General features: G+C 44.5%; 1 protein-coding gene across 4 annotated transcripts; it reads right to left on the bottom strand.

The window, feature by feature from the left end:
• Nucleotides 1-26,203: 26,203 nt before the first annotated feature.
• On the bottom strand, nucleotides 26,204-122,788 carry PRKCQ (protein kinase C theta). Of its 4 annotated transcripts, XM_038386867.1 has the most exons (20): nucleotides 122,601-122,788; nucleotides 103,422-103,583; nucleotides 103,179-103,330; nucleotides 99,798-99,923; nucleotides 89,646-89,845; nucleotides 86,785-86,845; nucleotides 83,104-83,266; nucleotides 82,054-82,085; nucleotides 81,875-81,960; nucleotides 80,682-80,811; nucleotides 80,057-80,166; nucleotides 79,446-79,569; nucleotides 74,181-74,341; nucleotides 71,326-71,499; nucleotides 60,826-60,917; nucleotides 54,010-54,072; nucleotides 41,691-41,829; nucleotides 35,675-35,863; nucleotides 31,561-31,689; nucleotides 26,204-29,256 (listed from the first exon to the last, which is right to left on the bottom strand). In XM_038386867.1, the coding sequence occupies exons 4-20, from the start codon at nucleotides 99,913-99,915 to the stop codon at nucleotides 29,101-29,103; spliced, it is 2,127 nt and encodes a 708-aa protein (XP_038242795.1). In that variant the 5' UTR covers nucleotides 99,916-99,923; nucleotides 103,179-103,330; nucleotides 103,422-103,583; nucleotides 122,601-122,788; the 3' UTR covers nucleotides 26,204-29,100. The 4 variants fall into 4 exon arrangements, with proteins under 4 accessions (XP_038242795.1, XP_038242796.1, XP_038242794.1 ...); XM_038386868.2 differs by lacking the exon at nucleotides 71,326-71,499 and having other exon boundaries at nucleotides 122,601-122,771; XM_038386866.2 differs by lacking the exons at nucleotides 103,179-103,330; nucleotides 103,422-103,583 and having other exon boundaries at nucleotides 122,601-122,771.
• Between the last annotated feature and the right edge of the window lie 21,391 nt (nucleotides 122,789-144,179).

The following is a 144,179-nucleotide window of genomic DNA, read 5'->3' as shown; positions in this document are numbered from 1 at the left end:
CAGATATTATGTAAAATCATAAAATACTCTTTCTGGAACGTTTCAACGTAACACTACTTTATTTCTTAGAATCCAGCACTAGCACACAAGAACCTAAAACAGAGAGAGATGAAGCACACGTCACCCCACATTTCTATAAGCTGACTCTGGAGACTGACTGCTGCTAAACCCAGATCGCACGCTTCCCTACAAAGCCCCTTAGCCTGCAAGCAGGACCAGGAAAACCTCTGAAAATTTATAGTGCTAGCTTACAGAGTTTTCAATACAGCACAATTAGAAGAATCATTTTACTCCTTACAGTCTCAGCAGCCATCAAGGCTGTTTAAGTCAGGTTCCTTTAAATAGAAGCAGTGTATTCTGACAGCCAGCTATCCTGGAATTACAATGAAAGGATGAGATTCTGTTGATATTATTATTTATTTGTATTGAAGTAATGCCTTGAGATCCTAATCATAGACCATGACCCCATTGTGCTAGGGGCTGTACAAACACAGAGCAAAAAACCAATTCCTTGCTTCAGTGCCGTGTTGATGGCTCTTTAATCAGCCCCTGCTGGCTCAGGGAGCAAGGCATTGGGACCAGAACTCAAACCTAGATCTGCCACATGGAACCAGAGAAGTCCCACTGGGCCACCTACCGAGACAAACCTTTTTTGGGTCAGCATCTGGCTAATAGTTGCTTACTTAAAAACATAAACGTAGCAGTTATGAGCAAGAGGCTTGGTTTGCCATCAAGGCCTATATAGGCATCTCATAGGCTTCTGCGCTAGGCCTCATAACAAATGGGGTCACTTAGTGCTAGCTGCAGCTTGCTTGATGTGGATACATCTCATCTCTAATCCTTACCGTTAAAAGCCACAATCGCTGCTTTCATATCTCATTCTGACAAACGTGGCGGTTCTCACAGATATATTTCAAGCAGGGTTGCTGCTGCCTCTCCACCCCCTTCCTCTATATGGAGAGAAAGTAATTGGTAGCCCACACAACCAGAAACTGTGGTATCTGGCTATGCTCTCACCTGGCAGGTTAACGAGGACAGGGTTTCTTTACTGCTGGCAATCTGGGACAACAAGCCATTTCTATTCATCTACCAAGGAAGAGAGAAGAACAAGGGACTAAGATCTATTTATCTATCTTATAGCCTCATAGATTTTAAGGCCAGAAGGGACCACCATGATCCATCTAATCTGACCTCCTGCACATTGGAGGCCATAGAACTTTGTTCACCCACTCCTATAATAGGCTGAGTTACTGAAGTCCTCAAATTTTAATTTAAAGAATTCAAATGACAGAGAATTCACCAGTTAGTCTAATTCAAACCAACAAGTGACCCAGGCCCCATGCGGCAGAGGAAGGTTACCCCCCCCCCCCGTACCAGGGTCTCTGTCCATCTGACCCAGGGTGGGGGAATTCCTTCCTGACCCCAAATACAAGTTTTCTGTTCCTTGGATCTGTTCCTTGGATCATCCTAGCAGCCCTTCTCTGTACCTGTTCCAGGTTGAATTCATCTTTCTTATACATGGGAGACCAGAATTGCACCCAATATTCCAGATGAGGTCTCACCAGTACCTTGTATAATGGTACTAACATTTCCCTCTCTCTACTGGAAATATCTTCCCTGATGCATCCTAGGATTGTATTAGCCTTTTTCATGGTCACAACACATTTGTGGCTCATTTTACATTGTGTGATTGACAAATACATCTAGGTGTTTCTTTTCGGTTGCTTCCAACTGATACGTCCCAAGCATATAGCAAAAGTTCTTGTGCATAATCCCTGTCATCTTCAATGTAACTAATAATTTCCCATGTAGAACTGTATCAAATGCTTTACTGGAATCCAATGCAATTAGATCTATTACATTTCCTTTGTCTTGAAAATTGATTATCTTCTCAAAGAAAGAGGTCAGGCTAGTCTGGAATGATCTACATTTATAACCATGTTATATTTTATCCCAATTACCATTTATCTCTATAACTACTGCCTCTTTCAAAATTTGTTCTAAGATCTTGCATACAACTGAAGTCAAATTAACTGGGTCTGTAGTTTCCCAGATTTTTTCACTTTCTTAAATACAGGCACTACATTGGCAATTCTCCAGTCACTGGGTATGACCTCTGAGTTTACGGATTCATTAAAGATCCTTGCTGTTGGGCTTTCAAATTCATCTGCCAGTTCCTTTAATATTCTTGGATGGAGATTACTCGGGTCCCCAGTTTGGTCCCATTAAGCTGTTTGAGTTTGGCTTCCACCTCAGATGTGCTAATTTCTACTTCCATATCCTTGTTCCCATTAACCAGCCTGCCACTGCCCCTAAACTCCTCATTACCCTTATTAAAAACTGAGGAAAAGTATTCGTTTAAGTGTAGGGCAAGGCCTAGATTATCTTTAACCTCCACTTCATCCTCAGTGCTTAGCAGTCCCACTTCTTTCCTTGTTTTCTTTTCATTTATATGTCTAAAGAACCTTTGCGATCTATCTATCGATCGTAGGGTTTCATACTACCACTTGTCGCCATAATACCCAAGTGTCTTCCCTGTAAGATTTGTGATGGAGCATATTCATTCTTGGGGTGCCCCCTTCTGTCCATGCATAATGTCTCAGCCCCAGCGCCTCTTGCAAGCTGTCTGTTTCTCACCAGAATGTCTGTGGCTTGAGCGTCTGGCCAAGCCACATAAAATTCACCCCCTACTTCCAGGGTAATAACATCCCAACTCAAAGGAACCTCTTCCTTCCTCCCCAGAATCAATCTTCTGCACACTCTTTGCTCCACTCATGGGCACTGCAGAGTCCCTCCTCACTCTGTCACAGAGTGCTGCCTTCCAGGGCCTTCTCGCTGGAGGCCTGGCTCCTCCCAAGCCACTGACCCTCAGGGCTTCTTCTCTGGAGCCTTTCTTCTCCTGGGCCTACTTTAGGAGTCTCCTTCTCCCTAGCTGCCTTCTCCCTTCAGGGGCAGTCTAAAGGGACAAGCTTTTTCCTGCAAACCCCTCTTGTTCCTTTCCCCTTGAATCTCATCTCCTTCCACAGCCCAGCTTCCCTAGCCTTGCCCCTCTTTCAGGGTGTAACTTGCCTCTTCAAAGCCCAGTCCGGCCCACCTCTCATGGCCTGTTGCCCCAGGGCATTCCTTTCCACTACAGCCCTGCTTTCCTTCCCAGCCTTTTCCTGTCTTGGATAGGATCCCATCCCAGAATTATTCACCTCCACCCCCATGAACTACCTTCTTGCTATTCCCAGAGAGGGACATCAGAGTTTCTCCCTGCAGCCCCTTTCTGCTACAAACTTCCTCTCTTTATACTGTGTGGCCTGCTCCTGGCCAGCTGAGCTTCAGGATTCATTAAGTCTGGCCCCCGTCCAGGTGCAGCCTGGTATGTTAATTGGCCTCTTGAGCCCATATTTACCCATTCAGGGGCTGTGTGGGTATGCACCCCAGCACAGATGGCTTGGTGTGTTTATCTGATTAAAACCAAGGGTGGACATTTATTTGCAAGTTACTGCTGGGTGCAGCCTTCTGCCATCTGCTCCATCGATATCACAAATGTTGGGCACCCAGGTTTTAACATTCGTCACAAGCCTCCATATGCTAAAGCACAAGGCAGTTTCTAAACCAAGCCATATAAATTCAGTGGCATCAGACAGGGTTTTTTTTTTCCCCCTTACAAGCGCCATGGTATCTTTTGCAGACCATCAGAACAATCAAGCTTTCAGAGAATTGATTTGCATTCTGTCTCGCTGCATTGCCAGGGTCACTCTGGGTATGTCTACACTGCAATTAAACAGCCTGGCTCTGTGCTGGCTGCCTCAGTGAAAGGAGAAGCCTGGCTTTCATTGGGGGAGGATCCAACTCGCCTTTCAGTTATTCAGGTGTAAATCAGGAGTCACTCCATGGAAGCCAATGGAGTTACACCAGCAAGAAACTGGTCAGAGAGGATTAGATCCGTGCACCATCCTTTCTTCTGAAGGCGGTAAGTGCTAGGTTATAGCTTTGCCACAAGCCCGGCGTGTGGGTCCATGTTTGGTGCTGCACTGCACCAGAGAGAGAGCAGGGGAAGAAATGTATCTCAGAGAAGTACAAAAAGGAGTAGAAATTGGCTAGTGGTCCAGGCCAGAATCAAGTGTTTATTATCCCTTCTGCAACGGCTCAGCTGTGGCGTCTAGCTCATTGGAGTCTTACCAACTCCTGCACCCCCTGCTTGGAGGGCTGACCAAATGCATTACCTTGCATGGCTCGGGCCAAAATCTGAGTAGAATTTGCACATGTGTAGGGGTGCAGCCTGCCGCACAGTCTAATCCTATATGCTTAGTTTCCAGTTGGTTAGATTAGTGATGACTAATGAATAAGAATCACTCCTGAGGGCAATTTTGCCTAGCAAACTTGGAGGGAGCAGTGAACCTTTAAGCCTTTGTTATATAGTGCAGTTATATAGGCTCTGATCCATCACCACAGCCAGCCCTGCACAATGTGATGTAGCTATCCGTTTTCTGGGCACTGCCCCTTTAAAGTTTCCAAAGAGTCCACCTGGTGGTCTCCTTTGAAGACAGGATCTGAAGAGCCAAGCTAGTTCAAGATGTCAGCTGCTACTGAGCTGCGTAACCCACACTAGGGGAAGTACGGGTCTTTGTCTCCCCCTGCTCGTCGGACCATTTAGGCAATTTGAGTCTGTTATGGCTTCCAGCTAAAGCATTTAAGCCTTTAGTTCAAGTGATAACAGCTCATATTATTAGCTTGGCAAATTCAAACTCAGATTTGGGCCCAAGCAGCATCAGTTACCATCATACCCATGGCAATCTCTCAGAGGGATTTTACATTTGTTCTTTCTTGTTTTGTCCGGACAAAATAAGTCACTCGAGACCAAAAGTGTATAGTTGCATTTTGAGTGTGAGGAAACTAAAGCACAGAGCAGCAGCTTATATTCCTTCTCCTCCCAGTCTGAATCCTGGTGCCAGTGAGCTACTACAGAATTAAAATGCATTATTAAGTTTAAACATCTTTTCAGAAAGGTAATTTCCCAGTCTCTGCCAGTTCCTACCTTGCTATCTCAGAAACTCCACTGGGATGGGATGTATTATCCTGATAATGGTGTGCTTCATTTTCTCCATTCTGTCAATTTTTTACTCTTTTCATTATTCCTAGTATGGCTAGAAGTGACTCGATATGATGAGTTGATTGTTATGCCTTTTGAATGAAAGTCACTATGCAGTCCCTTTTCTCAACTGCCTTCGCCCCATGACATTATTTTTTGGGGGGAGATGAGATGTTACATCTCAAAGAATTTCACCCTGGTGGAAAATGCCAACGATTTTAAATAAATACATTCTCTGAGATGTTACATTACCCTGCAGAGCTAGTGCACAGCAGAGATAAAATGGCTTTCCAGAACTCATTTTGCTTCCCCGCAAGCCGAATGGAATATCAAAGCCCACATTTAAAAGGAACCATTAGGAAAAAGGTTATACATAATGTTATCAACGGAAAGGTGTTGTAAATGAAATGGAAATGATTGCCGGAGAAATCGTTTCCTTTGCTACCGAGAGGCCAACAACAACAATAAATAATAGAGCTGAAAGCTGAGATTCCTGCTCCAATGTCAGAATATTTTCTGTTTAGATTATTTTAAAATAAAAGAGCAAAGTTGGCTGGTGGGATTGAACCTGGGTCCCCTAGAGCTTAATGCATGAGCCTCTACCACATGAGCTAAAAGCCAACTGGCTGTTAGCTAAAGCTGTAGAGAAAACTCATTAATCTCTCTCTCTCAGTGGTGTCGCTGCCACTGGATGGACAGAGCACCAAGCGAGGAAGTGTGTGGGTTACACACACATTTACACCAGCTGAGAATCTGGCCCCATATGTGAAAAACGAAACACAAACCTATGGAAACGTATAGAAACCTGCAATGATGATTACACTTTATTTGTATTATGGTAGGGCCACAGCTAGGTGCTGTAAGGACACAGAGACAGCCCCGGCACTGAAGAGTGAGTCCTTTTGTAAATATTGGGGCTGCTCAGTGCTGGAGTACACCAAGTCCCCCAGTGCCAGTAGAGTGCCAGGGGCACCAAGACTTGGAGGCAAGAACTGCAGGTGCTCCTGCATCTAGACCTCATCGATGCTCGGCCAGGTAAGCCTCAATAACCACACCGACACACGCCTAAGGGAAAGGGTATTTTGGTAGGGCTTGCGGGAAAGGGGAAGGTTGCAGATACCCTAGTGCAGAGGCTCACGCAGTTACAGTTCAAGGTGACCAATAGCAGTAAATGTTTGGGTCCCTGGGGAGTCCAATTGAGAGTCAGGGCTCTTCAGGGCTGGTGCTTGGTGTGCCCTCTCCATAGAATCATAGAATATCAGGGTTGGAAGGGACCTCAGGAGGTCATCTAGTCCAACCCCCTGCTCAAAGCAGGACCAGTCCCCAACTAAATCATCCCAGCCAGGACTTTGTCAAGCCTGACCTTAAAAACCTCTAAGGAAGGAGATTCCACCACCTCCCTAGGTAACCCATTCCAGTGCTTCACCACCCTCCTAGTGAAAAAGTTTTTCCTAATATCCAACCTAAATCTCCCCGACTGCAACTTGAGACCATTACTCCTCATTCTGTCATCTGCTACCACTGAGAACAGTCTAGATCCATCCTCTTTGGACCCCCTTTCAGGTAGTTGAAAGTAGCTATCAAATCCCCCCTCATTCTTCTCTTCCGCAGACTAAACAATCCCAGTTCCCTCAGCCTCTCCTCATAAGTCATGTGTTCCAGTCCTCTAATAATTTTTGTTGCCCTCCACTGGATGTTTTCCAATTTTTCCACATCCTTCTTGTAGTATGGGGCCCAAAACTGGACACAGTACTCCAGATGAGGCCTCACCAGTGTCGAATAGAGGGGAACGATCACGTCCCTCGATCTGCTGGCAATGCCCCTACTTAAACAGCCCAAAATGCCATTGGCCTTCATGGCAACAAGGGCACGCTGTTGACTCATATCCAGCTTCTCGTCCACTGTAACCCCTAGGTCCTTTTCTGCAGAACTGCTGCCTAGTCATTCGGTCCCTAGTCTGTAGCGGTACAAGGGATTCTTCCGTCCTAAGTGCAGAACTCTGCACTTGTCCTTGTTAAACCTCATCATATTTCTTTTGGTCAAATCCTCTAATTTGTTTAGGTCCCTCTGTATCCTATCCCTACCCTCCAGCATATCTACCCTTCCTCCCAGTTTAGTGTCATCTGCAAACTTGCTGAGGGTGCAATCCACACCATCCTCCAGATCATTTATTAAGATATTGAACAAAACCGGCCTGAGGACCGACTCTTGGGGCACTCCGCTTGATACCAGCTGCCAACTAGACATGGAGCCATTGATCACTACCCGTTGAGCCCGACAATCTAGCCAACTTTCTATCCACCTTATCGTCCATTCATCCAGCCCATACTTCTTTAATTGACTGGCAAGAATACTGTGGGAGACCATGTCAAAAGCTTTGCTAAAGTCAAGGAACAACACATGCACTGCTTTCCCCTCATCCACAGACCCAGTTATCTCATCATAGAAGGCAATTAGATTAGTCAGGCATGACTTGCCCTTGGTGAATCCATGCTGACTGTTTCTGATCACTTTCCTCTCCTCTAAGTGCTTCAGAATTGATTCCTTGAGGACCTGCTTCATGATTTTTCCAGGGACTGAGGTGAGGCTGACTGGCCTGTAGTTCCCAGGATCCTCCTTCTTCCCTTTTTTAAAGATGGGCACTACATTAGCCTTTTTCCAGTCGTCCGGGACCTCCCCCGACCTCCCTCCAGCCCAGTCACTATTAGATTGAGGGTTTCCCAGCCGGGCTCAGTAAGTGTCTCTCATTGGGGCTCCTCTGCACTGGCTCCCTGCTCAGCTGCTTCTGTTCCTCCATACGTCTCACACAGAACTGGTCCCATCTGTAATATCTGACAGCCACAGCATATTTGACACACAGCTCTGCACACCGTATCTAGGGGGTCTTCCTCCATCCAGCTTCCTGCAGCTCCTGGCGAGCTGCTTCCCAACAGAGACTGGATATTTCCTGGTCCAGGACCTTTCCTCGGGCCTGGCCAGGGAAAGGAGAGGACTGTGGGGAAGGGACTGATGGGATTTGGGAGTCATAGGCCCTAGCTTAGCAAATCCATCATACTTTTCATCTGAGGTTGACAGATAACACTATAAATAGGCTTGGAAGAATTAGATTTTTATCCGCAAATACAGATAAATGTTGATTTCACCACAGACATTGTGAAGCAGGAAAGCCGGAAGCTCCCTAGAAGTGGGGGTCCACCATTGCCCGGACCATGGCCTCACCCCCTGCTGTGCCTCCCAGAAGCCCAACCTGTGCTCCGCCCCTGAGACCCTGCTGTCACTTCGCCTCTTCCCCCGGAGGCTCCTCCAACCGCTTGCTCCTCTCTGCCCCCCCCCTCCCGCATCGCTCGCCTTAAGGTAGGTAAAAAGTGATGTGGCCATGGCCACATGTGCCCCCTAATGTGAGACTTTCTGGGGGTGTCCAGAACTATGGTTGTCCCCGTTAATCCTCAGCTTTAGCCAAAGAGATTTGTTGGGTGTTAAACTGAGTGACAGCTCTCAGTCACCCCGCTTGCTAGCCTGGCAGACAAGATCTTTAGGATTTCACCATCCCTTTGTGCCTTGCAGGTAACACTAGATACACCTTGGTCCCCGATCTCCCTGAAAGAGTGTTCATCTGCAGGACCCAGCCCTGGTCACAGAAATGACCAAATTTGCTGCGTACACACCAGCCTGTTGGATCTGCTGAGGTTTCACACATTTATTGGTCCTACAAAACCCAGGAACTCTTGGGCACCATCTACCGATTCCATGACAGAGCTAGGAGCTAGTGTAACCTTGGGTGGCTCAGTGCTTTTGATTTGCCCTTCTCCAGTACCCATAAAAACCCTCAACTCCCATAGAAAAGCAACTGGAGACACAGAATTCAGTCTCTAAGGATTTTCAGCAAGGATTGCACAGTGTCAACCTCCCTATATTCAAGTCCCCAAAGGAATGAAATTAATGAATTTACTTAAGTAACAACTTTATAAAATCTTAGGATAAAGAAACATAATAAATGATAATAATTTAATTTATACAACATAACATGGCTATTTTATAATCCATAGACATTATCTTCACTGTTATACATTAACATAGATAAAGAAAACAAATTAATTCTAAACAGGTCAGTCCCCACAGAAACACAATGAGAAGAAATTCAGAGTTCCCCACAGTTTAGGCTGAGTTCACTTGAGTCTCAGTTAGCGTTTGATCACCCAATCTACAGTCTGCTGAGTGCCTGTGTCTACATTATAGAGTTTAGTCAACTAAAGTTATGTCGACACTCAAAAAGTGCTATAATACAAATCATCAGCGCATGTTCACACTCGCTCCCTCTGTCGGCAGAGCACGTCTATCAGCTGGGGCACTATCATCGACAGTGTGAGTAATGCACTGTGGGTACCCATCCCACAGTCCAGCTTGACACCTTCTGCCACTAGGTCTTGTGGGAAGGCAGAGTGGATCGCAGCACATCTTGGGACCGGGTTCAGCATCCCATGATGCATTGCTTTCCGTCCCAGCATTCCATGGGCTTCCGGCTTTCTTTAGCGGCATTTTTCAGCGGCCCTAATTTGCTGTGCACCCCGGCATCTTTGTGTGAAGGGATGCAACATTTCCCCTCCACTTGCTTTTAAGAATCTTCAGTTGGAATCCATGCAGACTTGTCCTCTGCTGAAATCACTGTGAGCCAGGCAGCTAACTGATTAACTAGCCACTCAGCTAAGTATATAGCTTAAAAAAAATAACCTCTGACAAGAAAATACAAGAACTGAGAACCGCAAAATAGAAACGACTCTTTCCCCATTACTACATTTAAAGAAAAGTTGGTGAATCAGACTAGTTGAGACAACATAACTAGAATAGTTTGGCTAAAATCAAACAACATTCAAAGTATACAATTAAGATAGAAGAAATTTCCCCCTTTCAATAATTAACATTGCTCATGCTTCCCTGTTAAGAGGGTTAACAATATCACTGACCTGCTGCAGAGTTAGGTAAAACAACCTGTTTTCTGCTCCTGGGCTCAGCTTCTCTCAACTCACCCAGGGCACATGGCCCTTTGTAAAGCAGCTGCCCTGACCACTTGCCTTCATGGAGTCTAACCCCAGCAACAGGGAAACTATTGGGGCAGATCCAAAACTACCACACCCCAAATCCAGAAGTTTCTGCATGTATTGTGCAAAATCTGCTTAGCAACAATTACCTGGACACGACTCACTCCTACCCCCCAAGGGGTCTCTTAAAGAGATATCTTCCTATTAGGCATTTGGGTTACACAACTAGCTGACACACAGGTACATCGTTATTATTTGTATTATGGTAGTGCCTAGAGGCACCAACTAAGATCAAGGCTCCATTGCACATACATACAATGAGATTAGGATGACCAGATGTCCCAATTTTATAGGGACAGTCCCGATTTTGGGGGCTTTTTCTTATATAGGCACCTATTACCTTCCACTCCCTGTCCGATTTTTACACTTGCTATCTGGTCACCCTAAATGAGAGGACAGGCCCTGCCCCAAAGAGCTTAGAGTCAAATAGACAAGACAGATCAGGAGGAGGAGCGGGAGCGGGAGCGGGAGCTTCCCTGTATTAGAGATGGGAAACTGAGGTACTGAGAGTAACTGAACTTGCCAAGGTTACACGGTGTGTGTTGTAGCAGAGCCAGGAACTGAACCCAGATCTCCAATGATCAACTAAAATGTTAACCACAAGATCACGCTTCCTCGAAAACAGAGGATTCCCATATGTTTTTTGCTGCACCTCCCTTCTCCATGGAAGCTACATTACTGGGTTCTTTCAACTCCTGTCTGTCTGGTAAAGAAAGTGACTCACTGAGGGGAGCAGGCAGCCCACATCTTGGCTGGTGGCAAGACCTGGCTGGCTCCATCCCCGGAAGAGCCCACGGCAGCTCAGCTCAGAGTGGTCTGTGGCTCCTTGCTTGCAGTCTCCGGATAGTTTAAAATATGTGGGGCTGTGGCTGGCCCAGTGTCTAGGGCAGGGCAGTGTCTAGGGCAGGAGCATGTGCAGGGAGTCACCAGCTGTCAGGTTGGGGAGAAGAGGGAAAGCAGCAAAATGCTGCCAGGGCGAAGGCGGGGTCGGGTGGGGTGGGACTATGTTCCTTTCCCTCCCAACTGCTGGGCATTCCCTGCCTCTCTTCCTGCTGCTATCTTGCTCTGGCCTGAACAACTGGCTGGCCACAGCTCCATGCCCCATCTAGTGCCCTCCAGACCCACACCCCACAGTTTGAAAACCACTGCCCTAAGACATGACTTAACACAACTTTGCATCAGTGCAGGCAAGGTAAACTTCATGGTGGTTAACCCAAACTATTCAAGCTCATATTCCAATCTGGCCCAATGTTCTACTGAAGCCCTGAGAGATTCGATACAGTTCGCCAGCCTTCTGAAGGAATCTGGGATGACTTAAGAGTTTGCCCAGTGTTTCTGTTGTAAGGTTTGATGCAAGAACCGTGTGGAAAACATTTGAGAATGAGTATTGCTTTGAATTGTTTTACTCCTTCAAACCCCAACACTCAAAGTGAAACTCAGGATCTCTGGGTGGATCAAAACCAAAGACAATTCTCAAAGGAAGCATAAAGAAAGAGTTTTGGACAACTCTAGTTAGTGTTATGGTAGTACTGGTGGCTGGTGGATGAGCTGAGGTGGGAATGAAGTGAAACTGAGTCTCTATAACTCTTTTCAGTATGTGCTAGAACAGGCATGGGCAAACTACTGCCTGGGGGCCGCATTCTGGCCCTTCAGAAGTTTTAAGGCAGCCATCAAGCTCCCTCCAGGGAGCAGGGTCCAGGGCTTGCCCCACTCCGGTGCTCCAGCCGTGGTGCAGTGTCGAGGGCTTGCCCCACTCCGTGTGGCTTCCAGAAGCAGCGGCATATCCTCACTCTGGCTCCTACATGTAGGGGCAGCCAGGGGCTCCACATGCTGCCCCTGCCCCAAGTGCTGCTCCCGCAGCTCCCATTGGCCAGGAACCAAAGCCAATGGGAGCTGCAGGGGCGGAGGGGGGACATGCTGCTGCTTCCGGAAGCTGCTTGAGGTAAGCACCACCCGGAGCCTGCACCCTTGACCCCCTACCGCGCCCCAACTCCCTGCCCCAGCCCTGATCCTCCTCCTGCCCTCCAAACCCCTTGGTACCAGCCCAGAGCACCTTCCTGCATCCCCAACCCCTCATTCCCAGCCCCACCCCAGAGCCCTCACCCCCAGCGGGAGCCCTCAACCCCCCCCACCGCCCAACCCCCAATTTTGTGAGCATTCATGGCCTGCCATACAATTTGCATACCCAGATGTGGCCCTCGGACCAAAAAGCTTGCTCACCCCTGTGCTAGAAGGACTGGGAGTTGGATACTGGAAGCTTGCTGGATCTGGATACTGGATACTGGATCTGGCCTGACTATAGACAACTTGGAGACATGTTGGCCCCAGGATATTAGAGAGACAAAGTGGGTGAGGTAATGTCTTTTACTGGACCAACTTCTATTGGTGAGAGAGACAAGCTTTTGAGCTACATAGTGCTTTTCTTCAGGTCTGGGAAACATACAGGGTGTCACAGCTAAATACAAGGCGGACCAGATATAGACAGTTGGTTGATGTATCACTTGTTTAATATCTCTTGCTGCTAGGGACTAGACACAGTGAGATGTCCAAGTTTTAGGTCATGTGGTTTCCAGAAGGTCAGCTCTCAGCAACATCCCCACACCCAGAATGCTACACTCCTGGAAATGGCTGCCCCAGACATGTAAATCAATTCTGTCTGTCCCTGAGCCCATATTCATCATTGGTGGTGATGGATAGTGCAGCATTAAATTTCCTTTAAACAAGTGATTGATAACAAGCATAAATGTGAGAGCTCTCGTTTCTCGTGCTGCTCAGGAAATGAGTCATCAGCACTCTGCTGCACATTTGCCTCACTTTCAAGGAGTTGGTGTTTTAGCAGTGGATGATATTGAAGGAAAATGTATATGTTGATTTGTGAGAGTCCTTTTAATCAACTTCCCCTTGTCATATCAACCTGTTGCATACCTGATAATACTTTGGGGAGAAAATGAAGCTGCCGAAACCATCCTTAGCAGGTCACGGCTGAGGACAAGTGATGTGTCAACCCTTCCCTGCCAAAGCTGGGAACATTTTCAGATGTTATTTATTATGGGAGTGCCTAGAGGACTCAACCAAGATCAAAGCCCCGTTGTATTAGACAAACACAGAGACAGTCCCTGCCTCGAAATACTTCCCAATTGAATACACAAAAAGTGTTACATCCAACACTGGGCAATTCTCTATAGGACCTCGTCTTGACAAATAAAGAGGAACTGATCACAGAACTAAAAATTAATGGTAACTTAAGTGCAACATTTATAATGTGCAAACAGAATGAAGTCCAGACCAGTGATATATATATACACACACTTGGTGCTTTAAAAAGGGCTGATTTCACAAAGCGGAAAACAATTATGAGACAAATCAGCTGGGAGGAAGAATTTAATGAGAAATATGTGAATGATAATTGGGAATTGTTTAAGAACACTTTACTAGATGCCCCAAAAGCCACAATCCCACAATTGAGGAAGAAGGCCCTGTTGGTTAAAAAACTGACCTGGTTTAGATGGGTCATGAAGGAAGCTATATAACAAATTAAAGAAAGGGGAAATTGATAGTAATGAATATAAATCAGAAGCTGGGAACTGTAGGAACTATAGAGAATTGACAAAGGAAGCAAAGTGAAACAAGGAAGAATCTATGGTCAGTATAGTTAAGAACAATAAGAAGGAGTTTTTAAAGTATATTTGGAACAAAAGAAATCCTAGCAATGGTATTACTAGGTGGAAATGGTAGAATTATCAATAATAATGCAGAAAAGGCAGAAGCATTCAACAAGTATTTCTGTTCTGTATTTGGGAAAAAATATGATATAGTAATATAATATGATAATACTCTTTCCATTGTGCTAATGTCTCAAAAGGATGTTAAGCAGCAGCTACTAAAGTTAGATATTTTCAAATTGACAGGTCCAGATAACTTTCATCCAAGAGTTTTAAAAGAGCTGTCTCATGCACTCACTGGACCATTAATGTTGATTTTCAGTAAGTCTTGGAACACTGGAAAAGTTTGAGAAGATCATAAGAAAGCTAAAGTTTTGCCAATATTTAAAAAGGGAAAACAGGATGACCTGGTAATTATAGGCCAGTTAGTCTGATAACAATCTCTGTCAAGATAATGAAGCGGCTGATACCGAACTTGATTAATAAAGAATTAAAGGAGAGTAACATAATTAATGACAATCAGCATGGGGGTATGGAAAATAGATCTTGTCAAACTAACTTGATATCATTTTTTGATTATATCGCACATTTGGTTGATAAAGATAATAGTGTTGCTGTAATATACTTAGACTTCTGTAAGACATTTGACTTGGTACCACATGGCATTTTGATTGAAAAAATTAGAATATAAAATTAACATTGCTCACATTAAATGGAAAAAAGGGGGCTAATTGATAGGTCTCAAAATGTAATTGTAAATGGGGGAATCATCAAATGGGTGTGTTTCTAGTGTGGTCCTGCAGGCATCAGATTTTGGCCCTATGCTATTTAACCTTTTTTATTAATGACCTCGAAGGAGACCTAAAATCCTCACTGGCAGTTTTCATATGACATTATTCACCACATGTGGTAAATAATGGAGAGACCTGTCCTCTTCAGTATTAAATTTTTTTCTAAAAGATACACTCCAGGAATGCTTTTGGGGCAGGTCTCTAGCCTGTCTTATACAGGAGGTTAGACTAGTGGATCACAGTTGTCCCTTCTAGCTTTGGAATCTATGAAGCTGGAGAAAGAAAGATAGAAAATTGAGGCCCAGAGGGGTTAAATGACTTTTCCAAGGTCACACAGAAATTCTGCAGCAGAACGAAACTCACATCTCTTGAGTCCCCATCCTGTGTCTTAACCACAAGACTCTCCTCTCTAAAGACGCTGGTGGTGTCTAGGAACAACAATCAGACCATTGATTTAAAGTGTTGTATAAAGTGTTGCATTAAAATCATAACCTGCATCCCTTTCTTCTTTCTTTCTTTCCTTATCTCTTGTCTTCTGTACCCTAGTGCAGTTTTTCTTCAGTCTCTCTTTCCTACTATATTGTGTCCTTTTTCTGTGATGCCGGCAAACCAGGTGCCAGCTCTTGCCAAGGCTTTAGCCATCAGCCGAGCACTGACAAATTCATTGCTGGAAATCAGTCTGTTTCACCTGTGTGTTAGTATGGTTAAGATGGGTATTGAACTTATAACAATGTCTTTAGTTTTTAGACTTTATGACATGCTTGTAAATTGCAGCATGCATTAATCTCACTTATACTATCTTTATCATGTGCTATAAGGTAATATTTAAGTTCAGGAGGGATTATCTCCTGGTCCTCAAGAAGGCTATCAAAACGAAATGGGCCATTGAGAGACATCACAATACAAAGACTTTATTAACTGCTCTGTCACACCCATGAAGAGGCTACAGTGCAAAAGGGCTCATTCCATCAACTTGAATTCTGGAAGAAAGAAAGAAAGATAGTGAAGAAGAAAATTTTTCATCTCTTTTGCTGTTTGGACTCTCATAGGGCTGAAGTCACAAAACAGCAGCAGAGATCCTCAGGGTCAACCTGGTTTAGCCCTAAAAGACATGCAATGTTCACAGATTGCTACAACTCTGTCACCTTTTGGAACCATAGAAAGTAACTCATTTGTGTATGTATGTTTGCCAGCTTTAACCTGTGAGTAACTCTCTCATTTCTTTTTCCTAGTTAATAAACCCTTAGTTAGTTTACTATAGGATTGGCTACAAGCATTATCTTTGGTGTGAGATCTGAGGTACAAGTTGACCTAGGTAAAGTGACTGATCTCTTGGGACTGGAAGCAACTGGAATCTTTTGTGATCTTTGGTGTATAGCAACCAACTGAGTCCAGCTTGCCCAGGTGGCAAGACAGACGGGCATGCCCAAGGGGACTGTCTGTGACTCCATGGTAAAGCTCAGACTGCTTTAGGAGTTCACATTTGTTACTGGGTTCGGGTTGGTGAAATCTAATTGTAGCACAGTTTGAGGTCTCCACCCTGCTTCTTGGCCCTCTGCCCTGAGGTCGGCACTCACAGTCGTGGGCCACTCCAGACAGTGTGACAGTTTCTATTTATTAAAAAGAAAAGGAGTACTTGTGGCACCTTAGAGACTAACAAATTTATCTGAGCATAAGCTTTCGTGATGCATCGTGATGCATCCGACGAAGTGAGCTGTAGCTCACGAAAGCTTATGCTCAAATAAATTTGTTAGTCTCTAAGGTGCCACAAGTACTCCTTTTCTTTTTGCGAATACAGACTAACACGGCTGCTACTCTGAAACCTTTCTATTTATTGTTTCTTTCTTACTTTGCCTTGATTCCCATCTACATTTTGCTGTCAGCATTTCCCCTCTTTCCTCCTTTCTTCTGAGTAGCCCGATCTCTACCCACCATTCAGTCTTCTCCTCTGTTTCCCCCCAACCCTGAGTCCTCTTGCTCTCTCCCCACCCCCTAGTACTATCTCCCACCCTTTAGTCCTCTCCCCTCTCTTCTCTCCTGTCCTTTCAGGACTGGGACTGGGGAGCAGGATCTGCTCAGAAGGACACAGGCGGGGAGAATATTACAGAGGGTGAGTAGGTGAATATGCAGGCGTGGGTGAGTTGCCCCAGCCTGAGTTCCCTGACCAAATCCCTTTGCTTTACAGCTCTACCTTCCAGTTGTAGCCAGAAAGTTTCCTTGGGTGGCAATTTCTAATTCACCCCATCCCCAAGCCAATCTGAACTTCATGAATACATAGATAGACAATGCCTGATCAATCAACCCATCCATCTATCAAGCATCTGTCACCATAGTGTCTAAGGATCATTCAGGGTTTAAAACCAGTGAGCACCATCCAAGGAGTGGTTCAATGGAGCAGGGGAGGGAGTGAGGGATCCAGTTTTCTGTCCTACTCTAGGTGCCTCCAGGGGCCCTAATTGGAGCGCAATGTTAACGCTCCATCCTGCTTGAAGGTATAATCCTAATTCCTTCTATTCTGCATGGGCCCCATTTTTTCTGCTTGATCCCTTCCCCTAAAAGTGGGCAGCCATCATTAGTGCCTAGAGAGGACAACAGTTTCTCTATAGCCACTTACATTAAATAGAGGCATGCTGCTTTCAGTGGGGAGGGTGCAGCTTTCAGGGGGAAGGTGAACAGTGTTGGAGACCCTCAGAGTTAGGCTGGATGACCTGGTCTTTTCTCTCTACATTATTTGTGGTATTATTGCCTGCCAGGTTACTGCTATGGAGCCACAAATATATTGGTAGGGATGTATTATATTGAACTCCCAGCATCCATTTGTTTTCAGTGATTTTACACACATGCCCATTGATCCTGCAAACCCCATCCTTGTGTGGTAAAGAAAACAGCCCCCTCGCTATCTGATCACAGAGTGAGCTTTCACAGCTACAACTGAAGCCATAACTTCCCTGTAAAGCCAGGAAAGAAAAATCAGCAAATTCCTGAATCAAGCTAAGCTGCTTTGGTCTGGTCTGGTCTGGTCTGACTTCTCCCCCTCTTTAAGTTTCCCCATCAGTCTGAGTGAGGAAGAAATGTCCAGTTTAAAAGGGTCTCTGACCCCACGCCTCACAGCCTCCACCAATCACAGTGCTTAGTTTTCTTCCTACAAGCTCCCTTAGGCCCTGGGAAAGTGATTTGGCCTTTCTCCAGGTGCTTAGGATCAGGGTCCCTGACACACATAATGAGCATGCAGAAAGTCCGATTGGTACCTTAAAGGGACAGTACTTAAATGATTTAAAGGAAGAAGCGTGAAAATTCCTGTCCAGATTCTGTCTCAGGTATTTCTAAGGTGCCTGTGCACCTTGGGACAGAAGTGCCTTGGTATCTGCCTACCCATTTCACACCAGTGCGCACTTTGGCCTGTCCACAGACTGACCCATGGTCTCCATTCTGTGAATATCAGATTCAGAGTAGGATTCAAATCTTGCCCTTGCTGAAGGGAGGGAGGGACAGGTAGTGCAGTCTCTGTGGCCCGGGTCCACAAAGGGACTTGGGTGCTGTAACCGGGAGCATTGCAATGCCTAACTTTTAGCACCTAGATAATCACTGGAATAACACTGTGATCCACTAAGCCTGTGCTAGGTAACCAGGCTCTCTACACAATGCATGGGGAAAGAGAGGTGCCTGACCATGTGACCCACAAAAGACAGCACAATAGGAAGGGAACTGCCTAAGCTAGCCAACTGGAGAAGCCAAGGACAGGGGTTTGTCCTAAGCCCTGCCCCGCTCTCAGAGATAGGTGCCAAAGTCTGGGCTACAGGGATGTGCCTATCTCTGCTTATGATCCATGCACGGGAACCCCTCCTGCAGTCTGGTGGCTTAGGCACCTAGGCCATTTCCATGAAAATGAGTTAGGCACCTGCCCTCATGCCCCACAGAACAACTGGAGGGGGTCACCTTGCAGCCTTTAGCCCAGTGGTTAGAGCACTCACCGGGGAGGTGGGAGAGCTGGGTTTAATTCCTCCCTCTGCCTGAGTGGGGAGAAAGGATTCGGACCTGGGTCTGCCACTTTTCAGGAGGGTGCTCTAACCACTGGGCCATGGGTTATTCTGAGGTGGGCTTCCTCAGTCTGTCCTGCTGAAGTTGTTCTACCATCTTCCTCTGGCAAGATTTTGACTGGGACCCGATCTGGTGGGCGGCCTCTGAGCACACCAACTGGATCAGGCCCTCTGGGTGAAATAGGTGGAGTAACACCCGTCTTCCCATGGTTCATAAATCACTCTGGAGCTTAGGCAGGAGATAGGTGCCCAAATGCCTTGAGGGAGGCAGGAGTGCGCATGCTCGGAGGCAGAAATTTATCCACCAAGGGGACTTTTCCCCCTCTACCTCTGTGCTTATTTGACCCCCATCCACAAAGTAACTGAGGCCCAGATCTCCAAGGTATTCAGGTGCCTAATTCCCTTTGATTTTATTTGAGTTCATTGCCTAAATATCTTTGAGCAATGTTTCTCAAACTATGGGGCAGGCCTCCCAAGGGAGGCGTAGGAATGTGTCAAGGAAGGCGTGAGCGGTGTGCTTTTTGTTTTGCTTTGAAGAGCTCTGACTGACAGCCTCGTGCAGCTGGGGCTCATGCAGATGGGCTGTGCACACCTGACAGCGGGAGCAGTTCCACCAGGGCTCGGGCTCTCCTTACCTTCCTGCCACCCTGAATCTCTCACTGAGAGGCCTCCAAGGCACAGGGTCTCCCTCCCTCTGCAATCCCTCACCTGGAGGCAGCAGCAGGGCTTGAGGGCTCCGGGGCTGACAGCTCGGGCTGTTGGGGTTCCAGCTGTCAGCCTCGGGGTGGCAGCAGCCGCACAGAAGTAAGGGTGTCAATGGGACGCTAAGTCTGCTGTGAAAAGTGACATTAACAAATATCACTTTCCACATTGCTTCTCTTCTGTGCTGCTGCTGGTGTGGTGCTGCCTTCAGAGATGGGAGTCGAGCCAGCAGCTGCTGCTCTCCACTCTGCCTTCAGAGCTGGGCACCCGGCCAGCAGCCGCTGCTCTCCCCTCTGCCTTCAGAGCTGGGCATCCAGCCAACAGCCACTGCTCTCTGCTCTGCCTTCAGAGCTGGGCACCCGGCCAGCAGCTGCTGCTCTCCACTCTGCCTTCAGAGCTGGGCATCCAGCCAACAGCCACTGCTCTCTGCTCTGCCTTCAGAGCCGGGTGCCTGGCCAGCAGCTGCTGCTCTCCACTCTGCCTTCAGAGCTGGGCATCCAGCCAACAGCCACTGCTCTCTGCTCTGCCTTCAGAGCGGGGTGCCTGGCCAGCAGCTGCTGCTCTCCCCTCTGCTATCAGAGGTGGGCACCCAGCCAGCCGCTGCTCTCTGCTCTGCCTTCAGAGCTGGGCGCCCGACCAGCAGCTGTTGCTCTCTGCTCTGCCTTCAGAGCTGGGCACCCAGCCAGCAGCTGCTGCTCTCCCCCTCTGCCTTCAGAGCTGGGCACCCGGCCAGCAGCTGCTGCTCTCTGCTCTGCCTTCAGAGCTGGGCACCCGGCTAGCAGCTGCTGCTCTCCACTCTGCCTTCAGAGCTGAGTGGCAGTATATGTACTTGTGTGTGTAAATGATTACAGACACAAAGAAGGGGGGGGGGGCGATCAAATAAGTTTGAGAACCACTGCCTTAGAAGCTCTGGGTCTGAGTACCTGGCATCAGTGAACTGAACACCAGCTAAAGGTGCTATGAAAGTCACGCAGCCAACAGCAGCTCTGCCTCAGACACATCTGCATGGCAGATCTCTTTAGGATTAGAAATGCTCTCAAGAGCTGCTCTAACCCCACCCCAGGGGCTGCCGCTTTACTTGCTGATGCTGCTGAGTGAGTCTGGCTCAAGAAAGAGGCAAAGGGACATTTTGTGTGTGTGTGTGTCTCTTTGCATTGCAAGCAGCAAGAAACAGCAGGGAGAGAGAGAGTGAGCGCAAAAGAGAGATTTTCTAAAAGCTAATCTACAGGCACAGCGCAAAGCAAAATTTTGGTGCTAGCATTGACACTAGAGTTTAGTTTCATGAAAAGTGGCTTTTGGTCAAAATGGTGTTTTGTCACAAAAATTTCCGTTTTTGTCAAAATAAATCAGAAGGTTTTTTTTGACTTTCAGTTGCTGTTAATAAAAACAAAAACAAACAAACAAACAAATTCACTTTTTATGTTTGATTTTTTGGGGGGCTGAAAAATGCCAGGAAAAACGTAGGAAAAAATGTATTGTTTTCTTTTATTATTATTATATATTGTGCAGAATATAAAATACATTTTCCAATCAGCACCAGTGATCATGTAAAATCCCTGTGGCAACTACCCCAAGAGCTTCTCTGAAATAGTAACGTTAGTTAGGAGAGCATTTAATGTCTTTCTGACTGTCTTCTGATGTGATGTAGAAACTGGAAGCCAAGAGGATCGGCCAGCAACATATGACCAGCATGTTCTCCCCATAACACCAGCAGATATGCTCCATGGCCCATAGCTGGGGACCACTGATCCGGCATGATGTACATCACAGACTAATTTAGACCACTCTGGATGTGCTAGAGGGGAGTGAGGGCACCCGCACATCAAAGCATCTGTGTAGAAGCTGTCCACGGTTTGGTTGTTAATACATCTGCAGTTGAATTTTGGTCCTGATCCTAACACTCTTACTCTCATTGAGCAGTACCGTAACTCAATGAGACAACTGACACCAGGCTAGGCTGTGAACCTCCTTCCTCCCCTTACTCATATTGGTGAGCAATTACTCCCGTGAGTTGCTCCATTGTCAAGAATGGGGCTGCTCATGTGAGTAACTGAGTGGGGGAATCACTCAGCGTGGGTAAGGGTAGTAGAATCTAGCTCCAAATCAACTGTGGGTGCAAATTTGGGTTCCTGCCCCTCTCATGACCTGAGCAGCTGAGACCATTGTGGGTGCAAAAACGTGGCATACATTTACACCTGAAGCCTGGGAGGCCATCACCGTGGATATACACATGCCATTCCTTTCACCTGGAGGCCAAGGGCAGGATTCAGCCCATAATGAAAGACTAACCAAGCTCTTGTAAGACCTGGATGAAACTGTTTGCAATAAAACATGCCCCTCTCCGAAGAAGATTGAACTCCTGGCTTTGGAGGAGGTAGGTTTAGCTGAAAATGGCAGCAAGGGGCTGAGTTTTTGTCAGCTTCCACACAGACGCTTTGCGTTCAGCCCAAGTCGGCACCTATCACACAGCAGATGGCACCACAGGAAAGCCAGTGTCGCTTCCCACGACACTCTCTGTGCACCACAGACACCTCCTGGCAGGGAGAGACCAGCCTTTTAGCCAGTCACTCCGGCAAGATGTGCAGCGTTCATGTTCTCGCAATGTAGAGGGCCCCCGTGCTTCGGGCTTTTAGTTTTCAAAATGATGATGCTTGGGGCAAGGAGCAGACCCTGCTTCTTGTGGTCAGAGTCAAAAGCACAGTGAGCAGTAAGTGAAACAGGGGGTGTGTTTTGGCAGTTATTAAAACGTGTTTCCCTTGCGAATCACCCACCTGCTCTGCAGCTTGGCTGTCTGGGATGACGTCTGGGAGCAGTTCAGGCCACAGGGGTGTTAAAAGCTTGGGGTGCTCAACCATCGAACCGCAGAGGATGATTCAGCAACTCACATTATCTCACTTCCTCAGGCTGCTCCCTTTGGCTACGCTTGCGTGAGGGTGACACATGCACCCTATGTCCTTGTATGGATGATGACCCAGCTGGATGTTAACAGATACTTAATTTAGCCTGCATTAATTACAGACAAATCCTCATCTAGCGCCTAGCCTGTGTAACTGGGCTGGACATTTGAGATCTCTCCAGGGATCCTGTCCCCCCCCACTCGGCTGTGGAATGGGAACAAAACCATTCGATGGGCATTACTTCAGCATCACAGCTGGAGTAACTTCCGCAGGCCTTGGGCACACCGCTAGGTAATGGTTGGTAGCTGGTTGAACTGTCAGAGATGGATGAGCTATCAGAACTTTTCAATTTGTATCTGCTACGCCCGGGCTTGCTTCTGATCTCACTTACGCCAATGTGAAACGGGGTAATGCCACTGGAATCAAGGCAGTTACACTGGTGTAACTGGTTACGCTGGTGGAAGAACCAGGCTCTGTGATTTGTTGACTCTTTCCCTCAGATTAATGACAACTGAGCAGTCACCAGATCAATCAGCAGGATGGGGGAAAAATCTTCGGCCGTTTGCTCATTTCTCAGGACAGGTGCAAGGATATGTTTTTGGCTTCTGGCACCCCTTACCACTGACCTGCTTCCATTAGTACCATTGTCTATTGTGGGCTAACGTAACAAAAGCTTCCAAAACATCAGTGGCCCCTGAAGGAAACTAGCTTCATCTCATATGTTTTGACTTCCTGCATTTTCTTGGTGAGCTTCTCTAGGAGGCCACTGTAATACAATTTACCTAGGTGTGCATGATCCCTGGGTCTTCTCTCCCTTCGTGGTTCAGGAATCAGAGCTGGTGCACATCTCTTAAATGTTTGGACATTTTCTCCTTTGTGAAAAATGTTTGCTGTGTTTTGATCAGCTCTATCAGGGATTCCCGTTTGGCAAACAAAGGACGGGCTCATGACATCAGTGCACAAAAGAGGGGAAAAGCTAGTTGGGCAGCGTCCATCCCATCCCAACTTTGGTTATAACCTCAGCCCCAGTGAACATGGCACTACTCTAGGGGCAAAGTGTCATTTGAATACCCAGCAACCCGGCCAGGGAAATCCATGCTTTGTGTTTGCCTCTCATATCTCAACTCCAATATATTGCTCTTCTTCCATACCTGGTTTCCCACGACGTCAGTCCAACTGAGCATGTAGGGAGAGCAGACGTAAGAATCTGCCACATGAAGCTGAGTGGAGAAGAGTGATCACATTATAGCATGTCTAGCTATGTTTCTTACATAGGTGTCTGGCCCCTATTACTGTAGTATCTGAGCACCTGATAATCTTTCATATATTTATCCTTGCAACATCCCTGTGAAGTAGAGACATGCTCTAACCCCCATTTTACAGATGGGGAACTCAAGCATGGAGGCCCAGATTTGTAAAGGTATTTCAGGACCGAAAGATTCAGAGAGGCACTAGTGGGATTTTGAGAAGTGCCTATGCAGGTGAGGCATCTAACTCCTCTGGGAGTTGGAGCACCCAGGGGAAAAAATAGTGGGTGTTCAACTCCCACCAGCCACAGCTGGGACCCCCACTGATCAGCAGGGGGAGGAGCTCAGGGGAGGGCAGAGAGCTGCGAGTGGGAAGGGGCATCAATGGTGGAGCTGGGTCAAGAAGAGGCAGACTGAGGGAAGGGCCTCAGAGGAGGGGCCGAAGCGGGGCAGAAAGGGGTGGAATCAGCGCTTAAGCACCTATCTGCACTTTTAGGTACCTGAATATCTGTGAAACTCTGGCCTTAGGTACCTAAATCCTTTGCAAATCTGTCCCAGAGAAACGAGTCCAAGGTCATACAGGAAGCATGTGGTGGAGCCTGGACTTGAATCCAAGTCTCCCAAGTTCTAGGGAGGTGCCCAGCCACTAGACCATCTTTCTTCTGCATGTAGCAATTGTTTGTGTTTGACCAGAGCTTCTGCACTAAAAGCTAAGGAAATACAGTACTTCCTCCAGTGTTTCACTGAACCAGCTTGAGAATGTCAGGAGATAGTGTTACAGATGGGGAGATGGAGTTTGCATGTCTAATGAGTGAAGATATTAGAGACACAAGGTGGGTGAGGTAATATCTTTTATTGGACCAGTTTCTGTTGGTGAGAGAGACAAGTGAGTCAGGATGGCTATTTAGAGATGGTTTGTATGGCTAGGGGGAAGGATAAATGGGAACCATTTAGGCAACAGTTCATAACGATACCATTCAGATTAGACTTTTCAAACCCAGCTCTGAATTTCTTGAAAGTCTTGGATCTCAAAGGTTTTGTTCATCCCATTGGAGATAGGGGCTGACCACAAAGTTGAGATCCAAAGCTTCCTATAAGGGAGGGGTGTTAGTAAATAAGGTTTTGATTTGGGTTCATTTCTAATTCATCTGACAATGTTAATAATGAAACTTGTCTTAGTTCCTCAGTGTGGAACACCAGACAGGATTAGGTAATAGTAAGAAACCTCAGAGCCAAAACTCAGAAGAAAATCAAAGCAGGAGACAAGGAGCCAGTTCAGATATTAAACGGGATATGCTTTTAAGAGGCAATCAGTGATGTATCTATTTGACAGTATTTCTACTTTAGGGGGAGCAAGTGAAATGGCAGAAATTGTATGTCTGCAGTACAAATCCACAGTACTATGAAGTTGAATCTGAGCCAAAAGACAGCTCAGTTCAAGTTATTCTGGTATAACCCTGAGCATACTGTTGGTGGTCATTAAGGGATGGCGCTGAAATCTGGGATCTTGGGGACATTACTGTACATGTATGTGTCTGTATTGTTACAGACATACTTGCTGACAGCTATTTTGAAATAAATGTCCAAAATAATTGAAACAGGCATACTTATATAGTGTTATTCTGACAAATAAAATTTGCAGAATTTTAAAATATCCTGTGCAGAATTTTTAATTTTTTGGTGCAGAATTTTTAATTTTTTGGCACAGAATTCCCCCAGGAGTAGAATAGGCTTGTCTGGAATTCAACAAACAGGAAGCAAAGTGATTTTATTTCTATTGATGTAGATCTTTTTTTAAAACCTGCCCATCCATCACTCTAGGTTTAAGTACAGAAAGACCAACACTTTCAAATTAGATGCCTAAAAATGGACTCCTAACTCTGAATGTAAGAACCTAATAGGAAGTTTCCTTCCTATCAGCAGTGCTGAGCACTCACAGCTCCATTGATTTCAATGCAAGCAGCAGGTGCTGAGCACCAGTAAGAATGAGGCCATCCTCTCTTACATGCCCAATTAAGGATTTAGGTGTGGGATTTTCAAAAGCACACAGGATTGACCTAACTCTGCTCCTGCTGGAGTCCATGGGAGTTTAACCATTGACTTCAATGGGAGCTATGTTTAAGTCAACGCTGAGTGCTTTTTAAAACAACACACTGGGTGCCTAAATTTAGCATAAGCATATTTGAAGCATATTTGGAACACGATGGTGGATGTTATACCTACCTGTTATTCTCATGCAACCCCCTTTGTCACTAAGAGGAGAATATGGCTCTTTTCTTTGATCCGGTTTCTTATAATATCAATTTTTTCTCTTAGATACTAAAGGCCTGATGCTCAGCTGGTATAAACTGGCATTGCTCCATCAACTTCAATGGAGCAAAAGTGAGATACACCTGCTGAGGATCTGGGGCCACGATGCACAAGCAAATCCCATTACTGACATCAGCAGGAGGTGCACGCTCCAACGTAAGGGTACAATTTGGTTTTACAGTTGCTGTTGTGCAGAAATAGACGTTAGTCCATAGCACAGTTTTTAATACTCAAATGCGTCCCGACTTTGGTTCCTTACCACCTGGTTGAAATGCCCCCGAAGAACACACAGCAGCACGCCCGTCACAATTTGAATGGCTTTTCTGAGTGTGTCCTTTCTTTGTTTCCCCTTTAATCATATTTACACTCACTCGCCAATAGTACACAACATTTTATTAAACTGTACAAACAGCACTGACATTTTAAAAATTCATGTTAACGATTCTAATTAAACATGATGACTAGCGGCAAAAAGTATGCACAGATTTCGCCTACATTTCATACAGCACAAACAACGACTTCTCAAGAGGCAGGAGACTCACATTCCTGGGATATTCTTTTAACAGCAAGGTGGTTTTCTTTTCTGTCTTAGATTTTCATACTGCTGCCCATCACCGTACTATGGTGACTGCCCATTCCCTCACATGGGACCATGGTCACTGACACTGATGTCCAGAACATGGTTGTACAGGTAGAAAGCCTATGACAGTTTTAATTGAATCGAGTCATTAACATTACATTGCCCTTGGAAATCTCTAAATATTCATACAGATCCTCAGCTGGAATAAACCAACTTAGCTCCACTGCAGTCAACAGAGCAGAGAATCTGGCTCTTTATTTCTGCTTTGACGTGATAACCAGGGTAAATATTTCCATTAGACTATTAGTGAAAAGCAGTAACTTAGAGGCATTAGATCTTTCCATTTATCTCTTGAATGGCAATTGAATAAATAGGATGATGGTTTTGCAAATCTCAGAAGACAGCGTACATTTATTGTAAAGGATTTCCACTAAAATCTCATTACTGTGACAATATTTTTTTTGCCCGAAACAAAACATAATAGGTCAGCAACTTGTTGTCAACAGTTGAGAGAAAATAATTGGCATTATCATGCAATGTATTGTCTCATCTTTAGAGTGTCGTGTGCAGTTTTGCACCTTGATTCAGGTCCCTGCTGAATACCAAAGAGCAGGGGCAGCATCATTTGTAGCAGTATTAAGTTGTTCATTCTTTGAAAGTACTGAATACTATTTTTCAAGTTAATACCTACAGGACAATGACTGGAGGCCCAAATCCCTAAATAATGTTTTGGGGGAGAGTCTCTCCATATTCCTGACCAGGTGTTAGGAAGAAGAGACTCCCCCAAAGAGAATCCAGCCCTGATTTTACATTGAATCTGGCAGATTCTGGGACAGGAGCTTAGAGCAGTGTTTCTCAAATGTGGCCACCATGGGCTTTTCTTGCTACCAGAGGCCCCTGGGATGTGTGTGTGTGTGTGGGGGGGGCAGGTAAAAGCCCCTTCCTCTCCCTGTTGCTCTTGGATGCACCACCTTGGTATCAGTTGCTGGGGCTGCCAGCAGGGGTTGGGCCCTGTCCCCCTCTGGAGACACCTGGGGCACAATGCAGGAGGAGCAGGCAGCTGGTGAGTTCCCCACCTTCCCAAGGGCGGTGAGGCTCAGGCTTTGGGATTCAGTCCTGGGGTGGTGGACTGGCAGGCTCTGGCTGTGGGGCTTTGGGCTGCAATCCCAGGCTTCGGCTGCACAGTGGCAAGCCCTAGGCTCTGGGTGGCAGGACTTCAGGCTCTAGCTCCCCCTGCCTCCCCTAGCCCCTCATCCAGGGCTTAATTTGTCCTCAGGCTTGGCAGGGCTGAGTAAGTCTGCTATGAAAAGCGGTATTTGTACGTTAATATCACTTTTCACAATGGACTTACTAGCTAGCAATAAATAAATTATAATGATATGGATGTGCACATGTGCATATTTAATTGTTTTTCTTAAAGCTGATTAAGTATTTTAGGGAAAAGTGTGAGAGCAGCCACCAGCAAGAGTTGGTGGCCGCACTCTGAGACCATGAAAAATTTTGTCCTGAGAACCTCTGGTTTAGAGAGTCCTGTTTGAATGAACACCCATAGGGTACGTCTACCTTTAGAGCTGGGGGTGATTCCCAGCTCAAGGAGACAGACCCAAACTAGCTCTAATGGAGCTGGCGGGCTAAAAATAGAGTGTAGATGCAGTGCTGTGAGCGACTGTGGAGCGGGGGTGGCCTACCTAAGTATGTACCTGACTGAGATGCTAGGCATGAACTTGGGGCAGCTCGATCCTCCCGCTACTTGCACCGCCACAGCTATGCTCTAATTTTAGCGCACTAGCTCAATCAGAGCTAGCATGGGTATGTCTCCTCGAGCTGCAAATCACACCTCCAGCTTGAAGCACAGACACACCCATACAATGCAGATGTGATGAATAAAGCTCAGAGCTGAGCCTAAGTGCATTGACCTAGAGCTTGATTTTTAGTCTGTGGTTTGAAGATCACGTATACATGTCCCCAGCCTGTGCAAATGTAAATCCCTGCATGCACACCTAGGCAAATCTAACATTTATGTGCATGCAAGTGTTGGAATTTGCACCCGCAAAGCCCGTCTGTCCCAAGGTTTTTTTGGGTAGGCAAATTCTAGCTCTTGTACAGATAAAGACATTTTTAAAGCATGCAGGACGGTATTTGTCTTTACCGAGTACATGTAGGGGTACCCACAATTTTACAGGTGCACAGGTGGGGGCTGAAAAGAGACCTACCTAGAAAGGTAGTCTTCTAGGAGGTCCAATTCTTGAACACACAACCCTTTACTCAATGGAAGTTTTGCCTCAATAAGAACGTCAGGACTGGACACTGGAGTAGCAAATCTGAAATGCACCACTAGGGCCGAAATGTGGTTGTCTTACTCACACGAGGAATCCCACCGGCTATGTGTGTGAGTAAGGTGAACAGGATTTTGTACCTACTCCTTTTCTATTGCCTTCAAATTCAAGAGCATTCAGAAAAGAGAGAGAGACCAAGAGAGACCAGAAAGAGAGTTGGTCATTAGTGAAGTACGTTTGGCATCTGCTACAGGATACAACCAGGTGGAAACCCACAAACACAGTATCAGTTTTCACTGGTGAGTGTTTCTGTTCAGGTCCTTGTCAAAATGAACCATTCTTGATTTTCAGTTGATAGAAGTGTTACTCAAATCAATTCACAGAATTCTTTTAGCGAGGAAGGTGCCGGTCGAGGGCAGATCTCAGGATAACATCCTCTCCATTTTAGGGTTCACAAATGAAAAGTTGCTGAACATATTCTGGTCCATGCTGTTAATCAGCGTTCTGTCTGCACACGACAGTCTAGGTTTTTCATTGAGAAATTCCTTGTCAAAGTTGCTACAGTCACTTGTGGATTTCTTCCAGAAGGAAAAAGAAAAGAACGAAAAAATCAGTTGTTTCATTTCATATCATTTACCATTAATCTAAATCTAATCTAATGGTATATTTAAGGCACCCATATCTTTGGTATCAAAGGGCACGTCTACACAATGTATACACTTCCTACATCGATGAAAGGGTTTTTGCATTGATGTAGTTAATCCACCACTCCAAGAGGTGGAAGATAGCGGAAGAGAAGAATCCTTCCATTGATCTAGCCACGTCTAAACTAATGGTTAAGTCAACCTAACTATGGTGCTCAGGGTGCAAAATTTTTCACAGTGCTGATTAATGTAGTTAGTTCGATCTAATTTTTAAGTGTAGACCAGACCTAAGTATCCATCCTCCTGGTATTGGTTACCTTGGTATCAGTGTGGTATCAAAGTATCCAGAACCTTGGTGTCAATCACCTACCTATCACCGGTTTCAGAGTAGCAGCCGTGTTAGTCTGTATTCTCAAAAAGAAAAGGAGTACTTGTGGCACCTTAGAGACTAACAAATTTATTAGAGCATAAGCTTTCGTGAGCTACAGCTCACTTCATCTAAGTACTGTAAATGGGAGTGCAGATTATATGGGCAACAGTGTGACTCCAGTGAATTCTACCATGTAGGGATATTAGATAATTGGTTTCTCTTTCTGTAAAACAGGGATAATTATGCTTATGTATCAGTCTGTGCAGGCTAATTAACCTATGTTTGGAAATGACTTTGAAGGTAAAATGCTCTACATAAATGCTGTATTGTAAGTACTATATAAATGCTATTGCTATTATTGACAACATCAGTTGTTGTGGGGAGGGATAGCTCAGTGGTTTGAGCATTGGCTGCTAAACCTAGGGTTGTAAATTCAATCATTTAGGGGTCTGGACAAAAATTGGGGATTGGCTTGGGGTTGGACTAGATGACCTCCTGAGGTCCCTTCCAACCCTGATAGTCTATGATTCTATGAATGTTCTCCAGATTTCACAGAGAAGCTGATGGTTTGATTTGGCTTTGTACCTTAATTCTGTGTGCCATAATGAAGCAGAATCCCATGGGGCCAGTGCTTAATTTGTAAAGAAAGATGTGCCAGGGCTCAAATAGTTTTTTTACATTCATAAAGGAAGCAGGAAACCCAGAGGGCATGGGGCTATGAACTACGAAACATAGTGGTGCTGGGACTCAGCCCTGGTAAGTCCAGGCAGAAATTAAGCACTGCATGGGGCACCAGAAGTTAGGTTCAGCATTTTCACATTTGGATGTCTATGGTTAGGTGCTTCAGAGTATACTTAGGCACTTAACCAAAGGCCAACATTGTCTATCCTGTGTGTCCAAAGTCAATCCATGTTGAGGGATCAGGGCCTGATTTGCAGAAGCAAAGAGTTCCCACAACTCCACATGAAGTCAATGAAGCAGGTGGGAAATCAGCACAACTAAAAACAAGGCCCTCGGTGCCTAAATGTGGGTTGAAGTCCCTGACATTAGATCCCGGAGCTTGAAAATTTTGCCCAGTGTATCTGACTAGAGGCAACTACATTTGGAAGTGTTGGTCTGAATCACGCTGGTGCTTTCCAGGCAGGCTGTTCTGATTGGCAGTTGGTGCCAGCTTCAGTGCTGGTAGGGAGAACCAGTGGCATAGTCACAGGTGGGGCTGGGTGGGCCATGGCCACCCCCCCACAGCACCAGCTCTGCTCTGGCCCCAACACCTGTCTGCTCTGTCAGGCCACCCAGCACTGCTGATGGGGAGCGGGGGCTTGCCCCGCGCCACCTGCCCGCCCAGCACTCCAGCCGGGGAGTGGGGTCAGGGCACAGGGGCTTGCTCTGCTCTGCCCGCCTGGTGATCCTGCTGGGGCTGGGCGGGTGAAACAGGGAAAGCCTCAACGCCCTGAGCCCACTCCCAGGCTGGAGCGCCGGTGGGGTGGGCGGAGTGGAGAAAGACCCCCGTGCACCCCCTCCGCTCCCCAACAGGAACACTGGGCCGGCAGAGCGGGAAGGGGCACGAGAGCACCCATTTTTCTAGGGCCTCAGGTTGGCCCAGGGGCTAATCCGCCACTGGGAGGAGGGCGAGGGAGCCCCTGGGCAGAGGGTCCATCCATCGCCCCTTGCAAGGCCAGCTGCATGAGGTGGGGGTAAGCAGGCCCCCCATCCCTCCTAGCCCTCCCATAATTGCCCACCCACCTGCAGTCAGGGCCCACCCAAATAGCCTATGCTGGCCTCGCCACTGGGGAGAACACACAGTTCAGGAACAAAAGAATGTGGTAAGAAAAGCGTTTTGATCTGAAGAACCTAAGAATAGCTCTTACCACTCTGGGTTTGAATGGTGGTTCCATCGCCCGCTCTTCTAGAACCTCCCAGTTTATCTCCTGGAAAAAGGCATGCTGGCGGATGTTCCCCTTTGCTCCGAGCCTCCTCTCCGGTTCTCGCACGAAAAGCTGGAAGTTAGCAGAGAGCGGAGCACCTTACTCTTCTGTGGATAGCACCGTCTGCACTAGCACCCACCTAGCCATGGTAGGTGTCACCTCTTTACTCAGTGACAACGTGAATCTTGCAGGCAAAGCGGTGCTGATTTCTAGCCCCACGTGCCAAGCGGGAAGCTGACTCATCTTGCCCTGGTCCTCATTATTTCACTTTGATACTTGAGGCCAATTTTTCAATGTCAGCTATTAAGCTGTGCCCTCAAAACGTGCAGGTGCACAAGCAAATGGTGAATTGTGTGTACAAAATAGGTGCTTAGATGCATGATTACTGCACCTGTTTGCCTGTGCAAATGCCTGTACAATGACATGCGTATACAATTACGTGTTGTGAGGATGAACATTTTGTTGACAAAGCTGAGGCATGAGTGTTGGAAAAATTAGGCCTTGATGGCTGGAATATTCATATGGCAGGTGTTGCCCACCTTCATTTTTACCAAGCATTCCAGTCATCTGGTCCTGCATTTTGTGGGGTCTTCGAATCAGAAAGGCTGCCAAGAGGTGGCAAAACTACTTAAAAATCACTCCTTGCACTCTGTGTGTTGTCTTCCCTTTTGTCGGCACTTTTACCATGACACCTTGGCCCAGTGGCACCGAAACAATGGGGCTATGCCCTCCCACTTTTTACCAGCCATAAGGACAAGCAACGGGGGAAAGAGGTTGGGCCTCAGGGGAAGGGGCAGCATGGGGGCGTGGGCTCAGGGGGAAGGGGCAGTGTGAGGGGCGGGGCCACGGTTTGGGCGCCCATGGCCCCCCACTGTTAGGAAGCTTCCACTGTCCCTGCCATTGCCACAGGTTCCCTTGTTTATCAAGATCAACTGAAAAGATAGAAGACTTTTCTAGCCCTGGAAGAAGACTGGTTGTATATGACACAGATTTTCAAAAGAGCTGAGCTCTTCTGCAGGCCCCTAAATGAAATGGCATGTAGAGTAGGTCAGAAATGTTTTGACAAAATGCATTTTCACTCGAAAATGCCAGTTTGACAAAAATGAGACTTTCTGTAGGTGGGCAGTGTTGTGGTAGGCGTGTTGGACCCAAGGTATTAGAGAGTCAAGGACATATCAGGTTTGATGAAACTTTCATGGGGAAAGGTAGCTTAGGTCCAGGATGGAATTTCTGGTTGGGGGGGAGGGGGAGAGAGAGAGAGAGAGAAAGACTGTTCCCTCCCAACATCCAAAAAGACCAGTGACTATAAAATCTGTTGAGATGTGGGTAACTAAGTTCAAGACCCATCTCTCCCCTGACTCAGACCAGGAACTTGAACCTGGGTCTCCCCATCATGGCTAACCACCAGGCTACTGGCTCCAGTGGCATGGGTCTCTGTGTGTATGTTTCCATGAAAATCGTTCAAAGGGCTCTGTTCTCATCCCCGAACAGAACAATTTTTTTTAAATCTCAGAAACATTTGTGTGACAGGAAAACCATTTCCTGCCCAGCGGTAGGCGCCACACTTTCCAAAGTACTCAGCGCCCATCAGCTCCCATCGTTCTCAACACAAGAAACTCTTTGGGCAATCTGCACCCCCCCCAGTTGTTGGCGCTGAGGTCTTTTGAAAACCTGGCTTTTTATCTGGGATGGGACCATGTCTTTTATGTGCATGCTCGTTAGCAAGCAAAAACACAGTTGCTGCTCAACAACTAATAAACAACAATAAGGTCTAGGGCCAAAGGTAACCACTGAAGAATCAGATGGAAGGAAATCCCAGCTACAGAATGGAGTCTTGGGTTGTGCACCAGCAAATCATAACCTGGCCACAGCGCTGAAATAGACCAAAGGAGATTGATTGTGCAGCTATAATTCAGCTATACAGAGTCCCCTCCGCTAAATTAAATGCTTATGCTAATGAATCTAAAGACTACCACATGTTTAACTATACAAATTCAGTGCTAATGGGAAGTGGCCAATAACCAGGATAATTGTCTCTTTTTCAGAAAGGGAGTTTAGTGTTTGGCAATAAGGATGATTTTTATTTCTGATACTACATTAAATAAAGCTAACAAAGGCTCAGCCTGCTTGTGCAGAAAGATGGCACCAAGAGACACCTAGTCAGGCCTCCATAATCTCTGTCTCATGTGTTGTGCATTGTTTGAGCCAGCACATTTGTACGTTATTTATTATTCTTATTATGGTGGTTCCTAGAAGCCTGAGTCCTGCTGTCCTAGGTGCTGTATATACTCTGACGGGGCAAGGCCAGATGGCTATAGAAAAGTAGTGGGAGATAGACATATTAGCTCCAGGCTAAACAAATCCCTGGTACCAGGATAAGTGAAATGGCAGCTGCTCCAGGTCAATTAAGATACCTAGGGCCAATTAAGAACTTTCCAGAAGGCAGGGAGAACGCTAGGTTGATTGGGATACCTGAAGCTAATCAGGGGCTGGCTGAAACTAGTTAAAAACCTCCCAGTTAGTCAGGTGGGTGTGCATGTCAGGAGCTGTTGGAGGAAGCTGCGCTGTTGGAGAGGCTGAGTCGTACACACCATATCAGGCACAAGGAATAAGGCCCTGAGGTAAGGGTGAAGTGGAGCTTAAATAAGTGAGGGCTGCTGTGGGGGAAGTAGCCCAGGGAATTGAATTTGTCATGTTTCTAAAAGGTCAGCTACCATAGCTGATAGGGTATTAGGGTCCCTGGGCTGGAGCCTAGAGTAGGTGTAGGGCCCCCCACCTTTGCCCCCTGGTTAATCACTGAGACTGGGAGACAACAGAGACTGTGCAAGGAAGGATAACTTCTCCTCACCTCCCTCGCTGGCTTATGATGAAAATGGCTCAGTAGACTGTGACCCCTGTCTCTAGAAAAAGAAGGGTTATGTGGAGGGTCACAGTGAGCCTCTGAGGCTAGTGAAATCCACCAGCAAACGCGGGACTCATGGAGGCAAGGACAGAGCTTCATCACAATACATAGAACAGAGAATCCTCTTTCTCCATTATTATTATTGATGGAGCATGGTGCACTACCATGTGACTTTACTGACACATAAATAACATGGTCCTTCCCCCGAGTCCAAACCAGAAAGACTAATGTGAGACATGAGAGAACAAGATGGGGGATGGAGACAACGTGGAGATCAATGTAGGCGTTAAGACTCAGGGGGCCTGGGATCAGGCCCATTGTGCTCTGAGATCCTCAGACAAAGCACTGTCCATTATCATGCGTCCAGTTTTGCTCCCCCACTACAGAAGGGATGTGGACAAATTGGAGAGAGCCCAGCGGAGGGCAACGGAAATGATTAGGGTGCTGGGGTACATGACTTACGAGGAGAGGCTGAGGGAACTGGGGTTATTTAGTCTGCAGAAGGGAAGAGTGAGGGGGGATTTGATAGCAGCCTTCAACTACTTGAAGGGGGGTTCCAAAGAGGATGGAGCTTGGCTGTTCTCAGTGGTGGCAGATGACAGAACAAGGAGCAATGGTCTCAAGTTGCAGTGGGGGAGATCTAGGTTGGATATTAGGAAACACTATTTCACTAGGAGGGTGGTGAAGCACTGGAATGGGTTCCCTAGGGAGGTGGTGGAATCTCCATCCTTAGAGGTTTTTAAGGCCTGGGTTGACAAAGCTCTGGCTGGGATGATTTAGTTGGTGTTGGTCCTGCTTTGAGCAGAGGGTTGGACTAGATGATCTCCTGAGGTCTCTTCCAACCCTAATATTCTATGATTCTATGTGATTATTCGCAAAAAGAAAAGGAGTACTTGTGGCACCTTAGAGACTAACAAATTTATTAGAGCATAAGCTTTCGTGAGCTACAGCTCACTTCATCGGATGCATTTGGTGGAAAAAACAGAGGAGAGATTTATATACACACACACAGAGAACATGAATGTGATTATTTCTCACCATAGTACTAACGCCATTTCTTTGCACACCAGTGAGAAGATGCAAAATCAAGGAGAGATGTTAGCATTTGGCAAAAAGGATTTGACCTGTAACAGTGGAAGTGCTGTGTCTTCTTACCTTTACTAGGATGTCTTTTGCATCCTTATTGAGCCAGCGAGGGTAGAATGGATTATCCATGCGGATGGACTGGAAAAGCTCCTCTTCATCTTGGCCATGGAAAGGAGACTGGCCAATCAGCATCTCATACAGAAGGACACCAAAGGACCACCAGTCAACCGCAGTGTTGTATTTCTGTCCCAGCAAAATCTATGGCAGAGGGAGATTGGTAGGGAGTGAGAAAGGCAGACACAAAACACTTGACATTAATAGTCTATCCTCTAGATGCTGTCCATTAGTGGCAGACTTGGACCCCTCGACAGCTGCTTTGTGCTGCTTAGGCAGAGTGAAACAGGCATAATGCTATTTTAAACAGCGATTGGATGATTTTCCTCAGCAACCTGCAGATGGCATAGACTTACCTGTGCACCCTTCCTCACAGTTGCCAGTGCAGGGTGTGTGTGATCAGGGCAGCTCTAAATCACAGCAACCCCAGGCTTCCTGAACCCTCCCTTTGGGCCACCAGCTGGATATAAATCAGGGGCTTCCCTGAGGCTTCTTTAACTGGTCCATGGCCCCTAACGGAATCAGGGACAGAAAGGTGACGTAAAGACCCTTTTGCACCATCCCTCTTCCACAAGCTGCACCCGGAGCAGGGATGCAGCTGAGGATTTGGGCCAAGGATTTGGAGAAAGCAATTAACTGGCATCATCGTCATCATCATCAAGTGGATGGGGAACCAGCCTGTGGGTCAGAAGACGTGGGTTTGCCAACAAGCTACTGTGTGACTGTGGGCAAATCACTTAATCTGTCTGTGCTTCAATTTCCTTAGCTACAGAAAATAGGGATAATAACAATACTTACCCACCTTTGAAATCTATGCCTGAAAAGCTGTATATAGTAAGTATAATTTTACTATGCAGTTCGCTTTCCTGAAACAATAGAAGACTAGTGCAATCTGCTGCAGTAAAAACAGTCACACAGCTAGCAGGTAAATAGTGTGCCAAAGTTACATTCTAAACCCTGCTGGTTTTCTGCTTACAAACACGGAGCTAAACTGTTGAGCTGCAACATGGGAAGTAGTGCCAGACCCAGATTCTTTTGCAAAATTCATCAGAAAAAGAAAAATTAACTTAGACTCGTGAGTTCCATCATTTAAAGAAAAAACCAGTTTGTGAGATGCATTGTGGGACTTATTTAATTCATCAGAGCTGCATTTTAAAGAACTAAACTTGGAACTGATTAGTAGTCTATACCAGTGTTCCTCAAACTGTGGTCTGTGAACCCACAGAGAGCAAGTCATATGATGTTAGCCCCACCTCATTACTAGCTTCTTCTATAGGCATCCATGCTCTTCATTATAAAGAAAAGCCCTGAGGCCTGGGGAAGCAGCTGAAGATAAAAAGAAAGGAGCCAGCCTAGCTGCATGTAATGTAATTGGTGTAATTCCCACAGGGATGTTGCACAATTGTGAACAGGATCTTTATTGGGAGGGGCAGCAGTCTGCTAATCACACATTGTTTGTGGGGGAGAGGTAACCAATAGATTATGGACCTACTTCTCTGTTACATCCAGTTAATAGTGGGGGAAGCAAAATGTATGTGTGTGTTGGTGAGGGACAGAGCTAGTAGGGAACCTGTTATTCTGCTCCAATAGCCTGAGTCTTTGCCCTGGCATTGGACCAGTTTAGAGCAGCCCAGGGGCTGCTCTAAAATGCACCAGTATGTTATTCCCTAGGGACTATATGCCAGCTGACTTTGTGCTCTGCCAGTCCTCTTGCCCATCCTAACACCCCCAGCATTAGGGTCTGCAGGAAAGGAGTAATAGGAAGCAACTCTGCTGGCTCTATGCTGATTGGGGATTCCCCCATGCTAGGAAATATCACTGCAAAGGTGGTAGAATAGGTCAGAGAAACTTGTCTGACCTAGTTGTTAGGATGTGATTAACTAGGTGAAAAGTTTAAACCTCTGGTCTTCAACATGGTCCAATAGCCTCTGACATTTTGAGAAATCAAAATCAAAACCGCCAGAATAAAGTTTAAAAATAAAATAATGAGCTCAAGTGTCCACAGTCATCCAGTTGTTTTTACAGAGTTTTGTTAGGTTTTGTTATTTTATCTTTTACCACTGACAATGCTTTTTCTAATTACGCTAATGTGCAACTGGCCAGAAAGTTGTCTATCCATGCACTATACATACTTCAGCCCCACACCAATGCACAAAGCCTCCGTCAGCAGCACCTTAATGAACAAGGGTTTCATTTCACTCCACGGGTTTATCGCTGTATTGGATAGATTTTTGATTCACAGAAGACAATGCCTCTGACAGCTTGTTTGCAATGATGACTCAGAAACTTTTTGGTTCCCAAATCCCTATTCAAACAGGGTTCAATTTCCCCAGCAGGAGGTGCAAAAATAATTGCGTAATAGTCGAGTGCGATGTCTTGTAAGGTTTGCTGTAAGCAGCTACATGGGATCTTTAATGTGTTCATTAGACCACAGTTGTAATTTTACAAGCTTTCCTCTGGTGTGGTGTAACTCTAAGTTACCTCGGAAAGGAATGGAACAGCACAGAGGGAATTTCACTCAGCTATTAATAGTGCATAAACTAAGCTTCATGTTACTGGCAATCACATGGCCATATTGAAGGCAATGAGTTTACAACGATGTAATGAGAGCAGAATTTGGCCCGGCAAACCTACTGTGATATGATTGGTCCAGTTCTGCTCCCATTTACATCTGGAGTAACTCTCCTGTAGCCAGAATCTGGGTGATTGTATGTGAGCCCAGAAATGACCCTTTTCTCGAGATACGCCAGAGCAATAAGAATATAACCCCATGCCCAATTGTGAGTGAGCAAGGCCAATTTAGAAAGCCCTTCTGTGTGAGCAATTTGGGAGGTGGCAAAGACACAGGTGTGGGCTTGCTGGCATTCATTCTTTGGATTGTAAGGGCTCTATCTTGTAGACTTTATGAAGGTAAATCTCCCATTGAGGCCAATGAGATAGGGCAACATGACAGAATTCCAATGCCAGACCTGGGATAGAGACATGATAAGTCAATGGACATTTTACCAGAGTCAGACTGCTGGGTTAAGCCTCAAATGCAACTGTACCTATATAGCATGGGCTACATTCAGCCTGCAGTGGCCATCCAGGAGCTGCCCCCTGCAAGGAACTCTGGGAGAATCAGCCAGAATTCTTCCTGGGGCCTCTGAGGAAACAACATCACCTTTCAGAGGGTTCCCTCTAGGGCCCTGGTCCAGCCCTCACCTCTCCCCTTTCCATCCTTTTTCAGACACCTACTGCCCACTGTAACTTGCCCATATTAAGGGGCTCAAGAAATGGAGGGGAAGTTCATTGCGGCTCCTCCCCTATGCTCTTCAGCACAGGGGCTGATTACAATCTGATCCCGTATGCTAGAGTTGCTGTAGCTATAAATGGCTAACTGTGGAGATAATTAATACCACAGAAGACAATTATTCTTCTAAGTGCAGGCACAGCCACTGATGGCTGAAGCAGTGTGGTCCGGAGAATAGGGCACTGGTGTGGGAGTCAGGATACCTGGGCTCTTTTCCTGGCTCTGCTACTGATCTGCTGTGTGATCTTGGACATGTCACTTTACCTCTGTGTCCGTTTCCCTTCCCACCCTCCATCTGCCTTGTCTACCTAACCTGTAAGCTCCTTAGGAATATGTAAGTATATCACATAGCACAATGTGGCCCCAGTCTCAGTTAGAAACTCCAGGCCCTACCACAATACAAATAATAACTGGAATAGGGAGCTGTGCTGAAATGGTGGAAAAAGTATGTTACTTGGCTTGAAAGATGATTAATAAACTCCACCAGTTCTTTCAGTTTGTAGGTAAAAGGTTTTTCTATGCACTGGCTGAAGTTCTAAAATAAATGATGGTGCTGAGATAAAACCTCTCCAGCTTGCATTAAGTGAAATGGCAGATAACGGATTATCTCTTGAAGACCATGGCTCTGGTTTAGGATCAGAAAAAGATTTCTTTAAAAGAATGTTGAAGCTGAATAAAAGCCACCGAGGACTTGATTGCGATCTCATGTCCACCGGCATCAAGCCAGCGTTGTTCCAGTGATTTCAACAGGTGGCTCCTGAATTGCACGGTTACCGCTGAGATCAGAATAAGGTCCCCGGAGTGCAGTAAAAGATTGATGAAATACTGCATGGGGGGGAAAACAAGGCCTTTAAAAGCCATCTGGCAAGCACCGATATCCAACACGAAAACGCTAAACTCGGGGAATGGGATCTTGAAAGGCAAAGAAATGGATTTCAGAGCGATGCCAGGCATGATGCATTGAGGACTCTTAAGTTCTCTTCCTTCCTGAAAAACATTTGGCTTGTTGCCAGATTAGTCAGAGTCTCTCCACAGAAGATCTGTGTCTGCTTTCAGCTGGAGTCTGCACCCAGTCAAATCAACCACAAGGCCAGGAACAGGGTGAAGGCAAGAGAAAGAGGCATTGTTGGGGCAGGGCCTCGGGAGAAGAGGTGGAATAAGGGCGTAGCCTCAGGGGAAGGGGTGGAATGAGGGTGGAACCTCAGGGGAAGAGGCGGAGCAGGGGGCAGGGCCAGGGTTTGGGCACCGGTGGCCCTGCTCAATTCTAGAGCATTTCTGGCACTCCTGCACCAGGCTACATCAGTCAGGACACACAAAGACCAGATTCTGGTCTCTATACACAGCTCATTAGCTGATGCATCCTGGTGAAGGAGAAGATGAAGGAGGAGTGCACGAACAGAGGGGACTTTAAGTCACCTTTGTGTCTCCTTTTATCCCAGCCCCTGATACACTTTAGAGCAGCCTTGGGGTAAATAATGTTAAGCTTTCCCTACTCCCATCTAGGAACCAAAGGCAACTGAAAAACAGTGAAAGCACAGTGACCACCCCCCCCGATAACCCCTCACTACCCCTGTCATGCACCATACATAGGATAAGGTGGTTGCTTATACTGGGGTACTTCCCAGGGACTGTTTCTGCCCCCTTGATGGGACTATAAGGGAGAACTGGGCCCACTGACTTCAGTGATTGACCCTGATATAAGTGAGAGTCCCTATATTTATATGAAGAAACAGTTGGGATTCACATATGCTTGTACTGTGCCTTATTTAGGGCCCAGTCATGTTAACACTTAACTACTCGGCAAAGACCCTGATTCAGGAAGCACTAAAGCATGTGTTAGTTCAATGGCTTAAATCCCATTGAAATTAGGGAGTATCCAGTCAACTATTCAGGATTTTCAATTGAGTTTCATGATGAGTCACTTTAATAGCATGGTATTCTGTCGCCTGATAGGATGACCTGCCTTTATAAACAGCTGCTGCCTGAAATGAATTTCATTTATTCACAGATCAAATTTCATTTTGTGATTCAACCACCTATGGTGCAGTCTGCGTTCCACAAACGCTTGCCTGATCAACATTTCAGTTGTAGGAATGTTCACAGACATAGGCGACGACTTCTAGTTTTCTCCGGGGGTGCTCCACCCCGGTTCTGCCCCGAGGCCCTGCCCCTAATCCGCCCCCGCCCCTGAGGCCCTGCCCTTGCTGCGCCTCTTCCTGCCCCAGCTCCACCCATTTCCTGAGGTCCCCACCCACCTGCTGCTCCTGGTCTCTGTCTTCTCCCAAGCCCCTCCTACTCCCAAGCCGTCAATCAGCTGTTTGGTGGCGGCAACGAACAGCTGTGGCTGTGGGTGCTGATCATCCACTATTTTTCTTCCGTGGGTGCTCCAGCCCCAGAACACCCATGGAATCAGCGCCTATGTTTGCAGAGAGCAATAAAGGGTACCAACAAGCCAAACTGAAATCCAGTTTCTAACTGGGGGAACCATTCGCAAGAACCTTATATACTTTTCACGCAGTCCTGCAAGTGATTAATCATTGTCTGTTTCCTCAAAGAAAATGATGCAACTACTGGGCTAAATTATGCTTTCAGTAACAACCGCGCAACTTCATTGACATTGGTGGGCTTCGTGCAGGTAGGACTGAGAACGGATTTGACCTAAGTTCAGGTCATACCTACCTCGGGAGCAATGTAATCAGGGGTTCCACAGAAAGTGCTTGTCTTTGCATCTTCAAACATGTTCTCCTTACACATTCCAAAGTCAGCGATTTTGATATGCCCGTCCTTGTCTAACAGAACGTTATCTAGCTTCAAATCTCTGCAAGAGAAGAACAAAGTAAACATCTTCTATGGAAACGTTATCCAGCGGCATAAGCGCATATATAATATTACATAACATAAGTTCTTGCAATAGGAGAGTGGCAAGATTTGGTGATTTGAGAACACAAGGGGGAGGTCAAGGTCTCCATCCTGACCTCAGCAATCTCTACAGCCAACTCAGTGAGTTCACCCTGTCTACTCTATTCCCATTTCCTCACCTGTCATATGAGCTTATTAATAGTTACTGTTTTTTACAGCTTCTTTCTCATTTGGCAGCCCTGCCACACCAACATTAAATACCAGTATAAGCAGCTCTGCTCCTGGGGGGAGGGAGGGCGGGACATTAGGAATTCATGGAGACTGAGACAAAGGCCAAAATATACTTTCCCACAAGTCCTGTCCCCAAAATCAAATTCCGGTGCTAACCTCAATGGGGTATGTCTACACTGCAGTTAGAGATGCATGTGTGCTGCAGGACATTGAGATATACCAGAGCTAGCTTTGATCTAGCTAGCCCAAAAAACAATCGCAGGGAAGCTGCAGCTGGGCTGGCTTTGCAATGGCTGGGAGCACCCCAGAACCTAAATAGAACATCCATCATCTTTTCCCTCCTGTGGCTGCACTAGCTGGGGCTGAAGTATTTACAGAAGTCCTTCACACTTTACTGCCACGCTCTTCTCTGAGGTTGCGGGCTGCTGTGGGAAGCCGGGAGCTTGGAGAGAAAAATATGTACGGGGGAAACTAAAAAGCAAGCCAGCCAATGAATCATGCACATCAACACAGAACAAAGAGGTGCCCACACAGGAACAACCCCTGAAAGGAGAAATGGAGTGATGGCTTCTTCTTCCAGAGCTGACCTAAACTTCAAAAAGAACAGGAGTATTTGTGGCACCTTAGAAACTAACAAATTTATTAGAGCATAAGCTTTCGTGGGCTACAGCCCACTTCATCGGATGCATTGAATGGAACATATAGTAAGAAGATATATATATATATACATACAGAGAAAGTGGAAGTTGCCATACAAACTGTAAGGGCTAATTAATTAAGATGAGCTATTATCAGCAGGAGAAAAAAACTTTTGTAGTGATAATCAAGATAGCCCATTTAGACAGTTGACAAGAAGGTGTGAGGATACTTAACATGTGGAAATAGATTCAATATGTGTAATCACAGGTTTCAGAGTAGCAGCCGTGTTAGTCTGTATTCGCAAAAAGAAAAGGAGTACTTGTGGCACCTTAGAGACTAACAAATTTATTAGAGCATAAGCTTTCGTGAGCTACAGCTCACTTCGTCGGATGCATTTGATGAAGTGAGCTGTAGCTCACGAAAGCTTATGCTCTAATAAATTTGTTAGTCTCTAAGGTGCCACAAGTACTCCTTTTCTTTTTGCGAATATGTGTAATGACACAGCCACTCCCAGTCTCTATTCAAACCCAAGTTAATGGTATCTAGTTTCCATATTAATTCAAGCTCAGCAGTTTCTCCTTGGAGTCTGTTTTTGAAGCTTTTCTGTTGCAGAACTGCCATCCTTAAAGTTACTGCTGATAAAATAGCAATTAAGTCACAGGGACCAATTTTCAAGGCGGTTTTTTAAAGAGCACATTCTTCTGCACTCACATGCACCAGCAGGCCCTTAAGCATGTGAATGCCCAACTGGGCTACAGTTCCAAAAGTGACGTAGCCATTTTACCTTGAATGGTCCCTTGAAATATGTGTTAACTACTTATGCTGAACAATCTATTCCATCCTGAATATTTAGCTGTGGCACTCTGAGTACATTTCCCAGACCTGAAGAAGAGCTCTGGATAAGCGTGAAAGGTTGTCTCTCTCACCAACAGAAGTTGGTCCAGTAAAAGATGTTACCTCACCCACCTTGTCTCTGTAATATCGTGGGACCAACACAGCTACAACAACACTGCATACAGAAGTGACTTGTAATTTTGGGCACCCCATCTGAGGCACCTTGAAAGGGGTCTGACTTCCAGTGGATGGCTACTTAGAGCCTTCTGAAAATCAGAACATTGTCTCAAATCGAGCACCCCAAAAATAAAGGCAACCAAAATTACTTAGGCTACGTCTACACTAGAGACCGTGCAGCAGCACAGCTGTACCGATGCAGCTGTGCCTCTATAAGATCTCTCGTGTAGCCACTCGATGCTGACGGGAGAGAGCTCTCCTGTCAACATAATTAAACCACCCCCAACAAGTGGTGGTAGCTATATAGTTGGGAGAAGCTCTCCTGCTGACATACCACTTGTGCACACTACCACGTACGCCAGCAAAATGTATGTCGCTCAGAGGTGTGGGTTTTTTTACACTCCTGAGTGACATAAATTTTGCCGACATAAGTGTTAGTGTAGACATGGCCTTAGTTGCTCTTGAAAATGTAGAGCACTCTCTCTGAGTAGTCAAACGTGAGCCGCCTTGGACTCCTTTTAAAGGCTGGGATTTATCGAAGGAAAGACAAGGGAGTTAGGCATTCAAATCCCATTCAGTTGACGCGCCCGTTGAAAATCCCAGACAAAGCACCTCTGTTTAAAAATAGGGACCGTAATATCAAAAGAAGTAAACATTGTCACAAGATAATAGTCTCCTGCTGCTAGATTACTGTCAGGTTGAAAGGTGAGACACTGATCAACAAGAAATAGAGAGGCAGCAATTGCGTTTACTCTCCAAGTGGGAGATATTCATGTTGTCATCATTTCCAACTTCACTGACTTTATTTCTGTTACACCAGGGGTCAGCAACCTATGGCACATGTACCAAACACGGCACACGAGCCAATTTTTAATAGCACGCTGCTGTCTGCTGGACCCAGGCAGTAAAATCCTAAAATCCTAAAAATCCTGCCTGGCCCGGCCCACTCTTTTCTGCCCCCCGTCCACCGCTCTCTCCTTGCAGGGCAGGCGAGCTTCCCCCTCTCCCCGCCTCTTCCCCCAACGTGCTGGGTTCCTGCCCCTCCTTCTCTCCCTCCCTGCGCTGATCAAGGCCCTTGCTTCGGAGGGGGAGAGGGAAAAGCGGAGCCGCAGCACGATCTCTGCTCTGGGGACCTTGGGGAAGGGAGTGGAATCAGGGCATATCCCCTCCAGCCCCTGGCCATGAGCCGCTCAGGGCAGGGGGCTGGGAGCACCCCCATGACCCCAGCCCACAACCCCAGCCCTCTGCCCTGACCCCTGCACCCCCCCACACACCCCAGCCCTCTGCCCTGACCCCTGAAACCTCCTCACACACACCCAGCCCCATGCCCTGACCCCTCCACTCCCCCCACAACCCCAGCCCTGACTCCCCCACCCCCCACACATACCCAGCACCCCCAGCCCCGTGCCCTGACTCCTATACCCTCCTCACACACCCCCAGTCCCCTGGCCTGACCCCTGCACCCCCCCCACAACTCCAGCCCCGACTCCGGCACCCCCCACACATACCCAGCCCTCCCACACCCCATGTCCTGACTCTTGCACCCCCCACGTCTCCACTCCCACCCTGAGCACCAAACAGGAGCTCCTGCGCACCCCCGCTCCCATTCCCACCTGCATCCCTTGCACCAAATGGGAGCTGCCCAGGTAAGCGCTCCACACCCAAACCTCCTGCCCCAATCCTGAGCCCCCTCCCTCATTCTAGCTCCTGGCCAGACCCTGCACCCCAACCTCCAGCCTGCTCCTTCACCCCCAGCCCTGTGCTCAGTGCACTCCCACCCTCATCTCAGTGCAGAGAGAGGAAGAGAATGGCTAGAACCAGGGAGAAGGTAGGTACCTACTCTATGTGGACAGGGCTGGGACTCCAGACCAGCAACGGACTAAGCAGGGCCGGCAGCCGGGACCCTGGCTGGCAGGAGCCAGTGGATGCAACCCTAGACCGGCAGCGGGCTGAGTCACTCAGCCCACTGCTGGTCTGAGGGCCCGGCTGCCGGCCCTGTTCAGCCCACTGCCGGTCTGGGGTTCTGGCTGCTGGCCACGCTCAGCCCATTGCCTGTCTGCGGTCCCGGTTGCTGGCCACGCTCAGCCCACTGCCTGTCTGGGGTTCTGGCTGCTGGCCATGCTCAGCCCATTGCCTGTCTGGGGTCCCGGCTGCCGGCCCCGCTCAGCCCACTGCCTGTCTGGGGTCCCGGCTGCTGGCCACGCTCAGCCCATTGCCTGTCTGCGGTCCCGGCTGCCGGCCCCGCTCAGCCCACTGCCGGTCTGGGGTTCTGGCTGCTGGCCACGCTCAGCCCACTGCCTGTCTGGGGTCCCGGCTGCTGGCCACGCTCAGCCCACTGCCGGTCTGGGGTTCTCGCTGCTGGCCACGCTCAGCCCATTGCCTGTCTGGGGTTCTGGCTGTTGGCCATGCTCAGCCCACTGCCGGTCTGGGGTCCCGGCTGCCTGCCCCTTGCCAGCCGGGGTCCTGGCCGCAGGACCCGCTCAGCCCGCTGCTGGCCTAGGTGAACGGAACCCCAGGCTGGTAGCGGGCCGAGCGGGCTGGCGACATAAGAGCAGCCACGGGGAAAATTTGGTGGCTGCAGAGCACCCACCGGCAGCTCCACGCCCGGCCCCAGCTCACCTCCACTCCTCCTCCTCCTCCCCTGAACGCATCATCCCGCTCTGCTTCTCTGCCCCCTCCCCTGGCTTCCCGCGAATCAGCTGTTCGGCGGGAAGCCGGGGAGGGCAGAGAAGCAGGCAGTGGCTTCCCGCTCAGAGCGAGGGTGGCTAAGGTGAGCTGGGGCGGGAAGCAGTCCCCCTTCCCCCGCTCCCCGGGTTACCTGCTGCGGCGCGGGCGGCCCTCCTCCCCAGCTCACCTCCGCCTCTCTGACCCTGAGCGGGAGGCCACGGCCTACTTCTCAGCCTGCCCCGGCTTCCAGCGCGAACAGCTGATTTGCGGGAAGCCTACGGGAGTGGAGAAGCAGAGCAGGGCAGCGCGTTCAGGGGAGGCGGAGGTGGAGTGGAGGTGAGCTGGGGCCGGAGGTGGGGCGGGGAGCTGCCAGTGGGAGCTCTGCACCCACCAAATTTTCCCCTTGGGTGCTCCAGGGCACCCATGGAGTCGGCTCCTAAGGCACCACTCTTGGCCAGTTAAATTTAGAAGACCTTTTAGAACCGGTTGTCCCTTGCAGAACAACCGGTTCTAAAAGAGCTTCTAAATTTAACAACCGGTTCTAGCGAACTGGTGCGAACCAGCTCCAGCTCACCACTGCTCCTGCCTCATAGAAATTTCATCTAGACCATTTCCCTAGTTAGTTTATAAGAATGTCATGTGGGACTATGTCAAAAGTCTCTAAAATCAAGATAAATCATGTCTACTGCTTCCCTCCCATCCACTCGTCTAGTAACCCTGTCATCAAACTAAATTAGGTTGAAACAATGAGGAGTCCTTGTGGCACTTTAGAGACTAACAAATTTATTTAGTCTCTAAAGTGCCAGAAGGACTCCTCATTGTTTTTGCTGATACAGATTAACACGCCTCCCACTCTAAATTAGGTTGGTATGGCATGATTTGTTCTTCACAAATCCATGTTGCTTGTTACTTATTATCTTATTATCCTCTAGGTGCTTACAAACTGATTGTTTAATAATTTGTTCCAATATTCTTTAGCTGACTGGTCTGTAATTCTCGAGTCCTCTTTTAAACTGGTTTATTTGGATGGAAAATTGAATTCTCAACTAAACAAAAATTTCATTGAAAATGTCTTCGTTCCTTGGAAAATTTCAGTTTTTCATTAAAAATATTTCACTTTTTGGCCAACATTTTTTGGTATTGAAATTTCTGCCATAAACTATTGATATTCTACAAACTCACATCCCCCTTTCCCATGTTTTTCATTCAGCTCTACTAAGAACTTTCAATAACATTTTCAAAAGCACCAAAGGGCTGGAATAAAAATAAGACACATTCAGATGCCGGATAACATCTTCTTAGCTCAATGTCAGTGATATTGCTCTCATATTGAAGTAATCACCATCATTGGTCAATAGAGATGATATAAACTGCTCCCACACAAATACTAATAATGAATAAGAAGAACTATGTGAGCCAAATCTTTTGTTTTAATGGACAAGTTGTTTGTAAACAAGCCATTCAATTGTAATTTTTGTTATCATGTTTACACTTCATGACTAACCTTGAAATAAACTGATTTGGGTTTCAGTAAACATTGTTGCATCTGAGAATTCTCTAATTTTCTTTCAGTGAAATGCTTGCTTCCCCATTTTATAAGGTGATAATTTAACAACTAATTTTTACTAGAGCACTGGAAGGTAAATTGTCCTGTAAAGAACTAGGGCTTCACACACGTTCAGTCATTACTCTGAATGCCAGCTATTGTCGTCATTGGGAATGAGCCGCAAGACTGATTTTAACAGCCCTTTCCACTCCCCATTGTTCCCATGCCCTTTTATTTAGGAATTCAATGTAATCCCTGATTGTTATATACACACAAAACTGGCGGCCTGATTCCCCATACCCTGTCTAGTCATTCAGACCTATGCTAAGAGAAAGCAAATTAGACTGATAGGATTTTACATCCATTTGGCAGAGGGGTATTTGACTACACAAGGTGCAAAGAATTAGGGAATCAGGCCCTGGATATTTACTAGAGCTGGGCAAAAAACTTTCATGGAGACCCTTCTCCATCAGAAAACACTGTTTACACAAAACCGACCTATTTGTGTGTTAAATTATATAAATTTTGATTCAATTTTGTTTAGAAAAAATGGGAAAAACATTTAGAAAATGTTGAATCCTCTCCTCTCGATAGTTTTTGAAAGAAAAGTTTTGGTTTTTCATTTTGAAACATGACTTTATTTTATATAAAAATAAATAAATGCAAAGGGTCAAAATCAAAACAAAGCATTTCAAATTTATTGAAACAAAATAAAACAATGAAAAATTTTAAAGGTTGGCTTTTTGTCCCAATTTTGAACAATTTTTTCCCTAAAAGCTCACAATTTTTCACAAGACAGAAAATTTGTTTTCCAACCAGCTCAAGTATTTACTGATTGCTGGCAAGGTTAGTTTACATTAATGAAGCCCTGGTGTTGGATCTGATCCTCATTTACCCTGAGTCCACTTTACGCTTCTCTAGGGTATGTCTACAGAACCATGGCAGTGCTTTAACATGGCTGTGTAGTTGTGGCTCCAGCACTGGGAGCTGGGAGAGAGCACATCTCCTAGCACTGGTGCACTGTCTACACTGGCACTTTACAGTGCTGAAACTTGCATCGCTCAGGGGGGTATTTTTTCACACCCCTGAGCGAAGAAAGTTTCAGTGCTGTAAGTGGCAGTGTAGACAAAACCTCAGTCATGTAAAGGGACTTTTAAAAGGGTATAAATACAAAGTCACTGTAAAGTGACCTTAGTGTAAATGAGACCCATTAAATCTGTCAGTAAATAGGCTGGGCCTGAGGCACTTTGCACTGCTCTCAGAATGTGAAGTGGCCTTAAAAGGAATGTAATTTACATTTACATTCACTTTAAGGCTTTTTTACACTGCTAGAGTGGTGTACAGTAGCCTTTGTGTAGTTGAGAATTAGGCCCGTAATTTGTGCATTATTACAAAACTGTCCTTCGTAAATCCAGTTTTGTGTCCTTCTTGGTGTTTGCATCCCAATATTTCCTTAAAATGTGTCAGATCTTGGAAATTAAGAGGGATCCAGACATTCTTAATAATAATGACATAAATTCAGATTAAAAATGAATAAATAACTTATTCATTAGACTACTTTTGAAAAATAATTCAGAAAACACCCAATGACACCCTCAAAATTCGTACATATGTCCTGAGTAGAACTGATGGAAAACAAGAATTCAATTTTGCAAAACATTTTGAGGTTCCAGTGTGGAACAAGCCAATGACATTTGGCAGGGGGTTTTTTGTGTGAAAACAAAATGAAACAGCTAGCTAACAGCCTGGTGATAAGGGCACTCACCTAGGATTGTAAGGGACCTAATTAAAGTCATTAGTCCCTGTCAGGAGGAGAAGGGGTTTCAAACTAGGTCTCCCACATCCCAATTGGGCGTCCTGGCGACTGACTGTCCTAGGGTGGGTCTCTCTCATTTTGACCAGCAATTTCATCCTGGACCTCAGAAACCTGCCTGATGAAAGTTTTGTCAACATTTTGATCTTAACAAATTGGTATTTTCCAACAACAACTACAAAAAGTTTTGTCGAAAAGTCCCCAGTCAACTCTAATCACAGCAGGCTGTGCTGTTTACCTGCCGGAATATTGTTGGTAGTGATTCCTCTAGCAACAACTAAGACTAAAATGTTAATACCATTGTGGAGGCAACACTTATACAGAAAATGTAACATCATCAGCTAAAATGGTAGGGCTTCAAAATCTCGACATTAGCTAAAGGCACCTGAACAATCCCTTTCCCATACGTCAATTCCCTATATCAAGAGCTGGTTAAAAGTGAGAGGATTTTCAAATTTTCAATATAAATTTTGTGCATAAATTTTAAATGTTGTTCTTCTGAATATCTTCCATCTGATTTTTGCTGCTTTTCCAACCAGCTTATAGGGTGATCAATTTTTAAAAAAAAATGAATTTTGAGGAAAAATTCCTGAACAGTTCTATTCATTTCCTCATTTCTTCTGAGTGAGTTTTCAGCATAGAGGGGCAACTCTCATCTTGTTCCCAAGAGGCAAGAGTGGATTATATTCTGGCTCCAACACATTCCTATATTAAATAAAACTGAGCTCGGGCCATATTTAGCATTGTAGTATCCTTCTGAAAAACTTTCCAATATGCAACACTGTGCATATTATACATGAAGGATGTGAAAACCCTATTGACACAGTAAAAAGAAGGCCGAATGGTATTTTTTCTCTGCAAGGATGTAATTCCATTTAGCTACACTGGGAGTTATGGATGCAAATTAAGGGGAGACTACACCCCTTAATTTAGAAGGTGTGGCATTGGTGATTAGTTAGGGGGCACTTCCATCTGATTCACTACTGAACCAATGGGGTTAGGGAGCCTTCATAGAATCATAGAATATCAGGGTTGGAAGGGACCCCAGAAGGTCATCTAGTCCAACCCCCTGCTCAAAGCAGGACCAAGTCCCAGTTAAATCATCCTAGCCAGGGCTTTGTCAAGCCTGACCTTAAAAACCTCTAAGAAAGGAGATTCTACCACCTCCCTAGGTAACGCATTCCAGTGTTTCACCACCCTCTTAGTGAAAAAGTTTTTCCTAATATCCAATCTAAACCTCCCCCATTGCAACTTGAGACCATTACTCCTCGTTCTGTCATCTGCTACCATTGAGAACAGTCTAGAGCCATCCTCTTTGAAACCCCCTTTCAGGTAGTTGAAAGCAGCTATCAAATCCCCCCTCATTCTTCTCTTCTGCAGACTAAACAATCCCAGCTCCCTCAGCCTCTCCTCATAAGTCATGTGCTCTAGACCCCTAATCATTTTCGTTGCCCTTCGTTGTACTCTTTCCAATTTATCCACATCCTTCCTGTAGTGTGGGGCCCAAAACTGGACACAGTACTCCAGATGAGGCCTCACCAGTGTCGAATAGAGGGGAACGATCACGTCCCTCGATCTGCTCGCTATGCCCCTACTTATACATCCCAAAATGCCATTGGCCTTCTTGGCAACAAGGGCACACTGCTGACTCATATCCAGCTTCTCGTCCACTGTCACCCCTAGGTCCTTTTCCGCGGAACTGCTGCCGAGCCATTCGGTCCCTAGTCTGTAGCGGTGCATTGGATTCTTCCATCCTAAGTGCAGGACCCTGCACTTATCCTTATTGAACCTCATTAGATTTCTTTTGGCCCAATCTTCCAATTTGTCTAGGTCCTTCTGTATCCTATCCCTCCCCTCCAGCATATCTACCACTCCTCCCAGTTTAGTATCATCCGCAAATTTGCTGAGAGTGCAATCCACACCATCCTCCAGATCATTTATGAAGATATTGAACAAAACGGGCCCCAGGACCGACCCCTGGGGCACTCCACTTGACACCGGCTGCCAACTAGACATGGAGCCATTGATCACTACCCGTTGAGCCCGACAATCTAGCCAGCTTTCTACCCACCTTATAGTGCATTCATCCAGCCCATACTTCCTTAACTTGCTGACAAGAATGCTGTGGGAGACCGTGTCAAAAGCTTTGCTAAAGTCAAGAAACAATACATCCACTGCTTTCCCTTCATCCACAGAACCAGTAATCTCATCATAAAAGGCGATTAGATTAGTCAGGCATGACCTTCCCTTGGTGAATCCATGCTGACTGTTCCTGATCACTTTCCTCTCCTCTAAGTGCTTCAGGATTGATTCTTTGAGGACCTGCTCCATGATTTTTCCAGGGACTGAGGTGAGGCTGACCGGCCTGTAGTTCCCAGGATCCTCCTTCTTCCCTTTTTTAAAGATGGGCACTACATTAGCCTTTTTCCAGTCATCCGGGACTTCCCCCGTTCGCCACGAGTTTTCAAAGATAATGGCCAAGGGCTCTGCAATCACAGCCGCCAATTCCCTCAGCACTCTCGGATGCAATTCGTCCGGCCCCATGGACTTGTGCACGTCCAGCTTTTCTAAATAGTCCCTAACCACCTCTATCTCTACAGAGGGCTGGCCATCTCTTCCCCATTTTGTGATGCCCAGCACAGCAGTCTGGGAGCTGACCTTGTTAGTGAAAACAGAGGCAAAAAAAGCATTGAGTACATTAGCTTTTTCCACATCCTCTGTCACTAGCTTGCCTCCCTCATTCAGTAAGGGGCCCACACTTTCCTTGGCTTTCTTCTTGTTGCCAACATACCTGAAGAAACCCTTCTTGTTACTCTTGACATCTCTTGCTAGCTGCAGCTCCAGGTGCGATTTGGCCCTCCTGATATCTTTCCTACATGCCCGAGCAATATTTTTATACTCTTCCCTGGTCATATGTCCAACCTTCCACTTCTTGTAAGCTTCTTTTTTATGTTTAAGATCCGCTAGGATTTCACCATTAAGCCAGGCTGGTCGCCTGCCATATTTACTATTCTTTCGACTCATCGGGATGGTTTGTCCCTGTAACCTCAACAGGGATTCCTTGAAATACAGCCAGCTCTCCTGGACTCCCTTCCCTTTCATGTTAGTCCCCCAGGGGATCCTGGCCATCTGTTCCCTGAGGGAGTCAAAGTCTGCTTTCCTGAAGTCCAGGGTCCGTATCCTTGCTTTAGTGGAGGTGCTATCTTTTGAGCTACTTTGGGTCATTAAAGATCCCATGTCATTTTCCCATCAACTAGGATCATTGTTAATTTTGGTGACCTGGATAAATTCCTATTGAGTAAGAACATTTTGTTTATTTAAAATCCCTTTGCAGTTCTATTGGAACACTTCAGTAGTACTGTAATTCCCCCCTGCCCCCTCCCCTTTTAATATAAGCCCCTGTCTTCCAATCTAGAAGTGGCTACATTGCAGCGGCAGGGCAAAGTGACCCTTCCATTTAAAAGCTCTAAGCATGCACTCAAAACTCCTAATGAAGTCAGTGGGAGTTCTGAATGGACATGTACTGGAGGAATTGGGCCCACGTTTTGCAATCATGTCTTTGGGATCTTTCAGCTCAAGGCACTATGTAAATGTCAATAACATCTCAAAATGGGGTGGGATCTGAGTTATTACAGAGAATTCTTTCCTGGGTATCTGGCTGGTGAATCTTGCCCACATGCTCAGGGTTCAGCTGATCACCATATTTGGGGTCGGGAAGGAATTTCCTCCAGGGCAGATTGGAAGATGGGGTTTTTTCGCCTTCCTCTGCTGCATGAGGCATGGGTCACTTGCTGGAGGATTCTTTGCACCTTGAAGTCTTTAAACCATGATTTGAGGACTTCAATAGCTCAGACATAGGTGAGAGGTTTATTGCAGGAGTGGATGGGTGAGATTCAGTGGCCTGCATTGTGCAGGAGGTCAGACTAGATGATCATAATGGTCCCTTCCGACCTTAATATCTGTGAATCTATGAATCTATGAAACTGGCTTTGGGATACACAATGGGCATTGACTTCAATGGGAGTAGGATGGGATCCCCAAAAGGGTGCATAAGACTGACTCTTTTCCAAGCTCTCTCTCCCAAAATAAAATAGGCGAATGGGATGAAAAACAAAGCGGGTTGTAAATTCAATATTAGTAAGAAGAACAACATACAAACTAGCAGGTAAAATCAATATGTTGAAGAAAAAGCCTAACTGTGCTGTATATTAGATTCCAACATGTAAAAGTACCTGTATATTATTCCCTTAGAATGAAGAAATTGCAGACCACAAATTATTTCAGCAGCATAGAACCTGGAAAAAAACAACAAACATGCATCAGAACTGATGTCTCTCCACAATAATTCTCCATTTGGGGCCAGATCCGCAGCTGGTGTAAATTGGCATCACTCCACTGCAGTCAAAGGAGTACAAGCAACATCTTCAAAAGCAGCCTAGTGATTTTAGGACCCCAACTGGGATTTTCCTACACCCCCCATGGGGGTGTTTACGTCCCCTGAATTTCCCCAACACCCCCCAGTTTTGTGAACTAGTTACATGCAGTGTTGCCAATTTAGTGATTGTTTGGAAATTTGAATGGAAATTGAAACATTAATACACTATAAAAGCATATACAGTGTATCATAAAATACGTGTATCTGAAAAAGTAGAATAGATCTGAAAAGTATGAACATAGACTAGCTTCCTTATACAGCTGTTTATGACAATGTCAGTGCACTCATTTTGGTGATATTGGACAATTTAATAATTTCAAATTATGATTTGTAAGCAAAGTCTAAATGAGCTCTCCCTGACAGCTAGTGATGAGCTGGGGGCTGGGGGGAAAGGCTTCAAGACCAGATTGTATTTACATTCACACCTAATTTACCTAGGTACCCAGCAAACAGACTATAGATTTTGGCTGGGGTTGGGTTACAAATCACTTGAATGCGGGGGGAGGGGCAGGAGAAAGAAATGTTGTTGCTCTTATTGTATGAGTAAAGGGCAGTAGAACTGTACTTAGCCTCTGCTCATTGAGAGCATCAAGAGAGAGGATGGGGACAGGTGTTTTGCTTGATGGTCTGCCTGAATCACAAGTACTATTTGACCTGCCCCCTCCACTGTTTAAAGACAGAGCTGATTGGGCTTCATAGACATAGTCCATAGTCTTTTGTTGTGTTAAGTGACCACTACAGCTGAAATCACTGATAATCAGGTCTAAGTGCTTAGACCTGCTGTGGGACAGTGTTTCTGTGGAAGAGATGGCCCAGTCTGCTCTAGCAGTGAGGTTCCCCCACTGAGAGCTCAGCTAAAATCACTGAGAGCTGGGTGGAACCTCAAGAGACCAACTCACAGAGGTCACAGTGGCAGGTAGCAGCAGAAGGTGACGTGCAGGGCCATTGGCAACAGAGCGATGGAGTGAACGGTGGCACAATGAACAACAATGGCCAGAGCGAACAGTGAGCAGCTGGAGAAATGAGCAAGGTGTCTTCTTGCCCCCACACCTGGGAGGTGAACTCATGTGAAAGCACCTCTGAACTCTGAGTCTCCCACTGACCAAGGACAACACTGGTGAGTGTTAATGAGGCTGTTTCATAACACAGTTCATGTGAACAAACATGGCTGTGGCATCATACTTTCTATTTAGGCAAGAGGCACACACTATAAACTGGAGGCCAATGTTAAGTGCATTGTCACTTGTTCATCCTGAAGTTGAACACTGGTTCTGAACAAGACCAGCAAATGCTCACTATCTTTCTGCAAGAAACAAAACTGACTGGCTAGATGCATGTGATGCAACAGTGAAAGACTCAACAGTTGAAAAAGTGAAGAACTCTCTCACCACATTCAAAAAATTTGCATACATGGCTGATGAATGCACCAATGCAAATGGTCATCAAGTATTAAGTCATTTTTCAGAGTAGCAGCCGTGTTAGTTTGTATTCGCAAAAAGAACAGGAGTACTTGTGGCACCTTAGAGACTAACAAATTTATTTGAGCATAAGCTTCTGTGGGCTACAGCTCACTTCATCGGATGCATAGAATGGAACATATAGTAAGAAGATATATATTATTATCACTACAAAAGTTTTTTTCTCCTGCTGATAATAGCTCATCTTAATTAATTAGCCTCTTACAGTTTGTATGGCAACTTCCGTCTTCTCTGTATGTATATATATATCTTCTTACTATATGTTCCATTCTATGCATCCGATGAAATGGGCTGTAGCCCACGAAAGCTTATGCTCTAATAAATTTTTAGTCTCTAAGGTGCCACAAGTACTCCTGTTCTTTTTATTAAGTCATTGTGTACGTTATCTTGATGTCAGTGGTAGGCCAGTACATGCATTTCTAGATGTTCAAGTTACAGAAGATAGATTGCCTGCACCTGTGACAACCCACATCTTAGAAGAGTTAAATGCTTGTCAACTGGACCCCAAACAGATGGCTGCTTGTGCATTTGATGGAGCTGCAAACTTCTCTGGAAGACATGGTGGAGCACAAGCTTTTCTCAGAGAAAAGTGTAACCCTAGTCTCTCCTGTACACACTGCAGAGGCCATCTACTCCAACTAGGGCTAGTACGAACTGCAGACTCTTCAAAAGACATTAAAAAAGCTATAAATTGAATGTCTTCTTTATAGTCTTTTTTCAGCAAGAGTCCAAAAAAGACTGAATATCTTGGAAAATATAGAAGATACACTGGGACTGAAGTTCAAATTAGTGCAAACTGGAAAACCCTCTGGCTTTCTCATGAGCGATCCTTGGCTGTTGTCTTAAAATTACTCCAGCCATTATTATTGTCTTTGGAAAGTGTCTACCAAGATAGGATGGATCTAAGTAGTGAGGTTGGTGGATTACTTTTGCTACTACGTTCAGAGAAGACAATTGCCGTTCTTTCTCTTCTAAGTCTACTGTTGAAACCACTTGGGTCATTAAACAATGCCATCTAGGCATCTGCTGCAACAGTAGTAGATCTTTGTCCAGCAATAGAAGCTACATTTGGATCAGTCAGAGAGCTATCCATTGAAAAAGTACTGGAAGAAGCAAAGACTTCAGTCCAGAAGTTGACTAATGAAGGCATTTATATTTAATCCTTAAGTGAAGAGGACAAGAAGTGTTTGTTAAGACAACTGAAAAAGTACACAGACTTGATTCTAAAAAATCTACAGCAGCGACTTCTAGAGTCTACTCAACCTCTACGTAGGTTTTACAGATCCCTGTCTTATAAAACACTGACAGTTGAGTGGAGTGAGGCACTACCAGCAATGGGGCTGCCATGTGCTCAGGACAAAATAGAGCATTTGAACACAGAGTGGAATATCATACGACGAATGAATGAAGATTTGACTTCAACTTCTTTTTTATCATCACTAGTGGCTTGACCCAATCTTTATGCTATGTTTCCTGGAAGAAGTAGGAATTTCCTGAAAGAAGTAGGAATTCATTTCTTGCTACTCCCAGTCAGAACAGATACAGTTGAGCGTTCTTTTTCATCATTGAATAGAATTTTGTGTTTTGAAAGAAGTTGCCTTCTGCCTGATAATGTGAATGAACTAATGAGCATATCAATTGAAGGAATGGAAGTACACACGGGAAGCCACCAAAGATGAATGCATTGCATTCAAGAAGTACATTAACAGAGTTGTGCAAAATTGTAACAAGAAACCAAGAAGGATGTAGATGTAGTGCTTCATAGAAGGCTTGAGTAGCCAGCTTTAATTTGTGTGATGATTTTAAAATCTAATAAAATGGTTATGAAACATTTTTCAGTTTTTACTATGGTGCCATACAGCCCAACTTCACCCTCATGGTCTCACCCCTCATTGGCCCTGACCCCCCACCCCATTTCAATTTCTGGAGAAAACACTGCCAACTCCCTTTTTTCAAACTTAAGAGCCCAAGTTCCATTGACTTTTGATGAGGTTTAGGCTTCTAAGGGCCAGATTTTTAGGTACCTACAGATGACGATAGGTTCCAAGTGGGATATTCTAAAGGGCCTAAGTAGGTTTGGTTCTAATTGCCATATAAATCATTTGGAAAATCAATGAGAATTGGCACCTTACCTGCTTAAGCACTTTTGAAAATACTCTTAGGAGCCTAGTGTGCATCTTTAGGCATCTTTGAAAATCTGCCCCTACGTGCCTAAGTCACTTTTGAAAATGGGACTTAGGCTCCTAAGCCACTTAGGTGCTTTTGGAAATTTTACCCCACATCCGTTTACACCAGCTGCAGATTTGGTTACTTGTGTCTTTTGTAGAGTCCTTTTTAACAAGGTTCTTTAGAGACCCTTGTTCACAGTACATTTTTGCATTGGGGTGAAATTTCACCCCATACACAGGCCCAGTGTAGGACCAATACGCCACTTAAGTTTCACTTCAGCCCTCAAAATAGGACCCCTCTGCCCAGAGGTGAATATTTCCACTGGAACCATATTTCCACTGGATTCTACTGCATCCTCTCATCAGACCTTGAACGTCCTAGGCTGGGGGCACAGTCCTCAACATTAAGTTTAAAAAAAACCCCAACAAATCAAACTTTTATTTAAATTAGGCTCTGTTATTTAAATAGAAATGGAGTACTTGTGGCACCTTAGAGACTAACAAATTTATTTGAGCATAAGCTTTCGTCCGATGAAGTGAGCTGTAGCTCACGAAAGCTTATGCTCAAATAAATTTGTTAGTCTCTAAGATGCCACAAGTACTCCTTTTCTTTTTTGCGAATACAGACTAACACAGCTGCTACTCTGAAACCTGTTAAATAGAAATGAATTTCTAAGGTGTTTCAATATTGACTTTTACAATATCTTTTGTTGGCATAAGGATTTAGAAAAAACTTTTATTTATTTCAATTCCTCTAGTTCAATCGTGGCTAAATACATTTTTAATTCTCCCTCGGCGTATTTACTTTTTATATAAATTTACCTTTTTACCATTCGATTTGACAGGATTCATGTTCCCAGCCCGCTTTTTTGCTGCTCGGAGACGAAAACAAGAGACTCCCTTTTCTTTGGTAAAACACTATTTTTGTCCAAAGTAGATGGTCCCAGGCTCTCATGTGGGGGGTGGTGGCAGGGATAGCTCCGTGATTTGAGCATTGGCCTGCTAAAGCTAGGGTTGTGAGTTCAATCCTCAAGGGGGCCATTTAGGGATCTGGGGCAAAAATTGGGGATTGGTCCCTGCTCTGAGCAGGGGGTTGGACTAGATGACCTCCTGAGGTCCCTTCCAACCCTGATATTCTATGATCTCTGCATAAAGGGGCATGTGGCTTAACACAGTCATCCTAAAGCTAAAGAGCTTCAGGGAATGGCTGAGGCTTATGGGATTCTTTTGTAGTCATTTTGCTCAATGGCTTTTTCTAAGGGTACATCTACACTGCAACTAGGGGTGTAACTCCCAGCTCAGGTATATGTACACATGCTAAAGTTGATTGAGCAAGAGCCTAAAAGTAGCAGAGTACCTGCAGCAGTTTAGGAGGTGGGAAAGTCTAGTTGCCCAGAGTACAACCCCATTCTGGACCCCAGGTATGTGTTCAGGAGGCTAACCCATGTTGCTGCCCACATTGCCATGCAGTGCTGTTTTTAGGCTAGGGCATATATGTCTACCTGAGCTGGAAATTACACCCCCAACTGTAGTGTAGACACATCCAGAGTCTTCTCCTGCCTGCAAAGATTTTCAGCAATCAAACTGGGAAATCCTGATTGTTTTACTGCCTCTGCAGTGGGAGTCTGTTCATTTACACCAGGGCTGAACATGGCTCAGTGTGTGCTGCCCACATGTGTTCAAGGCCAGAAGATGTCCCCAGATGTTTGACACTGAGCATCAGGGGCCTGATTAGCCTCTTGTTTACTCCAATTTTACACTGCTGTAACTCTGCTAACTTCAGCAGTTTCACTCCTGATTTCCATCAGTGGCAGTGAGATCAGAACTAGGTCCCAGATCTGAAATTCAAAGTGCGGCACAATTGGCATGGGGGTTGGGGTGGGGGGCGGGAAGAAAGCTTTAAGCCACCTTTGTGTTATCAAAATTCTGGCCTAACTGGGGCCTCCCCAGCTCCCAGTGCAATTTAGGGAAGCCCAGGGGCTGCTCTAATTTTCAACAGTCACCGATGGGCTGCTGCACGGCCCAGAGTATTCCAGCAATGGCACTGTCCTCCCCCAATTCTCCTCCTGCCCCAAGATGTGTCTTGCCAGAGACAGAGAAGGAAGGTGGCTTGGGGCTGCTTAAGCCACCCCTGCCTAGCCAAAGGAACACCTCCTTTCTGGAGAAATCCCCAGCAGCTGTTCTGCACCCTTTTGTGGTTGGAGCCAAATGGAGGTGCCAAAACAAGGGACAGAATCAGGGTCCTGGTGTGTTGTCAAAAGTCCTGCTATTGCCTTACAATTGTCTTCCCTGTAGATTACCTAGAGATGTGGATCAATGTAACCCTACCCTCTTAGTTCTTTACTGAATGATTCAGACTTCGTATGAAAAGACCCAGGTACCTACTTCAGCACACTGACTGGGCCTGCTGATCCATGACTGGAAAAATCAGCTGAATGAAAGGCTACACAGGACTGGAAGATCTTGAAACAGAAAGTACACCTTGTGCGATTGTTATGGTTGCACCTAGACCCCTCAACTGTGATTGGGGCCTCATGGTGCAAGGTGCTGTATATACACAGTGTAAGAGAAAGTCTCTGCCCTGAAGAGTTTACAAGCTACACAAGATAAGACAGAGAAAGGGTGGGAGGGGAAACAGAAGCACAGGGAGAGGAAGTGACATGCCCGAAGTCAGTTGCTGAGGCCAGATGACAGCAATAATACCAAGCCCTAATATAGTAATTTTCACCTGTAGGTCCAAAAGCTTTACAAAGGAGGTTCGGTATCATTACTCCCATTTTACAGATGAGGAAACAGAGGCACAGAGAGGAGAACTGGCTTGCCCAAGCTAACACAGCAGGCCATTGGCAGAGCAAGAAACAAAACCCAGGTCTCCCGAGTCCCCATGCTTTATCCATGAGGTCATGCTGTCTCCCTATTACACCAAGTATGTGACCTATAAAGTAAAAGGCAATTAAATCATCTTACATTGCTCTGGCGGTGTCAAACTTGTGACAGCTTTGGATATGAAACATTAGGTCTCCTCCATTTAGATATTCCATTACGAAAAAGAGGTTTTCCTAGAAAAACAATAAAAGTCTAGAATTAGGTACTGAAAGTAAAAAGGAGGGGGAGGAGAAAGGGGAAGGAAAGAAGGGTACAATACAAGGTTGGATTTCTGAAGCAACCAACTTATTTCACTGGTATTTCCTTCCCACTTTTTTTTCCTTGACCCCCTACTTAGCTCCCACTGCCCAGATTTGCATAATCACTGGTAAAAAACATAATAATAAACAAACCCTAACTCACACATAGCATTTTTCATGAGCAGATCTCAAAGTGCATTAAAAGGAGGTCAGTTTCATTATCCCCCTTTCAGCAATGGGGAAATGGAGGCAAGGAGCAGTGAAGTGACTTGCCCAAGACCAGCCAGCAGAGTGACAGAGCTGCGAATAGAGCCTAGGGCTTTTGAGTCTCAGTCCAGTGCATTGCTCACTAGGCTACACTGCCTGCCATGGGCCCCAATTGTAGAGACACTTGCTCATGTGAGCAACTTCATGTATGGCAATAGTCCAATAAGGAGCTTGATCCTGCAATGTGCTGAGCACTTTTCCAGCAAAGCACTTAAGCACGTGCTTAATTTTAAGCAACTGAATAGTTTTATTGATGGGAAATATTTAAACAATTACTGCGAAGGTTTAAGTGAATAATAATTCTTGTCGTATGCCCAAATGTGCCAACAGGTCACAGAAGCTTTAGAAAGCCGCTTCCTACTTCCAAACTGGATACAGATAAGTGTCCTAATACTGCAATTGGATCCACACAGAAGACTCTGAGGCTAGTACGGTGCCCCATTATATAAATGGGGTCCTGCATGGGAATCAATAGCAGGACTGGACTCCAAAGTTTCAATTTCAGCTCTTTGCATATGGGCATTGTGTATGGTTTTGATAGTGCAATTACAGTAGGGACAGCCCTGTCACTTGAGCCTGCACGAATCCGAGTGGATGCCCTGGTCTAGTGGTGTCAGAACGCCACAGAGAATTATGCCAGGCTGGGTTCTTGCTCTTGCCCTGACTCTGATAAAAACTTCCTTCGGAGTCTTGGAAAAGTCCTTTGACCTTAATGTCTGATTCTGCCAGGCTCTGAGGGACAGCCAGTGACATCAACTCCCACTGTGGCCCTCAAGAGTTTAGGGGTCTGAGGATCTTTCAGGAGGTGAGCGGGACTGTAGCTTGTGCATATGCAGAACTGAGAAATTAATTATTGACCTTAGAATTCTGTTGTAAACATTAATAAAACAATAGCTTAGATTATGAATTTAGGCAAAGTCTTAAACGAGTGTTGGGGCATAAACTCATCATGCCAGGAAGCACTGTGCCTCAGAGGTACCCTGGGAGACACAATTTCTCCCTTGCTTCTTTCTTGATCCTGAAGGGTAATGATTTGCTGCTGGCCTGTAAATTACTCTTCCAACCCTGCTGGCTCAGTTTCTCTGGCCAGCCAGTTCCCCTCCTCTCCCTGTTGCCATGCTCCAAGTGGGGAGTCAGCTGGCAAATAGTCCTGCTTACTCCCATGTTCCTGGACCTGGATGGTAAGGGGGGTTCTTCCTCCTGTTCTTGGGCATATATTCTGGGTCAAAGTACAGCCCTATGTTTGCAGTGTCCTGTGAACACGAAAAACACTATATACAGTGGACACCTTTCAAATCTGGACATTCCCCACCTGTTGGAGTCAATCTTAAAATGGCCTTTTCCATTCTAAGTACAGAGAAGACTATAAATACCACAATGCTGTAAGCACCCATTTTTAATGAGTGCTTACTAATGAGTGTGCTACGTGTTATCATGGCACAGGGAATTGTGTTGCCCAGTGCTGTGCAATACACAACATTAAAGTGCTCTGCCTTGAGGAACTAGTAACTGAAAAGACAAACACACATAAGACAGTGTGCAATGGGAAACAATCTTAAAATTATGTCAGCTTCCTGGGCACTAGGCACTCTGGTAAGGGGTTGACTGATTTCAGTGGGAGATGCGTTACATGATCAAACCCTTAGTGCTTTGAGAAATAGAATGTACTTTCTACCAAAGCGCATTGTATCACTTGGCACATTGTTTACCTTCTCAGGGTGTGGCATGCATAGAGTTAAATCAGCATGCTCCTGCCTTACAGGCAACTACTGTGAAAATGAATAGTTGCTGGCAGTGGTGATTTTGCCTTTACAAAGAGCAAGCATGAAACAGGGCAGCATTTAAATTAATCTTGTGAAGGTATGTTCTAACTAATCCTGTGATCAGATGGAAACACTCCACAGCACTTTCCATGGGGTATGTTTATTTTTTAAGCACTGCATATATACAAATATACAATGTCAGACCAGAGTGGTAGCCGTGTTAGTCTGTATCAGCAGAAAGAATGAGGAGTACTTGTGGCACCTTAGAGACTAACACATTTATTTGAGCATAAGCTATCGTGGGCTAAAGCTCACTTCATCGGATGCATGCAGTGAAAAATACAGTAGGAAGATATAAGAACATGAAAAAATGGGGGTTGTCATACCAACTCTTAACGAGACCAATTGATTAAGGTGGGTTATTATCAGCAGGAGGAAAAAAAAAACTTTTGTTGTGATAATCACGATGGTCCATTGCAAACATTTGACAAGAAGGTGTGAGTAACAGTAGGGGGAAAATTAGCATGGAAAAATAGTTTTTGGTTACTGTAATGACTCATCCACTCACAGTCTTTATTCAAACAGATTGACAGAGCCAGAAGAGTACCCAGAAGTCACCTACTCCAGGACAGGCCCAACAAAGAAAGTAACAGAACACCATTAGCCATCACCTTCAGCCCCCAATTAAAACCTCTCCAGCGCATCATCAAAGATCGACAACCTATCCTGTAGGACGATCCCTCACTCTCACAGATCTTGGGAGACAGGCCAGTCCTCATCTAAATTTAATGGTGTCCTGTTTGCAGATTAATTCCAGTTCTGCTGTTTCTCGTTGAAGTCTGTTTTTGAAGTTTTTTTGTTGAAGAATTGAGACTTTTGGGTCTGTAATTGAGTGTTCAGGGAGGGTGAAGTGAACTCTGACTGGTTTTTGAATGTTATAATTCTTGACGTCTAATTTGTGTCCATTCATTCTTTTACGTAGAGACTGTCCAGTTTGGCCAATGTACATGGCAGAGGGACATTGCTGGCACATGTCACATTGGTAGATGTGCAGGTGAATGAGCCTCTGATAGTGTGGCTGATGTGATTAGGTCCTATGATGGTGTCCCCTGAATAAATATGTGGACAGAGTTGGCAATGGGCTTTGTTGCAAGGTTAGGTTCCTGGGTTAGTTTTTTTGTTGTGTGGTTGCTGGTGAGTATTTGCTTCAAGGTGAGGGGCTGTCTGTAAGTGAGGACTAGCCTGTCTCCCAAGATCTGTGAGAGTGAGTGATCGTCCTTCAGGATAGGTTGTAGATCTTTGATGATGTGCTGGGGAGGTTTTAGTTGGGGGTTGAAGGTGATGGCTAGTGGTGTTCTGTTACTTTCTTTGTTGGGCCTGTCCTGGAGTAGGTGACTTCTGGGTATTCTTCTGGCTCTGTCAATCTGTTTCTTTACTTCAGCAGGTGGGTATTGTAGTTGTAAGAACTTTTGCTAGAGATCTTGTAGATGTTTGTCTCTGTCTGAGGGGTTGGAGCAAATGCAGTTGTATCTCAGAGCTTGGCTGTAGACAATGGATCATGTGTTGTGGTCTGGATGAAAGCTGGAGGCATGTAGGTAAGTATAGGGGTCAGTAGGTTTCCAGTATACAGTAATGTTTATGTGACCATTGCTTATTAACACTGTAGTGTCCAGGAAGTGGATCTCTTCTGTGAACTGGTCCAGGCTGAGGTTGATGGTGGGATGGAAATTGTTGAAATCATGGTGGAATTTCTCAAGGGCTTCTTTTCCATGGGTCCAGATGAGGAAGATGTCATCAATGTAGTGCAAGTAGAGTAGGGGCATTAGGGGACAAGAGCTGAGGAAGCGTTGTTCTAAGTTAGCCATAAAAAATGTTGGCATACTGTGGGGCCATGCGGGTACCCATAGCAGTGCCGCTGATTTGAAGGTATACATTGTCCCCAAATGTGAAATAGTTGTGGGTGAGGACAAAGTCACAAAGTTCAGTCACCCAATTTGCCGTTACATTATCGGGGATACTGTTTCTGATGGCTTGTAGTCCATCTTTGTGTGGAATGTTGGTGTAGACGGCTTCTACATCCATAGTGGCCAGGATGGTGTTTTCTGGAAGATCACCAATGGATTGTAGTTTCCTCAGGAAGTCAGTGGTGTCTTGAAGATAGCTAGGAGTGCTGGTAGTGTTGGACCTGAGGAGAGAGTCTACATAGCCAGACAATCCTGCTGTCAGGATGCCAATGCCTGAGATGATGGGGCGTCCAGGATTTCCAGGTTATGGATTTTGGGTAGCAGATTGAATGCCCCTGGTCGGGGTTCTAGGGATGTGTCTGTGCAGATTTGTTCTTGTGCTTTTTCAGGGAGTTTCTTGAGCAGATGGTGTAGTTTCTTTTGGTAAACCTCAGTGGGATCATAGGATCATGTTCTCTCTATATATACATATCTTCCTACTGTATTTTCCACTGCATGCATCTGATGAAGTGAGCTTTAGCCCACAAAAGCTTATGCTCAAATAAATTTGTTAGTCTCTAAGGTGCCACAAGTACTCCTCGTTCTTTCTAATGTCAGACCAGTTACTGAAAAGGAAGAAATATCTTCCCATGCCTTTAACGGTCACAAATATTTGTGGTAGGCATGCATACATGTACACCTGCTATTGGTTTCCTTTGTTATCCTAGCAAATGTGTGCTATTCTAGGGCCAAGTCCTCAGATGGTGTAAATTTACATAACTCCACTGAGGTCAATGGAAATAGGCCGATTTACACCAGAGGAGGATCTGGCCCTCCAAGACCACCTATATTAGTATGTATAGGCCTGCCTTGGGTCTGACCCTGAACATTCTTTGACGCATTGACTTCAGTGGGACTACTTAGGTGACAAATGGCTTGTGAAGGATCCTGCCTCTGTCAATTTGTGGTTATAGGAAGTACAGAAGATACTATTTGCAATGAAAGCTTTTGGGGACAATCAAAGCCTAGCTGCTAAAGACTGAGGGTTTAATTTTGTTCTTCAGTGCTAAAGAATGTTTCCTCTTGTGTAATATCAGCCTATTCTCTAGAGATGGCAGCATTTCCTACAGCTGCCAGCCAATTCAATTCAGTCCTCATCTCACACAATTATCTTTTGATTCTGATTCTCGCACTTCCAGCGTCTTTTACTGCATGTTAAATACCTTATTCAAGATGCTCTGCTTTGCAAGTCCATCTGCTTGATTTAAAGCAGCGAACACATCTGAATATTTATACAAAGATGCAGGTGTAGATTACTGTATCTCCATATACTAAAGGCCTCCTGACATAATTCAGCAAAGGTCAGCAAAAGGCTAATTGCACCACTTAAGTCTCACTTAGGACTTCAAAACAGAGTTCTCCGTAGTGCTTAAATAGAGAAGCTAACCTACCCCTCCTGCAAGGTGATAGAACTGCCCTATTGCTGGTTTCAGGACTGGTTGAAAATTTTCCAAAATTCCTTTTGGATGGAAAATTGGGTTTTTGACTATGCCAAAATTGCCTTCTGCTCAAAAATTTTCAATCTTTTATTGGGAAAACCTAAAAATGCTCTAATTTTCAGCAGAAAATTGAAAAGGTTTTGGTCAAAACACTTTGGTTTTAAATCTGCGATGAAAAGTCAAAATTTTCTGCAGTGGCAAAAAAAATTCTGACCAGCTTTTCTTAAAAACCCCAACCTATGGACCAGATGTTTAGCTGGTATAAATGGAGCTGTTTGTCAGTAGAGGAATGGGATAGTCAATGGAGCTATGCAGATTTACTCCAGCTGAGACTATTGCTCTTTGTCACTTTAATAATCCCTGACACCTGCTTTCCTCCTTTCCTTGCCTACCGGCTGTGCAGAGGGCAGAACTCTGCCCCTATCATGTACTGACATCATCTGAGTACAGTAATGTCTTTTCAATACAGACTTGATATTTTTGATGTGACAATGATCCATTGTGAAGTTGAACATGGAGGACAATTGTGTTTTTACAACTTTTTTGAAAGCTAGTCTTTTGAACTCCCCTGGCTTAAATTTGTATGATGCTGATATAGCAGCATAGTGACAGGCACAGAAAACCTAGCCACTGCTGATAGCAGAGATGAGTGAAAACAGGAATTTCCAACTCAGAGAAAAATCTGAAAATTCAATATTTTTTTGTCCTGAATCAGGATGAAAAGTCAGATTACTGAACTATTTCATGGATCAAAATATTCTGAGAAATTTTGATTCAGAAATAGATAGGCATTTCTTTTCATCATTGTCGATCACAATGAAATATGTCAACATGCCCATACTGAAATGTTTTATTATAGTTTGTTGAACTAACCCAAAATTTTTCATTTAGAATAAGTTCAAAATTAAACTCTATTTCTTTATGATGCTACATTGCCCTGTGGGAATTTTAGACTGGGAGCCTGAAGGTCCCATTTGGGCCAGGGTCCCTGACTGGATTACATTTCCCATAGTACACCTGCAAGCACGTGTGTCCTTTGATTCAACACCCAGGTTGGTCAGAGGGGGAGTCCATGTTGCCCATAGGAGAGAATGGGGGCCTGAAGTACAACTGGCATTAGGCAATGCAGCACAATACGGAAATGAAGTTTAATATTGAACTGACTCAAAATGTTCGAAATATTCTGATTCAGATTGATGGAATTTTTTTTTTTTTTTAAAAACAACAACAAAAAAGCAGCAAAATCGAAATGTTCCATTGGAAAATTCAATTTTCCAGAAACGACATTCTCTACATTCAATGTCATTTTGATAGGGAATTCCTGACCAGCTCTAATTAAGATGTGGGTTTGATATGATGATAAGAGGATGACGGGAGTGCTTGTATATATTAATGGCCTAATGCTGCATGGTACTGAGTGTTCGCCATGACATCCTGAGTGCACTCCACACACTCACTGAAGCTTCTTGAAAACTCTCAGCTCATCACAGAATTGGCTCCCAAGATTTTATTTTAAATGGAAGTTAAAGGGTCTGATTCTCCTTTTCCCTAAGGCCCTTTATACTACTCTGTCAGTGAACAGGAGTCTTAAAGTGTTAAGTCCCATATGTTAACGTGACATTTTATGTCAAATTTGGCTCAGCCTTTAGGTGTTCTGCAAATGAGCTGTTACAAAAGATAAGGCTAACAGCATAGAAATGTTTCAGTAACATTTATTTTTAAACTACAATAAATGTGGTTTCTATTTTACTGTTAGAGGGGCCTTAATGTAAATTAGAATCTGGTGTATGAAGTGAAACAAGCTGTAAACAAAAATGAAACTGACTTTCAAAAATAGAAAATCTATTTTTAGTGTTCAAGATCAGCAAAATGCAAAAATCAATCAATCAATCAATCAATAAAAAGAAGCAGCATAAATGGTGAAGAGTTAATTCAGAGATTAACACTGTATTGGAGTAAATAATTTCAGGATTAGGATCATGGGAATTATAAAACAGTTTTTTCCATGTCCCTTTAAATCACATAAAATAAAAGGTTTTTAACACAGCATATAATTAGCCTGTTGAACTCACTGCTGAGAACATTGTGACCAAAAAAAAAAATAAAAGAGAAAAGGTAAATATCAAAAACATTTGAAAAAAAGTGCATCTTCATTTATTCTAAGGAGGCTAAAAATGACAAGTGGCCTGATTTTCATGAGTGCTGAAGAACTGCATCTTCCACGGAAGTCAGTGAGAGCTGTAGGCGCTCAGCATCTCTGAAATTCAGGCCAAAGGACTATCAATTCTCATACTTCATAGCATACATTGATCATCATTTGCTGGGATCAAGCAGAAACTACCTCCGTAATGGATAATACTGTCCAAACTAGGTACATTAGGGAGATATTTTATTCCTCTGAAGACATGTGGCAGATATTGATGTTGATGAAGAACATTGGACTAAAAGGACTATTCGTCTGTCTCAGTATGGAGATGCTGATGTTCCTGTTTCTACCATTCTTTGTAGATGCATTCAGTACATAAAGGAACTAAGAAACTTCGCATTGCCAACAAATCAATATTTCAGAAAGGTTTCTGACTCACGCTTTTCTGTTTGAAGCCACTTATCAAAAGCAGTCCAGTGAAGCCTTCAAAAAGAGATTCCAATAATAACTCCTAGGCATGGCTTCTACACACCAGTGCATCTGCTATGAAATGCTTACTCTGAGGATATTATGATTAAAACATGCCTCCATCGAGTGGTGAGAGAATGTCTGCAGCTTGTTACAGCTCTCTCATTCAGAATGACTTTCACGAGTTGAATGATCACTGCTTGATTCGAAAAGGTCAGAGGAGAAAAACATAAGTCAGAAATCAATCACAGTCTATGGGCGATTTGGATTAAAAAGACATGCGCTAAGTCTTACAGCTACAGTGTGAAATGAAGAGGCCAAACTGCTTTAAAATGTTGAAAAGTTGACTTGGGTAAAACCAAAGAAGACGCTTAACATACGTCAAGAGGGCAATACAACATCATGCCGAAGAGAGGGGGGCCTGAAGTGATCACTCATTTAACCTCGTTGCATTTTTCAGGACTGTTCACTGTACAGATCCTTGTGCTTCAGGGCATAAGCCAACCTCTGACCCTAGGAGCCTAGGAGAAGCTTGTCCTGGAGGCAGATTACCCCATAACTGCCTACTGTAGGGTTTCTTAGACTTCCTCTGAAGCAGCTGGTGTTGGCCACTGTTGATGGCAGGAACTTGGACTATATAAACCAACACTCTGTTCTAGCAACATCTACCTTGCTATACATCATTCCCACTGGTGTCTCACCCAACCTACCTTTGAATATCAACCACCCCCACTGGGAGTATGTTCCACTTCCCAGTTGTTATTATTGGTAAGAATACTTTCCCTATTATCTAGTCTCAGTTTTCTTTCCTTAGTTTCAGGTCATTTATCTTTCCCCCACAATCTTTGAAACTGTACATAATTTCCTTTCCATATGTTATGGGTATCCCTTTGCTCATCATCCTGAAAGGACTAAAATAGATGCCAGGATTCAAAATTTCATGATCTACTGACACAGGGGTTCACAAACTTTTCCACAGTAAATTTCATCCACTGTCCTTAAACACGTGTTTTTTTGGGAAGCTAACTGCATATGAAGCAGAGGTACTATTTATTTCCTATGACACTGGCTGCTCTGTTGTTAACCTAGCACTAAGCAACATCTAACATTGCCAAATTATGGTATACGAATGAGCATGGAAGCCTCCTGAGATGAATCCAGACCTTCCAGAGCTGTCTGAGTGAACAGAGTGGTCATTGGGATGTCATTCCAGATTTTATCCCCAGTTAAACTTGTCTTAATGCTAGTTTAAAATTTTAGTATATAAAACAGTGGTCCCCAAACTGCCTAGGGGAGTGCAGAGGAACATTGGGGGGGGGAGGGGAAAGGCCTGGGCCAGCCCCCATGGAGGGCAGGGAGGGATCACCACCCAGCCCTGCTCTACCCCTAGCTCTGCCATGGCCCCAGCTCCCAGCTGCTGCTCCACTCCTGGGTCCAGCCTTGGCCCCCAACCATGGCCCGACCGTGGCTTCCCCTCCCAGCCCCAGCCTCAGCCCCCAGCCGCGGCCCCACTCCTGGCCCGCCTCAGCCCTGCCCCCTGCCTCAGCCTCAGCCCCAGCCCCTGGCTGCAGCTTGGTTCCTGTCCCCAGACCTGTCCCTAGGTGTGGCCTAAGTCTCGGCCCCCATGTGCCCCCCCTGGGACCTGCAGCCCTGCTCAGGAGCAGTGGTGTGGAAAGGGGGGTGTGACCCTGAAAAGTTTGGGGACCACTGATATAAAGGGAAGGAAACAAACTGGTTCTTTTTAATTTGCCTGGTATGGTGCTTGAAAGGCTGGTCAGGGACACAGAGAAAAACTCTGGAAGCTACTTTTTGTATTCAGGTGCACAAGGCTCATGAACTATTTAAGTCCCACTTAAGCCTTGTTTTGAGAGCTTAAATAGTGATACGTCTTGTGCTGTCCCTCTGCACAGGACTGAATTTCACCCTTAGTACGTACTGCAACCCCCTGTGCACCACAGGGGCTCTCTGCACTGCCAGTCTTAGGTGGGGAAAGAAGCATAAATCGACAGGGGCCAAAGTCCAAGCATGCTCCCTGGAATGGATCAGCTGTTTAAGTGTCCTATCCACCCCTACACCCAGCACTCTCTGGATGAAAGCTGGGGATGAAGTCAAAGTTTCCGAGGCACATGCTGAGACTGAAGGTTTTGTTTCAGAGAATTTTCCTCAGAGTAAACAGGCTCAGGCTTTAGCCCACTAACAGGAGTAAAGCAGAGTGTCCCCAGCGTGTTCGGGGACAAATGGAAAGCACGTATGTACCTTGGTTTGGAATGTACAATACACATGGGTTAGAAACGGGTGCTCCCAAGCTAAGGAGAGGACTCTCTTTTCCACCATGGTGCATTCGACGTCATCGTCCATCAAAACCACATCCTTCTTCAAAGCCTTCACAGCGAAAAACTGATCCGTGTTCTTTAACTCGGCAAGGAAGACCTAGAAGGGGAAGGCCATCTCATATAAGACGTGCATTTTCTCAAATCATGTTCAGTCCCATTTAAAGAAGTGAGTTGAGAAAAACTGGCTCAACACCAGGTTGATGAGACAACTTAGAGTGGAAGGATGATCTAGTGGCTAAGTCACCCAACTAGGACTTAGGGAGCCTGAGTTCAGGTCCTAATTCTGTCCCAAACCTCTGAGGCGTTGGGAAAGTCACTCAATCTACTCTCCATTTGTAAAATAGGGATAACGCTTTCCTACCTCATAGGGGTGTTGTGGGGATAAATCCACTAATAACTATGAGGTGCTCAGTTACCACAGTGATGCAGGCCATGTAAGTAGATGACTTCAGACAGGTGAAAACTTTAGTGACTGAAACCAGTTTTATGCAAGTTTTCATAAATAATGTTTTCCATTTTCCGACCTACCACGACAATACTCTAAAAGACATATGGGGGAGTATTATTTTGTCAGCAATATATAAATGGAACATTTGGGGTCAGATCCTCAGCTGGGATAAATCAATGTAGCTCCAGTGATTGCCTGATTTACACAAGCTGAGGATCTAGCTCTAAATGCAAGGTTAGAGGACAGTATGAATAGAGAGGTTGCACTTCTACAGCGTTTCTCGGCGGAGGATCTCAAAGCATGTAGCAAGTACTAATGAACTGAGTCTCAGAGAAATAGGCAAGCTTTATTATACCTCTTTTACAGATGGGGAAACCGAGGCACTCAGAGGCAAAATGACCGAATGAACCAGGAACAGAGTTGGAAGTAGACTGACTTCTAGGTTCCCAGGCTAATTACAGTACTGGGCAACCATGTGGCTTAGTGGACCAAGCACTGTACTGGGCCTCAGAGGACCTGGCCTCACTTCTTAACTCTGTCATAAATTTTCCAGATGATCTTGGGCAAGTCACTTCCCACTCTGTGTGTCAGTTTCCCCATCTCTATCATGGGGATTCTGACATCCTTTATAAAATGCTTTGAAATCGATGGATAAAAAACACTATGTAAGAGTTAGGTCTTATTATTAACACTCCCCTTGGTTAGCTGAACGTCCAAGAATAATCAATGAGGCTTCCTCAGTACTGTTTACTGAACCATAGATATGGAAAAGTGCAGAGGATCCGCAACCCCCATGCAAGTTTTATTTGCTCCTTTGGTTATTTGTACGTTTAACTTACCAGTGTGCTGTGTATCGCTTCTCCCATGCCATATGGGGAATAATCAGAAATATTAATGCTGATGCTATAACAACTCTCTCACAGTGCCCCTCCATGCTACGGAATATTCTTTATGAGAGGGGCTCAAGGGATAGTAACCAGCATGGAACTGACTGACTGGAAGGCAGGAGAGGGTAGGAGACAGTAAGGGCAATGGGATTCTACACAGATGGCCCAGTACCATCGAAACCCATACAGATCTCTGGAGATTGGCAGGGTATGAAGGCTGAACACCCTGCGTCTTCTCCAAAGGAGGACACACCCCACCCCAACCAATGGAAGAATTTGGAGAGGATTCTGTGGAGGAAGCTTGTCATGTTTTCTGCTCCCACTCGGTTTTCTGTGGAAGGGCCTGATTTGGCCCTTCCGTACTAAGCTTGTTGAACTATGGAAAGCAAAATGGAAAAAAATAAATCAGATGTTTCATTAACGATTTAAGATGTGGCCACAGCAATTGTTTCAGTCCATAAAATACGCAAGAATCAGCCATACACCCAGGGGCAGGTTCCATCTCTGATGTCTTTGGGCAACATGTGCACGCTCATTAGTTGATGCTAAATTGCAATGAAGAGTTGCTTCCGACTTGCCTCTCAGAACTGCATGAGCGCCAGATGAGTTCATCATGGTTCACGTTATCATAGAGGATGTGTCTCCAAATTAATAACGATCAGCCACTCAATGTAAAGTGAGATGAATGAATCCACTGAAGGCAGAAGATTTGTGTTTCAGATCCAAGGCACAGATCCCCAGCCAGTTGAGATGTGTAGAGCTCTATTGACTTAGTGGAGCTATACGGATTTACATCAGCTGAAGATCTGGCCCCAAACATCTAAGGGATGTAGCTGAATCCAGCCTGAGTAAGGAGCAGAGTATAGTTGCACTACCCCAAGAACAGGGGGCTTCACAATTTGGTCCTTGCTTCCTCTTTGCTTTGAAGGGGGAAGTAATCTACTCCAGCCTTTTTACAGGTGCAGCTTACTTCCTCCTCTGAACTAGCTCAGCTGTGTTGGCTGATAGCAGAGCCAGGACTCCACTCAGTCCATTCTCTGCTCACCTTCTCCCCACCCACATGCATAAAAGGGGAAGTAGCAACCTGGCTGCTGCTTTCCCTTCTACACAGGCTCTGGTGATGTGGATAGCCGATGCAGGGGAGTAAGAGGGTCCTTATATTATATTTACTCTCCTATGCAGAGGTGGGGCTGGGTTTATGCTTGAGCCCTGGGAGAGTTAGGTTTCTATGCAATGCAACAGTCGGGTACCCGTGGTGATGTTTACATCTTATTTATCATTAAGGAGGTTTGGGTCAGTGTTTCTTCCGAGGTTTGGAAACACAGAGTCATGCCTTCTGCCTCTGGCAAGGCAACATCCACGCAGGCATTGAAAAGCTGTTTATATTCTCCAGCAGTGCAATGCATGGCTTCACTTAGCACACATCAGCCCCATCTCACTTACCTTGCCAAAGCTTCCCTTTCCCAACATTTTGTGTAAGACAAAATCATCGATTGTTAATTTCAGCTGCTCAGACTTCTGGTCTTTCCCTGGTTCTGATTCCACGAGAGACTCAGGGCTTGTCATGTCTTCCACCGGCGTCTCCCAGGAGATTCCCTGTGGCTCTGAAATGAACCCCAAAGCAAAATAAACACCCAGAAACAAAACAAAAAATCCACATCCTTCTTTTACATTTTTCAAAGACACCCAGTTCCAATTAAAATCAATGGCAATCAGGTGTCCACACTCACTAGGTGGATTTGAAAACCTCAGGCATTGTATCTTAATCTCCTTATAGTTACGTCAGTTTTTACAGTGGTGTAACTCCACTGACTTAAGTAGAGTGACTCCCGATTTTACGTGGGTGTAAATGAAAGAGAACGACACCCTTTAACTGCAGTGTTGCTTCTAAAGCGGAAGAACAGGGCCAAACCCTTAGATTCGGTGCAGCTTTTACTTGACATTGCTTCTTGCTGGCTGTCACACTATGCCATGACATCTTACCCTTGGGCCTCTTTCAAGTCCATTGCTAAGGCTGCTGTGTGAAACAGACGAGACATTGTTTATACTTCATGCTCCTATTCCAGAAGTTCAGATCAGGTTGGCTGTCTTTGCTGTCAGTTCCTGGAGTGGAACTTTCAAGAGTTTCCTGGCTATTCTATTTATTTAGATTTATAAAAATCTGTATAGGAATCTATTCCTTACTGAACCTATCCCATAAACTCAAACAGACAATACCATGTAGAGGATTGCTCAGCCCACCTTGACAGATAAAATAAATATCTACTGAGGAAGAGATGGTCCCTTAGGTAAGGGGACCATCTCTTTAAAAATGGTTTAAAGACAGTCCCAAACCATTTAAAGCTTTATAGGTTAACACCAACACTTTGACTCCACCTAGAAATGAACTGCAATCCACTGCAGATGTAATTCACTGATCAGCGTATGTTAGATCCTCCTCTGGGGCCAATTCACAAAGGATGCCAGTCTCGCTCTTTAGGGTCAGAGAATCACAGAAATGTTGGGCTGGACAAGACCTTGAGAGGTCACCCAGACAGGACCTCTGAGCTGAGACAGGACCAAATATACCTAGACCAGGGGTTCACTGGACAAGTTATTTGGTGGCCCACTTTTGCTGGTGGCCACACTCACACTTTTTCCTAAAATACTTAATTAGCTTAGGAAAAACAAATAAATATGCACACAGACACGTCCAAATCACTATAATTTATTTATGGCTACCTAGTAAGTCTGCTATGAAAAGTGATATTAACAAACATATAAGTATCACTTTTCACAGCAGACTTACTCAGCTCCGGCTGCCTGGGGATAAATTAACCCCTGGATGTGGGGTGGGGGAGGCAGTAGCAAGGGCCGGGGGGGGGCGAGGGTTGGCTGGGGGAGGCAGCAGGGGGCTGGAGCCTGAAGCCCTGTGACTAGGGGATGAAACCCAAGGCCCCAGAGCTGGAGCCCAGGGCTGAAGCCTGAAGCCTCGCGGCCAGAGCCTACCGCCATACCACCCCCGGGCTGAAGCCCAAAGCCTGAGCCCCACCACCCCTGAGAAGGTGGGGAACTCACCTGCTGCTCCTCCAGAGTTGTGCCCCAGGTGTCTCCAGAGGGGCACAGGGCCCAACCCTGGCTAGAAGCCCCAGCAACCAATACCAAGACATCCAGGAGCACCAGGGAGGGGAAGGAACCACTGCTCTCTGCCCCCTCCCATTACAGCTCAGGAATCTGTGGCCGCAAGAAAAGCCCCTGATAGCTGCATGTGGCCACAGTGGCTGCATTTGAGGAACGCTGTCCTAGACCACCCTGGACAGGTGTTTGTCCAACATGTTCTTAAAAACCTGCAATGGTAGGGATTCCACAACCTCCCTTGGTAACCTCTTCCAGCACTTAACTATCCTTAACGTTAGAAAGTTTTTCCTAATATCGAATCAAAATTTTCCTTGTTGCAAACTAAGCCAATTACTTCTTGTCCTACTCCATGTGGACGTAGAGAAGAACTGCTCACTGTTTTCTTCCTTTTACTTAGCTGTAGAGTGTCATGTTACTGGTGCAAGTGGCCTCTGGTGTTGACCAAGATGGCAGTCATAACAAAGACTCCAGAGCATTGGTATAACATGCTTCTGGTTTCATAAATGGGCTGCAGCATTCTGCACAAGCTTCATTTTCCCAGGGGTCTCCATGTGCAGCCCTTATGCAGAGCAATATGATCTTGAGATGACAAGGCCATGGATAATTATAGCAAAGTTGGAAAGGAAACATGCTCTTCTCACCGTTTCACTGGAATCTGAGCTGGGAGCCCAATGTTGTGACCTTTATTGGGTTTAAGCTTTGGCTTAGTTTTGCTTTTGTTCCTAACACATGTATTTTAAAGCTTGCAGGAGAGGTGGTTTCTCTGCTACTCATTCTATGAGCTGTATTTCATATGTTGTGTTGCAGCCCTTGGATGCCAAGGTAATAATAGGCACTATGGACCAAAAGTGGGATTTTCCGACAGGTCGATGTGAGTTAGGAGGGCAATGAAAGTCATTGGGGCCTGTGCGCTGAACTCCCCTTGGGCAAATTCCCAGCTCAAAGGAAAGAAGACAATGTGCAAAGGTTCTCCACATTGGTCAACTGGGGAGGGGAACAGAATCCTCTTTCCAGGTCATGGGGCTCCAGCCCAGATCCACAGGCCCATGCTCTTACCGTACCCTGCTTTGCCCTGAACCTACTCTCCAGTAACATAGAGTGTGCTGTCATGGAACACAGTTTCACAGCAGGAAAGACATGGGGAGCTTCCTTGTATGGCCTCCTGTTGGCTATTTCCAAATGCAGTTCTTTCACGTCAAGGTACATATTAGCATTGCAGATTAGCATGTATGCACCTTGATCTCAATTATCCAGTCACAATGATACTTGAACTTGGTAGGCATAGCATATACTGTAGTTCTTAAATCTATGGTGCAACTCAACCATTTCATTAATAGATCCTCAGCTGGTGTAAATCAGTGTCATACCATTCACTTCAAGAAAGCTACAGTGATTTACAGCAGCTAAGAATCTGGGCTAATGTGTTCTGACTTCTTTTGAATTTTAAATCTTCACTGCTAATAATGAAAGGAATATAAGTTATTGTGGTTCACAGGGGGAGGTAATTTCCAAACATGGGAGCTGAAAGATTCCACTTAAAACCCACATTTTGATGTTTAGGTCAGCTCTTGGGTGAGTAAGGTGGAGATTTTCCATTGACTTTCTATGGGAATGATGGCATGGTTACATGGGGACATCCAGGAAAATTAATCCAAATTAACTAAAGGTGTGAATTTGAAACACACTTTGGAAGTGAATTAAGCCATATCAAATTAAGGCCACTTTAATTCTGAATAATAGTGTCCATGCAGGGATTTAATGTAGTTTAACTAATCCACTTTAAAAATTAATTTGGATTCACCTTCCTGAGCGTCCTTGTGTAGACAAGCTCTTCAGCACCTAATTGACATTTGTGTCTTTGAAACATTTCCCCCAAATGGTCAGTTTTTGTACGAGTGCAGATTTTATTAAATGTGTGATGTGGCCATGCTATGAAGGTGGGCCACACTCACAAAAAAGGCTCACAGCATCAATGGTCATTACCTGCAGGGATGTTCACAAAGCTAAGTACAAATAAAATTCAAGAGATGAGAGAAAAAATTAAAGTGAAACAAGCCCTGGAAACACAATTAATTAAGCCAGTTCTTTGAACAAGCACACATGTCAACAGCAGAGTATAGCTTGCCAACAGCGTGGCAGGGTTCACAGGTAAAATAAACATAACACTGAAACACTTGCAGGAGATTAAGCTTTCTGTAATCAGCAAAATTAGTTAAGTCTATAACAACATGCCTGCAGTACTAAAAACGTAAATAAATAAATACAAATATAAACTGTTCTGAAGCTGCTCTCTTTAAAGAGCATTACTCTTTCTTCAGCTGTAAGCCACAGCACAGAGAAAATAATAAAACCAGGATATGAATTTTCAGTGGTGAGCAGATAGTTCAAACTAAACAGTGGGTGACGTTTCTTCTTGCAGTTCTGATGAATATGGTTGTGGGTGGGGGAAGTGTTTGGGTACCTGACCTAAAGGAGGATTTGGAGAAGAGTTTGTCAGCAGTGTGTGGTGCTTTGTGGCTTATGTCACTGGAGGACAGAAATGGATGGGTTAGGGCACGTCTATGGAGAGGTAGAAAGGAATTGCACTGGGACCAGGGGGATTAGTTGCCCCTGTGTGGAGTGGCTGGGAATAGTCTGAGGGTAGGTATGACAGAATGTGGATGAGAGGGATACGTTTTGGTAGAGGCATGACTCTAGAAGTGATAAATGTTGCTTTGTATTGACTAGTGAACATATCACATGGAGTGAGTTATTTTGTGGAAACTCCACTATTTGGAGCATGCACTGGAATTATTGCTGACTAGGTCTAAGCCATAAGTCATGTCCGTGCTACGATGTCAGAATCATCACATCACGTGAGGCTTGGAAGGAACCTCTTGTGAGTGTAAGCCACACCCACTTCATGTGACTCTCTGTCTCCTGGTGGCAGCTAGGCCTTGGCTAAGAGAGGTGGGTCTTTCAGCTCAAGTAATAGAGGCTCATTTATGGATTTCCCAGGTTTGATCCCTGCTGTCAACAACCCATCCAGGGACATCAGCATTACAAGTGATGGTCCAAACATGGAATCTAGCTGGGAAGCCTCTGAGGCTTGGGAAGTGCTTCCTGCTCAGGGGAAGATGAAAACCACCACCAGATGGGGACAGAGCATAGAGGGGCATGGCTTATATATGTAATACAACAGGTGTCTGTTTCCCTGTACTATGAATGGACTAAGGGCAGGTCTTCACTACCCGCTGGATTGGCGGGTAGTGATCGATCTATCGGGGATCAATTTATCACGTTTCGCCTAGACACGATAAATCGATCCCTGAACGCACTCCCCATCGACTCCGGAACTCCAGCTCATGGGAGGCGGAAGCAGAGTCAACGGGGGAGCGGCAGCGGTTGACTCGCCACTGTCCTCACTGCCAGATAAGTCGACCTAAGATATGCCGACTTCAGCTACGCTATTCGTGTAGCTGAAGTTGCATATCTTAGGTCGACCCCCCCAACTCACCCCAGTGTAGACCAGGGCTAAGTTCATTATTATCACTGTCTCCGGCTAACAGTTTCGATAATTGGCACTGTCAATACACGTAATTGGAGAGCTACCTCTTTTCCCAGTTGCAGGTGCTGGCACAGACTGAAGCAGAGTTACTTCTTTCATAGGAATGGGAAGGCCAATTTCAATAGGTGCTTCTCTGAAGATCTGTTCAGTGTCACGCAAACAGCGAGCCTGGGTCACAAGCAAAAAAGGAGCAATGTTTTGGCTGAAAATGCCTACGAGCACAGGTATCTTACGATACCTGCTTAATCTGCACAGGCATAATTATAGAAAGACAAGGAGGTGGCTACTAACTAAAGTAATCAATTAAACGCATTAGGAAGGTCATGTTTTTGGAATCTTCATTTCTTTAAAGCAACACACTGTGGAAGAGTTTGAGTCTTTGTGTGGTTATATATATTACAGTCATGCCTAGAAGCCCCAACCAAGATCTGGGTCCCATTGTGCTGCAGGCTATAGATACACACAGTCAGAGACAGTCCCTGCCCTGAAGAGTTTACAATCCAAATAGACAAGACAGAGTGGAAGGGGAAACAGAGGGTGAAATGATTTGCCCCAGTTCAGACAGTGGGTCAGTAGATACCACCCAGGTCTCTTGAATGCCATACCAGTGCCCTATCCACGAAACCATGCTGTTTTAGTCCACGAGTTGTTGTACCTGTTGGGTGCTCTCTATCATTGCCAGTGCTTCGGCCATCAGTTTCTGATTAACTCCACACAGGTTTGCCACTTTTGTCTGGCACTTGTGATGGACATTCATGCCACATGCTGAAAGGAAGAAGTTTATGAGGTGATCAGAGCCTGTGGAGGTTTGCATTTTAAACAGCATTTGTCTGACATGAAGCAGAGCACTTCTATTGGCCTGAGCCAACAGGTCAGGGTGAAATTCACCCCTGTGAAGCTCAACGTAGCTCAAGGCCTAGGCACCAGTTAAATCCTGTTGGTGCATAGTCACTGTGCTGGCCCAACCTGAATAAGCCACAAGCTGGGGAGATGCATGGGGACATTTTCCTCCCCAAGTCTGTGGAGCAGCTGTGGATCCACTCTTCAGCCCCATGGACCATGCATCCTTGTGCATCCTCCAAAATGATCCTGCTGTGAGTGTGTGTGTGTGGGCAATCCTCAGGCTCTGCCCTCAGAATGTCCCCATGCCCCCAACTACTAAGGAACTATCTGCATGCTTAATGTAAACAGGATTTGGCCCTTAGACTGCAGCTTCTCAGGAGAGCAGCCTTGTAAAGGCCCATTCATTCCATCTACATTTGCAGAGCAGCAGGACTCACCATCACACTTTAACCCTTGCCTCGCCAGGCCCCAAAGAAGCGTGCCACAGTGCTCGCAGAATGTTGGGCTTTTATAGTTGTAGACCTTAAATCGGTGAGGCATATCTATCTTAAATCTCTCCTTGTGGAACTGCAAGAAAAAAAAAAGTCAGCAGTGAAAATACTACCCACTCTGCATCAGTGCTGAATTAAAAAAGAAAAGTACTCATCATCCATATTATTCTATTTTAGGGGGATTATGCTGCTGCCCATCACTGTGGTCTTTGACAGCCTTATTATTAGTTGGCAGGGTTTTTACATGCCCGGGGGAAAAAAAATCCTTGGGAATAAGCAATATATTGTACATAGAAAACAGGGTAGGAAAAAAAGTGATATCCATGCCAGTGCTGTATCTTTGTTATTGGGATTGACCAAAAAGAGGAAAATGTCTATAGATTTGCAAAGCCAACTAGTGGATTTTGCCACAAAGCTCCCATCTTTGTCAATGGGAATGGTGTGGCTAAACCCACTAGTTAGCTTTGAGAATAACAGCCTAAAGTGTTTGAAGGGTGTAAACACCATGGAGGGATCACAATTGATGAAGAGAAATGCTACATGGGTATAAATAGGGGCTGTGTGATGAAATTAACTAAGAAAATCGTAGTCTTAATATCAATGCGGAAATGGCAGCTTACTCTCATTTCTGCACAGCTTAGGGAAATGCTCCCTGGGACAATGGTGTGAAAAAGCAAGATAAAGGCATAATAAAAGGGAACTTGCCAATATACAGATCTCCCATTAACAGTCTGCAAAGTTTGGATAATATAATATATACACTCTTGAAATGGTAAATTCCTCGATTTTAAGGCTGGAAGGGACCATTATGATCATTGAGTCTGACCTCCTGCATCATAAAGGCCAACAAACTTCATAATATCTCCCTCTTGCCCATAACGTCTATCTGCTGTATAGCATCTCTTTTAGGAAGACATCCAGTCTTGATTTAAATATTGCAAAATCAGTTATTACATTTGAGTGCATCACAAATAAGAGATTGTGTGACTGATTAGGAAGGTGCAAGCAAAGGACACGAATCTGATCCATTACACCCATTCTACACCTGTAACTTCAGTGACTTCACTGGAGTTACTCCTGGCTTACATCAGCATAAGAAAGATCAGAATGAAATCCCTATGCTGAAATGTGACACATACCATTGTTTCTCTGCTATTGATTGCTGATCCTGTGCACTTAGCTATTACTTTATCAATACACTTCTTATGAATGGCAGCATTGCATTCTGAAAGAACAGATAAGTCACAATATTAGGAAAAAATGCCATCTAAAAAGATGACTGAATAAATAATGATAGTAATATAATAAAGCTTCTTACGCCTGCACTGGTAGCCTTGTTTGTTAAGACCCCTGGAATAAACACAAAGCTGGTTAATTTTGAATTTTCAGAGAACCCCCATAGAGCAGCAGTATTTATGCAATGGAAATTGAAGAAGACCACATTAATTTTTATTTGCGCCTGTAGGGCTTATCTAGCTTAAGTATCTTTATTCACTTCAGCTAGTAGTTAGAATGACTGCTTGCGGCCCTCACAGCAGGTTTTGTGCACTTTACAACTTTTAATTTTGCATTGGTTAATGGCAACCTGTTTATTAGAAACTTATGTGCATTTTAGTCACTGCAGAAACAGTAAAAGATAGGAGTAAATGTTCATACTGGTACAAATGCAATTAGAATCATGACAACTGGGTGTGTCATATCCCAGGAATGAAACATGTAACCCCTACATGTAACAGATAAAGGGCCTGATACCGTGACACTTACTCACATGAGGAGTCTTTACTCCTTCAAACAGTTCCAATGCCCCAAATCCTGAGGCCTTTTCTCAGTTTCCAGTCCTAACGACCTAATCACACTCCCATTAAAGTCAACAGAAAGATTCTCAGGTCCAGATCTTCAAAGGTATTTAGGCACCTAACTCCCATTGATTTCAAAGGAAGAGGAGAGGCTAAATACCTTTGGGGATTTGTGCCTGACTGACTTCAATTGGAGCTGGATTGGGCCCTGCTCAGACAAACGCTCACTGAAAAGGTCCATTGGAGTCAAGTATGTGAATGAGAGTTGTGGGGTCAGGCTTCTTAATGGTGAGCAATAATAATGTTTCTTCACTGAGGTTTGGAGGAATGGATCCTCCTGAGATGATGATTAATGTCTAGTATGTAACAGAAGTGCCCGGAGACATCTGCATACAAATGTACATGCTGAATTGCACTGGGTTGTGATCCAGGGAAGACTTAAAAGCACTTCACTTGCACCAACTCTCATTCATTCGTAGCCACAGAGTGCTTATGGAAGAGCAGCTGGTTAACATGGCGGACAATGAGTTTCAGAATGAAAGGTGGAGGAAGCTCTGAATCATTGTACGTACCAGACGAACTCATGGCAGACCGAGCAGAATGTGGGTTGTGGGAAAAAGGTAGCAGTGAACTCATGACATTTGACATTGTGAATTTTGGCTTGCTTGATAGCTCCCCGGCGCTGATGCAGGGAGAAAAACCCCTCTGTCTCACAGTCGATCAGCTCTTTAGCATCTGGGAAGAAAGGAGACGTAAGAGTTCATTACGAAATTCAGTTATTGTGTATGTATGTAGATATATACAGTATAAGTATATACAGTGTAAGTACAGTATAACTACAGTGTGTGTATACACTCACTGTAGTTATACTATACTTATACTCTGTGTTCTGAGCTGTCTTTTACTGGAGAATCTCAGAGTGCTTTACAAGCATTAATAAATGAAGCCACACACCACCCTGGTGAGGCAGGTATTACACTCATTTGACTGATGGGGAACTGGGACACAGACAAGTTAAATGACATGCATAAGGACAGAGGTTGTATAGTTGACAATAGAATCCAGGAGTCCCAGACCTATGCTCTAGCCTCCCGTCTGTAACTATGCTGATGGAAGCAACTAATGTAGACCAAACTCACCTAACATATATACTTAGTATAAAACTTATAAGAAATTACACATGACTCCTCTGGTTAGAAATGAAGCAGGCAGAGTGCCCTTGTCTGTTTCATGATGGCTTTCATTCCACCACTTTAAAGCAGAAAGGGAAAGTCCTCCAAATAAGCAGTCAATCAATTTAAATACCAATTTGCTGCTCTGAAACTACTGGCAGAGGATCCTTTCAGCATTTACAATGTGAACTTATGATACTAGGCATGACCTAGGAGAGGTAAAAGCGGGGGAAACAGCTGGCAAAATTCACAATGATAATCTGAGTTGGGCGGGAAAAGGTCATTCCGTTTCATAGAGGATTTTTATATTTTGTTCCAATTGGGAACGAAAACCCCAAATTTCAAAATTCTCATTGAAAAAGAAAAAAATCCCCAGCTCTGGAGCAGTCTGTTGGTGGGCTGTCTGGAAGTTGTGCACCCTGGAAACTCCAGGGTCCCCAGCAGCCCACCAGGTGGATTCTGAATCTCTGGAGTCTCTGACTCTGAAGCAGTCCACCTAATGTGCTTCCCTGGAGCCATGGACCATGGAAGCCCTGAGGTCTCCAGCAGCTTATCAGACAGGCTGCCAAGGAACCAGGTGGATGAGCGGGCAGAAAAACACTGCCTGGGTTCCGTTGGAACTTTGGTGAAATTGAACCATCTCTGTGAAAGATTTTATTTTTGATGAATTGGCAAATTCTGACAAAATACTGTTGCACTGGAATTTTTCCAACCAACTCTAATGATAAAGTGGATTGAGCTGTTTGCTACAATGACAGTGTAGATGTCCTTCATGTTGTATCCCCAGTGTAACTCAGCCCTGATCAGAATAGCTGGTAGAGTACATCCACAGGCAAGAAAATAGTTCACTTTCAATCAGTGTTCAGTCTTGCTAGCTATTGGTGAAAATGAGGTCAATTGTGCTGGTAGAACTGTCCACTAGGAAATTGACTGAGACCATCCACTTTTTTCACCTGGGACCCCTGAATTTCGGTTTCTACTGACTTGAACTAGCGCTGAGCTGATGACTAAAGGGAGAAAATTCTAGATCCTATAGCCAATGCCTTGAGCCCTCCCATCTAACTTTCCTCCCACCTCTACCCATATTTTAAATACAGTGTGTTTGTTTTCCATATATGTTTATACTAAAATTCTAGAATCTTGGGTGATGCTATTTATTATTAGAAAAAGTCTATTTAATTCTGTGGCAAGCAACATTAAACGATAATCTCCCCAAAACTACAGCTCCATGCTTCTAAATATGTGTTTCCAAAGGTTGGAATTGGCTTAACATGCTGAATTACAAGACAACAGGAACCAATGAATTGTTGCTAATGTTAATTCATAATATGCAGAGCATAGGAATTATTTAATGTATTGTTTCCAGCAAATAATTTTCTTTAAAAAAAAAGACATTGAACCCTTTCTCTATAACCCACAGAAGCAGAATGTGTTAATACAGACAAGCTCTTGTCTTCTCTTGTTGGCTTTCACAAACAGCAGGGCTGGGTCTGGTTAGTATTTGGGTGGGAGATTTCAAGGAAACCCTAGGTTTTGAAGGAAGTGTTTTGTGTGGTTCAATAAGTTGTGTACGTCCCTCTAGTCAGAACTGAACTAATGCCCCATCATGAAGTTACAGTGCAGTATGGAAGTGCTGGCATTGGATTAGATGTAAAGGAGAGAATGTGACCGAAAAACAGTCATGAGTATCTCTTTGGGATGTTGTTGACCTAACTGATGGTACCTTGATCTACTAAGTGATGCAAGGTATAAAGGCATAAACAAGCGGAAGTATTTTTGAGGCATGTTTTTTTAAAACCCACCTGGTGCTCTTTCAGATGCAGTTTCTTTACAGTTCAAACTACAATCTGTAATTTAGGGCTTGATCCAACTATGGGAGTTAGATCAGGGCCATGGGGTAAATATTCATGAAGCTGTTTTCAAAAATATAGACCTTTCAACTCTTGACAGGAGTGCTCAGGTGTAAGATTTTCAATTTACACAGAATTGTGCAAAAACACAACGTGGTTGTGAACCTGAAAAACGTGGTTAGAATTATATAGAGAGATTCTTTTTGCATATTCCTTGTCATTCTACCAGGCCAGTACTGATTTACTATATGCTGTATTCATGAAAATATTCACAGTTAGCATGATTCTGCAAGTTTTGCAGAGGAACAAAACCCAACCCTTGCTAAATAATATAATAATATTCACCAAGTGGATTGTACAACAATTCACCTAAGTATTCTGTAGGAAGTAGCCTGCACTGAAGTATTGATTCTGACATTGCTATGTGCAATACAGAGATGTACTGGACACCTAATTTTCCTAAAGATTAGCCCCTGTGATGGGTTAAGACTTCTGTTTCAATGCTGACCTGATACAGCTTGACAGCAGAAGCCTTAGTACCCATCAGAGGTAGGAGTTGATGAGGAAAAGTACCAATGTGCACATGCTTCCTAATGAATTATTTTCACTGTCTTATTGGAAGATCTTTCTAAGTTCAAGTTGTTACCTCTCCATCTAGTCCTCCATCCTGCACTCATCAAAGTCAATGGGAGTTTTGTCAAGGTCAAAATATGAAAATGTGTTTTACATGGCCATTTATGCACTTTGCCATCCCTTTATGTTGAGATTGTTCCAAATCAATATATTCTTAATGTATACTTTTTTCAGCTAGGAGCTCTATACAGGGCCAGTCCAAACCTTTGAAATCAATGGGAGTCTTTCCATATCCTGGATGGGAGCTGGATCTGGAATTAGATCCTTTTTTCTTCTGGGTCTACCCTAGTTGGCTTAAAGGAATGCATGTGTAGGGCTGGCAGTTATGGGAGAATCCACTTTTTTACTGGTAAAGCTAGCAAATTTTAATGCAACTAACTGAGGGACAGCTAACGTGGAACCCCATAATGCAATATGAATTGCTCTTCATAGTGAAGCCGCATTCAACCCATTGCAATAATCTCAATACAAGTCTATACGTGAATCATCAGTATTGAAGTGAGCATTATTTTAAATGCTAGGTGTTTATCTGAAGATGACTTGTCTGTCCCACATAACCAGAAATCAATTCAATTAATCAATAAATAGTGTCACTTGCCACTCATTTCCAGGAAGTATCTTGCATTCATTAGCATTCTCCCTTGAGGTTTCAATTCTAGCTGGTTGAGACAAGAAGAAAGAAAAAAAAGTGTAGATGTTAGACAGCAATACTACTTAATGGCAATCACTTCAGATGCTTGAGCGAACTCAAAGCAAAAGTCTAGCAATAATCTCAGCTGGCAAGAAAAAAATTAATTTCCCCACAGAATTCAATAAATGGCAATAACTGCTTGGTTTTGGTTTGTTCATTATTAGGCACGGTAACCACTGGAGAACAAAGTGTATAGAAGGGCTCTGGGAGAAGCGACAGACAATATGATGGGATGGGATGTTAGATGTGGTGGGATCTGAGTTACTACAGAAAATTCTTTCCTGGGTATCTGGCTGGTGAATCTTGCCCATATGCTCAGGGTTTAGCTGATCACCATATTTGGGGTCGGGAATGAATTTTCTTCCAGGGCAGATTGGAAGAGGCCCCGGGGGTTTTTCGCCTTCCTCTGCAGCATAGGGCATGGGTCACTTACTGGAGGATTCTCTGCTCCTTGAAGTCTTTAAACCATGATTTGAGGACTTCAATAGCTCAGACATAGGTGAGAGATTTATTGCAGGAGTGGGTGAGATTCTGTGGCCTGTGTTGTGCAGGAGGTGATGATCATAATGGTCCCTAGATGACCATAATGGTCCCTTCTAACCTTAGTATCTATGAAATCTATATGGTTATAAGACTATGTTGTTTCTTACCAGAGGCTTGGGAACAGCATGCTAGAACATACATAAGTATGGATAAAATAATAAATAAAGCTCAGATTTTCCAAAGATGCATGGTATCCACCAGCTTCCATCAAGAGAACATATCATTCCCAGTGGCAGCTGCTGAGTGCTAAGCACTTTTACAAATTTGGCTGTAAGTGCCTAACTCCCATAGGCTTCAATGGGAGTTAGGTGCCTATCGATATTTTTGGTTTGCTGGCTGAATCGAAACTTTTTTTAAGAAAAATTGTTTCAGGCTGACCCAAAATGAAATTTTTCGGCAATTAGAAAAAATAAAAAATCCTCAAGGAAAGTCTGATTCCACTCCACATGAAATGTTTCATTTTGTTTTTGAATATTTTTACTTAAAAAAAATCAACCGATATGGAACTCGAAATGAAAAGTCATTTTGAATAAAAAATTGAAATATTTAAATTAGAAAATGTCCAAACAAAGTGTTTAAAATTTGGGGGAGGGGTTTGGGTTTTTTTCAGCCAGAACAATTTGGTGAATTCAACAGAAATTCCCAAAATGTTTTGGTTGACCCAAATCTGCATTTTTCAGCCAAAAAGAGTTTTGGCTGAAAAATTTTGCCCAGCTTCACTTCTTAGGCACTATTACAAATCCCACTAGGTGCCTATCTGCATCCTTAGGCCCCTAAATGCCTTTGTATCTGGCCCTATGAAACCTAATGGGACTTTGGGTAGTCTTCATAGCAACTAGATACCCAGGGCTGGCCCGTGCCAGCTGACTCAGGCTCGTGGGGCTTGGGTTGTGGGGCTGTTTCATTGCTGTGTAAATGTCTAGGACCCTATGAGGTGGGAGGGCTCCAGAGCTCAGGCGCTAGCCTGAGCTTGGAAGTCTAAACAGCAATGAATCAGCCTCACTGTCTGAACCTCGTGAGCCCGAGTTGGCTGCCATGAGCCAGCTGCAGGTTTTTCTTTGCTGTGCAGACATACTCTTAGGCTCTATATACCCATAGGCTCTGAAGTACCCAAACTGTTTTTAAAATAGAAATGAGGTGCTTTTGAAAATTTCACCCTTTGGGTAAATCTTACAAGTTAGCATAGGTGCTGACTCCATGGGTGCTCAGCACCCACCGGTGGGTCCCACCAATCAGCTTCTCCCACCTCCCCAGTGCCTCTCATCCACCAATGGGCCTACCAATCAGCTCCTCCCTCTCCTGCCCCCCACGCTCCCGCCAGCCGAGGATCAGCTGTTCAGCAGCAGGCAGGAGGAGCAGCGCGGGAGGAGAAGGAGTGGGGGGCATGAAAAGGCAGAGTGAGGGTGGGGCGCACTCAGAGGAGGGGGCGAAACAAGGCAGGAAGGGACAGGGCAAGGGTAGGGCCTTGGGGGAGAGATGGAGTGTGGGTGGGGCCTGGGGCAGAGCAGGGGTTGAGCACCCTCCGGGAAATTAGAAAGTTGCTGCCTCTGAAAGTTAGCCTGAAAACTGACAGGAAAAACTACCTGCAATTCAAGTCATTTAACATTTCTCCAAATGTCATGTCCCTATTAAGAGCACGGCGATCACAAAAATACTATTTGCTAAACAGCATTACCTGCAGCCTGCCTGCTGGGATAATCATGCCATGTAATTAATATTTTGAGCCTGTTTCATCACTGCCATACTTCAGATTTACACCACTGATATTTAATGGAGTCACAATGATATAACACTGAAGTGATGCAGCGGTGAATCAGTCCATTGATATTAGACAGATTAAATTTTAAGAGCATTTCTCTAGGGCACATAAGATAATTCATATGTAGTCACTCAGATTACTATCTGCCCCCAAAGGATTATCTAAGCAAAGCTATTATGTCTGCGTGACTCAGAGGAACCAGAATCCTTGCTAATATAAGTTATATGTTTTAATATAGCAGCGACAGTTAATATAAAAGCATTATGTTGCTCTTTTTGATATTCATGGACGGCTTTCCATCAAGCAATGCACAAGATGACGCCACATGTGTTCCTTGGATGGGCAGACAATTTTTGTTGGCATATCAGTTACATTTGCAATCTGGTATGCACATACCGCCTCCCCTTATTCCATAACAGTTATCTCTAACAAGCCATCAGTGGTGTTAACAACCCAAAGCGCTTACCCATATTTCTGTCTTCCCATTAGTCTTCTTGCACCTGTCCGCCAGTACGTTGAGTTCGACCGTGGTTTCTGAAACCATCTCCGCGCTTTTGTCTTTCACAACAATATGCATGACCCTACCCTTGTTGATATGGGCATCGAACGTGCTGTTCCAGGGTGGGTACATGGTGGGCTTCTTTTGGACGTACACTTGGCCATTCTCTGTTAACAGAAAAGATATTTAGACATATCGGGATGTCCCCCTGAGAGGATGCGACACAATGGGCCTGATTCTCATTTATGCCAAGGTCACCATGCAAGTGAGAAGGGGCCCTTGAACTAAATTTAAATATAATTTGTGCCCACTTAAAGACCTCTTTATTCCACCACAGTGATGTAAAGTGACCTAGAGTAAATTAGAATCAAGTCCATTAAAAATCAGTGAAGTTACACTGGTGTTAATCAGCGGTAATGCAGTTATGAATCAGGCCCTCATTTTGTCTTGGTCAAAATTATTTTCCCAGCATTCCTGCCTCTAAACTTCTTTGTCTTCCAAGATGAAAGCAAAACAAGTAAAGCAATTCCATGGTTATTCACTCTGAATCCAAACAAAGAAACTGGGGGCTAGATCATTTCTGTGGAGGAAATGAGACCGGAGTCAGAGAACCTAGGCTTCTGTGGGAGGATAATCACTTGTTTCCCTCACAATTACTCCATCAAGGCTAGAAACACTGAAGAAAATAGGGGCAGGAAAAGGTGACATAGGAGACACAGGTGCTGACTTCTATTTTTCCCGATGGGTGTTCCATCCCCACTCTGCCAACTTTCACGTGGTAAATAAGCACCCCGACTTTTACAATGAGCCAAAAATCAAGTTAATCCCATTTCAAAACAAGGCCACAACAAGCCAATCCCTAAGAACCCCAACACTCTAGGTCACTAGATACCCCCGGCGTGCAGTCTGGGACTGTGGTGGGCCCGCTGTGCACCCTGACTCTCTCCCGCCCTTGTCCCTGCTTGCCCCCCACTTGCCAGGAGCTGATAAAAAACAAGAAGCAACAAGCTACAGCAAGCAACAAGCTACAAGCCAAAAACTAGCCAACAAGCAACTCACAAGCCAATTACGCCAAAAACAAGTGCAATTTCTTCATTTTTTCATGGGGTTGGCATGTCTGCTCTACGCCCTGAGGCCCTGCCCCTACTCTGTCCCCCTCCCCAGAGGCCCTGCACTCGCTCCACCTCCTCCTGCCCCCCCCGCTCCATCCCCTCCCCTGAGACCTGGCCTGCCTGCCACTCGCTGCTCTCCACCCACCCCGAAGCGCCTCCCGCCAGCTGCTGACCAGCTGATCAGCAGCCCAGCCAAACAGCTGTGGCTGGTGGGTGCTGAGCACTCTATTTTTCTTTCCTTGGGGACTTGATCTTTGGAGCACCCGTGGAGTCAGCGCTTATGATAGGAGACACAACTTACTTGGAAGCGAGGTATCTTTGAGGCCTACCATAAAACTGCCCAGCCAGTCCCAGTCATACTTCCCCCCACTCTTTAGTCCAAATCTCGCCAGACTCTCTGTCCCAATCTACTCCTTTCCTTAGATCTGGCTTTTGCCCTCCGCATTTGAATCAGACAGTTTCCTCCTCCACACTGCCTGGGTGCCAGCAGAAGGGTGACCGAGAGGACAGGAGAAAGGCTGCTTGTCTTCAGTTCCAGGGCCCAAACCCACACGGACTTGGAGCAGCTGGGAGAAGCCATTACGAGGAAAGCTTTATTCCCATTCTGACCATACAAATGAGAAGAACCTCCCCCATCTTTCTTAGTATTATACTGTCAGTTTTACCATGTCAAGAACTTGGACTCTTTACTCAAGGTGAGCTCTGTTTAACAATAACCATCCTTAACTTTTCCTCTTATACCATGTTAATTTAATGGAATAAGAAAATTAAAAATATAAAGCATGTTGAAGTGCATTGTGGGATAATAATACTGCCCTTCTGCTGAGCGTTAGCAGATGATAGAACCCTCCAGGTTGGTTTCCCGTTGAAGGAAAAATCAATGACGCAGAGCAAGGGGGTGTATCCTTACTGTAACTGGTTTATTTACACAATATACACGAATCAATGAACAGAGGTAGTCACAAACGGCATGCAGGAAAAATCCTAGTTTCTGAAATCTCCACCCAAAAACTAATACCTGGTTCCCACAAAGCAACTCTGCACCAAGTATTGATTGGAGTTAGAGAAATAAAAGGCAGAGAACAAACACTCTTGCTGTTTGCAACAGATTCCTTTCAAATAAACTATGTCAAAAAAACTAACAACAATACAGCATTTCTTCAAAGAATACAAACTGCTTGCATGCTGAGTGTAATGGTGCCATCTGATGACTCCCTCCATAGCAGTAATACTTTACACTTCCATAGACTCTTACTTCAGACAATCTACAAATGCTTTATCAATATTCATAAAAATACTTTCACAACTTCTTTATATATCACACAGAAGCAATGGAAACCACAGCACTGGACTGGGATTTAGGAGACCTGGGCTCTATTCCTGGTTTAGCCACTGACCTGACGGGTGAGCTTGGGTAAGTCACTGCAGCGCTCTGTGCCTCAGTTTCCCCATCTGTGAAATGGGGATAATGATACTGACCTCCTTTGTAAACTGTTTTGAGATCTACTGATGAAAAGCGCTATGTAAGAGCTTGGTATTGTTATTAATTATCATCATCTTCATCATTATTTTCAGGTCACCTTTAAATACTTGCGTGTGTGCAACCAACTGGAGCCAGTTTAACTAAAGGTGGTTTTATAAACCAATTTGGTGACATTGGTATAAATTTTGGTTTTGAAACTCTTATTTTGGTTTAAAAGTAGTTCATTTTGATTTCTCTTAATCCAGTTTAAAAAAAATGAATTAATTGTCAGTGAACCCCTCTTAAATTGAGTTAAATGTGTCTTCAAGCAGACTTGCACCAGTTTAACTAAATCAGTTTGCAAACTGATTTAAAGTAAACCACTGCAAGTTCTGCATTCAGACCAGGTCTTGAAGGAGCAGCATTTTAAGGGAGCCCATGCTCCCAGGAAAAAGAAACTCACCCCGCCCCGTCTTTTCTCTAAGGGTGGGTAGAGGCAAATGAAGGAGACTGCGATCTACTGTTGATTGGGGCTTGGGAGAGAACCAGCAGTCTGCCACCTGCTGCTGTTGGAAGGAAGGAGCAAGAACCAGATGGGAGGGAACAGAGTATGGGAAGCACATGGAAAGCTTTTAATCTCCATTCCCTATCTGGCTCACTCAATGACAACAGAAAGCTGCCTTTATTGATCTTTTCCATCTCCCCCACCTTAGGAGTCCACGCCCTCGGCTCCCTTCCAGCAGCTGGATCACTGGAGAAAAAGGCAGAGAAGAGATGTCTCTTACTGTACTTGGTGCTGCTTCCCAGTGTGACCTCTGCTAGGATGCTGCCTCTCAGCTCCCTGGGTCTGTCCTATTGGCATATCACCACAGCATGATCCCCACCCCTGATTTCACTAAGGAAATAGAGACAAGGGCTGGGAAAAGAAATATACAGTTTTGAAGGAAGGATCTGGGATCCAGTCCCAGCTCCTTGTATGTGTCGAGGTTTTATATGGTAAGGACCAGATCATGAACCCTTTATTCACACTGGCTTATTTACACTATATACACCAGTCCTTGAACAGAGATGGTCACAGATGGTATGTTGGCAAACCTTGCTTCCTGAAATCTCAGCCCAAACTCTGATGTGTTTTGCACCAAGACTTTAGAGAAATAAAGGCAGAGAACAAACTTCTTACGGCTTGCCACAGCTTCTGCAAAAAGAATCTGTATCACAAAACTAACAAGACAGTGTTTCCTCATCTGAATTTGGACTTCTCGTATAAGGGTCTCCCAATACGAGTAGAGGTTGCACCACTCAGTCCAAAGTTTGAATCTCTACATGGACTTTTTCGAAGTTCAATGGAATTTGGATCTAGATCAGGCCCATCTCTGCAATTAAGGACCATCACATATTTAGTAAATGTGTGGTTGGGCACATTTTACTCACACTTGAACACTGTATATATGTAGATTTTTGCAATTAATATACTTAGATAATTGTCTGTGGGCCTAATTCATCCCCGGTGTAATTCCTGGTTTGATGGAGTTTCGCCAGTGATGATTATGGCTCTCTCAAATAACAGGCTTGCTTCAAGGCACAAGCTCATAAACATGCATCCAGTATCTTTTGATAAAAAGTTGCACAAAAAGAAAAGCAGCTGAGTGCAATATAAACTTCCAGATGTCACTGAAAACAAAATTATAAACAGGAAGAGCCATGACTTCCTCACTGCATCAGCTACACAGCTACCAGACTAGAGAAATCAATTTATCCACGAGACACAATCATTTGCAACATAAATATCTCAGTTTTCAGTGCCCTGGAAAATATATGGCTAAAATAAACAAACACTGGGATGGTAATGAATTGGCCAATGCATAAGGGCAAAATTCTCTCTGATGTAACTCCACTGAAGTGAATACAGTTATATCAGAGATTCATTTACCTACATGCTCCGGAAAGATGAAACAGCATCTGTCTTTCCTGTAGTGCAAGGCTTTCTCCTTGGCTGACAGTGTCTCTTGATCAGTGGGACTGCATATAAAGTTCAAACACAGTGCAGAATCTCTCATGAGACAAATGGCATCAAGACAGGTGTTAAAAGGGCATGGATCCAGGTGGCCCATTAGATCCAGAGCAGCTTTTAAATGACAGATTTTTTTATGCCTCAAAGGCTCCTATGATATCTGAAAAGGTTTCTCTTCTGTAGTGAGCTGCAGTAGCACTTCCAACCACTTTTATTTTTAAGAATGGCAATGGCCTTTGATTAAATACTGTGATTCCTTTGTTTAAAACAAACAACCCAAAAACCTTGCCTAAAATTACAAAGTGCAGAAAAAACAGCATTCAACAGACACAGCAGTGAAAGATGACACCAATGCACGTTGCAAAGTATTGAAGCAGAATCTCCTAGCAAAATGGCTCCAGCATAGAGGACCTGTTCTAAAATCTAAGGCTCTGTGACATAGCAGGATGGAATCCAGACCAGTGGGGGGCCCTATAACTTTGGGTGCCTTGCAATGCCTTGCTGCTGTAGCCTCCAACCTGGACTGCTCACAAACAGCTGCCAACACGTAGATCACTCCCAGATGTGTTTGTGTAATTTCACATCACCAGCCTCGGTTATACTGCAGGATGACCTCAACTCACTCCCAGTCCCAGATTTTCCCCCTGAAATGTATGTCTTGTACTGCCCAGCCCTCTCCTGGACAGTCCAAATATAAGAAGTCTGTTATTCCTTTAAGAGAATAATATACAACAGCTTATTACCTGAAACAGAGTTACCCAGACACTTTAATTTAACTATGCTGGATTAGATAAAACAAAGTTTATTAACTACAAAGAGATAGATTTTAAGTGAGTATAAGCCATGAGGCATAAGAGTCAGAAATGGTTACAAGAAGAACAAAGATAAGATGCTTTTTAGTGCCTAACTTAACAAACTAGATAAGATTCAACCAAATTTCTCACCACATGCTTCCAGCAAGGTTAAAACTCTTCAGGTCAGGATTCCTCCCCCCAAAGCCCAATGGCTGTTTTCCTTTGTCTTCTTAGGTGTGATGCCAGGGAGAGACAGGGATGTCTTGGGGTGTTTGCCCCTCCTTTTTATAGTTTTTTAGCCCCTCTCTGAAAAGCATTTCCAGCTGAGAACCAGGAGACAGGCAGTCTGCTGGAGGAAGGCCACTCCATGCTGTTTTTTCGCTGAGATGCAGATCTCTTTGTCCCTGTCCCCTGTCTTGCCAAAGAATGGTCACTTGTTGACACCTGGCTGGGACTTCAGCTTGCTCTTTTTCTTAGGGAAACTGGTTTAATCATTCTCTAGACTTATCTGGGAAACCTATTTCAGTCATTATTTCAGCTTATGTTCATAACTTTACATATAATGTGGCTATATGCACTTTACCATGCGATTACTGATCAGCAAGTGATGAGTTTTCAAATTATACTTCACAAGGCATACCTTGTACAAAGACTATTACAATAGCGTGTAGGGTGTGAACACAGGGGTGTATTCCATCACAGGCTCATTCCATCATGATATAGCATTGGACCCAACTAACAAAAACAAATACATTTAAATAATTGAAGTTTATAAAAGAAACCAACAATAGCCAGAAGTTCATTGAGCATTCCCTGACCTGTAGTGGCAATTTAGCATCTTTTCCCCATAAAAGCCTTGGAGGTAGTGTAACGCGAACAGATCCCGGGGATCTCTGGAGCTCAATGCATGAGCCTCTACCGCATGAACTAAAAACCAACTGGCTGTTAGCTAAGTCTGTAGAGCAGACTCATTAATCTCTCTCTCTCAGTGGTCTTGGTGCCACTAGATGGGAAGAACACCACACCCAAGAGGTGTGTGGGTTACATAAGCATGGTCAGAGCATAAGGCTAGGAGCCAGAATTAATAGATTTTATTACCAACTTTGCAACTGATGAACTGAATCTCCTTGAGCATTTCACCGAGCCCAAAATTTTCATGCTTGGGTGTCACATTTGGGCACCTAAATAAAAACAACCTGATCTTCACAGGTACTGAGCAGTAACAACAGCAGCTCCATGAAACTTTCAGGAGGGAATTGAGTCTAAACTGCATCAGAAGATAACCAGGGCTCAGACATCTACCAAGTCAAAGGACATGGGAATCTAAGAGGTTTTTTTGTTTTCCATTCCAACAGGTATATGCTTGAAGGGTCTGCACAACTTTACTCCTGCCTGCATCTCAGATCTTGCCTCTTATCATGTTTTCTCTTGCCTCCTTTGCTCTGCCAGTGATGCTGTCTATCCTGAATGCCCCTTTATTTCCTTTTCCCACTCCTGGCTTCATTCCTTCTTCCATGCTGCCAGGTCACAGGGCATCAGATCCCCACCATCTTCTCCTTCTTCATCTCTCTCCTAAAAACCCATATCTTCAGCAAGGATCTGAGACACTAGCCAACTAATAGATGCCCTAACATCTTGGAAGACAGGTTGTATAGGAAATGTACAAACTGAGATTTTCAAAGGGACCTAAGGGAGTAATGTGCCCAGATCCCACTGAAATTCAATGGGAATTGAAGCCCAGCTCCTCAAAGATATTTAGGAACCTAACTCCCATTGAAATCAGTGGAAGTTAGTTGCTTAAATACCTTTAGAGATCTGGGCCCGGTTGCTTAACTGCATTAAATAAACACATTCCATCAAGTGCATTTTGCCTTATCTGTGCCTATTTTTAGATTGCAAGCTCTTCTGGGCAGGCTCTGTGTGACCTTTCCCCGGGTACCCAGGGCTGTAAGACACCTGCTTCTGTCTGCTTTTAGTGTGAGGAAGTCTCGTCTGTGCCTGCTGGGGGGTCAGCTCCCCAGCCCCAGCAGCCACGGGCAACACAAGTGCTCCCTTCTAGGCCTACACAGGCCCTGCTGGCACTCTGCAGCCTAGTGAAAGGTACACTATGGTCCTGGAGCCCTCCGAGAATCCTCCTGTTCCATTGGACGCTTGCAGGGTTCCCAGGTCAGCTGCATCCAAAGGAACAATTTGCCTCAGTTTACCAGTTCCACCTCAGATTACTGCACCTCTTAACACACAGCACTTAGATATGTTTGCAGTGAAATTAAGTTTAAGTTTATGTAACAAAGCAGAGATAGTCAAGTAACAGCAGTATTGGAAACAAATGGTTACAGAAAAGTAAAACCATAGGACGCATTTTAGAACCTAGACTTCGTTGACTAGATACGTGCCTGCCTTGTAGAGCAATGCTCACCCCAAGTCCTTTCAGCATTTGCCAGCCACTGTGACCCCACTTTCCTATAACAAACATGGTGTCAGCTTGCCTCCTCCGTGAACAATCCTGTGTGCTTCTTTGTATCCCTAGCAGCCCTTTGTCCTTAGTCAGAATCAGGACACACCCTGCTGTTGTTTTGTTCCCTGTACGTTTTCTTTCTTGTAGATTTCACAATTTTTCCACTGATATCTGGGTTGTGTGCAAATAGGCAACCGTTGTAAGACATACAATATAAATATGGCCAGACACAGTGATGAGAGTCTGTTACCGCCTGCCTCAAAGGAACATGTCCAAGGTTTGTCATCTCCTGGTGACCTACCTTAACTCCCAGATCTTCAGAACATAATTTCCAGTATGGATATATATCTTTGTCAATATTGTCTGTGTATACATTTTGCAATGATTATGCCGACCAGTGGGCTACTGACTCTCAGTTGAGACTTCACATGCCACTCTTTGGTGAACAATAATGCACATATTTGACCCAGGGAATCCCTGGAAAGCCCTGGGCACCCCTCTGCCAGTTGGCATCAAGTGATCCCTCAATCACAGTCTGTCACTATTTGTGTCCAGCACAGAGCCGAGAACATTGTTGGGACTTAATGAACAATAATCTGTTAAGCGAGGGACATAACTTCAGAATCTTCTCTAATGGAATAAACCAAGATTCCCCAAATTTATTTTATTCCCTTCTAAACTGACAGAGGCTGAAGTCTAAGTTGTGGCTCCTTTAAAGGATTCACTGAAGAAGAAGACACTCTGGCTACGAATAAAGCTGAACTAGAAAGTATTGCTTTCAATCGAGGCTGTGAGTTTTAAGATCCTAAGGATCTGGTGGCATCCATTGTTTTCCACCTAAATGGATTGATATCCCTACATTTTCCAAAATAATTTAAAATATATTATGAAAGGGTCAATTTTAACACTGTATAAACAAACATAGTCCACATTTTCTTAAAAAAACCCCAAAACAACAAACCACAGTCAACCGTTGAAATAATTGTTTTAGAAGTATAAAAATTTGCTTTTACTAACTGTGTAACACCCTGCAGAGCTTGTGATACAAAGAGACTCCTCAGGTAGGTTGATTTCTAAGACAGTCACATGAATTATTATTATTTATTATTGTAGCATCTCAGAGCCCATGTCATGGACCAGGATCCCATTGTGCTAGGGCCTGTACAAACAGAACACAAAAAGATGGTTCCTACCCGCAAAAGCTTGCAATTAAGTATAAGGCAAACGACAACAGATGGATACAGGTGGATGGGGGAATACAAGGAAATAATGAGACAATCGTCAGCATGGTAGGTAGTGGCCAGCAATTAGTCTAATGATTAAAATAAATAATGGTCAAAGGCAACAGTAAATACAAGAAATTCTTGAACAATAATTATGACCCGATTTTTCAAATACTTATGGATGCGAGTAACTTTACACATGTGAGTAATCTCATTGGGACTCTCATTGCATCCGATGAAGTGAGTTGTAGCTCACGAAAGCTTATGCTCAAATAAATTTGTTAGTCTCTAAGGTGCCACAAGTACTCCTTTTCTTTTTGCGAATACAGACTAACACGGCTGCTACTCTGAAACCTCTCATTGGGACTGTTCTCATGCTTAAAGACGTGTGAAAATAGTTTCAGGACTATGGCCTATATAAGTCATTCCACTACCAAAACTGTAACAATGTGTGCATTTGGAGCTGGAAAACCAGCGGCTACTCCAGTGTTTTCTCTTCATATCTAAGTGTAAACCTCCCTCAAAAATATATCTTACACCAGATCAGTGATTACGGTAAACAGTTCATTCAATTTTGAACTATTCTGCCTGTTTGAGAGAGATTTCCCAGGCGTCTTCAGACAGAGAAATGGCTGCTCCTGGCCGTATCTCTAAAAATGGAATGAACGTTTTAAGTTGTACCACTGTATCTCAGAGACACCCAGGCAATTTGCACCTAATTTGAATAAAAATTAAACAAAGTGACTTGGCTCAGCTAATTCTGGAGCAATACATGCTGGGATCTATAGCCTCAGCACCCAGGAGCCCACAGTAAAGATGAGGGCTTTTCTAGACTACCTTTTAAAAACTTCATGGTCTTGAAGGCCCCAGTGAGCCCAACCAAGCTGTGCATGATAGAGGAATTATTCTACGGAATACAATCGTTTTAAAAATTTGTTATTAAAAGATGCTATGAATGCTTATAAGGATCTCAGCCCACGTTTTACGCACAAGTGGCAATGCAGAGAGGCACACATCTATAACAGCCACATAACATGTATATCTTAGCATGTATATGCTTACCTGATTCCTCTGCTTCTTTGACCATCACCGCACAATAAGGATTAATCACCTCCCCTTGCGATGGCAGGTAGGGGCCGCTGTCATAGTTTGATAAGCCAATCCGAAGAAAGGGTGACATGACAGATCCTGTGCCGAGGAAAAGAGAAATGATATTTGGGGGAGTTGAAAAATTCCCTTTGTTTTAACTAGTGTTTGATCACTGGTAGCTCGGGGGCAAACTCGCAGCTATTTATCCATCCGAACTGGGCCTCTATGATTTCCTCTTAGAATCATAGAATATTAGGGTTGGAAGAGACCTCAGAAGGTCATCTAGTCCAATCCCCTGCTCTAGTCCAATCTTCTGCCTAGCAAGATGCTGGACTAGCACAAAACTGCCATGAGGCTACGCATGAGTGAGGTAATGTAACCTGATGTGTTGATTTAAACGCGTGACTTAACGGGTCACAAGGCATTTGCTGGAAATGCACTCAGCTGGCTTCAGAGTACCACTGATTCAACCCCAGCTCCCATATAACCACACATTGGAAGTACAGCAATAGCGAAACTAAGGCATATTCATGGGATAACCTCTCCTGTAGTTTATGTGCAGTCACACGCTCACAAAACGGAGCATTTTGTGGGGGGACACTGAGTTTTGGGAACACCAGTCTATTGGAAACCTGCAAGTGAAACATGACGCTGTGAAAATTGAAGAGCTATTTATGTGCAATGTAGAAATGATGCCAGGCATCCAGATCACTGGGTAGCTGACACTTATTTATTGGCCAACCTTTGAAGCAAAAATTTTGCTCATTGGATACAGATCTTTCTGAAGGGCCAGGAAGGAGAACACTTATGGAATCATAGATTCACAGAAATGTAGGGCTGGAAGGAACCTCGAGAAGTCGTCTAATCCACCCCCTGCACTGAGGCAGGACCAAGCAAACCTAGACCTGACATATGTTTGTCTAACTTGTTCTTAAAAATCCTCCAACAATGGGGATTTCACAACCTCCCTTGGAAACCTATTCCAATGCTTAATTATCCATATAGTTAGAAAGATTTTCCTCATATCTAACCTCAGTCTCCTTTGCTGCACATCAAGTTATTGCTTCTTTTTCTACTTTCAGTGGACATGGACAACAATTGATCACTAACCTCTTTGTAACAGCCCCTAACATATTCAAAGACTGGTATCAAGTCCCCCCTTGGTCTTCTTTTCTCAAGATTAAACACGACCAGTTTTTTTAACCTTTCCTTATAGGTCAGGTTTTCTAAATCTTTTATCGTTTTTGTTGCTCTCCTCTGGATTCTCTCCAATTTGTCCTCATCTTTCATAACGTGTGGTGCCCAGAATTGGACACAATATTACAGCTGTGGCCTTACCAGTGCCAAGTAGAACAGGACAATTACCTCCTATGTATTACATATAATGCTCCGGTTAATACATCTGAGAATGATATTAGCCTTTTTTGGAACTGCATCATACTGTTGACTCAGACTGAATCTGTGATCCACTATAACTCACCAGATCCTTTTCAGCAGTACTAACTAGTTATTCCCCATTTCATAGTGTGCATTTGATTTTGCTCCCTAAATGTAGTACTTTACAATTGTCTTTACTGAATTTAGTTTTGTTGATTTCAGAGCAATTTTCCACTTTGTCAAAGTCTTTTTGAATTTTAATCCTATCCTTCAAAGTGCTAGCAACCCCTCTCAGCTTGATGCCATCTACACATTTTATAAGCACACTCTCCACTCAGTTATCCAGAGTAATTAATAAAAACATCAATTATTTCCAGATCCAGGACAGACCCCTGCAGATCCCCACTAGATATGGCCTCTCAGTTTGACAGCAAGCCATGGATCACTATTCTTTGAATATGGTCTTCCAGAACAAGCTACATCCCTCTATACCAATATTCCAGTCATGAGATTTATTCCACCAAGTCTTTGTGATGCCAATTAAGTCAGAGTTTAGCTTAAGTACAATACTTCCAGTTCTTCCTGTTTATTCCCCATGTTCTTTGCATTTGTGTTTAGACATCTAAAGCCTGGTCTACACTACAGAGTTAGACCGATGCAAGGCAGCTTACTCCAACTTAACTATGGAAGTGTCGACATTTAAATTTCGCCCCTGCTGATGTAACTGCCCCACTATGCCGACATAATAACTCCACCTCCACAGGCGGTGTAGCGTCAAGGTTGATGTAGGTAGGTCAACACAGTGTCAGTATAGACACTGCATTGCTTACGTCAACTGTTACTGGCTTTCAGGAGTCATCCCACAATGCCCCACACTGATGGTACAATCAATACAAGTGCTCCTGGTAAGGATGCGCACTGACACAAGGAGCCAAGTGTAGACACGCACAAGCAATGTAATTACTGAGGCAACTGTATGCGGATTTAAGTTAGGTTGTGTAGATGTGACCTAAGATACATTAAGCCATTATGAAATACCATACAGCTGAAGAGCAACTTTTTTGTTCTCCTATTATAGCTCTTCTACTGCTTGCAGTGAAAAGATATAGCAAAGTGATAATCATGTCAACAGAATAACTCTTTATTTACAGATTATTGGGTGCCCATCATAGTAATATCTAGGTCCCATACAAAGAGTAAAAGCTCACGACTCTGGTCTGGCCCCTCCAATATCTCCCAGTCCACTTCAGCTGCCAGTTTAAGACCCTATATCTAGTTGTCAGAGCCTTTAATGGCTCAGGTCTTATGGACATAAGAGAATGAATTTCCATCTATGAACTGCCTAAAACAGTGTGATTCTCTGGGATAATGAAGGTCACAAAGCCCAGTAATAAGCGTGTCAGAGCTGGAGGCAAAGCATTTCCAGTTAAGGGGATCTGAACTTCTACAAGAGATTAGCTGAATCCAGAGTCTGATCAATTTTAGAAAACACTGAACAACATTCACAAGAATCACCACCACATCTCACTTATACACACAAACACCCTCTCCCGAACAGAGCATTTGATAAGCTGAAACGTAAGAAGTGCCAGAGACTGTATGAAATTCACTAGGAACTTTGGCATTGCTAATCTATTTTTGCACAGAAAGTGCTCAGATACGGTCATGGGCAGCAGTACAAAAGCCTAAAATAAACAGAATTGACACATACGCACTGTCCACAAATGGCAAACCCTGCCTGTAACCTCCTGCTGCCTTTTGAACTGCTTAGTTGCAGCATCAATCAACACATTGCCCTGTGCTCTCAAGGCCAAACCTGGCCTTTCATGGACTATGAGTGGAAATAAATCTCACAGTCCAGAACTGACAGCTGAGATCACCCAACCACCAGTGCTCCCACAGACTGACAACAAAAACAACCCATCTGACCTCAAAAGTCATGAAGGAGAATAGGGTAAATAAAGACATTTTTCTTACCTGTAAATGGAATTTTACTGATAGACAAGGTCAGTCTCTAACTAGATGGGTTTTCCTTTTCATCACATCTGCAGAAAACATGGAACAATGTCACTGCTGTCTCTCATCGTCAGTGCTCCTGTGGCTGGACTGCCTTTAAAACTCAGGGCTCTCTGTTTAAGGAGATGGGAGAAAGGAGAATGAATTGGGGGAGCTGGAGCAAAAGCGTGTCACAGCCACTTGCCAGAATGGCGACCGTCTTACCAGGCAATTTGGAGAGACAAGATTCCATCCCCCCACGCTGTGCAGAAGTAGTGGGTGACTGCAACAGTCAGAAGGAGTCTCTGTAAGTGCATGACTGTGCCTCACAACCCTAGCCTCTAGCAGGTCCTCTTGCCATCTCAATATGGTAAGACCCTCTTCTTCCTGGTTTGGAAAATGAAGACAAACACCTAAAATCAGGATTGGGGTTGAAACAAGATTAGGGGCAAACGCTCCAGGCCTGATTTTTCAAAGGCACTTAAGACTCACAGCTTAGCATCTGTGAAACGTGCTCTTTTCTTGCACAGGCAATAGGGTGTGTTTATTCGCTGCTAGATCTTTAAGGGGTTCGTCAAGGGATTTCCTCAGATAAATCTCACCAGCATAGGGACAATCCACAAGCTTGGTGTTTGTGTGAAGGTTCTCCTCCCAATTTTAGCGAAAGTGCCCTGGGATCTGCAGCTGTTGTAGCTGCTAATCTGCCTGAGACACAGATTTAACTCTATGAGGAATCATGCAGGTGTAACGCCAACAGACCCCAGTCATCAGCAGGCAGGATTGAACCAGGGACCTCAGTGCATGATCCTCTATAGTGTGAGCTAATAGCCAACTGGCTGTTAGCTAAGGCTATAGAGCAAACTCATTAATCTCTCTCTCTAAGTGGTCTTGGTGCCACTAGATGGGACAGAGCACCATACCCAGAAGGTGTGTGTGTTACACAGGTACTTAGGTACTATGTCTAATACAGTGGAAAGCCTTTGGATATCTTGAGAGAGGCCTCATGCCTCAGAGAAAGAAAGCACCATAAGCTCTTCATAAGACACCAAGCAGTGCACTAATGATGGTCAGACTGTGCCAGGTGAAAATCTGAAAGCTCCTAGGGTCACTTCAAAAGACTACCCACATGCTTCTCTATAAGATCTCAGTGTGTGATGTTGCCCGCAAGTGGGAGAAAGTATTTGTATCTGGAGTATCTGAAAGTAGTTTCTGTACTGCAGAATAATACAGGGAATTAGCATCATCCATCTCCTCAGGTCTTGGGTGATATACCTCTGGAGTTAGCTTCAGCAACTTGGAGATACATCAGTATTAGAAAGATAGGTCCTTGAGGGAAGCTGGGGAGGCCATCCCTATTATCGACTCAGACTTGGTTTGCAAGGCAACAAACAGGATGGGAACAGATATGAAGCAGCACCAAGAGCCCGGTGAGTAGCAACCCCCTCCAAAGTTACTTATTAGGAGAGGGGTCCATGATATTAAAGAAGATAGGGCATCAGGAAGAGTGCCTTAGCCTGGATTGATGGAAAAACCCAATCCAAATAGACAGTAGTCTCACCACAAGAACCAAATGCATTGTTCTTCTTTCTTTGTCTTCAACTATTTGAACATTTCCTACCCCCGTGAAATCAGAGGTCTAGCTAAACTGGGAGGGAAAAAAACTAACCTGAGGAATTCTGGCAGCAAGATTTAAATATAAATGCCTGTGCCAAGCAATGGGCGCCAGGGCAAGCTAACAGGACCCTGAAGACAGCCTGGGGCTGGCACTCAAAACGTCTGAAATCTTCTGCTCACGCCTGTTGAAATATGAAGTAAGTAGAAAACCATCTCCTTAGAGGTTGCCCACTTGGAGTGAGGAGATGAGTCTGTTGTATAAATAGCACAGTAGGAGTTTGGTTCCGCTTTGCATTTGTTTATACCATCAGTTCTCCATTTTTTTCATTCTGCTAATGACCTGGCAAGAGAGAGATCCCTTAATGGATATATGTCCCAACACCCTAATTCCCAACTGTTTGGCTCTCAAAACAAGCCACTCAGTGGACCCTCAGGAAGGGCCATGATCACCATTAAGTGGTCCAATGACCCCATGCTGAGCAGCACTGGCTTACAGTCACTGCATGATGGCAGGGGATGGCTCACTTGATGATTCCCTGTTCTGTTCATTCCCTCTGAAGCACCTGTGGCCACTGTCAGATGACAGGATACTGGGCTAGATGGACCTTTGGTCTGACCCAGGATGGCCGTTCTTATGATTAAAAAGTATAATACAGTACTTTGGAAATTTTTGAGCATGAAAATCAACAAAGCAGTCTAAATATTGTTCTATATCTTCTTGGCACAAAAATACCCCAAATGTAACTAAATCATTTTCTCAAATATTTAGAAAAACTTCACTTAGGTGAAAAGTATTAGGTTAAATTCATCACTAGTGTAATCCACTGAAGTGATGCAGTTACTTTAGCAATGAACATGGCCCATCATGTTGACAGCAAAGGTCAAAGTTTTTTAAAAAAATCCATTTTGAAGAGCTATAAGATCTCAAATCAGTACCAGACTTAGGGCCCACCCCTCATACACCATCAGCGTTAGGAACGAGGTCTGTATTCCACTAGAGAGTTGAAAACCCTTCGTTCCAATGGAAAATAGCATTTATTGTAGCCCTGGTTGACTGGGCAGTAACTAACCTTAACAGCATGTCACTATATTCTATTGAAAATAAATTTTAGAGATTCTTATCATATATATTAGTTATAAAGAACTGGAGCCCTGGATTGGGAATATGCAGGGAATTTCCCATAAGCCGACCATTGAAATGGCATGGCAATCAAGCAGTCATTAGCAAAGGAGAGAGGATATTTTACATGGCCGTGTGGGCCCTTTGCAGCTGAAGGAAACAGATCGTATCTGGGGGAGGTGTATCAGGGATCTGCGTGAGTCTTTTGTGTTGTGTGCACTAACTTTCTATTCCATTTCTTTACAAAGAACAGTAACTACAGGCTCACTTTTTCTCCCCAGTAAGACACAAAGAAATGTGTGAAGTGCCCACAGAAGTGTCTGGGGGAGACAGAGAGCAGGCACCTGATTACTTGATGAAAGCAGAAGCTATATAGTCCTGGCACAGGGGAGGGCTGGATGATCTAATGCTTTGCTTCATATCCAACTTCTAACATCCTCCTATTTTCTGTAGCTAAATGCCTATATAAAAACACTTCTTTATTAACCACTCAGAAAGCGTGAAGCTGGATGGGACTGGACCTCTGGCAGATATCGTGGCATGGTGCAGGAGAGCAGTAGATGACAGTTGCACCTAATGGCCCCCGTTGCGATACTAAGATGCAGCTCCTGCCCCTGAAGAGCTTACCCTCTAAGCTAACAAGGAAGACAGAGGGAAGGAAGCACCATAGTCTCCATTTCTCAGATGGGGAACTAAGCACAAAGGGATTCAGTGACTCACCCAACATTACACAGGAAATCTGTGGTGGAGTTGGGAATTAAATCCAGCTCTCATAGTAAGGCTATGTCACTAAGACACTTATATGGCACCTATCAACATGCTATCTGAGCACCTCAAAGCCTTTAACAAATGTATCCTCCCAGCATCCTGGTGAACTAGGGCAGTGCTATTACCCCCATTTTACAGAAGGGGATTGAGGTACAGAGAGACTAAGGGCAAGGGTGAAAGTAACTTAAAGGACTTACCAGTACACCAGAGTCCTGAGCGGGGGAGTGGCCTCAACTGGAAGAGGCGTGGCCTCAATTGGAAGAGGTAGGGCCTTTAAATCAAGATTTAAAGGTCCCTGGGCTCCGGTTGTGGCTAGGAGCCCCAGGGCCTTTAAATCAGCCCGGAACTACCAGCTGAGAACCCCGGGGCAAATTAAAGGGCCCGGGACTTCAGCCACCATGGAGCTCCGGGCTCTTTAAATCACCGTGGGAGCCCTGCCGCTTCTACCCGGGGCTCCGGCAGTGGGCTCGGGCAGTGATTTAAAGGGCTGGGGCTCCTGCCGCTGCAGCTGGAGCCCTGGCCCTTTAAATCACTGCTGGGGAAGCCAGACCGGACCTGCTTACTTTCATCTCTGACTAAGGGCCAGATCCACAAAGGAACTTTGGCATCTAAGTCCCAGTTTTAGGGACCACTGCAATCCACAAACCTCCCTCAGCTGCTGCCTAACCCGATGGGTGCCTAAATTCACTCGGCACCAACTTTTTTGTTATGAAAGTTGCGTTGGTGCCTACGTTTCTGCTTCTGAGCATAGGCACTGCTGCTCGAGGTAGGTGCCTTGGCCCGTCTCCTACCGCAGCCCCAGTGCAATCCTCACACCTGGGAAGATAGGAGGGGCAACACTTTCTTGACTATATTAGGAAGCAATACACTTAATGGTCTTAAGCAAATGAACGTGAACGGCGTGGAATGTACAGACTAAGGCCCTTATTCAGCAAAGTACGTAATCACACGCGTAGCATGGTTGACTTCAGTGGGGCTTAAGCATATGCTGAAGTGTTTTGCTGAATCAAGGTCTACCCAAGGGGAGATTTTAAACATTTCAGCTCTTTTTTCAGCAGTTTGTGGAGTGGATGGGATATATTTCCAGCCATATTGATATGGCATAAATTATCTCCCTTTTGCTGGCAAAACTACACAGGACCGGCCCATCACATTTTGGCACCCGAGGCGGGGAGCTCAAATGATGCCCCCCGTCCCCTCGCTTGGGCCGAAACTTTGAAACTCTGGGTCCTAGTGGCGCCCCCCACCCCCAGTCTGGCACCTGAGACAGCCGCCTCAGTTTGCCTCATGATAAGGACAGCCCTGAAACTACCGCTGGAAAAATCTGAGTATTTGTGCCTTTAGCTTTCTAATCTGTGACCACAAACAGATAGAGGAGCCGGTATTGTAGGTGAAAAATGTAACCCGCAAAGGGATGCTTCCCAGCTGAAAGACACTTGGACACATGCATAACTTTACACAACCAGGAGTAGTCCTGTGACTTCTGAGCTCCCGAACGGAATTCAACAGGATTACTTCCAGTGAATAAAGATGACCACATGAGCATAGACGCGGACTCCGTGCATGCTCCAGGGCTGGAGCACCCACAGGGGGAAAATGCTGGGTGCTGAGCACCCACCGGCAGCCCCCCATCAGCTCCCTCCTACTCCCCAGTGCCTCCCATCCGCCGGCGGGTCCTGCTGATCAGTGCCTCCCACCCACTGCAATCAGCTATTTCGCGGTGCGCAGGGATGCTGGGAGGGAGGCGCAAGGAGCGAGGGCGTGGCGTGTTCGGGGGAGGGGGCGGAACTGGGCAGGAAGAGGCAGAGCAGGGGTGGGGCCTTGGGGGAAAGGGTGGAGTGGGGGCAAGGCCTGGGGGCCGAGCACACCCCAGCACTTTGAAAAGTCAGCGCCTGTGAGCACGTTGCAGGATCAGGGTCAAATTTTCTCTCTCCCTGTCCTGACATTCAGTAGAGAACATGTTAGGAATTACTGTCTGACATACATAAATAATTCCCTTCTGTCATTTTCATTTTAGGGGTATTCATCGACTGGTATTGCAAAAGAGCTAAAAACAATATTTTTAATAAGAGAACATCTGAAAGCATTTTGAGTGAGACATTCCCTTTTTCAGACTGCCTTGTGCAGTGGGAGGAAGGCTGGAAAGGGAACTGGAATAGCTATTTAATTTCCCTTTTCTCCACAGCCAGCCACTGAATTTGCAGCCAGTGGCTTAGAGGGGGTGGAGGAGGAGTGAGAGGGAGTGGAGGGGAGTTGTCACTTCTGGGAATGTTACAGAATGAGACTCTATGTGGTGAAGACCTCCAAGAGGTTTACAATCAAATTTGATTTCCACACCTCGAGGATTCCTAACCCAGCACCAGGCAAACACCCCCACTGATCTGTATACAATTTAGCCAGAAAATACACTGAATGCTTCAGCCATGTGGAAAAGATGGTACAGGGTTCAGAGTAGCCCATTGCAGCATTCAGGAGATGGGTAATTTCCCTTTAAATGATTTGTGGATCATCTAGTGATACTCTCTGTGTTCTGTTTAGAGGTCTGCCAGAGCAGCAGGGTATGAACGTAGCTAGGCCTTACATGCTTTATAAGGCTAGTACACAGGGTTATTTGGACTCCACCATTCTCATGTGATGTCATAGAGGCCAGAAAGGTTTGTTAGATCACCCAGTGTGACCTCCTGTATATTACATTAATCTTATGTTAGTTGTGTGAAGAAGACAAGACACAGCACCTAGACTGAGCCAAATCCCCAGATGGGTTAAATTAGTTCCAGTGATGTTAATGTAACTAGGCAGATTCCTCAGTTGAGGACCTGACCCATGGCTTCAGTCCACACTACAGGTGGAGGAGAGACAGATCTCAGGGGTTGAACAATGGAGAGTTGAAGACATGTCTAATGGTGTTTGGGAGCCATAAAGAGACACTGAAAAGTTAAGGGAAGGATTAATACTCTTCATGCTCAAGAGATGGACTTCCAGCAAGATAAGGATTATTCCATGCAAAAGAGATCTTTCCCAGATGCTGGATACTTGCCTTGTTCCCTAATAGGCAATGGGAATATCTCTAGCAATTAATCTGCCTTTGGAGACCAATAATTTTTACGGGCTGGTTTGAATCCTCTGCTACTTCTGCAGACACCAGGGAGAGGCAAACCAGGAACATCAATAGGGGAATTGCAAAGATATTCAGTGACTAAAACCTTGCCGAATTCCCTGTCTACTAAGCAAGTGTATAACCATTTCTTTTGCCATCATTCCACGCACTGCCACCTCTGATGCACTACACACAAACACATCCTTACCTATTCAAACAGAAAAATGTACAAACGCTAGATTTACTTTCCTCTATTTCTGCAGCTTATTTTTTGCCTTTTTCTCAGATATGCATAACAAAAATTGACTGGTCAGATTTGCTTTTGTTTCTAGTTAATTTCACTTCCTGCATTAGCCCAATACTGCAACATCTGGGTGGCAAAAACTACAGGGGAATGTTTAATTGTCTAAAAACAACTATTTCCACTGAATCTTTTGATTTCATGGAAATATTTCTCATGGTCAGTTTTCTTCTAAGAAAATTTGACCCAATGGTGGATCTTTTCATAAAGTTTTTTAACAGCAGTTGCATTCCATATAGCGATGAGGGAAATCTCTTACACTGAGATACAACTGTAGTATCTTTCGTTTGTTTGTTGTCTTGTTCGTTAGCCTGGTGGTTCCTGTATTTCTATAAGATTTTGGTATTGGTTAACAGACTTCCTGCTGTGTTTACTTTTAAAAAAAATGGCACAGCTGGAGTTTTGCCTCAACCAATATCTAACCACCTTAAGTCAGAGTGGCATCTATTTCATAGCACTTCCTGCCCACATCGGCGTCTGTATTTTTTTTTCCACTCTCAATCAAAAGCAAAAGAAAATGCAAGAGGGGGTAAAAAAAATAAGATGGGCTTGATGTTTAAAAGTCCTCCATTTTGCAGGCCCAGTTTTGAACCCACATTTGATTCTGGACAGAAATATGGACCTCTAGCTCCCTGATCTCTCCCATAAATCAGGCACAGTAGTTAAATAATGGACATGCTTAGGGTGACCATGTATTCCTGAAAAGTGGGACCAAGATTATCACACAGAGGAACTAAAATCCATATTTTAGTACTCAAGTATGCTTATTTAGGAGCCTAAACTAGGATTAAGGAGCTTAATTTTAGGCCCTGTTTTAGTCTGGGAATGTCCCTGTTTTCAGGACCTGTCCCCAGTCTTTTGTCCCAGTTTTTGTAATGCCCTTGCAGAGTGGATACCTCAAGGTGCTGCCAGCCAGCTAGCTGATCAAATTGAAGCCAGACTGACAGAACACAGGGTCACCTCAAGAACATCCCCTAAAACTGTCATGTTCCATGCTCCCCACATCCTAGACCTTCCAGGAAACCTGCATCCTCTGTACAAAAGTCCTTGAACCAGCTGAGCATCTAGCCCAGTATTACTGAACACTTTTGCATTGCTGAGACTCAATTATACTATCATTTGGTACCTTTAGTCATTCATCCTTGTCCACTTTCACTTGACCAGGTACCTTGTGGTTTCATATCTACTCTCTTCAGCTAATTATCTTAAAGGCAAATGCATTTCTCTTGGGCCAGAGGAGCATCCTTTTGCACAACTCCACACCTTCTATCTCCGTCCTCAGCTAAGGTCTCCCATAGGTCTCTATTGCCCATAGTCTTGATTTTGAGCTCTCCTCCTATATCTACAAATCACCTCCACAAAGTTTCCTGGCAGCATCGCTGCCATGACATTGAGGTCCTGCCCTGTATCTGCATCTCCTCTTGTGTTATTATTGCAACGCCCTTCTCTCTGGCTTTCCAGCTCCCAAGCTCTCCAGACTCTAGAATTCCATATGCTTTCTTACATTCCTAACCCATCAATCCCATCCACCAACAACTCCATCGGTTCCCCACTCATTCCAGGCTCCGGTTAAAAATGGCATTCATTGTTTATGAAACCCTTTTGTAGCCCAATTCACAGCTCTCTGTCTAGTTAACACTGGCCTCCTTTCTTTCCCCTAGCAGAGTCTCACATCTGATCATGGCAGATCCTTCTGAACAACCTCCCTATAGCTCTCTGCTTTGTCCATTTTCCAGCTCATCTCAGCTGAAGAGATATCTCTTCTCCTTTATCCATACCCACAAATGTCTCTTTCTCTCCTTCTGCCATTATTTTCCTCTGTGACCTGAACTAAGTATGGTGGGATACAGACTGGATGAGAGGATCCAATATAAAATTAACTTCTAGGGTATTACATTCAGTCCAGGATGGTGAGAATTAAGCATTTTGTCATATTCCCTCCTAAAAGTGTGAGCTTTCCACAGGTGAGTTTCATCCTGTGTGAAGAACTAAGCAAAGATCAAGCAGCTATGACCTACTGCCAACTCGCAGAGAGGTCACTGCATGGCTGTGTCAGTCCATGGGCTAGAACAGCTTCCACTGCCCTTCTGTGTCCCTTGGAGGCACCGGATCCAAGCTGTCACCCCACCCCTACACAAGATATCTCAGGACTTTTGTGACATGAAGGGCCTTGCCCAGGATCTTCAGTATTCATCACAGGGTGAATTTCGCCTTAGCAGCACTAACTTACTTTACTTGTATAGTATGATCCCATTTTTACTGTACAATGAATTGTCCAAATAGCCTCTGTGGTTACTCACTAGAACCCCTGATGGTAATTGCACAGATGATCATGATGCACTCAGGCAATCTAGAAAGCGTGACTAGCTTCAGGGTTGCATTGCCTTCTCTTCTGGCTCTACACGTCACCTGGGCTTTAAAGTTGTTTTTTGGTCATGACAAAAAATATACATTTATAGTAAAGCAATGGTGCCTCACTACTGTGAGCAGAATATATTGAGTCAAACTTGTAAAAAAATCCCAGAAGATGTTTGCTCTGTAGGTCACAGAGGACATACGTTGCTATGAAAAAACCCCTAAAAGTCATTATTTTTAGATGAAAGTCATAGTCATGTCAAACGTACAGAGGTAGGACCAGATCTTGCAATGCATCCAGCCAGAGCTCTAGTAATTTCAGTAAGAGTCAAGCATGTGCTTAAATGCTTTCCTTAATGGGGATAACTTAAGCATATACCTCAGTGCTTTCCTTTATCAGGGCCTAAATGAATTAACTTATGTATTGCTTGGCAAGGTGGTGAATAAGATGAGGACATAATAATCATCTACAAATTTTGAAAGGCTACTGAGCCTGGTCTAAAGCCCATTGAAGACAGTGAAAGGCACCTATTTATTTCAGTGAGATCAGATTCATAAACACCAAGTTTCAGAGGGGTAGCCGTGTTAGTCTGTATCAGCAAAAAATAGCAGTCCTTGTGGCACCTTAGAGACAAACACATTTATTTGGACATAAGCTTTCATGGGCTAAGTGAAAAATACAGTAAGCACTGTATATATGAAAAGATGGGAGTTGCCTTACCAAGTGGGGAGTTAATGCTAACAGTATTTTTCACTCCATGCATCTGATGAAGTGGGTTTTAGCCCACAAAAGCTTATGCCTAAATAAATAAGTTAGTCTCTAAGGTGTCATAAGGACTCCTCGTTGTTATATACACCAAGGAAGTGTAAGAACAGATAGGAGGTTATAACTGGGAAACAGAACATTTACGCTGACCCTAAGAATGAATTTCTGGACAGTCAGATCTATTAGAGTGATGGAAGCACCAACACATTTGAATACAAATGGGACAATACACTAGAAAATACATTGTAGGGAACAATTCTGCTTAGGCAGGGGTATGGGGTAAATCACTGAACGAGTCTTTTTCACCTCTCGGACTTTGAGGATTCTAAGCATATTGGCTTAGGTGATATCTTTACTAATTGTTACAGTTTTCACTCCTATGGCAAGCCCTTTTTTTAATTTCCCTTTCTGTATTTTTAAATACAGGGGAAAAAATGAGGGAGACGGGTGGGAAGTGGCTGAAAAAGGAAGCTGGAGGGTGGGTGTTCGCTAGTTTACTGATGTGATAGATCTAAATAGAAACAGCGCTCATGATTGCTTTAGTGCAGGAGGGGAAGGAAAGGGAAAACCGTGGCCTGGCTAAATTCCAAAGCTCTGGCTCTTTTTCACCCTTCTGGGCAAATAAGGGTGTTTTCCATAGTAGTGCTTGGGCCTTTATTTGATTTTTACAGGCAGCTATAGTATGGCCTTGCTTAAATTCCATTCACACACCAATACAAATCTGCATAAGCCTCAACCTGTTCATTTTGCACTAAAAATATTGCACCTGACTCTCCTCTGACTGGGCCGATTCTCACCCATCATTGATTTCAACAGAGTTATTCCTGATTTACATAGGTGTAAATGGGCCTGATTCTCCTCTGATTTACACCAGGGTAAATCAGAGGAGAATCAGGCCCATTGGTGCACAGAAGAGCCAAAGCAGCATCATGCTAATGCAGCATGTTAAAAAAACCCACAAACACACCAAATCTATATCTTAAAATCTTGGGATGAAATTCTGACCCCATTGAAGTCAACAGGAGTTTTGCCATTGACTTTAACAGGCCCGGATTTCACCCTTGATTGTTATGCATTGTTTTATCACATGTGGTGCTTTTTAAAGGAAGAGGCCAAATTCTGAGTTCTGTCACAGCTGTATAAATTCAGAGCAAGCCTGTTGATTTCAGTGGAGTCCCTATAGATTTACACCAGGGAAACTGTTAGCAAAATTTGGCCTGGTACCATTTATATTTTTAATAGGTTAAAAATGAAAAACATCTTGCTGGGCAGGCTATTTAGAAACCTGTCTAAGGGCCAAATTTGGCTTCGCAGCTATGGACACACAACCTCCCATTGAGGTTGACGGGAGTTACATGTGTGTTTCTGACTGCAGAATTTGACCCTACATTTGGGTTAGGACAAAAGTGACACTGCATGACTGTGATCTTTTTTACATCAATCTAAGTTAGGAGCAACACCACCAAAGCCAATGAGTCATTCTGAGACCAGAATCAGGCCCATTGGGCCTTAAATCTACATGCACAGCTGAGTAAAGGTTACATGATCCACCCACATGTGCAATTTTCTGTGAGCCAAAGCCTGGTCCCATTGAATCGGTGGGAGGTTTAATATTCTATCCTGTTCTGCACAGGTTCTTATACTGTGTTCATCCATGTAGTGTCTGAGCATAGAATCTGGGAGACTTCAGTGGGACCATGATTTGACATTAGAAAGAGCTGCACTGTGGATAGGAAGTGATATATGATTATAATTAATAAAGGGGCTAAATCTTGTGGTCGTTATTCAGGGAGGAAATCACTGGAAGTTTGCTTGTGTAACCCACACACTTCCTGGGTGTGGTGTTCTGTCCCATCTAGTGGCACCGAGACCACTTAGAGAGAGTTAGAATCATAGAATATCAGGGTTGGAGGGAACTTCAGGAGGTCATCTAGTCCAACCCCGTGCTCAAAGCAGGACCAACCCCAACTAAATCATCCCAGCCAGGGCTTTGTCAAGCCTGACCTTAAAAACCTCTAAGGAAGAAGATTCCACCACCTCCCTACGTAACCCATTCCAGTGCTTCACCACCTTCCTAGTGAAAAAGTTTTTCCTAATATCCAACCTAAACCTCCCCCACTGCAACTTGAAACCATTACTCCTTGTTCTGTCAATGAGTTAAATGAGTTTACTTTACAGCCTTAGCTAAGAGCCAGTTGGCTTTTAGCTCATGCGATAGAGGCTCATGCACTAAGCTCCAGAGGTCTCTGGTTCGATCCCGTCCGCCGATGACCAAGTCTGTCGGCGTTACACTTGAATAAGGAATGAGTAAAATCTGAGAAAGGATCTTAGGATCTGGCCTAAGCTTTGGGCAAGTTTCTTAGCTGGTTTATATTTCCCCATAAATCGTCAGACTACTTTATTACCTGACCCTTAAAAACCCCAAGTGTACTTATCAGGCATCAGCAATTCAATGAAGGTGCTGTGATCTGTACACACACACATTAAACTGCCCCAACTCCTCATGTTGGAGAAGTACAACATTACATATGCACTCTGAGCTAACATGCATGCTGATAATGATGCAGAAATTATCAAAATAATCAAATGCCATATAGGGTTACTGGCTGAGAGGCTCATGTCGACTGGACTTGGTTTATTTTTCTTTACAGATAGTGCCTGGTGCTATAACACAAACATGGAAAGAACTGAACTTCATGACCTGAAAAAGCACATTCTTCTGCACCTCCATGTTTGTTTACTCTGGAATGGAATATCTAGGCTATGGGTGATCTTTTACCTTTCAGCACAAAGAAGATATACCATCTATGTAGGTACTTAGATGGTCCTCAGTACCAGAACATCCATTCACAATATATTTTTCCTGTCTCTAACCTCACTGTATTATGACCAACAGTGACCCAAGAGCCTCTTAATGTCAACTGGCAAGGGAGTGCAATGGGCAATGCAGGGATCTCTTGGGTCGAATATGTACCAAAGAATGGTATGTAAGGTCTCAAATAAAAACCGGCATCACACTGTGAAGTGTATGTACATAAATTGTTTAAGGAGTTATGTATATACACTGAAAATATGTTCTTAAAGTCTGTCTCAAGGCACAGGTCACTGGTAAAGGTAAAAAACAGGTTTCTTGTCAGACAAGAGATCTAGCTCTACCTATGTATTTACATGTAAATTGAGTATTGTCTCATTCACAATGGATTTCCCATCACCAGTCTGAACTGAAGGCAAATGAAAGATGGGGAAAGACTCTAAGGGCTAGTCTACCGTACAATCATTACAGCAGCATAATTACTCCACCTCCCTGAGTGGCAGAAGCTATGTCAGTGGGAGAGCATCTCCCACCGACACAGCATTGTCCACACCGGCACTTAGGTTGGTGTAACTTATGTCATAAGTTATATCAAAATAAGCACTAGTGTAGACCTGCCCTCTCTCAGGAAGAGTAGCACAGCAGAGGGGAGAGAACCCTGTCTGCAGATGCACATCAAAGGTTTGCTTGACTATCTGGGGGGCAGAGAAGACACATTGGCACCCTTGACTGGGGGACTAAAAGGACAGCAGTTTTGCTTCATGAAAAAGGGGTCTCAATCAGGCTTGATCGAACACACTGAAGAGAATTTTGGACGCTATAGACTTCTTTAGACAGGATGTTAACCTGTTAGTTAAATGGAGTCTTTAGAAAGGGTGTTATGATTTAATTTTATATGTAACCATTTGTTTCCAATATTCTTATCCACTTTCACTTGAATCACTGTTCTTTGATAATAAACTTATTCTTGTTTTCACTACAAACATACCTCAGTGCTGTGGTGGTAAGCAAAATGATGATCCAGAGTTGAATCTTACGAGCTAGGGAACAACAGGCTAGTGTATGCTATTCTTTTGAGAACAACAGGCTGGGTAATTCTGTGAGTGTTCAGTGGACAGGGGGTTGGATGCTGCAGGAAATGCTCCGAGGGGATTTGTGTATGCATCTCAATACCTGCACAGAGAGAGTGAGGCCTGCAGAGGCAGGGAAGGCAGTGCTTGTGCTGCCAAACACAGTTGGTTTTAGGGAACTGATCCACAGCAGGCATAGACATGACCACTTCACAAGGGTACGTGGTGGTGAAGTGCCTCACAACCCTGGGAACCTCTCTCTCTCTCTGGGTTTTATACAGCCAACCATTGAGACTCCTTCATAAAAGTGATGGCCTTAATTCTCAGGTTTCCTAAGACCAGAAGGCTCATTTGGCCTTCTTTCCTTCACCAAAGTATCCAAGCACCTTACAAACATTCATAGCTTTCCTGTGAGCTACAGAAATTATCATCCCTATTTTGCAGCTAAGGGATGACTGAATGACTTGTTTAAGACCGCACAGGAAGTCTGTAACTGAGGGGGAAATTGAACCCACTAATCCTAGTGCCAATGTGCTATCCACTACATTATTCTTCCTCCATGCTTTAGCAGTGTTAAGGTGTCTTAAAGCAGGTAGAAATCTTAAGGCTCCTTCTCCCTCCCTTTTCTACACTACTTGAGTGGTGAAAAGGTGCCTTATTAGGCCTGATTCTCAGTTAGTCTCTGTGCTAATTATAGAGCAGGCTGCAATGATTAAGGATTCATAATAATTTCCCCTCTTACCCCCTCGTCATTTGCTCTTAAGTTTTGGAAACTTTCATCTCTTGGACTGAAATTTTCCATGCTTGGGGGCTCTCTCCAATGATAGATTTGTTCTGAAGGCTTGAAGGAAAAGAGGATCAGTTGTTCTTAAGCATAAGGAGAGTGGGGAAAAAAGATACACTTTTCCCATTGCAAAATAAAGTAAAAATAAAATAAAAATTCATGCATTCATTTATTGAACACCTGTATGGTCAAAAAGGACTTAGAAATAACCCTTCCTGAAAATAATAAAATACTACCTAGCTAGGTAGATTCATCTGTAGATTCAAAGCACTTTACAAAGAAGGTATCAGTAATTTCAGTTTACAGACAAGGACACTGAAAACAGAAGCCATTTGCCTAAAGTAATCCAGTGGGTTTGTAATAGAGGTAGAACTAGAAGCCAAATCTCCTGAGTTCTAGTCCAGTGTATTAACCACTGGGCCACGCTGACTAATTACCTCGGAGAAAAATGACAGCTCCATGATATACATGGGTATTCCCTTCACACTGTCCCTGCACAGATATTCCATACCCTTAACACTTCCTGTATGCAGCCTTTCAGGCCACATGTGCCCTGATGAGCAAGCAGCAGGATATGGGCCAAAATGCATGACTATGTTTTAATATATATGATACCAAAAGAGTTGAGTAATTTGACAGCACAATTCTGTACTAGCCAGCTGCTTGAAAACAATAGCTCTAATATCTGACAACCCTAAAACGGGAGAGGTTATCCGCTGCTAGGACAGCTGCATGTAATTTCAAGAGCAACCTGGTCTCATTCTAAATGTATCAAAACATTAATAAACCTTTTCTCTGCTGCTGGATGCAGCATGATCCGTGTCAAATTAAAAAATCTCCAACAGGCCAGGAAAATTACAAAAATTAGCAGGAACCTGACAATAATAAGAATAAACATTTGAAGTCAGCTACCAATAAGAATTTGCAGTTACTCTGCTAGTGTTTTCGTTCCAAAAAGCCCTATGATCAGAAATCAGACATTTTGGTCAGCATGTGAGTATAGGCCACAGGAGAACAATAAACTAGAACTGAAATAAGTGGTCATGATTTCTGCTTAACTCAGGCCACTTCCCGAAGTGAATCAAGGACCCCATCCTGTAAACCCTTACACACATGAGTAACTGTAAGGCAAGAAGTTCCTCACGTTCACAGGCAGAAAGTTACTCTTGTGTGATTGTAGGACCAAGGTCATACTTAGTACTGTGCAGTACATCCACATGTGTAGTTTTTAGATCTCCATACAAATGTGTTTAATTTCTTTTTATTTTATGTTTTTCAAAATCAATCTTCAAAGCCCGCACAAAAAACTGCAGTCCACTTTCACAAATTCTTGCTTTAACAGGTTTGCAGAAATATAAACAACAGCACAATCCGGAGCAGAGCTTTTAAACTGATACAAACACAAAAATTAACACAAAAAGCAACAGCAACAAAGCATATAAAATTATGAGAGATGGTTAATACAACATTATATAATACTCTGCCAGGAATATAGCTTTTTATGATCAAAATCCAACCAACAAGAGAAGAAATTAAAAAGCACTCATCACATGTTAAAACATACTTTTGTCATAAGGGGAAATGTGGAAAATATCTCTTTTAACCTGCCAATGTGCAGATGTGATATATGACAAAGACCCAAAATGAGGAAAATTTAAATGTTTCATGGTGGGAAGCTAAAATCCTGGAGATTCCTTTCTTTAGTGTTGATGACTTTTTCCATAGCTGCAGTTTCATGGTTCTTTATTTCTGATTTAAACATTCTCAGCAACAGCAAAATAGAGAAGACTAAATTTGTGTGGACCACAGAAAATTTTGGGAATAGGTGACTTTCCTTGAAAGGAAGTACTCTTGAGAGTTAACCCCATAGAAGAGATTATTAGGGCAGCTTCCTGTTTTAAGAGACCATTCAAATTACCATCATATTTAGTAATACAAGTCTGCTTCACATTTATCAGATTAGATGATCAACTCCATTGAGCAATCAATAATTGTTAGTGTCTTGATTGGTATTTTAGGACACATTCCACCGTTAAAGGGAATGTGCAGAAAACATACCATTGTCTTGGTGGAAACTTAAGAGGATTTTTCTGAAATAAGAAATGTCATGATTCTAATACAGGAACTCAAGTTTGGCAATTCAACAAGATGGAAATCAAAATACAACCCCCCCCCTGAACTGCAAACCTTTCTATTTCTCTTTTTTAAAATAGCAATTCAGTGAAACTTTATCTCTTTCGCCCTAGTAACCTTACTAAACACTCTTTTATTAGCATGACTCAGTTGGGTGGCTGTCAGCTGGTCAAGTTATTTTTACTGCAATGAGCATTTCACTGGTGGAAAAAGAATGCAACTCTCTCCATGCAAAGCATGTCAATAGGCTCTGTAATGAAGGAAAGTATCATTGAAAAGTTAGCTGTATTGTATCCACCAATCAAAAACAATGACCAAAAGGATCTGACTATGCCCTGGAGTCCAAGGGTACTTCATTAGCATTCAACACTTTAAGGTTACAATATAACCAAGGTCACATGCTTGAGTGGACAGAGCCTGAGTTTTCAAATCCCACCCCTGAGAAAGGAAATGCAGCTCACTACATACACTAAACCTGCAGGCGGGAGTTGGTTAATTTCTGTAGGCCTCTCAAATACACTTTCAAACCCATCACAGTATTATTCTGCAGTGCCTCTCCTTACATGCTGGATGCCAAAATGATTTACAGAGTTAAAGAGATACACTGTCAACTTCAAACCCCCACTTTCTGCCTGAAAATCCGTTGCCTGCCATTGTCACAAAGAGGCACCTGAAATGACTATACATGAAAGAGGTTAGAAGGGGGAAAGTGTTTTCTCTATTTGTTGCAGTTTGTTTACTTTGGAGCTTCCAGAGCACTCTGTTTATAGCCATTTTCTCTGTTCCCCATGTACAGTCAGTCATTTCCCCCTATTCTATGTATTCATACAGCATCAGAGGAGAGAAAAACAATTTTTAAAGACAGGAAAATGTGATTGTGAAACCACAGAAACTTGTGGGGAGCCTCAGATGTAGGACTTGAAACTAATTTAAGCTCTTTTTAAAAAAAATATGAGTAGGGTTTCAGTTTGAGCAGGGTGCTTTAAAACAAGAACAAAATGAGAGAGACATTAAGGTAGAAATGGCAGGTTTAATGTCACCCAAGTTGAATAAAATGACAACAAAACCACCCAGACCGTCTCAAAACTTTCTTTTTTTTCAGTTTCTGCTCATTCAAACATTAAAATTTCCTGGAACTTCAGACTTCCTTTTCTCATGCACATTTTACAGGCACAAACACTCTCGGTCACTCACACACACACACACACACACACACTCTGGCATTTATACACACAGCTGCACACTTTCACATATCAACACATGGTCACATACATACACCATCACCCTTCAACACGCTGTCATGTACATGGATGCCCATTCTCATGTGTTGCACTCTCACTTGTACACACATATATATGCTCCCTCCCACACAAATGTGTTCTCCGACACACTCTCCCATCATCGTTTTTTACAAACACACAATTGCTCCTACTGTTATACATAGGCTTCCATTCTCCCCTGATGTTCACACTCATGCCTTCAGCCATCTTTCACAATCACACACATCCTATTTCTCTCTCACAATAGCACACTGAGAGCCCTCCACACAATTACATTCACTCTCACCTACACAAACTCGCTCACTCTGCCTGTGTGGATCTCTCACTATAACACACACAACACCCCGGGTGTATCTCTGACCTTACACCCACACACATCCCTGTGTGTAAAAAGAAAAGGAGTACTTGTGGCACCTTAGAGACTAACAAATTTATTTGAGCATAAGCTTTCGTGAGCTACAGCTCACTTCATCGGATGCAACCGATCTTTTTGCGAATACAGACTAACACTGCTGCTACTCTGAAACCTGTCATCCCTGTGTGTGTGTATCTCTCACAATTACACACGCCTGTGTGTGTGTGTATCTCTCACAATTACACACGCCTGTGTGTGTGTATCTCTCTCACAATTAACACGCCTGTATGTGTTTCTCTCTCTCACACACACCCACCCTCCCCATGTGTATCTCTGACCATTGCACTATACACACCACTGTGTCTCTCTCTCACAGTTACATCCCGTGTGTATCTCACCATTACACACACCTGTGTGTCTCTCTCACAATTACACACATACACCCTCCCCATGTGTATCTCTGACCATTGCACATATACACACCCCCTGTGTCTCTCTTTCTCACAACCATCCAGTATGTCTCTCTCACAATTACACACATACACCCTCCCCATGTGTATCTCTGACCATTGCACATATACACACCCCCTGTGTCTCTCTTTCTCACAACCATCCAGTATGTCTCTCTCACAATTACACACATACACCCTCCCCATGTGTATCTCTGACCATTGCACATATACACACCCCCTGTGTCTCTCTTTCTCACAACCATCCAGTATGTCTCTCTCACAATCACACACACACACACCTCCCTGCGTGTCTCTCACCCCGACGCATACACACGGTTGTAACTCACAGTTACACACCCCGTGTGCCTCTCTCACCATTGCACACACGCACACAGATCCCCGCTCGGCGCCAGCCCCCGCGGGGCATCTCACTCCGCTCTGCGCTCCGCACCCCAGCCCGGGACACCCCCAGCCCCGCAACGCGCCGCGGACCCCACCTGTTCTCGGCCGCCTGGAGCCGGGCCGCGGCGCGGCTCAGCGATCCCCGCGGCTGCCCCGTCTGAGCTCCGCGCCCTGCCCCAGCTGCTGCCTCCACCCACCGCCTCCGCTGCCGGGGGGAAGTGAGTGGGGAGCTCAGCCTGGCTGGCTGGCTGCCTCCCTCCCTGGGCCCCTCCTCCCTCTGGGCAAGGAATCCCCCGCCCCACCCCACCCCACCCCTGCCTGGGGAGACTCAGTAACCTCCCAGCCCCGGGACAGAGTCCCCACTCCGTGGATTTCCTGCGCTTGGCAGCATCATGACTAGAGGTTCACAGTTCCGGAGGAGGCTAGAAAGCAGGGGACGCCTGCTAGGTCTTGCTATAGGATGCCTGCTAGGTCTTGCTATAGGATGCCTGCTAGGTCTTGCTAGGATGCCTTCTAGGTCTTGCTATAGGACGCTAGGTCTTGCTATAGGACGCCTGCTAGGTCTTGCTATAGGATGCCTGCTAGGTCTTGCTAGGATGCCTTCTAGGTCTTGCTATAGGACGCTAGGTCTTGCTATAGGACGCCTGCTAGGTCTTGCTATAGGATGCCTGCTAGGTCTTGCTATAGGACGCTAGGTCTTGCTATAGGACGCCTGCTAGGTCTTGCTATAGGATGCCTGCTAGGTCTTGCTAGGATGCCTTCTAGGTCTTGCTATAGGACGCTAGGTCTTGCTATAGGACGCCTGCTAGGTCTTGCTATAGGATGCCTGCTAGGTCTTGCTATAGGACGCTAGGTCTTGCTATAAGATGCCTGCTAGGTCTTGCTATAGGACGCTAGGTCTTGCTATAGGACGCCTGCTAGGTCTTGCTATAGGACGCTAGGTCTTGCTATAGGATGCCTGCTAGGTCTTGCTATAGGACGCCTGCTAGGTCTTGCTATAGGACGCTAGGTCTTGCTATAGGACGCCTGCTAGGTCTTGCTAGAGAGCCCGGGCAACTTCCCCACTGGAATTCCTAGAGCTGATCTTCTAGCGAAACGGCCCCTCTTGATTTAAAAAGAGTCAGTGGTGGAGACTCCCTCAGGACCCTTGCTAAATTGCTCCTGTCCTCAACTACCGTCACTGTTGAAAATGTACCCTGTGCCTTTGACTTTGCCTGGCTTCAACGTCCAGCCCTTGGCGCCTGATCTCCCTAGCTCTGCTAGAATGAAGAGCCAGTTATTCAATATGTCAGCTTTCAGAGTGGCAGCCGTGTTAGTCTGTATTCACAAAAAGAAAAGGCGTACTTGTGGCACCTGAGAGACTAATAAATTTGTTAGTCTCTAAGGTGCCACAAGGACTCCTTTTCTTTTTATTCAATATGTGTTTCCCATGAAGATATTTACAATCAACTCACCCCTTACCCGTCCCTTTGTTAAGCTAAAAGAAAAGGAGGACTTGTGGCACCTTAGAGACTAACACATTTATTTGAGCACAAGCTTTCGTGAGCTACAGCTCACTTCATCGGATGCATTCAGTGGAAAATACACTGGGGAGATTTTATATACACAGAGAATATGAAACAATGGGTGTTATCATACAGACGGTAACAAGAGTGATTAGGTAAGGTGAGCTATTACCAGCAAGGGGGGGGGACCTTTTGTAGTGATAATCAAGGTGGGCCATTTCCAGCAGTTGATAAGAACGTGTGAGGAACAGTGGGGGGAAGGGGAATAAACATGGGGAAATAGTTTTACTTTGTGTAATGACACATCCATTCCCAGTCTCTATTCAAGCCTAAGTTAATTGTGTCCAATTTGCAAATTAATTCCAATTCAGCAGTCTCTCATTGGAGTCTGTTTTTGAAGTTATTTCCCCATGTTTATTTCCCTCCCCCCCCACTGTTCCTCACACATTCTTGTCTTGCTGGAAATGGTCCACCTTGATTATTACTACAAAAGGTTCTTCTACTCCACCTCCCCGTCGGTAATAGCTCACCTTTCCTGATCACTATTGTTACAGTCTGTATGGTAACACCCATTGTTTCATGTTCTTTGTGTATATAAAATCTCCTCACTGTATTTTCCACTGCAGGCATCCAATGAAGTGAGCTGTAGCTCAGGAAAGCTTATGCTCAAATAAATTTGTTAGTCTCTAAGGTGCCACAAGTACTCCTTTTCCTTTTACGGATACAGACTAACATGGCTGCTACTCTGAAATTTATTAAGCTAAATAGATCGAGCTTCTTGGGTCTATCAGCCGCCCTTAGGCATGATTTCTAATCCTTTAGTCATTCTCCTGGCTTTTCTCTGAACCCTCTACAATTTATCAACATCATCCTTGAATTGTGGACACCCGAATTGGACACAGTATTCCAGCAGCAGTCGCACCAGTGTCAAATACAGAGGTAAAATAACTAGGGCTGTCGATTAATCGCAGTTAGCTCACACGATTAATTCAAAAAAATTAATCGCAATTAAAAACATTAATCGTGATTAATCACAGTTTTAATTTCACTTTTAAACAATAGAATACCAATTGAAAGTTATTAAAAATGTTGGATGTTTTTCTACAATTTCATATATATTGTATTCTGTGTTGTAATTGAAATCAAAGTGAGTATTATTTTTGATTACAAATATTTGCACTCTTAAAATGATAAACAAAAGAAATTGTATTTTTCAATTCACCTCACACAAGTACTGTAGTGCAATCTCTTTGTTATGAAAGTGCAATTTACAAATGTAGATTTTTTTTACATAACTGCCCTCAAAAACAAAACAATGTAAAACTTCAGAGCCTACAAGTCCACTCAGTCCTACTTCTTGTTCAGCCAGTTGCTAAGACAAACAAGCTTGTTTACATTTACAGAAGATAATGCTGCTAGCTTCTTATTACAATGTCACCAGAAAATGAGAACAGGCATTTGCATGACACTTTTGTAGCCGGCATTGCAAGGTATTTACATGCCAGATATGCTAAACATTTGTATGTACCTTCATGTTTCAACCACCATTCCAGAGGACATGCTTCCATGCTGATGACGCTTGTTAAAAAAAATAATGCGTTAATTAAATTTGTGACTGAACTCTTTGGGGGAGAATTGTATGTCCCCTGCTCTATTTTACCAGCATTTTGCCATATATTTCACATTATAGCAGTCTCGGATGATGATCCAGCACATGTTGTTCATTTTAAGAATACTCTCGCTGCAGATTTGACAAACCGCAAAGACGATACCAATGTGAGATTTCTAAAGATAGCTACAGCACTCGACCCAAAGTTTAAGAATCTGAAGTGCCTTCCAAAATCTGAGAGGACAAGTTTAAATCATACTTTCAGAAGTCTTAAAAGAGCAACATTCCTATGCGGAAACTACAGAACCACTGAAAAAGAAAATCAACCTCCTGCTGATGGCATCTGACTCAGATAACGAAAAGGAACATGTGTCGGACTGTACTGTTTTGGATCGTTATTGAGCAGAACCCATCATCAGCGTGGATGTGTGTCCCCTGGAATGGTGGTTGAAGCATGAGGGGACATATGAATCTTTAGTGCATCTAGCATGTAAATATCTTACGACACCAGCTATAACAGTGCCATGAGAACGCCTGTTCTCACTTTCAGGTGACATTGTAAACAAGAAGCGGGCAGCATTATCACCTGCAAATGTAAACAAACTTGTTTGTCTGAGTGATTGGCTGAACAAGAAATAGGACTGAGTGGACTTGCAGGATCTAAAATTTTACATTATTTTCTAATGCATTTTTTGGACATAATTCTATATTTCTAAGTTCAACTTTCATGATAAAGAGATTGCACTACAGGACTTGTATTGTGTGAATTGAAAAATACTATTTATTTTGGTTCTTTGCAGAGCAAATACTTGTAATCAAAAATAAATATAAAGTGAGCACTGTACACTTTGTATTCTGTGTTGTACTTGAAATCAATATATTTAAAAATGCAGCAAACATCCAAAAAATTTAAATAAATGATATTCTATTATTGTTTAACAGTGCAATTAATTGTGATTAATTATTTTAATCGCTTGACAGCCCTCAAAATAACCTCTCTACTCCTACTCAAGATTCCCCTGTTTATGCATTCTAGGATCACATTAGCACTTTTGGCCACAGCATTGGATTGGGAGCTCACCTGCAGCTGATTATCCCAAATCTTTTTAAATTATTAAAAGGATAAAGCTCCCCCCCACCATCCTGTAAGCTAATACATACATTAGCTGTATGAAAACACATATTGTTTGCTTGTACCCAGCATACCAAGTGATCCATATCACTCTATTTCAGTGAGCAGTTCTTCTTATTAATTACCACTCCCCCAATTTTTGTGTCATCTGCAAACTTCATCAGTGATAATTTTATGTTTCCTTCCAGGTCATTAATAAAAATATTAAATAACGTAGGGCCAAGAATTGATTCCTGAAAGACCCCACTAGAAACACAGCCATTTGATGATGATTCCCTGGTTACAATTACATTTTTAGGCCAATCAGTTAGCCAGCTGTTAATCCATGTAATATGCGCCATGTTCATTTTATATCTTTCTGTTTTTTTAAATCAGAATGGCGTGCAGTACAAAGTCAAATGCCTTACAGAAGTCTAAATCTGTTATAACAACACCATTCCTTTGTCGACCAAATTTATAATCTCATAAAAATATCAAATTAGTTTGCCAACATTTATTTTTCATAAACCCATGTTGATTGGCATTAATTACATTACCTTCCCACAATTCTTTATTCATCAAGTCCCTTAGCAGCTGCTCCATTATCTTGCCTATGACTGATGTCAGACTCACAGACCTATAATTACCCAGATCATCCTGATTATCCTTTTTTAAACATTGGCTCAATATTAGCATTCTTCCCATCTTCTCAAAATTCCCCAGTATTCCAAGACTTATTGAAAACCAGCATTAACAGGCCAGTGAGCTCCTCAGCCAACTCTTTTAAAACTCCTGGGTGCAAGTTAGGAGGAGCTAGTGAACAGGAACTGCAAATGGGATTTTTGAGAGGGAGGTTAGAGAGAAAGCATGAAAGCCACATACACTTAATGCTCTGTAAATGTAGTCCAATAACAACCTCCCCAAACCCAAACAATAACAACAAAACAAAGAGCAAACACCCATCCCTCCCCCACTACAAGAATAAAAAAAAATGCAGGCAGAAGTCCATAAGCAGAGGGGAGGCTGCCCAGTTTATTTCACTGAATGCTGCATGTTGGATTACTTACCTTGTGGGCAAGCGGCCTATATGTGCATTTAGTGCAAGCAACTCATGGGCCTCAGAGACCGAGTATGGGCTCTTGAGATCAGAGTGCCTGAACTGGAGGTGCGAAGGGAGATAGAGATGTACACAGATGAGACTGGGGTCCCGTCCCCAGTTTGATGGCCTCTGTGCTGTTGAGGAGGATGGAAGTCTCAGAGAAGGAGAATAGCAAACTGGAGTGGAGGGAAACCATCCCATGATTGGGATCTTCCTTCCAAATGATGCCATAGTGTCCTTTTGCACTGAAGAGATCCCTCAGGGGAGGGAACCTTTGTTATTAAGAAGAGAGAGGTAATAGTAACGGGGAATTCCATTATTAGAAATATACATAGTGGGTTTGTGATGACCAGGAGAACTGCAGGGTGAATTGCTGGGGGTGAAGGTTGTGGATCTCTCAAAACTTGTACATAGGCTTATGTGCAGTTCTGGGAAGGAGTCAATGGTCATGGCACCTAGGTAGGGAAAGGTAGGAGAGAGATCCTGGAGGCCAAATTTAGGTCAGAGATTAAAGTCCAGTCCCTTCATGGGTAGCATTCTCCAAAATGCTTCCAGTTCCGTGTGCAGGGACTGTGAGACCGGCAGAACTGCAGGGTTTCAATGAGTGGATGAGACAATGGTGTTTGGAGGAGGGATTTTGATTTATTAGGAACTGGGAACCTGTTGGGAAGACTATACAGGAAGGCTGGGCTCCACCTAAACCAAAAGAAAACCAGATTGCTGGCATGCAAAATTAAAAAGGTTGTAGAGAAGTTTTTAAACTGGGGGAAAGCCAACTGATGTGGAGGAGAACACAGTTCAGACAGAGCTATCACTTAGGGGAGGATTTATTAAAGGGGATAGTCTACATCCTAGTAAAGAGGAGAGGATAGAAGTTGATAAAGTACAGGTAGGAGCTGAAGAGAAACAGTCAAATGAAAAAGAGTCTGATTCAGTTACATCACATGAAGGCAGACAACTAAATATTGACAAATTTGATAAATGCTTGTATACAAATGCTCAAAGTCTAAAAACTAAGATGGGTGAACTTGAGTGCCTGGTATTCAATGAAGATATTGATATTATGGGCATCACAGAACATCAGAAGGCAGAAAGTTGTGGGAATGATGATAATCAATGGAACACAGTAATACCAGGGTACAAAATACATAGGAATGACAGTGTAGGTCATGCTGGTGAGGGATTGGCAATACATATGTGAAAGCAAACACAGAGTCAAATCTAATAAATGAATCAAATGGTACCACAGAATCTCTATGTACAAAAATGTCATCCTTGAATAATAAAAGTATAGCAGTAGGAATATATTACTGACCACCTGACCAGGGTGATGACAGTGATTATTAGATGCTCAGGGATATTAGAGAGGCTATCAAAGCAGAAACTCCAATAAAATTGGGAGATTTCTACTGTACCCGTATTGACTGGATACATGTCATCTCAGGGCAGGATGCAAAAACAAAATTTCTAGATACCATTAATGGCTGCTTTTTGGAGCAGGTACTCCTGGAATCCACAAGGGGAGAGGCAATTCTTTATTCAGTCCTAAATGGCACAAAGGATCTGGTCCAAGAAGTGAATATAGCTGAACCTCTCAGTAATAGAGACCATAATGCAACTAAATTGCATTGTAGGAGGGCAAACACTAAATAAAGCCACCATAGAAGCATTTAACTTCAAAAAGAGGAACTATACAATGAGGAAGCTAGCTAAATGAAATGGAACAGCCACAAGAGCGAAATGCCTGAAAACTGCATGGAAACTTTTTAAAAACACCATAATATAGGCTCAAACTAAATGTATATCCTACATAACAACAACAATAATAAATAATTAGTAATTAGTAATTTATAATAAATGAAGCAGACCAAAAAACGCCACCATGGCTAAACAACAGAGTAAAAGAAGAAGAGAGAAAAATTTGGAAGACAAATTCTGTTGAGGAAAATAGAAAGGACCATAAACTCTGACAAGTCCAGTGTAAAAGTATAACTAGACAGGTCAAAAAAAAAATTTGAAGAGCAACTAGGAAAAGACAGAAACTCTAATATCAATTCTTTTTAAGTACATCAGAAGCAGAAGCCTGCCAAACAATCCATGGGGATACTGGATGATCAAGGTGCTAAAGGAGCACTCAAGGAAGACAAAAGGCTCTTGAAGAGAAACTAAATTAATTCTTTGCATCAGTCTTCACTGCAGAGGATATGAGGGAGATTCCCTGAGCAATTTTTACTTGACAGATCTGAAGAACTGTCCCAGACTGAGATGTCAACAGAGGAAGAGTTGCAACAAACTGATAAATTAAATAGTAAAAAGTCACCTGGATCAGATGGTATTTACCCAAGAATTCTGAAGAAACTCAGATATGAAATTGCAGAACTACTGACTGTGATGAGTAACCTATCACTTAAATCAGCGTCTCTACTAGATGACTGGAGGATAGCTAATGTAATGCCGATGTTTTTTAAAAAGCTCCAGAGATGATCCTGGTAATTACAGGCCAGTAAACCTAACTTCAGTGCCAAGCCAACTGGGTGTAACTATAGTAAAGAACAGAATTATCGGACACATAGATGAACACAATATGTTGGGGAAGAGTCAACATGGCTTCTGTAAGGGGAAATCATGCCTCACCAATCTATTAGAATTCTTTGACAGGGTCAGAAAACATGTGGACAAGGGTGATCCAGTGGATATTGTGTACTTGAACTTTTAGAAAGCCTTTGACAAGGTCTGCCATGAAAGGCTCTTACGCAAAGTAAGCAGTCATGGGTTAAGAGGGAAGGTCCTCTCACTGGTTAAAAGATAGGAAACACAGGGTAGGAATAAATGGTCAGTTTTCACAATGGAGAGAGATAAATAGCAGTGTCCCCCAAAAATCTGAACAGGGATGCATGCTGTTCAACATACTCAAAAATGATCTGGAAAAAGGGGTAAACAGTCAGGTGGTAGTTTGCAGACGATTCAAAATTACTTAGGATAGTGAAGTCCAAAGCAGACTGCAAAGAATTACAAAGGGATCATGCAAAACTGGGTGAGTGGGCAACAAAATGGCAAATGAAATTCAGTGATTATAAATGCAAAGTAATGCACATTGGAAAACATAATCCTAACTATACAGACAAAATGCTTGGGTCAAAATTAGCTGTTACCACTCAAGAAAGAAATCTTGGGAGCCATCATGGATAGTTCTCTGAAAATATCTGTTCAATGTCCAGCAGCTGTCAAAAAAGCAAACAGCATATGAGGAATCATTAGGAAAGGTATAGATAATAAGACAATAAATGTCATAATGCCACTATATAAATCCATGGTACACCCACACTTTGAATACTGTGTGCAGTTCTGGTTGCCCCATCCCAGAAAAGATACATTAGAATTGTAAAAGACACAGAGAAGGACAACATAAATGATTAGGAAAACAGCTTCCATAAAAGGAGAGATTAAAAAGACTGTTCATCTTAGAAAAGAAACAACTAAGGGGGGATATGATAGAGGTCTATAAAATCATGACTGGTGTGAAGAAAGTGAATACGGAAGAATGATTTACCCCTTCACATAACAAAAGAACCAGGGATCACCTGATGAAATTAATAGGCATCAGGTTTAAAACAAACAAAAGGAAGGACTTCTTCACACTATGCCCCGTCAACCTGTGGCACAAGTTACCAAAGGATGTTGAAAAGACCAAATGCATAACTGGGTTCAAAAAGGAATTAGATAAGTTCGTGGAGAGTAGGTCCATCAGTGGCTATTAGCCAAAATGGTCAGGGACGCAGCACCATGCTCTGGGTGTCCCTAAGCCTCTGACTACCAGAAGCTGGGACTGGACACCAGGGGATGCATCCCTCTGGCCCATCCACCAGACGTTTGGAGCCCCAGATTAATGGGAGTTGGGTGCCTAAATATATCTGAGGGGTGGGGTTTAGGCCCTGCCCCTTTCCTCTGCATTTCACTCCCGGGTAGTTTAGGCAGTTCTTCACTCAGTTTACTGGCTTCTGAGAACACCTTCCTTAGGCATCTATATCTCCTGATGCATAGTACAGGGAGCCAGGGCACCGACCATGGGCCAGAGGATTCCTCTAGCTCACAGGGTGTCTAAGGGTGAGGTGCTGCAAGGCCTAAAGCCCTTTGCACTTTTGCTGGGGCAAATTATTGACATTTGACGTAAGCAGCAATTGTCTGTCACATCTCCCAAATCTGGCCTTAGAAGGGGCAATGTGCTCTTCAGCGTTTTCAAAATGAATCATTTGGCAGCTTTAGTGCTAAGTTTAAAGCACTCGGGGATGGTTGTTTGAATGCTGCTGTTGCAAAGCAAGATGCTATTGTATCGCCTTAACTGAGGTTTCCTAAAATATCATCATGGCAAGCACAGAAGGGATCTGAAGGAAAAGAAAAGACTATTTGGCTTTTGGAAGTCAGGGAGTAAATAAATTTACAACCTTCCAGCTGCCCCCCTCCGCTGACATACACTAGACTGATTTCAACCCTGTACAATGCATTTTCTTGTTATTGGAACAAAGATCAACTCAGGGAACGCAAAAGGCATTTCATGAGACGGACAATCTCGCATTTTAGCTGCGCTCATTCCATTAAGTTACGTATCCCGCCTTTTTGTCCACATCAGGGTGTATTATATTTGCTTTTGGTATCATAAGTGGCCAGGATATTAAGGTTTTCTTGACATCCAAAATCAAAGAAGAGCTGCAGAAAACTAAACTGTCAGTTTTATATAGCACTGGACACGTGCCCGGTGCTTTATACAACACAGTCCCGGACCTGAAGTGTTTGTGGTCTAATCAGTGGTTGATATTATTATTAGCATTTTATTATTTCTTTTCAATAGCACCCACACTGTCACTGATCTGCCCCTGGCACCCCACATAGAATAAGCCGGGGTGGGGGAGGGAGAGGTGTCAGCCTTCTAAATCTGCAGATCATTCCTCATCTGGAAATGGAAGCGATCATGGAGCCATCATTATTTAGCTGAAAGACCCTAAACTGACCTTAAATCAGCAGATGCTGCGGTGGAAGTGAGAATTGGCAGCAGAGTTCTTCAGGCCGAAAGCTACATTTTATATTAGGGCAAAACTCACAATGGCGTCAATGGGAGATTTCAGTGTGCAAGTCTAATTGACTTGTCAGTGTGTGCTGTGGGTCCCCCTCTGTGCCTGACCCACTGAGGCTGTGAGTCTGGTACTGCTACCAGCCTCAGGATTCAGAGTAGCAGCCGTGTTAGTCTGTATTCGCAAAAAGAAAAGGAGTACTTGTGGCACCTTAGAGACTAACAAATTTATTTGAGCATAAGCTTTCTGCCATGTACATTGGTCAAACTGGACAGTCTCTACATAAAAGAATAAATGGACACAAATCAGATGTCAAGAATTATAACATTCAAAAACCAGTTGGAGAACACTTTAATCTTTCTGGTCACTCGATTACAGACCTAAGAGTGGCTATTCTTCAACAAAAAAACAAACAAAAACAGACTCCAACGAGAGACTGCTGAATTTGGAATTAATTTGCAAACTGGATACAATTAACTTCGGCTTGAATAGAGACTGGGAGTGATGGGTCATTACACAAAGTAAAACTATTTCCCCATGTTATTTCCACTCCACCCCCCCCGCCCCACTGTTCCTCACACGTTCTTGTCAACTGCTGGAAATGGCCCACCTTGATTATCACTACAAAAGGTTTTCTTCCCCTCCCCCCCGCTTTCCTGCTGGTAATAGCTCATCTTAAGTGATCACTCTCCTTACAGTGTGTATGGTAACACCCATTGTTTCATGTTCTCTGTGTATATAAATCTCCCCACTGTATTTTCCACTGAATGCATCCAATGAAATGAGCTGTAGCTCATGAAAGCTTATGCTCAAATAAATTTGTTAGTCTCTAAGGTGCAACAAGTCCTCCTTTTCTTTCAGCCTCAGGATGTAGTTCTCCAGCTCAATCTCTAGGTGCTCTGGCGTTAGCTCTAGAAATCCCTGGTCGTGGTCAAGAGGAGGGTGGGTGTTACAGAAAGAAAGGACCCGTGGGCTCTATGTCTATGAATTGGAGGAGTAATGCTGCTTGCGTTGTTTCCCATCAGAGCTGCACTGGGATGCATGATGCTGTAGCTTTGGTGGCAGCTGATGCAGAGCTTCCATTGCAACTCGTGTGACTGGTGTGTCTTATTGCTGCCACTTCGTTCTACATGCACAGCTAATTGGGCATTACCTTCTACCGCACAGGAGGCCCTTCGAAGTGGGTGTAGGCATTTGGAAACCAAAAGCCCTTAAAGCTGCATCTTTCTGGTGGAAAATATCACCACAAGCCGTTGTGTTTTCTTTCCTGTATTTGAAAACCACCCACATTTTTTAGTAAAAAATGCAACTGATCAAGCATTTTTACCCAAGCAAAGGGCCTCTTTGCAGTATCTCACCTCAAAATATTTGTCAGTGTTATTTTTTCTTCTTCTAATGACTGGTTATATACAGCTATTTATTAGCCATAAGGGGATATTAAATGGCCACGAGACCCAAATCCAGTAGATGCCATGGAAGAAGGCTAAAAACTGCTCTCCCTCTCTGCGTTCAGTTAGTTGGATTTAAGCATCAAGTAGCCAGTGCACTTGCCATAAAAAAAGGAACACGGGTCATTACTGTGGGTACTTTTCAATGCTAATGCTTTTCTTATAGCAGGAACATCAGAGATGCAATACTAGCTCATACCATTCGCCCAGCTAGCCTGCGACAATGCCCAATAACAGACCCTGCAAGTGAATTGGGAAAAGCCGCATAGTGGCCAATTATGGAATAACCAACCCATAGGGAAAGTTCCTTCCTAGCCTCCATGAGTTACCGGTTGGAAAATACCCAGAGGCATGTGGATTTATATCCCTTCCAAACATTAAACAGAAATTCTATCAGTATAGCTGTGGCTATTATTATTATTAATTATTACACTAACAGTTAAGAGCTCCAGTCATGGACCAGTATCTCCTTGTGCGAGGTGCTGGACAAACAGAGAGCAAAAAAAAAAAAATGGTCCCTGCCCCAGAGAGCTTAACAAATCATTTTCATTTTAAGTGTTCAGTACCTTTTCTAAATCCTGATAAGCTCTTGGCCCTCAGTGATCGTTGTGGCAATGAGTTCCACAGGCCAATTTTGCTTAAAACGCTTGACCCATTTGAATAAATAAATGAGAAAGGCAGACCATGCCTGACTTGGCTGGGTAGGTGTTTTTTAATATATATTTGAAAATGTAGGAAAATGAATGTGGTGCTAGTGGATGGTCCTGAAGTACTGGAGATTAACATCTGCTGTTGACACATAGAACAGCGTACTCATGCTACCTTGCCAGCGTGCCTCAGTCCCTTTTAATTAACATGTGTTATGTTCATATATATCATCTACCCAATTCAATGAGGTTTAGTCTAAGTTTCTTATGAACCACACAATTTTAGCCTGTGGAACTCATTGCCACCAGAAATCATGAAGGCCAAGAACTTTGTAGGGTTTTTAATGTTGATGTTTATTTTTTGTTACCTTATGCTTGTATAACATGGTTCTCCGTCCCGTCCTAGTGACTGGACTGCATAGATGTTTATGAGTTTGCTATTGCCTTTGAGATAACAGGGCTGGGGTTTTAGCTGAGAGGGTAAAGGTTTATAGATGGTAGATGCAGAAGGTCTGGATCTGAGCCCTACTCGTGACAATTGACCTACAAGTATTGTGTTATCGAAGTGGTGGCCTGTACCAGGATCTGAGCTGCAGTGGAACTCAGAATGTCAGGATGACCTTCCCTTGCAGGGGCAGTGTGCAACTCAGGCTTATACAGTGTAGCTCTCTGTCCCGCTCCAGTGGCTGGCCCACATGGAGTTGTATGAGGCTGTACAGCTTTTGAGCAAAGAGCTGCCTGGGTCTTTTAGCTCAGGCAGAAGAGACTTCTGGCTATTGACCCAGAGATCTCAGGTTCATTCTGGGTTCAATCCCTGCTCCCAGCACCTCAGCCAGGGGTGTTGCATTCTATTTGCACTTCTGATAGCCTCATATTCAAGATTTAATATTTCTGCTGTAAAACAACTGACAGGAAAAAGATGTAAGATTACACCAGGGAACAGGCAAATTTGTGTCCCAAATAAATGATGTCTCGTGTACTAAAGAAGAGTTGAGAGGCTGTGACAGGATCCCTGGGGTGCAACCTGGGATTGTGGGACTGCTGTGCCCCCTTTTCTCACTATACTGGGCTGTCTCTCACAATGCCTTGCTGGTGGCAAGCAGGAAACCCTTCCAGGTGCTGCTACCATTCAGTACAACCGCATATGGCGCCCCACACCCAGCAAGATTGTATGAATGCTCCCAAAGCCACTCATGTATCACCCAGAGAAAGACACCAGCCAGATTCCCCCCCAGCTCCCAGCCTTATACTCTAGAAATCTACTGTCTTGCACCACTTGAGACCCTTTCTGCTTACTGAGACAGCAAATGACGCTGCTGCTTAAGGCCAAATGTGGTTGTGGTTTTTCTGCTGTGGACACTGGACAGCTGTCTCCTGGAATCTGGGCAGGGATCGTGGACTCATTTCAACAGCTTTTGGTCACTGGAAGACATTTGGGGCTGGGTTCCAATCTCATGTCAGTTTGGCACCAAAGTAACTCACATAGCTCTGTTACTTATATGACGGTAGCGCTGAGGGGCCCCAACTAAAACAGGACCCCATTGTGCAAGATGCAAGCCAGTCCCTCCCATGGCAGGACACCCTTTGCTCCCATCCTCTTTGTGTGCCTCAGGGTATGGATTGCTGAATAGCTGTGTCTTCAGGTCTCCAACTTGGGCTGTCTTTTACACTGTTTTACCTGTGAACCGTCACTCCTGGCCAGGTAACACAGTCTCCAGCATGTAACCTGCTCCCAGTTACTCAGTATTGAGTGCTACTAGCTAGCCACTCATGAATTATGCTGCAGAAGAACACCTGCAGATTCTCTAGTCCAAGGCTTTCCCCCAGAAATGTGTATCTTTTACTGCCCAGCACAGTACTGGACAAAACTAGGTCATGGGAAGTCTGTCATTTCATCAACGGAAAATGATATGTACCAGGCTTCTTATCCCAGATGGAGTTTCCCCACACACTTTAATCCAAACACACTGGTGAGATAAAGCAGTGAAACAAGTTTATCAACTACAGAAAGAAAAGAAAGATTTTAAGTGACTACAGGTAATGAGGCATAGAAGCCAGGATTGGTTATAAAATAAACAACAAATAAATAAAATGCAAGCTAGATGCCTAACTTAACAAGCCAAGTGAACTTAAAAGCAAAAGGTTTTTTTCTCACTATAAGCTTACAGCAGTCTGTACTGGCTGAAAAGTCTTCCAGCCATGATTCTCCCCTCCACCCCCCAAGTTCAGTACTTTAAGAGCTGTTGATGGCCTGAGCAGAGATGAAGGAGACAGAAGTCAAGTGTTTTTCTCCCCTCTTTATAATTCAATTTCTTGTGCTAGAAACATCCTTGCTGAGTCTTGATGACAAACAGTCACTTCTGTGGACTTGAGGTTTGAACCGTCCTTGTGATGAAATGCAAATTTCTTGTTCATGCCTCCCTCCTGCCAGAGAATGGTCGCTCACCTACGTGATAGTTCACTTGACTTTGTTGATACCTGACTGGGGTGCCAGTGTGTCTCTGTCTCTGAAAAATTGCTTTGAGCCTGTTTTTCTAACTTGGAATGTATTACAGCAATGTTATACAGTAAAATTGTATAACTTTACACACGATGTTGGTACGCACTCTGTACCAGGACAATAATGTTAAGCAGAAGATAAGTTTTCAAATGATCCCTCACAAGGCATACTTTGTACAAAATTTGTCATAATTCTGTAAAAGTGGGGAACATATTGGTATAGACTGTCACACTTTGCTTTGCCCAGACGGCTCAGAGACCTCTTGTGTAGCTACCATGGTGCAGTTTACAGTGCTTCACTCTACCACCTTCTGCATACTGACGCAATCACAGCTTTTACAGTGTCCTCCAGTTGTACTACCCCTTCTCCAAAGGTGGGGGAAGAAAAGGTGTCTCTTCCTGGACAGCGCCCTTTTGTCAGGCCTGACTAGCCATTCTCTCTCTTCTGCTTCTTCCTCTTGCACTTCCTCCCTGTGTGCTTTTAGTCAGTCTCCTTGTGAATGGCGAATTAGCTAAGTAGCTGCCCAGCCCCAACCTGACTGGCTCAGCAGGAACGCTTCTCCTTAATCAGGCCCTTCCTGGGGCCCTAGTTGGTTAAACAGTGACCAGCGAGCTGGGTCAGTTGCTGACTCCCTGCACTTTGTCACACTCTCACTCTCTGAAGCCTTGAACTGAGTCAAGCTCTCTAGCTAAGATCATCAGTATAGCAGCTGAGTACAGCACAATTTGTTAGTCTCTAAGGTGCCACAAGTACTCCTTTTCTTTTTACGGATACAGACTAACACGGCTGCTACTCTGAAACTTTAACATAGTTAGCCTCACAACACCCTGTGAGGTAGGGCCACGCTATTCTCCCATTTGGAGAACTGAGACGCTCAAGCCCAGATCCGCAAAGGCATTTTTGGTTGCTAAACCCCAGACGTAGGCCTCTAAGGGCACATCTACATTGCAAGTAACCCCATGCGGCAGTGAATCGCAGAGTCTGGTCAATTGACTTGGGCTCGTGCTGTGGTGATAAAAATATCAGGGTGGATATTCCATCTCGGGCTCTGAAATCCAGCGGGGGGGGAGGGGGGTGAGTCTCAGAGACTGAGCTCCAGCCCAGGTGGGAATGTCTACACTGCTAGTTTTAGTCCCATAGCATGAGCCTCATGAGCCCAAGCCAGTAGACCCAGGCCCTGAGATTTGCTGCTGCAGGTTTTTTTGGTTTGCAGTGTAGAAGCTCCATAAAACTGCTCCCAAACTCTGTAGGCACCTAAGTGCCTGAGCTTTTAGGGTATACGTTTCCTAGGTGCTTATGTTTCAGGTTTTGAGCATGCTCACTGCTGCTTCCTGGCAAGCCCTGGCTGGGATGATTTAGTTGGTGTTGGTCCTGCTTTGAGCAGAGGGTTGGACTAGATGATCTCCTGAGGTCTCTTCCAATCCTAATATTTTATGATTCCCTCCGGATGTCTGGATGCCTATCACCTGCTTAAGCCCCAGAGTGATCTGCAAACTGTGGAAGACAGGCATTTGGCCACCTAACTCACATGGGGGGCCCAATTAAGTACGTGGCCTCTGAGCATGCTGGCTGGACTGGGTCCCATTCAAAATCCAGCCAGAGGCAGCAATGGTGCCCACTTTATATCCTTGAGCCCAGTGATTAGTGTACTCACCCAGAACATGGGCAATCCAGGTTCAATTCCCCTTTCTCTACAAGGGGGGGAGAGAGGATTTGAACTGGAATTTCATATCAAGTGATTGATCTACAGGCGTGGGCTGCTATATCTTGCACTGGAGGCTCAGCTGGTGTCCTCTTGTGCCAGGTGGTGTTGACCATTCCTTAGCTGGACCTGCAGCCAAAACACAGCTCGGCCAGTCTAGGCCAACAAGACAGTGGTAAATACTTGTTAGAATTTTTCTTGCTGTATTTTTAGTTCTCTTCATTAACACTGTAACATCTCCCTAACCCCGGAGGTGCCTGGGATGATGATAGACTATGAAGGTCTATTGGTGGCATAGAATCTTTTAATACTCCCTGAAAATTCCCCTCCACTGGCAGCTTGATTTAAGAGAATTCAGGTGGCAGTAGATTGGAGCGGGCAAACTTTTCGGCCTGAGGGCCACATCGGTTTTCCGAAACTATATGGAGGGCCAGGTAGGGAAGGCTGTGCCTCCCCAGACAGCCTGGCCGCCGCCCCCTATCCACCCCTTGAACCCTCAGAACCCCTGACCCATCCAACCCCCACTGCTCCTTGTCCCCTGACCGCCCTTTCCCGGGACCCAGAGCCAGCCACGGCGCTGCGCAGTCTAGAGCACCGGGGCAGGCCAGCAGCTCTCACAGCTGCACTGCCCGGCAGGAGCTTGCAGCCCCGCCGCCCAGAGCACTGGCGGCACGGCAAGCTGAGGTTGCGTGAGAGGGGGGACAGCAGGGGAGGGGCCAGGGGCTAGCCTCCCCAGCTGGGAGCTCAGGAGCCGGGCAGGAGGGTCCTGCAGGCCAGATGTGGCCCGCGGGCTGCAGTTTGCCCACCTCTTCAGTAGATATTCTGTTTCCAGATGAAAACTGCCAGTGTGCTGAGATCTCCCGAGTAATTGGATAACTATGAGTAAAACATGGTATATGCCACAGCAAAGTTCATGGACTTTGTCATCTCAACTTTGTTGTTTAATTACAATGTACGGCAGTCCACTGGAAAATAATTGAGTCCCCGGGGGTTGTTGTTTCAGACCCAGCCATCTTGGTTTATGTGGGGGCAAGGGACAGGCTTGCTGGCTTCATTTCTTTTAGAGGACAGGGTGGAAGGTCAAAGGATTTTTCTGATGCTCTGCAGTTATTTGTAAAAAGTGCATTTCTCTGTGTGTTTACCGTCACCTCTAACCAATGGAAACATGTCAAGCTGTGGTAAAGAGAACAGATGTCACGTCCTTTCCACAACAGCCACAAAAGTCTCGAGCTGAGGACTCTCCAGATGTTGACTTTTCTCATATTCACTGGGCAAGGATAGGTCTCTAGGTCAAGCTTTTGACACTCAACGTTTGAGATCACTGATGACAATGATTGTTGTAGTTACTAGGAGTTAATAAGCTAATGAAAGGATATGCTGGCCTTGCAGCAGAAACTACACTAATGACTCTGGTAAGTCACAGCGATTGCTTAGTGTGACCTAGATGTTTCCAGAAGACTGAGCAGACTCAGTCTGAGCTGAATGCTTCTGAGGTTAATAACAATACTAGGGGAGAGTCTTACCCCTGATCTGGCCTCTTTACACTGAACCGGAGTGGTGTAAAGGGGCTCTAGAGTCAACTGGGGAAAAGGAATTGGGGAGGACAGCCACGGGCTGCCCTAAAGCACCCCCTCGAAAGACCCGATATGGAAGGTAAGAATAGGAGAGGCTTGTTGGAGCAGCCTGCCGAGATCGGTCCATAGACTGACCAGGGCAGATGCCGTAACTTAAATACAGAGGAGCCCAGGATTGGGAGAGCGCAAAAGTGGCTTAAAGCCATCATAGCTCTCCCTAGACCCCGAGTTCTGTGCTTTCTGTGCAGTACGGACCCTCACCCACGGTGCCTTCACCCCAGCCACACTGGCTCCTGAGTGCTCACTAAACATTAAAAGGTCACGGAAATCAAGGCTGATGATCTCTTGACTCTGGTGTTAGTGGTGTGAGCGTTCTGGTCCCAGATGGTGTTAAACAGGAAGATAAACACATGAATCATTTCTACCTTCTGGTTCATTCGGTTCTTGCTCAGGGTTTAGCTGATCGCCATATTTGGGGTCGGAAACGAATTTTCCTCCAGGGCAGATTGGCAGAGGCCCTGGGGGTTTTTCACCTTCCTCTGCAGCGTGGGGCAAGGGTCACTTGCTGGAGGATTCTCTGCACCTTGAAGTCTTTAAACCACGATTTGAGAACTTCAGTAGCTCAGACATCGGTCGGGGGTTTGTTACAGGAGTGGGTGGGTGAGATTCTGTGGCCTGTGTTGTGCAGGTCAGACTAGACGATCATAATGGTCCCTTCTGACCTTAAAGTCTATGATTTATGATTCTGGTTATCCCCCCAGCCCCCACAACTGTCCCCCCTTGTAAAGGTCCAGCTTGCCTGAAGCCTGTTCCATATTGCCTCCTAGTCCAAAGGACAAACCTGAAATCAGTTCCCCAGTGTCTGATCCAAACTGGGAGTATATAAAAAAAGCCTGACCATAGTCTGAAATAAATAAATACACTATAATAGATCCCCATGAAGGAAGCTAACTCACCATTTTACTCCCACTGAAACACTCTTTTGAAGGCTTAAGTAATGACCTCGGGTTTCATCTTTAAATAAGGGTGTGGAGGATTGATTCCTTTTCTTCTAAGCCATCAAGACATGGTAACACTGAATCTGGTTCAAAAATTAAAATGGGGACCAGATTCTTTTAGTCTGTGCACACAGCACATATGCTGCCTATTGTCCCTTTATCATTGATGCCCAGTCTTCCACTCACTGTAGCATTAGTCACAGGCCCTTCCCGGAAGAGGAGGGAACCTGGGGCACCCTTTATCATCAGCAAAACAATCTGAATGAAAAGACTTAAGTTCCCAGGATGTCTCAGAGGGAGGGTAGCTACAATAACACAGGAAGCGGGGGTGCAATAACGCTCTTAAAAGGTCACTGCCCATCGCTAAGCCCTGGGAACTTGAGGGGCGTGGGTGATATTCAGCATGTTTCCCTTAAAAAGTCAGGGCACAAACTCTTGTTCAATGTGATTTCTTCTGCCACTACGTATGCAGCTCCATATTGCAATCGGCAGCTCGCACAGTGCGCTGATTTTTTGTAATGTCAATACACTTATTATTGAAGAAGACTGTCAGCTGATTTTGAAATATCCTTATATTTACTATCCCTCATGCCCCCCTGAATCTTGAGGCTATAGATCAGTGGTCTCCAAACTTTTTTGATCGTGCACCTCTATCAGTAAAAAAATTTTGATCACGCATTCCCAATATATATATATTTATTTATGTATAAATTATATATATGTACTACTGTACTAATATATTGTGTACATTATAAAACATACACCAAAAATAGAAATTAAAAAATGATAAGATGAAATAATATTTAAATAATGTTTTAAATTTATTAATGGAACAAGAAACCTTTTTGCTCTCACTAAAAATTATTATTAATAATAATATTTTTAGTGAGAGCAATGAGATTGAATATGCTTTATTATTTTTGAAAATCTTGGTTTGTGATACAGCGGGCGCTCGGGGGGGGTGTGGGGTCTGGGAGGGAGTTAGGGTGCGGGAAGGCGCTCGGGGTGGGGGGGCAGGGTCTGGGAGGGAGTTAGGGTGCGGGAAGGCGCTCGGGGTGGGGGGGGAGGAGGCTCAGGGCTGGGGCAGGCAGGAGGTGCAGAGCATTTGCCTGGGGCAGCTCCTGTTTGGTGCAGGGTGGGGGGAGCAGGTGGCTCTGCGCAGCGCAGCACCTCCCCCATGGCCACGATTCTGGGAGCCGCGATTCTAGCAGCTGCCCCCACCCCCGGGGGCAGGCAGGGCCACCTGGAGCACAGGGGCTTTAGGGGCTTCAGGGCCCTGGGCTAAGAGGGCCCCGGCCTGCAGCTCTAAAGCCCCTTTCGGAATGTGGTCCTGCGACCACGGGCTGGAGGACTCAGGGCCCTCCCCCCCCCCCCTTTTTTTTTCTTTCCTCCGGCAGTGCGCCTCCTGCCGCACCCCACAATCGATCATCTTGCGCGCACCCCACTTTGGAGACCACTGCTATAGATTACACCACTCTTTGGGGCAGGGCCCCGTCATTTTATGTTATGTTATACAGCACCCAGCACAATGGGGCTCCAGTTAGGCTGGCAGCAAGGCGTGACTGCTATATAGCTGTTTAAACAATCATAAGAGTTCATAGATAATACTGTAGTATGTACTAGTGTGACACTGAACCAGAAAGGCTTAAGCAACCTGCTGGCTAAGTGACCCAAATTCAACTTTTAAAGACACATGAGAAAAGTATATACATGTGTAAGTGGGGGAATAGTCCCGCTCTTGTGGGGAACTTCCTGGCTTCCTCCACTACCCCGGCGAAGTGGGCTAGCGAAAGGATCCGAGTCCTCGCTCCCACTTCCTTTACCCAGTGGCCTCCCTGCCCTTGAGGGCTCCCCTTCACTCTCCTGTCTGGCAGAGTCCTCGTAACCCCAACAAGGCTGGGCCCCAGGATTCCTGGGGGGCTCAACCCCCAACCCTGCTGTGGTCACTAGGACAGGGGCCAGGGTGTCCCCACTCCGGGGTACTCTCTCTGCACTGGGCACTTCTCTGACCATTACATACTATTTGAAGCAAATGCAAGTTATTTAATCAACAATTAATTTAAAAAAGAATAAGGAAAAATGGGAAAGGTTAAAGGGAACACGTCACCCCGCTCTGTGGCAGGGAACCTCACAAACAATGTCTCTGCAATGTCAGGGCAGTTCACAGTCTGCTCCTTGTAAGTCCCCAGCCTTCTTCTCAGGCCCTGGCTGTGCTGCAGGGATGCTGCGGGTTGGACACTTCTCTGGGGTGGCCTCAGGCTCTCAGTGGCAGGACCCTTTACTTCCCAGTGTCGCCCCCACCCTTGTCGGGTTAGATCCACACATGGCCCTGCAGAGCCTCTTGGCTGAGGCGTCATCCCCCTGTGGTGGGCCAATGCCCAGGGTCCCCCTCGCTCTCCCCAACTGCTCAGGCAC

This window comes from Dermochelys coriacea, chromosome 1 (assembly GCF_009764565.3).
Source record: "Dermochelys coriacea isolate rDerCor1 chromosome 1, rDerCor1.pri.v4, whole genome shotgun sequence".
Taxonomy (NCBI): Eukaryota; Metazoa; Chordata; order Testudines; family Dermochelyidae; genus Dermochelys; species Dermochelys coriacea.
The sequence above is the reverse complement of the archived record's forward strand: the minus strand, read 5'-3'. Positions and strand labels throughout refer to the sequence as shown.

Bases quoted from the DNA above. Each gene is read 5' to 3' on its own strand.
- PRKCQ (XM_038386867.1), bottom strand. From the start codon at position 99,915: ATGTCACCCTTTCTTCGGATTGGCTTATCAAACTATGACAGCGGCCCC. The intron at 81,961-82,053 runs GTAAGAAGCTTT...CTGTTCTTTCAG, and splicing joins ACAAGGCTACCAGTGCAGGC to AATGCAATGCTGCCATTCAT. The intron at 29,257-31,560 runs GTAAGAGCTATT...TCCTTCTGGAAG, and splicing joins CACCATTCAAACCCAGAGTG to AAATCCACAAGTGACTGTAG.